The sequence below is a fragment of the Ochotona curzoniae genome, unplaced genomic scaffold (genome assembly GCF_017591425.1).
Source record: "Ochotona curzoniae isolate NIBS_2020 unplaced genomic scaffold, NIBS_Ocur_1.0 patch107, whole genome shotgun sequence".
NCBI classification, from domain to species: domain Eukaryota; kingdom Metazoa; phylum Chordata; class Mammalia; order Lagomorpha; family Ochotonidae; genus Ochotona; species Ochotona curzoniae.
Genome location: NW_024466648.1, coordinates 533,498 through 677,676, shown reverse-complemented (window position 1 = coordinate 677,676; position 144,179 = coordinate 533,498). Strand labels below are relative to the sequence as shown.

Here is a 144,179-nt window from a genome sequence, read left to right as displayed (position 1 = left end):
TATAAAGCCTAAGTGGGGGAAATTTCCATTATGAAGAAATTTAAGAGGAAAAAAAAATGCAAAGGCAAAACAGAGTTTCAGCTCAGAACCATTAAAGACAATTTGGTTTTGGCTCATTTTGATTTTAAAGTCCTGGTATCAATTATTAGCTAAATTGCCTTCTTGGTAATTTTATTTTATGCTGCTTTCCTATAAAGTTCTTCGGGTTCTTTCTATTAACAGTAAGAGTTCCACAATGATAACTGCTTCGTGCTTAATAGAAAACCCAGGGAAGATTTCAACACTCAGCTAACCACAGCGGTAGAAAGTTCTGTGAGAGTTCAGACAATGAATCACTGTATTTTGCAAAGAATAGGAAGTAATAGCTAAATTAGGAAATCTAGTAAGGATGTTCTGTTGGCAATTTTTATTCAGAGTGCCTGTCGATCAGAGCTAACGCTTGCGACTGACTGTACAGAAAGAAATTATTTAACCCAATGTTTGCACACTACTCAGGGTTCCCATAGGTTTGCCACACTGCAGCAAAATCAGTTCTTCCTAATCACTCCCTTTGAGTTAAGAAAATGGAGATTGATTTAAAAGGGAAAGTAAGTATTTCCAGATGGGAATCTTCCCCCCCACCCCCCTCAACACACATACATTTTCAAGGATTCAAGCATTCTCACCTCAATGATAACAGATTATCAGTTCCTTATCTTGGGATAGAGAGTAGTTGGCATACGGTAGCTTCAGGTCAGAGAAGGAAGAGCAGTGCATGGAAGGACTGGAAGCACAGTTACTAGGTGTGATGCTCAGAAGCGGGAGAGAGTAGTAAGTTGGGATGGTTTTGACTGGCTGTCATTTTACCTTTCTCTACACTCAGTATTGTTGTAGATAATGTAGATTCATTTCAGATCCAAGACTGCCCAGGCCATCATTCTTCAAGTGATTCTTACTAAAGGAAACCCATACTTACCGTGTATGAGTTGTTGAGTCTATCACCAAACACCTTGAAGCATGACAGATAATAAGAGAAGTCGCTGAGTTACCAAAGAAAAAGCAGGTCTCTCCTTCTGTTGCCTGCATCAATTTGGACATAATTGAAAAGACAGGAAGAAAAGAGAAGACAGGGAGAAAGGAAAACTTTGCTATAGACCAAATTGGATTTCAGTAGCACCAAAGAAAAACACTTAGGATACTGGCAAAGTCAACAAAAACCAGATGTGGATTTAGACTCTGGAGATGAATTTTAAAGCTGGTGGATAGCATCCAGCAGGTTTGAAGGTTTTGCTAATTTCATTGAATCTGCCTGTTCATCTGGTGAATTCTATGATCAAAGATTTGGATATCATACGTCTTGACTGAAATGTGGAATGTTTGCGATAAGTGCTGAAGGTGAGTAGAAACTGACTAGTGGATGGTATTTGGAAGGCAAACTTGAAACTGAGAGTCATTAGTGGAATAAGCATTGGTATTTGTACATGATCTAGCATGAGTAATTATTTGTTAGCAAACGAATGCGAAGCTTAGTGAGACAGCTTCGTGGGGAACAGCACTGGCTAGGAAAGGATGAAAACTTTTCCAACAAGACAAGGCAAAGATCAGTATGAGCGAAGGAGAGAGAATTTCTCCTTTTGTAAGATGGACATACAAATGCTCCATTTGGTAGAACCCAGCGGAGACTCCCAGGTAGGACCCAAGGGAAGAGAGAGCTGCACTGATCCTGCAAAGCAGGGTTCAGGCAGGTAAAGAGGATTCTAGGGAACCAAACAGTCACCACAAGAAGAGCTGTTCCCCCACAGGAAAACAGAGTTCAGAATATTTCTGGTAACTTAACTAAATGCAGAAAAATATTTATCCAAGGATGAAATGTAGTAATGCAATTACTGGCAGTTGTCTTCTTTATTTTTACATGTGTCAAATTCTCAACAAACAAACGTATTGACTTTAATAAGCCAGAAAATGTTTTCTGGAATAGCAGACGCATTATCCTAAAGCAAGCAATATTAGTTTAATTAGATTGAGTTGGAAAGCGCCCATTAAAGACAAACTTGCAAATGCAAACTATTGTTCATTCAACCTATGATGTTTCCAATAAACAAGAGTGGAAGCCCAAAAATGGAGCTTTTCTCAAATTTCAGAGGCTGGAGCTGAAGAGACAACTGAATATCTGGCTTTGTCATGGCTGTGTGCTCACCTGTGCTTTTTGTATCAGTAAATTAGCTTTACCTAAGTCATTAGATCTCATTCTTGTATATCTTTTGTCACTAATAATAACAGTTATGATCAGCATCACTGATTACTACATATCAAAAATGTTTTCCTGTTAATTTCCTCAGGATCTAAAAAACTTTACAATTTGTTTTCCATTTTTCAAGATGAGGTAAATAGGGTTTAAAATACCTGACTTTTATGGGAACATAAAATCCCATATTCTTAATATTAAGAATCCCAAGTTCTTAATATAATCCTGTTCATGGTTATAATAGAAGCATCAATATTCCTTTAGCACCTAAGATGCGCTGGCCTCATTACTAAGCATTCTGTATAGTTCTCTCACAGTTAACACTGGCAACAGTCAGATGAAATGAATGTGACTGACATAGCCATTTGACAGAGCAGGAATCTGAGCCGGAGAAGTCACCATCAACATGGTTGAAGGAAGTAAATGCTGAGCATTCTGCAACCGTGGTCTCTAAGAAAGTGCTTCAAGTCATTTTACCCTCTCAATACTATGGACCACCTGCTCTGAGCTATGGACCACCTGCTCGGAGCTATGGCTAGCCCAACATAATTGGGCTTAAATACACTATTCATAGAAATAAGTATTTTGATAGTTTTCTAGACTTTTCCAAGAGCTTTCACAGGACAGCCTCAGGACAAATAAAACTGAATCCAATGTGGCTATTCTACCCTATACCTCAATTCTTACTTATTCAGTAAATACATGTATTTGTTATTTAACTTTTTTGTAAATCATACCTATCCATTATAAAGCACAAAACAAAAATATAAATTTAATATATTGCTTAATCTGATAAAAAATGATAAAATATTAGCAATGGAATAGAAATGTGATATTTAAGAATACTGGAGGTCAGAAGACTCCTGGATCACCTGTATTCTTTGTGAGTGCCTGAGCTAAGTCCTAGCTCTAGTCTCACTTCCAGCTTCCAGCTAAAACGCATTCTAAGAGGCAGCCGTTGATGGCCCCTGTACTTTGTGTCACTGCTACCAACAAGGGAACCGGATTGAGCTCCTGGCTTGAGGCTGGCCCAGTCCTGGCTGTTGCAAGCATTTCAGGAACAAATCTGCAGTTGAGAGATCTCTCCACCACTCCTCCTTCTCAAATTATAAGAAGCAGTGGTGATTCAACGATCATTATTGTAGCTGTGTTCAAGAACATAATCTTGCATCCATTGTTAAGAATATTTTACATGAATGCAGACAGAGAGATGGATTTACAACTGCCATTCATGTATTGTATGCCCCTGGAACTAGGGAGAAGAGGAAAAAGAGAAAGAACATATGGGTTTAAAAAGGAAATAAAACGCTGTTTATTTCCTGGAGTTTTGTCTTGAAAGCTGATGGCTTTCTGCTGAAGGACACTCCAGCTGCTGGCCTGAAAGTCCCAGGAGTGGCATTTTTTCATTGTACTTTGAACCAGGAAACTTTACAAAGGAGAAAGGGACAAAGGCAGAAGTAGTCACTGGAAGAATTTAATGGCAACTGTGGAATGTCTAGAATGTTCAAGATTTCAAAAAAAAAGTTTTGGATAAAGCTAGAAACTAACAACAATCTCTGTTGAAATCCAGACTCACCAATTTTATTGTAATATTAAAACCTTATAAAAGGCAGTGATAAATTTGACTGGCAGCTCTTTTTTTTGAAACTGACCTAAAGATGTTTTTGTATTCACTGTGTAAAAAAGATAATGCACACAAAAATCTCTTGACATGTATATCAAACTTTGAGCATTTGCTTTAAAAATTACAGAATCTGTTGTGTAGGAATGAGGTTGTGAGGAATACATTTTATGTATTACAAAATTATGGTCCATTTTTTTATGTATACATGTCATTCTATCAGCAAACTTACACAATTTCCTTGGTAGCTTGACATCATGGTACAGAATCTGGGGCAGAGGGGTGCAATGCTAGAATCCCCAGCATATTATTTATTGAAAAAAATTACTAGGTTTCTGTGGCATTTGTTTCTAGTGGTCAAATATCTTTTAGAGTTTTTTCTTTTCAAACCAATGATGACAACTGCTTGCAGAAATGAGAAAGATCTTTTTAGTATCTGAAAGAATATATTGGGCACCATTTAGTTTCAAAAGTGAGCACAGGAAAAAGGATAGGGCAAGTTGATACTGTAAAATCCCCAATCAATTACTGATTAAAACTCCTCTTGGTTCCTTGAGAACAGCACGATTTTAGCTGTTTTTCCCCCTGGCTCCGCTTGAAGCAATGATTTCAATTACCAATTGACAATGCAAAGAGATCAGGGCTTGGATGACAAGCCCTGCTGGAGAATGACTGTAATTTAGCTACTTCAGCAGCTCTCATCTTTGAAATCTATTTAAACTGTAGAGCAACAGCATCACTGTTTGTCTGACTGCTTCATCGTAGGACTCCAGGAAACATGACCTCAGCCCCCTCTCCATATCCAGCTAGGGGTGAATGGGGACACCAGCTCTATTGCGTCTTGCTTCTTTCAGTCCAGGGTTGTGCATTTGAGGAGCTCACTATAAGTGATGCCACTCAAAGCTACGTATGAAGGTTAAAATTGCAGGCGGTGATCACTGAATTTTTCGCAGTCTCTCCCTTTGCCATGTGCCCATTTTGGTGACTGGTGAAGAAGCGCTGTGTGACTTTCTGTTTTCGACTATTGAGAACAATACCTAGCATTTTATAGCCCCTTACAAAATAGATTTTTTTTAGCATTACATTATCTGATTTTTGCAGCAACTTATGTAAAGTTTTATTGTCTGCATTGAACAAATAATGATATCCCTTGTTAACCCTCCAACACTGGGAACACCACAATCACTATGGAATGGGTGTTACTGCTCACACTTGATAGATAATGATAATGCTTTGAAAGATTCAAGAGTGGACCCAAATACCTCAGCTAGAAAGCAGCAGAGCCAAATTATGTGTCCAGATAACCTAAGTCCTAGTGTAATCCTGGCATCACAGTGAAGGAAAACTGTAGCTATAAGTCAGGCTCTAGTCCTGTGTGGTTGCCTTGCACAGGCTATGGAGCCCAAAGCATCTCACCAATAATCCAAAGATACTCTGAAAATACTAGTGGAAATAGTGAATGGAAGTCTAGCCTTACTCTGGAATGTCTACTGGATGGGAGAGTTGATTGATTTGGGTCACTTACAGGGTGTCTGCTTTGGGTCATGCTGGTTACCCTTCTTTCTCTAATCCCAAATCACTGAGCCACTCATCTAGTCAATTCTTGAAGGGAAAAAAAAAATCCTTAAATACACCAGGAGGCTAAGCCAAGTGATACCAAGGGAACCTAGAGCAAGGCAGAAGGAAACAAATGCCAGTAAGAGAGCTAAGAGAATGCCCTGACTCTGAGAGGGCAGAGGCAAAACCTCTGATTATCATCCTTTCCTTCTCTGTATAAATAACTGCCATGAAGGAGGTGCTGCTTCTGACATTTTCATAATGCTTTGGGGAAAAGAAGCAAGCCAAGGAAGCCAGGCCCGAGGTAACAGCCACCGGATATGCTTAGAATGGCAAAGTACAGCATCATTAGCCCTTGATCCCGGAGGAGGCAGCCAGCTTGTGTGAGAATCCCAAGGAAAGGGGCAAATTACGGGTTTGTGGTGCTGACAGGCAGAGCAAAAGCTGTCTCAGCTTTGATGTGAATAGCTTTTGCTGTTTCATGGCATACAGCACCCGAGTTTTCTGCTTGGCACTCAATATTAGCAGAATCCAAAAGTTTTTTTCCCACCCAAGGAAACATCTGTTTTCCCCCCTGAAAACCATGATTTATCTAAGGTTTTTGCTCAATAGTTTTATTGAGATATCATTTATATTCCAGTGGATTTTACTACTTAAAATTATTAAAACTCGGTGGTTTTGAGTACGATGTCAAAATTATGCTAGTATCATTGTGCTTAGTTTCCAAGTATTTCATCACTGCCCAATGAAAAATATGCACTGATAGGCCGTCACAACCCTGCCCTCATTTATCCCCAAATCCCCAGTTTTGGATAGCTACTAATCTACTTTCAGTCTCTGGGTTTGTCTATTTTTGTACTTTAATTAAAATGGAATGAGACAGTATATGACCTTTAGTATCTGGCTTCTTTCACATCCTATTTTCAGAGTTTTTCCTGTAGTGCTTCATTCCTTTTTATTGCTAAATAGTACTCCATTGTATTTATCCATTCATTAGCTGCTGAACATTTAAATTGTTTGCATTTCTGTCCATTATGACTAGCGCTGCTATGAAGGTTCAGATACAAGAGTCCATGCAGAGATGTTTGTAATTGCCTTTACCAAATATCTAAATGTGGATTAGCTGAGCTGCGCATTGTGGTAGCAATATTTAAACTTCAGACTTTCCGAAGTGACTGTATCATTTTCCATTCCTACCAGTACATAATGACAGTTCCAAGTTCTCTGCATTGTCATCAATACTTGTTATTATCTGGCCTTTTGATTATAGAGCCTATCGGGTGTGGCTTGGCATGTCATTCTAGCCTTGGTTTGCTTTTCCCTGATGGATAATGATATCTTGGCGTGTTTCAGTTATTTACTAGTGATTTGTTTCCCTTCTTTGGATAAGTGCCTATTCAGGACCTTTGCCTAGATTGGAGAGCTCATGTGTCCTTTTGAATTACAGGAGATTGGAAGCTTTTAATTTCAGGTGTATAATGGATGAATTGCAAACTCAACTCCGCATGATGATGTCACTCTGTGGTGAGAGAAGTTGCCAGTTTCTATGTGGTCAGTCCTGGCTGCCTCTCTCTGGAGTCTGGTGGCTTACATGTGGCCACGTTCCATGTCACTACTACGCCCTAGGTGTCGGGGCTCGGAGGCTGCGGAAGAGAGAAGGCCGGGGGTGGGGGACGGCATTCATATCTGCTGTGACAGCCCAAACTCCCACTCTGACTATTGGCCAAATGTAACTCCTATCAAAACATGCCATCCGGGTTCTTAGCGCTGTGCAGGGAAGGAAATTATTCAGCATGAATACCACTTGCTGCTTAAATGCTAAAGGTGTTTTCTCACCTGTGTTCTAAGACTGCCTGCCCGGACCAGCATTTCCTGAAAGCAGGAAATCATAATGTGGAGTAACGTGTCTCCCTTGGATCACCTAGAGGTCTAATTAGATCTAAAACCCAAAGTTTCTTACAAAGATTTTTAATTTTTTTTATTTTAATTAGTGTTAAATTCAATGATTTTACTAAGTGAACACAAAGATCCTACTTTAGTGGATATGACCAACAGTTATAAGCAATAGTTAAATTTTCAAAAGGATCATTTCACTCATACAGTGAGCTTTAAAGTAATCGCAAATCATTAAAATACAGTAGTACAGCATACTTAATTTTTAGTTGGACAAATGTAACTTGTAAAAGTTTTACATATTTGTATCAATGCTGAGATGCAAGTACATTTCTGTGTCCTTTTTAAAAAAATTTAACTCCCAAATATATGAGAGAGCACATCGGCATTTGTCATTCTTTGCCAGCTTTTTTCACTGAACTTAATGTTCTCCAGTTATCTCCATTTTTAATATTTTCTCACTTTGTATATACATATTTTCCTTATTTATCTAACAATGGTCATACTAGTTGATTTCAACCTTAGCTATCGTGAACAGTTCTATAAATATCTGGCGCAGGTATCTTATTGAAACAAGGTTTTCATGTCTATTGTGTATATATCCAGTGGTAGGGCTGTCAAATCATATAACAAGCCTGAATTTTAAATTTTTTTTTAAAGATTTTTTAAAGATTTATTTTTATTGCAAAGTCAGATATAGAGAGAGGAAGATCTTTCGTCTGTTGATTCACTCCCCTAGTGGCTGCATCAGTTGGAGCGGCACTGATCCAACGCCAGGAACTTTTTCGGGGTGTCCCATGTGGGTGCAGGGTCCCGAGGCTTTGGGCCATCCTGGACTGCTTTCCAGGCCATAACCAGGGAGCTGGATGGGAAGCAGAGCCCACATGGGCAAGGAATTTAGCCACTAGGCTTTGGCACTGGGCCTTGTTTTTTGTTTTGTTTAGGGTTTCTTTTTGTTGTTGTTGTGTCAAGAACTCACTGTTGTGCTACCAAAATGACAGCGTAATTTACATTCCCACCCATTGAGTATCAGAGTTCCCCATTCCTCAAATCCTCGCTGTGCTGACAGGGTTGAGATGATGTCTCATTGTAGTTTAGATTTGTGATTTCCCCAACAGCTATGAGTGATCAGTTCTCCATATATTTGTTGCTCATTTTCATATTTTGAGAAGTCTATCACTGTCCTTTGCCCAGTTCTTAACTGGATTGGATTTTTGTTGTTTGTGTAAGTTCCTAAAATATTTGGAGATATGAATCCTTGGTCAGGTAATTTACAAATATTTTCCTGTTCTGTCGAATCTCTTCCCTATATTATATCCTTTGCTGTGCAGAAGCGTCTGAGTATGATACAATCTCACGTGTTTAATTTTGCTTTTGTTGCCTGTGCTTTGTACATGAGTCTACTATGCCAATTTCTTGGAGTGCTTCTCATACCTTTTGTTCCAGAAACTTCACAGTCTAATGATAAATTTGGACCATTGACCCACCTGGAGTTGATTTTTGCATATGGTTAGAGTTAGGAGTATAATTTTCTTCTTTACCATACATTTTATCACTCCACTGTGTGGTATAAGCATTTTTGTCAAAAATCAATCTGCTGAATATAATGGATTGATTGATAGGCTCCTTAGGCTGTTCCATTGATCTGTGCAGAGGTTCTAATGCCAGCACCGTGCTGGCTTAACGACAGAAGTCAGATACTCTATTGGCTCCAGCTTGATTTTTCTTGCTTGCGATCACCTTCATTATTCTGAGTCTCATGGGATTCCCAAGGGATTTTTTCCCCCAGTCTGTAAAGATAGAGATTACATTGAATCTGTAGATTGCTTTAGTTAGTGCATACATTTCAACGATATTGGATCATCCAATCCATGAACGAAGAATATCTTTACATTTTGTGTGTGTGTCCTTGATGATTTATATCAGTGTTGGAGAATTTCCATTTTAGAAACCTTTCACTTCTTTGGTTAAATTTATTCCTAAATACTTGATGTTGGTGGCTATTGTGAATAGGACTTTCTTGATTTTTTTTCCTTAGATGAGTTCATCGCTAACATATAAAAACAAATTTTGTATGTTCCTATATGTTGATTTTGTAACTGTACTTCAGTTTATTGGTTTGCCAATAAGCAGCTTTCTGGCGGAATACTTTAGGTTTCCCATTCATAACACGTCCTCTGTAAACATGCATGTTCTTTCCATTTTGATGCTCGTTATTGCTCTCTCCTGCCCATTTGTCTTCATACAACATCTGATACTGTGTTGATAAAGAGCGGCAAAAGTAGATATCCTTGTCTTGTTCCAGATCTGAGAGAGAGTGATTTCAGCTTTTCCCCTTCCAGTATGATATTGGTTGCTGCTTGTGGTAATAGCCTTATGTTGAAATAACTTCCTTCTGTACCCTATTGGTTTGGAGCTATTTTGTCATAAATGGGTGTTGATTCTTATCAAATACTTTTCATGCTTCTATTGATATGATCTTATGATTTGTTTTTCATTCCATTGATGTGATTTATGATGTTTATTGGTTGTTAAATGTTCAATTTCTCTTACATTCCTGAGATAAATCTCATTTATTGTGATGTATAATTTCTTATGTATGATTTTAGATTTGGCTTGTTAGTTTTTGAGAATCTTCACTGCATGATCATTAGACATAGGTCTGCATTTTAATTTTTTGTTCAACACCTTTGTCATAAGAGTCTGTCATAAAAATCGTCTGGAAGAACTCCATCCATTTCAGTATTTTGGAATAGTCTGAGAAGTACTGGAGTTACATCCTGTTTGCATTGTCTGTAGAATTCAGTAGTAAACCCATCAGGACCTGGAGCTTTACTTGGTGGAAACTGGAATACTGCTGCAATCTCACTGCTTGTTACGAGTCTTGGTAATGTAAGTTTAATGTAACTTTAGCTTACATCTCTTGATTTAATCTTGATAGGTTATTTGCATTCAGGAACTAACCATTTCCTGGAGGTTTCCCTGTGTATGAACATACAGCTCTTTAAAGGAGTTCCTTACAATCCTTCGTATTTCTGTTGGCATTTGCCATAATCTTCTTTTCATCTCTATTTGAGGTTTTCTGCTGTCTCCTTTTTTTTTTTTTTAACTTTTTAGTCTATTGGTTTGCCTATTGTATTTACCAATGTCAAAATACCAACTTTCTCTTTTGTTGTTGTTATACTTCAGAACAGAAATAAATGGAAACTATAATATTTATTATTGTCTCTTGCTGATCTCAGATTTGATCTGTGGTTTTCCAAAGTCTTGGAGAGGTATCATTTGATTCATACTTGACATTTCTTTTTTAAAAAGGTAAGCACTTCATACTGTAAGCTTTTCTCTGAATATAGCTTCTGCTGTATGCTACAAGTTTTCCTTTTTTATTAGTCATTCAATATCATTTGATTTCCAAATAACTATTTTTAAATTTTCTTATTTTTTATTTCTGGTTCTATTCATTAATGACCTGAGAAGAAGCATGGTATGATTTAAATCTTCTTAAATTTGCTGATGAGTTAGCAGTATGCCCAAAGCACCTGGTACGCCATGTTGTCTCCCATCCAATTACTAAGTCTGATCCTACTCAGCTTCAGAGACCAGACTTGATTTGTGGAGTACAAACATGTGTGGGAAGACATCTTGAATCTCTTTCCAGTGTAGGGCCAGAGCTAGTTGAAATTCCTCCAGCAGGGCCCCAGGAGCAGTTAAAATGGAAATCCCTAATCTGTAGGTTAACAGATTCACGGAAGGAACCTGCTAGAGGAACAAATTGTGTATTAGGGGACTGTCTCTTGCTGTTGAAATGTAAATGGTTCACACACCCTTCTCCCCTGATTGATACCTACATAACAACCTCCTTGTAAAAGTCTGATGCTGGCAATAAACTTCGGCTATCTGACCGTCACAGTCATCAACGCATGTTGTTGTGGGCTCTGTGCACCAAGTCTATTGCTATAGGACAGCGAACACATTGCTAATAAGAATGTATGTACTGTAGCTATTGGGTGAAATGTCCTATCAATGCCAGCTCCACTTGCTGAACAGTATGGTTTATGATGTATCTGCATGTGATTTTGTGTGGAATGATCTGCCACTGAAGAGAGTGAAGTATTAATTCATTCATCATTTTAATTTCAGGGTTTATCTCATTTTCTGTGTATATCTGGATGGTCTTGTGTTGGGTGCAGATATATTTGATATGTCTTCTTGCTAAATATATATACATAATGCATCTATATATCTTTATTATTTTTATACTTTGATTGAAAGTATTTATTTTTGATTCCAGGATACCTATTTCTATTCATTTTTAGTTTCTATCTGCCTGGTATATCTTTCCCAGTCTTTCACCTTTAGCCACTATGTCTTTGTGAAGGAAGTTTCTTATTGGTAACATGTAATGGAATCTTAGGTTTGCTAAACTGATGAAAACCCGAGTCTTTGTGTGAAGAATTTAACCCGTTTATATTCAGGGTCAGCACTGATAGACTGGGTACTGATTCTTCCTATTCTGCTCATGAATTTGGTGGTGTTAGTTATGTGTTTTTAGGGTGTTTGCTTCTAATGCAGGACCCTCTTCAGAATTCCTGCTTTGGTGGCAGTAAATTATTTCAATGTTTGCTTACTTAGAAAATACCTCAATTCCCCTTCATTTTAAAAAATCACTTCACTGGATTTAGTCTTGTTAGGAAGTTTTCTTTCTGACACTTAATTCTTGCCTATAGGATTTCCATGAGATGCCCAAAATTAAGCTAATAGATTTTTCTTTTATGTCATGTTCTGCTTTAAAAAAGAAACTGTCTTTAGGATTCTCTCCTTGTCCTTTAATGTTAACAATTTAGCTACAATATACCTGACAGAATCTCTTTTGAGTTGGCTTCAGGGTCCTTTAAGTTTCTTTGTATCTTGAATGTTTATGTGTCTTTCAAAACTTGGGGAATTTTCAACTGTTACACATAAACTTTCTTCATTCCTTTTTCTTTGTCTGGGTTATTTCAAAATTCTCTCAAATTCTTTCCTCTTACTCTAGTTGGCTGTTAATGCTCTCAATCCTAATTTGATTTCACTGATCAAAACAGTTCTATTTGGTTCTTCTTAATGATTTTACTTTTTAGTAGTATTTTCAGCCACATCACTCGTAGATTCCCTCACATCTTTATCTGTATTCTTTTGCATCTCACGGAGTTTACTTAGCATCATTATTTTCAATCCTAAATGTCTGATAGGTTTCCTTCATGATCTAATTTTGGAAGATATATTCTTCGGAGATAACATGCAGCCTTTCTTCATCTCTGCTGTGTCCGTACATGGATGTCGGCAAATGTGGGCTAATTGTCTCTTCTGTGTGGAGTATGCTTTATTAGCCAACAATTTATGATGTAGCTTATTGCTTTGATTCTAGGTGAACTCAAGAGTGTAGTTTTTTTGTCCTAATGTCAGCTCTAAGAGTGACACTGTGTGTTATACTTTACTTTATTCATTTACTATTTTATGATAATTCCATAGGTTCTGGGATCTCCCTTACTCCCTGCCTCTCCCTTCCACTGATTTCCCCTATATTATTACATTACTATAGTCATTCACAAACAGTCATAAGTCAATCATTCTGCTATTTAAGTGTATCCGACATTTTAGCTATGGACAATGGCAGAGTCCAGCATCCTACTGTCAAGATATATAGAACAGTTTCATTGGGAGTCCATCTTTGCTTTGGAAGTAGAGATGCATACTATATTGTATCTTCACATTTACATATGATAGTCTCTATTCCGCAGTTACTATACACCCCCTTCAATGAAAATTAACAAAAACAGCAAGATATACCAACTTGAACAAAAACAATGCCACTGTATTTCCTATGAGTCACTGAAGAGATTAGTAAGAAAAAGAAACTTTTGATATTTTTGTTTTATTTCTTCAAAACCCATGAGATGTAGTAAAGCAGTATTTGAGAGGGACATTCATAACATCAGGTGCTTACACAAAAATCAGATCTCAAATAAATGATCTAATTATTCGTCTCAAGCACTTATAAGGAAAAATGAACAGGAAGCAAGAAATAATAACAAATAAATGGAATCGAAATTAAAAGCTACGAACTGCAACAAGAAATGACCATTTTCAAAATAAGCTAAACACATTCTAGCCAGACTAGCAAGAAAAAGTAAACACTGTAAGAAACTAGTAAGGTGATCTCTTCTTGAATTGATCCTTTGATCAATATATGGTGTCTTTCTTCATCTCTTTCAGTATTTTTCATGTAAAAGTCTATGCTATCTGAGATGGAATACCACATCAGCTTTTCTTTTCCATTATCCTGGCACATCTTTTTTCCATTCTTTCAGTTTCCACATATCTTTGTCCGTGAGATGTGTCTCCTGTAGGCAACAGATAGACATGTTGTTTTGTACTTTAGTCTATTAATCCATGCTGCTTGAGTTTGAGCCGTTTACATACAGGATTAATATCGATGGGTAGTAATTTGGTCCTGTCATTCTAGCAAAGGGTTTTTTCCTGTTTGATTCTGTTTGATATAGTCTTCTTTTCTTGGTTAATTGATGTTCCCCATGTTTGTCTTTGGTTTTGATGGGTGTTATTCCTTATCTCTATCAAGAGAACATCTGTATCAGTTTCAGCGCAGGTTTGGAAGTGGCAAATTCTTTGAAAATGCAGTAAAATTACTCCAAAGTAAGAAAAAAAAAAGACTCAAAGGCAATGGAAAGCTTTGCTGGGTGGGTGATTCTGGGCAGAAAAACATTTTTTTTTCCCTTTTACAGTGGAATGTCACTCCATTCTCTTCTGGCCTTTAGAGTTTCCTCTGAGAGGTCAGCAATGAGTTTGATTGGGGTTCCTCTATAAATTAGTTGATTTTTTCATGTGAATATTTAAGGATCTTTTCCCTGTATTCAGCTGAAGAGAGCTTGATTATCATGTGTCATTTTGAAGATAATTTTTAGTTAACCCTTTTGGCAGTTTGTGCTGTTTCCTAAATCTTTCTCCAAATTGAGGAAGTTTTCCTTCATTATTTCATTGACTATACTTATAAGCCCAACTTCTCTTCCTATGCCTTCTGGAATCTGCAGTTCTATATTTGTCCTTTTTATAGTGTCCTTTAATTATCACATACTTTTGTTAGCTTGGCTCAGTCCTCTGCAAGCTTTATTTCCCCCATTGTTAAAAATGTCTTTCAATTCTGAGATTCTATTATTGAGCCTTTCCACTGGATTTTTATTTGCTGTGGTGTGTCTTTAATTTGTAATAATTCAGCTTGGTTTTGTTTTAGTGTTATCATTTCCTGTGTGATGTATTTAATTTCCTTGAACTTTTGTATGCACTCCTCATTGTTGTTAAGAAGCTTTATAACAATTTTTTAAAATTCTTTATCCCCCATTTCCTCAAAGTCTTCCTCTGTTAACTCAGAGGTTAACAAAGGACTACTGCCCCTTTGCAGGTGAGGGGTCAGTAATACTTACTCACCTCTATCACTTAATTTGCTCTTGGTCATTATTATTCTAGTTAGCAGGTTCCTCTCCTTAGGACTAGTTTCCAAGCTGTGTTGCCTACTGGTCTCCAGGTCAATTTTACTGATTTTGTTCAGTACCAGGTTCTTCCTTTGCAGTTACTTGTGCCACTCCCTGCAACAATTTTCAGTCCCAGGCTTTTGTGCTAGGCTTCTACCATGGTCTGCATAGCCCAGCCCCTGGCTCACCACTTTCTAACCACCGTGATCCTGTGCTGTATCCTCACCATAGCCCTACACAGCCTTTCTCCCACTTCTGGTTCAAGCAGTACCAAAGATTAGGTAGACATCAGGTGTTCTAAGTCACTGGGTTGTCAGCAGTGCTGGTCTAGCTGGAAGCTGCAGGCCATTTGATCCAAAAGCCTGCTGGACCTATTTTGGGTGGAACCTGTAGGAGGCCCAGTCAGTACTATTTTCCCTTATCCTATTGTGCCATCCTGTTTCTCCCTGGTTTAGAGTCTATAGTTCTTAGTGTGGAAGTATGGCTTTGAGAGGGAAATAAATTGTTTAGGGCATGTGCCTTGGGTCCACAGAGAGTCACTATCAATCTCTCTGGGCATTGTGACAGTCAGGGCCCTGTGCTTAGTGCTGAGGCAGAAAAAAGTGGTTGTCCCCTTGTCCCCCCGGCCATGCTCAGTGATTCTGGAACATGTGGCACCAACTATTGTGGCCCCATGAATATGTGATATTAATGGGTCCTTCCCTAGGTCCTCTTAGGCGGATCCAGTGGGGCTGTGGCCTCTAACATCAACAGTCCTAGTTCTGGAGCTAAAGCATGTGAACTAAAACCTGCTAAAATCCTACAGCAGGTATGCTACAAGGTAAATGGGAGATTTTGTTCTAGAGGTTATGAATTTAGGTGAGTTCTTCCCCATGTCTACCAGCAAGATTCCTGTGGGACTGAGAAATTTGGGATGAATTATTACAATCCTTATGTTGCAGGATATACTAGCAGGGTCATTACCTAGATCTCCCAATGTGGGAGTGGATTTCTATGCAGCACTGTTTGTGAAGCCAACTCGTTCATGCACAGTGTGTAAGTGTTGCTCTGGGACCAGTACCTAAAAGTTCACATAGTTACAGAAGCAGAGGATCTCTGCTTTGTTACGCTGGTTAGCCCGACTCGGGATAATTTTTTTTCCCATTTCTTTATTATAGTTTTGATAATCGTTACATAGTTAAAAAGGTTCAAGGGCTACAGGAAAGTGGGTAAGACTATTATTTCTACATTGTTTCCTTCATGTATCTGGGGTAAAGGAGGATATTAAGGGAGAAGCCCCACCCAGTCTCCCACCCACCCCAGGTCCCTAATGTGGGGCATGCTCCAAGAGTCCTGCTCAAATGGTTTTGATAGGCAACAAGTCATGACTGTTGAACTATCTCGCCACTCCAAGCATGATGAGGTCCCTGAAGAATCCACTGATTGACGTAGTCCATCTCAGAGTCTCCGTTTGCCCAGTTTTTCACTGCCAACATATGGCTGAGGTGGTTGATTGACTTGTTCTGTCCGATGTCTTTTCTTGGTCGGAGTTCTAAGTCCAGCAGTTCAATTGGGGAGATCTGAAAAGAAACTTTGTCTGAAGTGTTCTCAGACCAGATTCTTGTACGTATGAGCAAGTACAGGGCCTGGCTCAGTCCATTGCCCAGATCAGCTGGTGGTTGCGATTGCTGGGTTGGTTCTTTTTCCAGCCCAATTCTGGTCAGCGCACACTTAGCCCTCACATAAACCAGTGGGAGCTGCAACCCAGTCAGAGCAACCCACAATAACCCCCACCAGGCCCGTCCCCTACCCTGGTTTGCCAGTATGTGCAGCAAACTAGTCCAGTCTGTCCCTTATCCCATTCAGCTCTCATACATGTCAATGGATATTAAAGCCTAGCTCCATCTAACCAGTTCCACTATCCAGCCCACATATATGCTGGTGAGTACCATTCTGTCCAGCCAGGTCTGCTCCTATCCTAGTTTTGTGCCCTCCAGTTGGAGTGGTAACCCAAGAGGGAGGAGTCCACTATTTTCCTTCTAGGCCACTCATACTCCCAGCTTGGCATTCCGTATTGTGCACCAGTCTTTGTCGTGACCGAACCTGGTTCGACCCACACTCTGTTCTGGTGCTCGGATTCACCAGTGGGTGATGTAAACTGATTCAGCCTGGTCTGCCCCCGACCCATGCCAAATATATACCAGTGGGAAACTTTCCATGGCCTGGTGTGGGTTGTTCCCTATCATGTTTCTTGCGCTTACCTGCCGGGTATGTGTCCTACCAGACGAGTTGCCCAGGTTCCTCCATCAGAACCTCTCCCAATGCCATATTTCACACATACCAGAGGGTCTATGAGCCAGCCCTACTCAGTTCACCTCCTGTCCTAGCAGGAACAGTGGCTTTTCCTGACTGGCCTTCAACCCTCTGGATGATTTCTAATAAGAGTGGAGCAAAGGTAGGCTCTGCAGGTGTGAGAGAGGGGAGGGAAGCAAGGCAGCTTCCTTTCTCCACATCCAATGATTCTTCAGACTTCAGTCAGCTCCCTGGCTGAAACAAAGTCAGTAGTTGACTATAGAATTCCTTCTCATGGGAGTATGTGTGGTGATTTCTTCTTACCTTGATAGGTTGGCAGCCCACAGCCAGCAGCTGGACACAGTAGTGTCTGCACATTTTCATCTTGTTCCACAGAGTCTATGGTGTTTTCTCTTTCCTGCCAAAAATTTGCATTAGTCAGACCCCTGAAAATATGGCCCTTGCTTTGTCTTGTTTTTCTACCTCCAATGCAGCTGAAGTTAGATTGGCCATACCCTACTCAGCTGCCTTGGATTGCCCCAACACAGACCTTATATTAAGCACCATGAGGAATCTTACCCTCTGAAACTTCCATTTCCAACATTGTACATAAAGAGGCTGTTTCTGGGCCCAGTAATGCTCCTTCCCCTGCATTTGAGAAGTATGAAAGAGATTTTCACAAGCCCACTGCAAACACTGTATCACAAGATACCTGCAGGAATATGAAACTAAGGCATACCCTGTCACCAGAAGTTGACTTAGAAAAAAATTCTAACACTTGATTTCTATCTTTTTGTAACTCTTTCTGCTTTTTCTATTTCTCCCTCAATGAAGGAAAGAGAAAGAGGAAATGGGAGGGAGATTAGAGATCAAGTAAATCACCGAAAAAGGGAGAGAAGGGAGAATAAAAGATGAAAAAGTCAGAAAAGAGAAAGATGATAGAAATAGCAGGCAGAGGGATGACAGAGGGAAAAGGAGAGTGAAGACAGTAAAGAAGCAACAAGGAGAAAAGAGAAAGATGAGAACGAATAAAGAGATGAGGAGAAGAGAGGAGAATTAGATGAAAGAGGAGTGAGAGGAATACCATTTACTTCTTTTCCAAAGGAAAAGAGCCAGGATCACAATCCAAGTCTTCTATGTAGGTGGCAGAAACCCACCTACTTGAGCCATCATCACTGTCTCCCATCCATGCTCTGTATTAGCAGGCAGCTGAAGCCAGGAATGAAACCCAGGAACCCAGGCACTCTAATATGGGATGTGAGTGCCTTAGATGTTAAGCTTAACTTTGGCTCCCTATTCATTCTTTAACATTTTAAATTATTTAGATATGTTGAGCAAACTTAATATATTTCACAATAAAGAGTTAGGACCATCGTGATACTCCCACACTATTGCTTAAGAGTATCAAACAAAGGCTGTGAGGAATTGTCAAATCTCAAAATGGCGGTTATGTACATCTAGATTATATAGAATGTTTTTCCTGATCTGAAGTATGTATGTAACGTGTGTGTATGTATGTAACATGTGTGTGTGTATGTGTCTGTGTGACTGGCTTATCTCACCAAGCACATCAGTTTCCAGTTGCATCCATTTTATTGCAAAAGCATTGTTTTTGTTGGTGAGTAATATTAGGTATGTGTATATGTGCCACATTTTCTTTATCCACTCATTGATTGATCACATCTAAGTTGTTTACATATGTTATTTTAGCTCAACTCACAATAACTAAGCAAAGGTGCACAAATGTCTCAATGATTTCATTTCATTTTTGAGTAAATTCTTTAAAAATTAGGCTGTACATTCTTACCTTTCATTAGCCAGTTTCCTACCCAGAGTGAAAGCTTTTGCAATTTATATCCACACTGTACCTGAGTTCCACAACCAGCAAGTTTATTCTGCAGTGGGCCCAGGCATTGGTAACTTTCAAATCCTCACAAGGTGATAACATACAGCCAGGTCTGAAGCACAAGCACATGACACTTAATATATTACACCCTCCCCCCCAGTGAAAGAACCCATGTTGCTCTTTATAACAATACCTTTCAGAGTTTAACCTGCAACAGAATCATCTGGGGGTTTTGTTAAAGTGCAGATCCGGATCTGTGTTTCTGGAACGTGGCCCAAGATTCCCTCATGCGGACAAATACCTGCCCCCCAGGTGACACAGTCTCTGTTGGCTGGTTACTCAGAGTTAAGCCCTTCCATCCTCAATGCACCTTTCCGTGACACCTGTATCACTTCCAAGATGGAACTTTTTAAGCTAGCTAGAGAATGTAATATATGCTACAGACCTTCTCAAAATAGAACTGAAATTCTATCATTGTTCATACAGACACAGTGGATGTAAATATAAACCAATAATTCTCTGGATCTGCTTAGAATAATGAGCCAGATTCTTTAATGTGGTCATAAAAATGCTGCAGAGTTGAATGAATAAGGGACTTGGTTGTTGGCTGTGGATCACATTATTGAGAGATACTGGCCTTGGAGCTGGTCGCAGGAGACTCACTTTGTAACTGGAAATGACTTCTCTGAAAGTCATTGTTTGCTCTGAGACTGTATTTGGTAGAAATGACTTCTAGGAAAGTTAGGAAAATCTGAGGATTAAGGGATGCAAAGTGACAATCTTTCTGTGGACTTCTGACTTTGCCTAAAGAGAGAGAAATGATTTATTCTTGGAAAGGAAAAATTATTGCAGCGTCTAACTGTGGAAAATCTTCACTGAAATCTTTTCTGTGACAACTTTCAAAAGCAAACTCTCACCCTCCAGCTCTTCGTCTTCCAAATCCAAGGGCCATCTTAGAGAAAAGGCGGCACAGGACCAACAGGCTTGTGATACCACTTGAGCTCAACAATGAAAAACTCAAATATATTTTGAAGAGGTTTTCTCTGTCAGCCCTCACTACCAAAGGCACTTATTTCTATCCTCTTCCTGAGCTACCTCCCAATGTGAGGGCTCCTTATGAGTCTCTTTGAAGGTTTGAGGTCCTTTAGGACTCCTCAGGGAAGACAGGAAGAGACTGGAAAGTACAGATGGGTATTGGTTTGGTTCCCATCACATAAAAGATACTACTCTAATCAAAAGGAATGATCTGTACTTTTCCAATAAACAAATTGATCTTTCTTAGCCATTTTTCTCCTTCTAGAAATGAAATGCACTTTCCTGAAGTTGCTAGTCATGCTGAGAAATATTTAATGTTCACGTAGATTTTTAACTGCTTTGTTACTTAGCAAACATTTTAAAGTACACAATTCAGTTTCAAACAGATTTTTTAAAAAATCTAGTCAGTTCACCTTTCTTTCTAATAATAAATGAAAGCCACATGATACAAGTTTTTTCTTTCTTATCCATGGAATAATTGGTTTTGATTTAAGGGTTACATCTAACCAATGATTCCTCCTTTGTTTTGTTAACCTTTTAAGTAAGAGCTAACCAGGTGCTTTCCACTCTGGACAGAGCAGCCAATGTTAATTTGTGTCCCCGGTTACTCGGCATCCTTGTGATGACGCCAAGGTCAAGGGTGTCCATTGGGGCACCCCGGGGGGGTGGCCTTCCCTCAGGTTCTTAGGATTGTATTTCTGCTACACTACTCAGTGTGGAACCAAGGGATGCTTCTACAGATAAATTAGATTTGTCACCAAGGTTGGCCATCTCATCTCCTATACTGTCCCCACAGTTTAGAGAGGAGGCAGTTCTTGCACATGTTAGGCTCTGAAGGGAGATGGGGGCATCCCAAGGATGTGTTCTTTTAAGGATTACTTTATCTAACCCCAATTTTGATAGGGCGAGTAGAGGAAAAATAGTTGTTTGAAGCAAACGGTGAGCAGTACAAAAGATTTCCGAATTTGCCTCTCTTGATATAAAGGGCTAATTAATCATGACTGACTTCATCCTGCCACTTTTGACTGACTAAAATTTCTTTAATAATCAAATTTTCTATTAATAGCTTAGTGTGGAAGATGAGCTAAAATCAATATATAATTTAATGACTCTGCTTGTCAGGGGCATTATTGATTCTCTCACTAATGAATCTAAAATGATATGCCATTATGCAAACTCTATCTACTTTAGATGTCTTTGCCAGGTACCTAATCTTTTTCTTCTTTTTTGATTCCCTAGCATCACAGTTATCAAATATTACAATATTTTCTAAGGGTTATGAGCCTAATGAATAGTGGTACCACAAATATATAAATATGTAGGACTACATAGACATTTACATTTTATAACAGCTAAATAGTTCACATTCATCTGCTCTCTGGAATATAAAAAAATAAAGCTGTTATAGCAATAGAGAATTATATTCTATGGTATTTATCAGGGATTCTGTTTTTGTGATTAAGATCTCATGTTGCCCTGTGGGAATGAAACTGGTCCCTTTCCTACACAATATGAGCTTCATTAGAAAGACTGCATCAAATCATACTCCATTGTCTGTCTATATTTCTACAATCTTAATTGTGTGATGCATGCTAAGCTGGGGAAACAAAGTCAGATGATCAAGATCATTACCTGAGTCGCCCAAGTAGGGGATGGCAGGTTTCATGTATTCTACCTTCAAACCAAGTGTGTTGGTCAAGAAGTTTACGGGATCATAATAAGGCACTTTCAATGTCCATCACATCTTTTCATTCTTGGTCTCCTGATGCTAATGTGTACAACTGCCATTTAAGGTTACAAACCTGTACAATATCAAAAAGCATGCCCTTTAGTATTTATAACAAAATGATTTTCCAGGTTTTTTTAGGGTAGGTTTCATCCAATTTAAACATCAAACTCAGTTCTATAGTAGAAAGTACACGTCATAATACCTTATCTCCTGTCGTGCTTTTTCTAATACTTTGGATATAAAGTAGTAACTAAACATCTGTGTTAATCAGGGCAGGTTGATACCTTTACAAATAGGTATGTAGGTGACATACAGAACATAGTTCTAGAAGTTACCTAGGGACTGATGACTATTACATGGAATTACAACGGTCATACTTTTTGTAGTTTCTTACTCGAGAAAAGTGATTGATGAAAGAACTCACTTGAAAGAGCACATTCATGGACTCCTACTCCGCAGGAGAAATTGTGATGCTGCATCATGCAGGAACGTTCTTTAACCGGGGAACAGAGGCTGTATCCTAGGCTTCAAAGGAACAGAATGGTTAATCTCATTTCTATAATGCTAGGCCAGGAAAACAAGACTTAGTTACATGACAAGAGAGGCTAGGAAATTTAGAGAATTAAAAAGCCACTTTCATGGATGTCATATTTGCATAAGAATGGAAGACTAATCCTCCTTGCCTAGTATCAGTCTAAGCAAAACTGGGTGACTTTGATCAATAAAAATTTATAAAACAATTTCTTTGCAGAAGAGCTAGAAAATCCTTTAAAAAAGCTAAAACATGGCATGTCCTCATAACTTTATAAAAAAACACTTTCAGGTACTTTAATTTAAAATGTCATTGGATAATGTTTGAAAATAGTTTCAAAGACAAATCATTATGTAGGTGGCTCTAAAGTAATACCCATACATGAGTTTCTTGAGTCCTTATTAACTAAAACTAGCCTTGATTTATTTTCAGAGTTACCTAGGCTACTTATGGGAAGTTGAGATTTGCATAATATTTGCATTTGCTGTATCAGTCATTCACAGCCCTATGACTGTAAGGCAAGCACTTGGATTATAGGAATGATTCTTGTTGAAATGTCTTTATCACTGAGGTTTAAAGTAGTATGACTGGCACACGCAGTGGAAGTTCAAACTCAACTTTAGGGAGAGAAGAAAAGAGCTGTAACAATGATTCTCTCCACTTGACACCCCACTCTGAGAATAGCTGCTTCGGGGCCAGCACTCCCATCTTGAGAGAAGTAAATAAATCATGAATAATTTGCTGTCTTGTCTAGGAGGAAAATCTGGCAAAATGCAATAAAAGCTTTGTTCTGGGGTAAGATAGGTTTAGATAGAGGCTTGTTGTTTCTTCTGAAATAGACACACTTATTATTTCAATAAAACTTAGCAGCAGAATCATGATGTTTGGAAAATACATAAAGCACCGGGAGGGGGAAAATGAGACATAAGTTTACCTTATCACTTAGGTAAACTCTGTTGATCCCTTCGTTCTACAAGAGCAAATTCTAGGGTACAGTTGAGACCAGCTGATTATTAAGTCTTTAACCAAGTAACATATCTTATTAATGTGTTTCTTTGCTTTTCCTTCTCCTAATGGTGATGAACCTGTGAGGATTACGTGCTGTACTTAGTCCACAGTAATTGCATAACTCTGAGCAGGAGAGCTATGTACTCTGTGACCTCTCCCATCTTTCAGACTTACTGTATTCCCATTCCTGAAGGAGAAACTCCCAGTACGTTGCAGGAAGTGCAATGCATTCATGTTGCTTTGCTCTATTCTACATCCCTCTCCTTCCTCTTCCTCCGGTTCGTCAATTTCTATTCTTCTCTGTTTCAGCAAAACAATATCAGTCAAGGTAATTGATGATGAGGAATATGAGAAAAACAAGACCTTCTTCCTTGAGATTGGAGAGCCCCGCCTGGTGGAGATGAGTGAGAAGAAAGGTGGGGGAGCTGCTCCAGGACTGACCTGGACAGTTTCTGCTGGCCTGTGCCACCCCTGGATGCCTGCACTCTTCAGAACATGACTTAACCATGCACACAGGCCTCCGTCTATGTAACAGGGCAGGGCTCTCCCCTGGGGCCACAGTAGGCCTGGCCTTCAGCCATAGCAGCCAGTTGTCATCACTCTAACTCTCAGACCTCTTGGGTGATTTTCAGCAAAGTCAGGTTTGTATGTCTGAGGACACTGGTGCAAATGCTATGCAATTTTAAAATGGAGCCAATGTTTTGATTGACCTTTACAATTCATGGTACCATCTGACTACTAAACAAGGGGAAAAAAAAAAACATTACAATGATCAGTTGGCAAGGCAAGCTTAAGGGAGACCAGCTAAAAGTCTCCCAGATGCCCTTTTACGTATTTGAGGTGGCCTGTGTGCTCTCCATTCTCCATAACATCACAGTAACATCTGGCTTGGTGAACACCTAGAGCATGAGTGTGCGACTCCAACCATTTGTTTTGCCTTTGTCTTGTGTTCCCACAGGAAGATCATTACCATTAGAATATTTGACCGTGAGGAATATGAGAAAGAGTGCAGTTTCTCCCTTGTGCTTGAGGAACCAAAATGGATAAGAAGAGGAATGAAAGGTGTGAGAGTATACAAAGACATACCAGCGAGAAATTGTACTCTTCTCTCTCCGTGTCTCCTTACTCTCACACTTAACTCTCTCTTCTTCCTTGGCTTCCAAATACTATACTTCATTGCCTTTGAAGCTTTGGCAGTTTCATTCCCCTTCCCAAATTCACAAATGCACCAAGTAATGTCCATTTTCTTTGGGACATGCCAACTAACCTTGATTGCAACCAGATTTAATCAACACTGGATATAATGTTTATAATTCTGAATGATCATAGTAAAAAACATTTAGTTTTCACTGCTCTGGTCCACTCCACACAGTGGCTAAAATTATTGTCTTCTCTAAAACGTGAGAATGACTACTCAATAGCATTTCAATCATATCTCAACATAAATTGGAAGAAAAAAAGGCTTAGTGCATGTATGTAGTATTGGATAGGTCCAAAGGCAATTAATGAAAAACATCAGAATTCAATAGTTACACTTCTTTAAAGAACCCAGGTTTATAAAATAACAACAGGTATATTTAAAGAATAGCATTATCAATATTCTCATGTTCACTTGACATGACAAATACAGCATTTAAAATGCACCACATTCGAGTATATGAGACCGTTGTCCTACCAGTTTTCTTTAGTCTGAAGGATATGGTCCTTTGGTAAGAACTTAAGAGTTGCTTACAGCATATCCAGCCTATTACTTACTTGTAAATGTGTTCCTAGAAAGCACTTTCATCTCAGGGAAATATGTCCTGGAGGCATATCTTTCAGTAGCATTTTAGTAAGATATGCTCTCATGTAAAACCAAATTAAAACTTCTTGAAAGCATTATCCAGTTTGTTCTCCTCACCAGGTGGATTCTTCTCACTATAAATAAAAGTACTGACTTGTATAAGAATGAATCCTCTAATGCTACCCTCAAAAGGGGGAAAACGGTGTCTAAACAGTAGTTTTAATATCCCCACCGGCACTGAACCTTGAAGTAATCTACTTGATGGAATTATCCAGGTAGCTTTTGCTGAAGTGAAGTGCTACAGGACCGTCTGGGTTGACAGCGCACACCCTGACTTACAGTATGCTCTCCACACTGTCCCTGCCTTGTCAACCTCCTATGAGTGTTACGTCCTCTAAAAGTGTTCACTGTCTGCTAATGTGCAGAAGTCACAGCAAAGGACACATCAATCAGCATTAATTACTGAGACTCTGACTTTAACAATCTTAAAACCATGAGCAACTCTTGGTGGGCAAAATATCATCCACTAAAATGTCCAGAGAGAGCTTTTTCCTGGTCCTATGTCCGTTTTTAAAAGTTATTAAATAGAAATGTCCCACTAGGCAAAATTGTTTCACCCCGTATGTTGTTTCTTTAATCACACCCGTGTGTAGACACTTCTTTGGGAATTGTTCATTTGTCAAATTATTTGGGGGTGCGCCAATTTGTAACAGTGGGTCCCCACCACTCTAGGTAGATCTGCCTGGACTTCTTTCTGCTGATATTCCTCTTTTCATTACTCATCTGGTCTCTTACTCTGTGTTTGTCTTTGTCTTTGTTTCTTCACAGCCCTGTTGTTGAATGAGCTTGGTAAGCATTTCATTTCTTGCATTTTCTTTCCATTTTTCTAGGTTATTTTCCACTTCTGTCAGGTGACACGGTATCTCTCTGTTGTTAATCTCTATCGATTTGCTAGAAATACTGTTATGGAGAGCCACTGACCTCTTTTATGAAGGTCAAATGGTTTATATTTTATAGGTTATAAACCTTTTAAAAATCATTGATTTCCTAGGTATGCACAAGAATTACGTTTGTGCACAAAATTTCAGAATGTAAAATAATTTGTGATTCAGTCATGACTAGATGGTCAACATCTTAAATTAAGAATGTTAAGATGCAATTCCACAAGGTCTTTTTATCCTGGGTGGGTTACCAGACAGTGGGATTTTAGTATTAGGTCATTTAGAGTGTTTCATTTTTAACATTCATTTCTTTTTCTTTTCCTTTTTAGGTGGCTTCACAATTACAGGTATGGATTTTGAAAGTCTAATACTATCTATTTTTATTTTATTGTCTTATTGTATATTGGTAAATTTAAAAAGAATCATTTCTCCTTTTTGTTTGTTTTTAATAAAGGAAAATACCTGTGTGGTAAGATAATCCAAAAAAATTATTTCCCGATGCTCTTAAAAAAACCAACTCACATTCCATGTAACCCACATTAACGTATCTGTGGCACAGGGTGTATTCTTGTTGGTGTTTACACACCTAACGTTTTATACAGTAACATGTGTGTTGTCTTTATTTGATGGAAAATTCCTACAGAGACTAATTGTTTACATTTTACATTCTCAAATATTCACGTAGCACCAATGATGTGCAGTGGATGCTGGTAGGTAACACAAAGAATAGCAGTAATAACATTGGCCTCGAATAAGCACAGGAATTGACATAGAAGACTGGTCTATAGCACAAGAACTGGTTCCTCATAATAGATAACATCAAGTATGGAGAGAGCAGAACAATCCCTACCTGATTCCATCACGCCCAGCAGAGCTGCACTTTGGGGCTTTATGTGTTCCTGTAAATATGGTCACGAGTCATACTGGAAACAACTTGTAGAATCTCAGGATGTCTTAAAGTCTTAAATCCAGATTAGCATCACCTTGTGTTGACAGCACTTTTCTTCACAATTTATTCATTTGAAATTGTTAGAGGAAGAAGTAGAGAGCTCTTCCAACTGCTAGTTAACTCCCTCACACGGCTGCGGTAACCAGACAGGACTGTGCCAGTGCAGAAGCCAAGAGTCAGGAAATCCGCCTGGGTTTTCCACATGGGTGCAGGAATGCAAGCACTGCTGTTCTCCCAGGCACGTTAGCAGGGAGCTGGATCAGAAATGGAGCAGCTTGGATTCAACCCGGCTCTAATGTGGAATACTACAGATGGTGGCTTAACTTGCTGAGCCGCAGCCCTGGCCCCATGTTGACCACATTACTTAACCTCCATTTGTATATAAGAAAACAGAAGTAGGGTTTTGCTAATTCCTTGCAGCGCCCCTTGTTGACCTTAACTCTCTTCTTACCCTTTCAGAATTATCTGTGTGGATTCAGGGACAAATATCATAAAGTAGCCCTAATTTGTAACTACAGGCTGAGGGTATTTCTACTGGCCTACATTTGTATCTTAAATATCACAGCCCAGTATCATGAGTAAATGTGAAAGAATTTTCTAATACATTGTACAGATATTAAAATTTTAAATTCAGAAAAAAAATATGAAAAAGGAAATCTTTCTAAAATTACTACTAATAAAAATACCACGGCAGGGAATAGGTTGTATTGTGGAAACTCAGTAGCAAGGAGTTCCAACATAATTCTGTCCAAAATGGAATATTTTAAATATGGGAGAAACTTCACATGAACTGTTGCTCTTCACTGTTGATATCTCCTGGACATAGTCTTTAACAGCAAAATGACTCAGACTGTAAGGTGTTGAAAAGGTTAGGGGTTGGCAGGGTGGTAAAGCAAGCTACTGGCGGTGCCAGCATCCTATCTGGGCAGCAATTTGTGTCCCAACTGCTCCACTTCTTTTTTTTTTAAGATTTATTTTTATTATTTTTTTTATTGGAAAGGTGGATATACAGAGAAGAGAGACAGAGAGGAAGATCTTCCATCTGATGATTCATTCTCTAAGTGAGCGCAACGGCCGGTGCCATGCCGGTCCGAAGCCAGGAGCCTCTTCGGGGTCTCCCACGCGGGTGCAGGGTCCCAAAGCTTTGGGCCGTCCTCCACTGCTTTCCCGGGCCATAAGCAGGGAGCTGGAAGGGAAGCGGGGCTTCCGGGATAGAACAGGCGCCCATATGGGATCCCAGGGCGTGCAAGGTGAGGACCTTAACCACTTGCGCCACCGCGCCAGGCCCTCCACTTCTGATCCATCTGTCTGTGACCTGGGAAAGCAGCAAAGGCTGGCCCAAGTCCTTAAGACCCTGCACCCATGTGGGAAGCGGCCAGAAGAAACTCCTGGCCCCTTGAACTTCATATTAGCTCACCTCTGTCCGTTGTGGCCATTTGGTGAGTGAAACAGTAGATTGAAGACCTCTCTCTCTCCTTTTCTGTCTGTAAAATGTGCTTTTCAAATAAAAATAAATCTTTCAAAAATAAAAAGGATAGCTGTTTGAAACAAAAGAAGCCGTCATACAGGATTTCTTAAACTTGATTTTTCTAAAGATCTCCCAGTAATATTTTCTGATATCTATACCACTGATGATTATTTTTTAATTCAATTGCAAGAATTTGCATTTTTAAACTTTTTCTCACCGTCACTTGAACACATTCAAGTCATCTCAGAAATATTTTGATTATGTCACCCCAAAATAAATTAGTTATCGTTCAAAGATTTGAAGAAGGTAGAGATTTGGCAAACCAGCCTTTATGACGTCATTGTGATATTTTTTAAGTCAGCCACCATAGAAATAGCATCCTATCCAGCAGTAACGTCACTTCTATGGTGTCTGGCAATGAGATCTCAACTGAAAATATCCCAGGCTCAAGAATATCCTGTTAAATGCACTGACGTATACAGATATTTTCTGATTTTCTTTACCAGTTATATTACGATTTTTTTAAGGCCTTCTTGCTATATCACTTGAATCACTTTCCCTTTCTATACCTCAGGTAATGGGATCCTAATTTTTTTCTTTCCTAAAATTTCATTCTGAGTTCTATAATTTCCATTCAATAATGTGTAGTATTTCCTACCTTGGCCACATATTACATTCAAAATGATAGAATCACTTCATCTGAAGGTTTCTATCATTTCTTCAATACATTATTCCTATTGGCTGAAATTTCAATCTAAAAAACAATTTTTCTTTTATGACCTTTTTCCAAAACTTGAAATGGATGCATAAAAACAAAAAGATGTTCCAGAATATTATGGCAATGTCTGCAGTGGCCTGGCCATTCTTGCTTTCCTAGAAAAGGGCCACCTTCCAGGACCCCTCTTTATTAACAGCTAATGTCCAGATCCATGTTGTTCTGACACTCCAGAATGAAGTTCTGACATGGAAGCCTACTAAGAGAAAAGCAGCTTGAAGCTCATTTAAGGCTTTGAAGTGAAGACTTCTGAGTGGTAGGGGCGATAGAGAAGAATTAATTCAACCCTTAGGTTTGCTTGCAGTTTTTTTTGTGGACTTATGCACAGTTACAAGTCTGCATCTAGATTTGAAGCAAAGTACATGAAAATTGAAAAGTCATTTGCCACCCAGCCTAATACCAGTATTTTGGAGATTTTAATTAGTAGTGGACATTCAAAGCTTGGAGGGGCTTTGGGAATTTACAAAACTTTGCTTCACTGAAAAAAAAAATCTTATTTGGAGTTATGATCGCTTCTCACTTTGAACTGCCTGCCATATGGTTAAATAAAGTCAGTGAAACACTTACTATTCATTGTAATAGTTGCTCACTAACATCATAGGATAGGATTTTGTTGTTTTCGCTGATAGAAGAGGGAACGAACATTTCAAGAACTTCACTGGTCTGTCCCAAATCAATTATTCAAGATGTGGAGCCAGATCGTCTGTCTTTGTTTCCAAGAGTGTACTGCCTATCCTAACCCCACTAATGAAATATTTCCCAGCCCCAGCTTTCCCTCATTCATCTTAAAATTTCAGAATGAACACCTTTTCAATCCAAAGTTGGCCTATATCTTCTAAATACCATTATACTTGAAACCTAAGAGGAATGGTATAAGCTAACATATATAAATACTTATACTGAACCAGAATTCTTAATTTTTAAAAATAAAGAAGAAAGGGTATATTTGATCCTCAAATATTCTAAGTTATATAGCTATAACCCTAGAGCAATCAATATTGTCCTTAATATTATTCTTCTAATTATTATACACATCATAAGTCATTTACATGCCTTTTTTAAGAAAACCCAACAGTGAAAATACTGACAGTTGAAAATTTATCACTCCAATCCCTGAGTTTGATGTACACAGCCCAATTCAACTATATTTCATTTTGCAACTGAGAAAAAAATGAGTCTGAGGAAAAAAAATGCTTTTCACATGTTTAGATGGCAAACAAGCAATGGAGTTGGCACTGAGTGCCAAGATTACCAGGACAGTTCTGATTCCCTCTTGATCAAAGCAAACAGCAGATGCATCTGGAAGGCCTCTGAACCAGTAATTCAATGAAAACCCTGTACCTTGTTAGTTCCAACAGTTATTGTCTATGCTGTGACTTATCCTTGCAAAATTTGCAAATGCATATAACATTCTCCTGTTCAGACTTCTCGGGAAATAGAATGAGTAAACATGGTCCCAAGTATTATGTTACTAGACTTTTAGACAAACATGACAGAGTGGGTAGTTATTCACATTTTACATGCAGAAAAACAGCCTACTCCAACTATACCACTAATATTAATATGCTTTAAAATCAGGACACTGACATTATGCTAAAATCTTTCTGTTTCATGATTCTTCTGGAAGCAGTAACTTTAGGGATCTGGGTACTCTAACTAAGGCACCTGCAGGAATATGGATGAGTCTCCATAATCTGACCCATGGATTATTGGACCAATCTGTGAGGAGCGATCTGTGTCAATTTCCTGCAGTAAAAACTATCTTTGACCCAAAGTGTGATTTGTGACCATTTAGTCTCCTACTAACATTGCTTGCAATGTGTGCATCTGGTGTGCTGTTTAGCTTACTAATTCCACAAAGATGTGACAGAAAATAGTGCAATCTACTCTGCTGATTTTCTACCTGTCCTTTTGCTAGGCCAACCTGTCTTCAGGAAAGTTCATGCTAGAGATCATCCTATTCCCTCTACTGTAATCACCATTGCAGGTACTCATTTTATCACAGTCCTTGGAAACTAGAGTCTTCAAGTGTTACGTCTTTTGACATTAAATTCATATGTTGGCCTTTGTCCTATTTAAAGTCTTATTATGGGATGCAGTGGCTTTTCTGGCATCTGAGAGTCCAAAGGATTAGTAACAAAATGCAACCACATCAAGGTGGAACAGGGGACCCTGGGGGTGGATGGGCAGGAGGGTGAGCAGCATAGACTTACAGGAACCACCGATCCAATAACTGCTCTCAAGTTTCAGTAGATTCCATATTTGTTGGTAATAACTCCTATTCATGAGTCTCTCGTCCCACATATCATCATAACAATCTTTAAAAGCTTAACTGTATTTTTTCCCAGGGGTTCCTATTCTTGCTTCCGGACGACATGATGTTAACCAAGTAGTGCACAGATGTTTTTACATCGGTAGGGTTTCTCCATAGGGGAAATACAAAAAATTGATGGTGTCAACAGAGGATTATACAAGTCTCTGAGATTTACTATGGATTCAGAGCCTGGATTATCATCTCCTTTCCCTAAGTCTTGCATGAGGACAGGAATATTTGCTCCTCAGTCACCACCCTTGTCTGGGCAATAGCAGTAGAAACACTACTCCCCAACTCAGGGGCACTTTCCTAATCCTCAATCCCATGCCTGCATCCATTAATCACAACGTCCAGCCCCCATTATGGACATGTTCTTTAATATTGTCATGGAAATAAAAGTACCAGACTTGGACCTGGCACAATGGCCTAGTGGCCAAATCCTCACCTTGCATCCCATGGGAGCACATATGGGCACCAATTTGTATCCCTGCTGATCCATTTCCCATCTGGCTCCCTGCTTATGGCCTACAAAAGCAACAGAGATTGGCCAAAAGCCTTGGGACATGTACCTATGTGGGAGATCCAGAACAGGCTCAAGGCTCCTGGCTTCAGATCAGCTTGGTTCTGGCCATTACAGCCACTTGAGGAGTGAACCAGCAAATGAAGATCTTTCTCTCTGTATATCCTCTTTTTAGATCTGCCTTTCCAATAATAAGATGGAATAAATATTAAAGAAGTACCAGACTCCTTAATCTCTTACCAGAACAGACAGAAAAGCACTAGAAACTTTCAAGAGATCTCTGCTTTGGGACTATCAGCATAGCTCTGAATAAAGTATCAAAATTATGCTAAGCAAATTCTTCTATCACTGGCCATTTTCCCTTTTCATTAGGATGAACATGTTTTATTTATATAATTGAGTACCCCCAGTAGCTGCCTGGGAACAATGTCTACATTGAGATAGACTGTATGAGTTTTGTGGGTTTCTCTAGTAGCAATCCCCACATTGCTTAAAATGCAATTGGAACCAGAAAGCATTAGAAATGAACAAGAACCACAATGCTTCTAAGCAGCTCCACATACTTCTGCTTTCCCCAAATCCCAGGTACCCACTGGTACTCTTCATTGGTAATTGCTTGCAAAACCCATTAGGAGAAAGAACCTCTACTGGTAATTTTATGCCAGCACTAAGTTGTGTCCAGTCAATGCTGACTTTTAACAGTGCTTATTAAATATTATGCATTTGGTTCTTAAATTGCTTTGCGTGGTTACAATTATGTAACATATTCCCAACTTCTCAATAAAATATGGTATTTTTTAAAGGAATATGTGTTAAAAGCACGTAGAATTAATTTTCTCTGCCTCAGAACCACAACCGAAACCACAGCCTATTACTCTGCATAACAAGGAAAATGAAAATGATTTGGACCATAATGCGATGATCTGCTTTTGATCAAGTGTTCAAAAGCAAAGGAAACAACACAACAAATGAGAGTGAACAAAAGTGATTAAACCATTTCCCTATTCAATAAATGTTTCTAACAGGAATACTTTTAAAAATAGAGATCATACCCCATTTTTGGCCAATGTAAACAATCTAGAACATACATACTAACTTACTAGTTAGCCAGCTCCCATGTCTCAATTGCCTGCAAATATAATTATCTCTTAAACATTCATTACAAATCTTAAGTGTAAATAACCTTGTCCCTCCCAAGTTGGCTGTGTCTGTAAGCTCTGACTTCTCTCTACTTACAACGCATTCCCTCACCTTACTAGTCATTTTTTGTTTTTGTTTATACATAGTGAACACATCCCTTGTATTACAGATATACAGATTTAAGAACAAAATGATTCCTCCCACACTATGCTCCTTCATGTCCATACTCCCACCCTTCTAGGTATTGCCATCACTCTCTCCTGCTCATGTCCCAAACCAATGTCCTAGTTTTCCCCCGATTCCCTGGGGCAGACCCAGTTACTCCTCCACTCTGGTGCCTCAACCCTCACCATGCTGCACTAAATGTTGTCCATCTGTATACCATCTTGCCATCATGTATATGAGCTATTGAGCTATTGAGAGTTGGAGGCTCAGGGCTAGAAGAGGCTGTAATGACATGTATCCAGTGACTAAGTAACCTTTAAATGGACAGTGCAATAAGGAGTCTTTACAAACCGGGAGCTACAAGGTCACACAGCAAATTCTCACTGATCACCTACTGCATTTTATATAATCTGATAGGTTCTGCTGGATGTGAGGACAATTCAAAGATGGTAACATTGTTCTATTCCAGCAAATTTCATTTTCTGTGTTTGTATATAAAAGTAACTTAGATTTTTAAAAAAGATTTATGAGAGTTCCTGCTCAGTATACATAAGGAATATTACGGAATCAATGTAAGGTTATAACATTAATTTTTCTACTTGTTTAATTGTTTTTTGAATATTTTTACATAGGTGATTAGGGTGATTAGGGTACATAGGATCAAGGACTACAGGAAGTGGGGTGAGATCACAATTTCCACATACTCCTTTTCTTCCTGTATCCAGAGTTTTAGGTGTTGAGTCTCTGATCTTCAACTAGGGAATAGTTCATGTAATAAAATGTGAGTCTTGAAAAATAACGAGGGTTTAATTTGATGGAAATAGCAAAGCTTTGACGAGCAGATAGGGAAAGAGTGTGGTTTGCAGCTAAGATGTTCTACATTCCTTTAGGTTAGTATGATATCTGATAAGACTCTTACATTTTTGTCATTTTCATATCTCTTTTTTGCAATTTTGCTTTGATTACCTGCCAACTATGTTATTGCTTCTTTACTATATTTTGACATTGCCTCACATTTTAATTTCACTTAGTTGGTTCTTAGGACACAACTTTAAGTCACTAACACATGAAAAACTATGATCGCTTGCCATAATTGGAAAATAAAACAAAAGTTGATCATGGAAACAAATGTTATTGGGTTCTAGCTAGATTCTGTCCATTATCTGCACCTGAGAACTGTTTTCTCTATCTTAAAAGGTAACAAGTAGTTGTAGATTAAATAGAATAATTTTTTTAAGATTTATTTATTTTATTGGAAAGGCAGATAAAGAGAGAAGAGGAGACACAGAGAGGAAGATCTTCCATCTGATGATTCACTCCCCAAGTGGCCACAATGGGGAAATCCAAAGCCAGGAGCCCACTTCTTTCCAGGTCTCCCATGCAGGTGCAGGGTCCCAAGGCTTTGGGCTGTCCTCGACTGCTTTCCCAGGCCACAAGCAGGGAGCTGGAAGGGAAGTGGAGCTGCCGGGATTAGAACTGGCAACCATATGGGATCCCAGTGTGTTCAAGGTGAGGATCTTAACCATTATGCTATCACACCGGGCCCAGAATAAAATTTTTAAATAAAAGATTGTAGGATTAAATAAAAAAGAATCTTTCACAGGCTGGCATGGTAATGTGGCTTTATGTGCCACATCACATATGGACACCAGATCAAATTCCATCCCAGCTCCCTCAATGGCCTGGGAGAGCAATCAGGGGAAGGCACTTTGCCTTCCTTGGACCTCTCCCATGCACAAGGAAGACCAGGCTAAAGCTCCCGACTCCTACCTTCAGGAGTGAAACCTGGCTGTTGCAGCCACTAGGGGAGACATCCAGCAGATGGAGCGAATTTCTGTCTTTTCCTCCTCTCTCTGTGTTAACTCTGCCTTTCAAATAAATAATCCTTTTAAAAATTAGCTTACCCTTATTTGATTTCATTTACCACACTATCCATATTTTAGTACCATGTTCCAATTCCTATTTTGTGAAGTGGAAAGCAAAGACCACACTTCCTTTGCGACACACTGTCTCCATTTTTTCCTACCTAAATTACATTGAGTCACATTCAATGCAGTGGCCAACTGTCTTAGGAATTATTTTCTGTGATCACTAGTACAGCAAACGAGGCCCCACTCAACAGGGACCCTAGCTAAGCAGAAGCCATGGCTCTCCAGGAATGGGAGGTGTGAAGCACTAATTCCTAAGTAAAGAAGGCAGGAAGCCTGGGTGAGAAGACCCTCTCATTTGGATGTCTTCTCAGCTAACAAACACCTGACCTGGGTGCTCTGCCCAGAGTCCCAGAGGTGAGGACATCACAGCCAAGCTGGGGCTGTATTTATTCTGCTTGACATGGACAGGAAGTTGTCTGTCTGGTACCAGCATCCTGGGCCTCAGGGGGGAAGCTAATTAAAAGACTAGTATGTGCCCCTCTCATGCGCCTGGCCTTCCCAGTCTGGAATTCATCCTAACAAACATGCAGAGACAGCCAACTGTGAGCTTCCCCCTCATTAGGGGATTCTTGAATCCATTAACATCTTAGCACTCTGCTGGCTTCTCCTGGTGTGTACACTATGCGGTGCTTCTGGAAATAATCATGCTCACATATGGAATGAATGGTAATACCCCTAAGGCTTCACCTTCACACTCCCTGTTTACTTGCAGCTCAGTAAGGTCAGGGTTTTCCTGACACAGTTTGATATTGTACCAGAGCAAGGAAACACTAAAACTGCCAGTGATGTTGTTGTTCTATGCTTAACTTACAACAGGGGCTCTTCCCAAGTGAAAGGCTAAGATCAGAATGTCCTTTTCACCACCTCTTTGTCCCTTGGGCATTTTCTGTTCCCTCTCGAAAATGGAGGAAGGAGAGACCACAATTCTTCATTCTGCAGGGTCACCCTAGCTACAGCTTCCCTCAAGCATACCCTTCAGCAACATGTACCAACAGTAAGCTGAGCCCTGAAAATGTGCAAACTCTTTCTCAGTGACTTGCCCCGCCCCCATGCATCACTTTCCTCATCTGCACTTTCACATGAGCTCACACTGAGACGTTACCATCAACGCTTACTGTGCTATACTGCTCAGTACAACAAGCCTCTGAACAATTCTTCCCTCACACTCATGACCTTCACTAAGGGCCGTTTTGTACAACCTTGGGTATGCCTCCCTGCTTTTGGTAGCAGGCTGTAGGAGGTTCTCAATACAAATGGACACATTACTCACTGTCTCACCTTTCTTTTCACAGATGAATATGATGACAGGCAGCCACTGACCAGCAAAGAGGAAGAGGAGAGGCGCATTGCAGAAATGGGGCGCCCTATCTTGGGAGAACACACCAAGTTAGAAGTGATCATTGAAGAATCCTATGAGTTCAAGGTATGCCCACCAATACTACCCAGCCAAGGTGCCAGGCATACCCTGGGTTGGGTTAGATGAGTGATCTGGAAAAAGATGTAGATTTGATTTTAGAGATTAACTCATGAATTGAGAGGTCTTCAGAGCCAGACTGATTTTGTAGATTTGGCAGAGAACAGAAAGATCCAGTAAACTAAATCACATCAGGGAAAGAACCGAAGAGGTGGCATCTGTCACTACACAGGGTTAGATGTGCCCCAGAGGAAAGGCTTTGTCTAAGGGGATAGTGAGGAAGACACAAAGGTGTTACATGTGAAAGAAACCAACTATTGGAAAGGTGAACATCATGAGAAAATTATTTGCAGTGCTGGGTTAGCAGGCTTTTGTTTTGGAGGGAGTACATACTTTGTGTTCCCTCGCCCAAGGAGACATACCTTTGACACACTCTCATTTATATGTATCTGTCTCTCTCTAGACCCATTTTAGTGCAGTTACATACTGACGGCTCATTGCTTACAACCAGAGTTTTTATTGGAGCTGACAAAAATTGCATTCCCAGTTCTCTAAGCAATGAAAGTCATTGCTTTTTAGAAGTTAAATATATGAACTTAAAACTTTGATGGAAAAATTCCTGTTGACTATTAGCTGCTCTGTCTGCACCCATCGCATTTCTCATCCCTTCCCACTCCTCCAGTCCTAACCTCTGTAAAAGCCTTAAAAGGAGCCATACCTCACTTTACTGTGAGACAAGAAAAAAATATGTCCCCTCTTATCCTTTCCAACATCACAAACCCAGAGCAGAGAAATATTTTCCTTACTTGTCTTTCAAAATCAAACTTTGCTCCTGCTTGAAAACCCACAATGCAGGTTCCAAAAGGGACAATCAGGCCCCAACTTTGAAACTTCACGATTTCATCTGGAGTGCTGGGTCCATTTGTTAATTTTTCTAAAAACTTTTTCTGACAGGAGATAAGTGAAAGTAAAATATCTTTGCGATGAAAACATTTTTAAAAAGCTAAGATGTAATTAAGCTCTCTCCTTCAGTCCACTGAGCATCTATGAATTCCTCCTTGTACTCATTCCTGTTAAAAGAGGGCAGAGAGTAAACAGTAACGAGGCATTACCAGAACAAGCTTGCCCCTCCCTGGGTTCTCCCAGGGAATGATGCGTTCTCTTATGAGATGACCCCAACCATTTCAATGAAAATATGCTTGTTCAGTGTACTGACCCTCCCAGACCAGCTTACAGAAGTCATTTCCCCTCATCTCTCCAAGTTCACCAATGCACTTACAGCATCTAAAGGATGCCTTAGGGACATATTTCTGAACTGCCCCCAATCATGGATTTTGAGATTTTTATCATTCATTTAGAAATTTTATTTTTCTAAGACATGGTTATTTTAAAAATCTTGTTCCTCTGGGGTGCTCAGATGTGGCATAACATGTTAAGTTGCCACCCATGTTGCTGACATTTCCATATGGACAAAAATTTAAATCTAACCTGCTAGACTGCTGATCTAGTAATGACCTAGAAAGCACAATACAATATAGCCCAAGTTTTTGAGCATGTGCCACCCATGGAAGAGACCCAGAAGTTTCTGGCTTCAGCCTGTTCAGCTGTGTTACAACCATTAGAGGAGTGAATTGACAGAAAAGATCTCCACTTGTTTGTCTCTATATCTCCCTCTGTAACACTAACATTCAAATGAAGTATCTTTAAAAAAAAATTGTTGTTCTCAGCTTGCAGACCTGATTAGGAAGCCAAGCATAGGTGACATCTCAGTTTCCCACTCTGCTTTTGCACTGAGTTGCTGCCTAATGTGATGAGACCAAAGGCTTGGCTTCACCAGCACTCCTCACTGATGGTGACGTTTAGACAAACTCTTGCAAAGTTAGTACAGTACAGGGTTTTTTTTTTTTTTGCTGGCATTTAGGATCCCTGGAATCCAGCTAAATGCAAAGAATAATGTCTGAGTTCAGGTTTCTAAACTTCAAATTCATCTTTATTAATTATCCTGTTCCCCATAGCTCAAAGAGTGACATGTATGCAAATTATGTCCTAAGAAAACCCTCTGTACCATAGTTCCACAGGACTAACATGAACTATTATTTAGACTATTGTGGATTTACATTCAGTGTATTTTTAAAATTGTTCTTAAACATATTTTTTTGCAGAAAAGCTTGTGTTATAACGTAGAGCAGCCTATCTGTTCAATTGTTTATCTCTCACATGGTGAGATGCTCTGTTTTAGCTTCTGCACAAATAATGTCCCTTTGGAGAGAGCTGCCCCAAATTTCCATTACGCATAGGAAAATCAAGGTCATTTCTTGTTAAATTCTGTGCAGCACTCTGAATTGGCCTCACCCTGATGCTCAGAGTGCTTGAAGAGATGTTGAGTAGGGGAGAAAAGGCAGATGCATGTCATGTGCTTCAAGTTATGATAGGCAACAGGCGTGCTGTTATGGCTTTTATCAGGGGCACCAGCAGTTCCAAACACAAGGCTAGGAGCTGAATGTCACCACCCTAAAGACATGCAATCCAGCCAGGAATAATGCTGCAAACACAACATGAGCCCGTTGGAGAAAGACAATGTTTCAAGTCAGTTCTAGTGCCTCTGTCTGGAACCAGCAGAGTTGTAAATATAACATGATTTTGACCTTTTCTATCCCCCCCCCGCCACTGCCTTTTCCTTACTCTATGTTGGCTGATAAAATGCTGCCTCTCAGACCATAGTCAATTCAGGTACACTGCATTAAACATGTAAAGATCAGACCTAAGAAAATTAATACATGTTTTTTTTTGCCTCTTTGCAATGAGTGGAAATTGGAGGATGCTCTGACAGTAAGTGTGGATGTTTGGTAGATTAGTCTGTCATTGCTTCTCTGGAGAAGCAGCCTTGATCGCCTGGAAGCGGCCCTTCTCCCTGTAGTTGCCATGATTTGTAGTAGTGCTTTGAGTGCATCTGCTGACTTAGTTTTCTTGCAAATGCTTGACTGCTCCTGTTGTTCTGGTAACTCGGTTTACAACAATAGAAAATGCTAATTCTACAAAACTAAGCACTTGACCAGTCTAATGAAAATCAAGGAGTCTTCAGTACAACCCCAGCCAGCAAAACAGGGTCAGAGTAACGTAGTGCAAGGTAAAGTGTAGTGTGCCCTAAACCAAAAGCATTTAACTAGTTTAGTTTTCTTCTACGCTTGTATTTTCTACTTTGCATCAGGAGTTGACTGAGAGTATAATTCTGTAAAAGCCATAAGGCTGACCAAATCGGTAGCCAAAGAAAAATTCTACCATGATCATGCAGCAAGCGACCTTGAAGTTTGCTGCCAGGTGGCATTTCATCAACTAACATAATAAATAAATAAATAAATAAAACAAGCCTGCCATTTCCCATCGTTCAGATATGTCATGGTAATCAATGTGTACATAAATTTAGTTGCACATAATGTGTTAAAAGGAGGGCAGTAGACAAACAGTCTCAAACATTCAAGGGAATGAATGAACTTTTGCAACACCTGTTATTCGAAACAATGAGTCTATTCTTAATTGGCTACTAATCAGTAAAGGAGGGTTGTATTTAGTACTGAGAAGTTTTCATTTCAGAGTCTCTCCAACTAATGACCATGCTTGTCTGCATAATCATAACACTGTTTGATGCCCATGCAATTGTTCTGAACCTAACATTTGTTACCCTTTATATGTAATTTAGGGGTTGGATCACAACAAGATCTTGGGGCTCCCTGGGCCTTAAGAAACTGAGCAGTTACTATCTGATTCTTTCTTACCTTTGCAGAGTACTGTGGATAAACTCATTAAGAAGACAAACCTGGCCCTTGTGGTCGGGACAAACAGCTGGAGGGAACAGTTCATTGAAGCCATCACGGTCAGTGCTGGTGAGTACCTGTCTTGCATGCTGTACATTAAAATGTCTCAACCAGAGCCGAATTTTCCCATCGTGATGACTTGGGATATGGCAAAGCATCAAAGGGCAACCATGGTACATTTCAAAAGGAAACAAATTTATTGCATGTATACATGCATGAGACTAAATTAGATCATCTCAATGCAGTACATCTCTTCATGGATCCTTTTCTATGTTACATCTGTCTCTCTCTGGAAATAGGGACACCAAAGCTTGAAACTGATCTAATTCACTAACGGTCAATCACAAGGCTTTGTTTGGAGAAGGCCCTGAATGAAGCAGAAGGGTCAAGTGCAGGTCAGAAAGAAGGAAGGAAAAGCCTTGGTGCAAAAGGAAGGCATTAAGATGATTTACCAGAGCCAGCTGCATCATTTTATACTTTCTCTAACAATATTTAATAACTGTTTGCACTGGCTCTAGATGTGGAAATAGAAGCATACTTTGTTTCCTCCTGGACACACCAAGTGCACAGTCTTATTTAGGAATATCCTACAAAATGAAGTGTTCTCCAAACTCAAGGAGACAGCAACCAGAGAAATTTAAACACCGAGAAAAGCATCCCCTTGCGGTCCTGTCAAAACCTTGTCCACTCTCTGTATGATTGTATAAAGACAGAGGAAATCCCTTCTTGAAGATTGATGAAGGCAAACGTATCCTGGGAGCTGTGTTGACCTTCTTGTCCATCTGCCCTGGATCCTTCTCTGTGAAGATCCCTACAGGCCCATCTTTTCATGTTGCAGCTGATAAACAAAGCTGGCATTTGCTCAGTGGTGATTCCCACATGGTACAATATGGAAACACATCACTGGCAGTTGGGTCATGACTTTGAACATAGCCCTTATTTTCCAATCTGCCATGGGATAATTTGACAGGTCCCTGAAGTACTGTAGAAGCAAGTGATTTTTTCAAATGTCCTTGCTTAATTATGGGCATTACTTATAATCATGCCTTTTGATTGCATGAAGTTGCGTAAGCGGTGGGCATTTATGAACATTCAATGGTGGGTAACTTCTTTAGAGAGTGGGCTTATGGCTAATGCTGTTCTTTCATTTAAAGTTTAGCATCTGAGGCATTGACTATTCATGCTTCATGGAGAGAAGAAAACAGACAAAACTATTGATGAGACTGATATAGAACATATTAAAATAATCAAATTGTCTTAGTCTTACATGGTAAGATTGAACAACAGAATTTAGTGAAGCACTCTTAATAGTTTCCAGGTTTTCCTTAGCTGCAAACAGATGAGCATTTTTATAGTCACCCTATACCGATCTCATTCATTCATTCATGTTTCTACACATCAGTTATTGTGCTTGGTGCCAGGTATATTATGGTGAATTAAACAAATACCCCTGCCCAAATAGAGCTTTTATATGCTAGTGGTGGAAACAGTAGCTAACATGAGTAAGTTCAAGTCTAAGTGTGATGGTGAGCTTGTTAGGGAGTTTAGTGAAATATACAGCCCTACACAAAGGGCTGTAGATTTAAACTAGATGATCAAGATAGCATCAGTTCATTTTCTAGCAATGGGGTAGATTTGTGTACATTCATTCACACACTTTCTTTTGAGTACAGGGACATTGAACATTCACCACCAGTCTGCGGCAGTGGTAAAGGTCAGCCATAACAGATTTGAGTAACAATTTACTATCACCAAAACCAAAGTCAAGTATTTGGTACTGGTTTTAAGAAGTAGCCAGGGCAACAACCGTTAAGATGGTTTTTGATTTCAAAGAAACAGATTTTGATTTCTAAACACTTCATCTTTTACATTGAATTGATTCCTCTCAAACCCCCAAGAAGTACATTCTGTATCTGAAGGAAAAGAAGCTATATCCCACAGAGGCAGCATGGGTGTAGAACGTAGCATAGAGCCAGGATTTCCCAAAACTGCTGACATATTCTGTCTGTTGCCGTTAAGGGAGAGAGCTATTCAAAAGGGGGAATAGCATTTTTCCATTCTGGCTCATGGATAGAGACTCCTTGTCCCCTCTCCAGGAGTGATGCTGCCATCATTTCATGACAGTCCTAAGTCCAGCCCACATTCTTTTTAACATTCTTAATGAATGAAATGCAAAGCCTCCCCAGAGTCCTTATTCATCACACCATATATTGAGTTTTAGGCTTTAAATGACTACTTGGCGGTAAGACACAATTGCTTAGAAATTTGCAGGCTTCTGAATAAATTAATTTTACAATTTTTAGAGAAAATATCAGGAAGCTGACTGACAGTTTAGAGGCACTAAATGACACTGAATTACCTAATGGCTGTTTAAAAAATTCAGTGTATGTCATAATGATTACAATTAAGTGTCCAAAGAATGTTAATATTCTTAGGTCATTAAGCAGACAATAAAATTTGTAAAGCAGCATTTAATGAACACTTGTGTTGGATTTTAAGAGTTTTTGGCTAAATGGAATCAAAAGATTTGCCTTATTAAAAATACTCAATTGCTTTTAAAGGGCTCCACTGAGATTTTTTCTTTCCTAAGCAATTTTCTGTGCAAAATTAAGTCTACATATCTTGCTAAACAAAAATGATAATTTTGTAAACAGGATTTTGCTTCTCTAATTTTCAAACCAGGTAACCCTATGTCAACCTTTTCATTTCCCTGCTTTTTCTTGAATTCCATAGCTTGGACCTCCTATAAACATAATGTTTCTGCAACCTTAGGTCTTAAAGATCTAAATTTGAAAAGTCAAAATGTTTGTAGGCCTCCAGAGATTAGGCAGGGATTAAATAGCCATGCCCCTGCAGTTCTTCAAAAATGCTTTCTTTATCCAGCACTGGTAGTAGGCAGCAAGTGAATGGCTGTCCAAAACTTGCAAGGCAAGGCCAGCTCCACCAGGTGCTTTCAAGATGGGTCAGCACATGCTCTTCTACATGAAGTAAGCAACCGCTGTTTGTCCACCTTGGATTTTCCCTAAGTCCCAATTCCTGCTTGCTTTTCCCCTGGGGCAGAGGGAGAATGGTGGGCTGACTTTAAGAAATCATCTGCTAGGAAGAAAAGCATTGCCTTATTACAGAAGAGGGAACGTTAGCTGCATGAAGAAAGCCAGGATGTCAGTGCCAATTCTACAAGCTCCATGGAGTGATTGTTGGGTTGGCGAAGGACCAAGTGACTGCAAGACTGCCTTTCATTCTGGGTGTCCCTGGACAGAACTTCAACCTGAGATCTCAGTTCCTTCTCATGGAAAGTGTAGATGACTCTTCTTCAGTAGCAGAATGACATTAGGATTATGACCATGTATGTTTCCATGAGGGCTGTCTGTACATGTGCCTACCAAAAGTGATTGTTGGGAGGCAGTGGAAGAGCCTATAATAAAATATAACTACATTTCATTTAAGTAGAGTTAATCCAATATAATTACTAAAATAACTAGGTGACCAAAAACACACTGACTTTTTTTTTTGTTTTGTGGTATAAACATCCCACTTCACACACTTCATAAAAAGGAACACCGAGATTCAGTTAAATAATGTACCTTGACCAAGAGTCAAAGCTGATAAGAGGAAGTGCCAGGTGTGGATCAGGCCAGGTTTCTTTCCAATATGAACTCATGATTCTGTCTCTTACCTTAAAATAATCTTCATATATTATTTGACCTTTCTGACTTTTAGTTTCCTCACTGGTGTGAAATAGTTGGACGCGGCTAGCTCTAGCATCCCATCTGCTCTTTGCATTTTGGAACTCCGGCAGTGACCTTGCGAGTTCTCTGGTCTCCCTGATCTTGTTTCAGGGCACACCTGTGCTGGCAATAGAAAAGCATACTCTGCCCGTCTACCTGCCTTGCCTTAAGTAAACATGCAGTACAATACAAGCATGCGCACGAGATCTGTTCTAGAATAAAAAGGAGAGGACACAATACAGCTCCAATGAAAACCAAGTGAGAGGATGATGATGCAGAGCTATCTGCTGCATTCAACAGGAGGCCAGGCTGGAGTCTGCAGCTGACCTACCCCTCCTCACTGTACTTCACAATAAGTCTGAATCTCAGGTAAACACGTGGAGGAAAGGTCTCCTAAGCCTACCAAAGCAGTGTGGGGAATACTTTAGTTTGGGGGAAGGCTCTGACATCAGTCCTTCATTCATGCATGCTCAATGGATTAAAAAGTGCTCTATTAAACTATTTAATGAAAATAACTGTCAACGGTATCTCTATATAAAAATTCACCTGGATAATCATCAACCTAATCCTTTCCCAAAGTCCTAATGAAAATAACACTCAACAACAGGTGGTATGACAATTCTTGCTAACAGGCATACGTCTAGATCGCCTGTGTTAACTGAACATCATTACTATAAGGAAATTCTTAATTCCTTTTTCTTAATGTATTGTTCTCAGGCCCTCTGAATAGACACTTTAAACAGTTAAAATCCTTCCAGGTCAAGTTTGACATAACATCAGTGTTATGATGGAAAATAATTGAGAGAGAGGGACTGTGTTACTAAGTAAAACTTTCAGTTTGTCCTGTTTCTCATATGACCATTAAGATTATTATCTTTGGTCTAAAATCAAATGCTAAACATGAAAAAGACTCCAGTTTCAACAGACAAAATTGTGCAACTCTTTTCAAGCAAATCTGTACAAGAAATATTTATTATTGGAGCCCATATTTTATTAAGTAATGTTAGTATTTATAGTAATCTACTACCTGGCCAGTGCCTTGTATACATAGTACATATTCTATGATTGGGTTAACCACTTTTTGACCTGAGTTTACAACTGAAGAGCTCAATGCTCAGGGTGATTACATAGCTTGTTGATGGCCACATAGTTAGCAAGTTCCCATCTATAAGAGGGATTTGTATCTTTGGAGTAAAAATCCAATACATTTTCAGCTTGGCCCTGGTTATCCTCCTCACAACATCAACTCAGGCCAAGAAGGAAATATTTTAGATGAGTTAGTGTGGAACAAAACAGGTGAAGGAATGATTCTGGTAGTTTCACTTGATAGAAATTTGTAAGCCTAGGTCAGAAAGAATATCCTGATTTCTGGAAAACAAGCAGGTTCAGACACTGAGTTTCCTAGCAAGTCTAGGTTTGATTCCATTAAGAGGAACTCCCAAATTGTTTGTTACCTTGAACCTGCACTTAGATCCATTCCTAGACATGATGTCAGTTCCTCTGAAACAAAGTAAAACCAATGTCCAAGCATTTTTTTAAGCTCCTAATCTTTGCCTGTGATAATATACATTATGAAGGTAGGTTTTGCCATAGTTGGAATCACTATCATGGCTGAAAACACAGAAATAAAGGCTGAATGGCAGTTGGAATTCTAACAGGAGATGTAACAATGCTGCTGCCATCCAACCTAGGGTGCTATTCATTACAAATATATCTTTGTGATAGAGTACATCTTACATCTAACATGGATGGCAAATAGATAACTTATTTCATAAGATGTATGTTTGAATATTTGACTCCTTTGAAAAGGAGTTCAAATATCAAAAGCCATCAACTATGGAGTGGGCATTTTGTAGTGTAGGTACATGCCGGTAAAGACACACATTTCATCTCAGAGTCTGAGTTTGATACCTGGCCTTGGCTCCTAGCAACAACTCCTTAATGACACAGACCCTAGGAGGCACTAGTGATGGTATATCTAACTCAGTCCCTGCCATCCCTATGGGACACCTGCACTGAAATCCCAGCTTCCATGAGGCACAGCTCCAGCTGCAAAGTGAAGCCACTCTCTCTCTTTGTTTCTCTTAAGAATATTTTTCGAAACAGAAAGCCAATTAGTTGTATGGCTTTAGATTAGTTCTGTAACCCCACATGTGAATTGGCAGGACTGGGAAAGACAACTCAGAGAACTATCTTTGGGACCCAGAAATACTGAAAACAGGACTTAAAGATAACCTGAGTCTCCCAAAGGGCCTTCCATTTTGAGCAATAAAATATCAACTTGTTTTCTATGATGTTGCTATTTTAAAGGTACTATTCTGGCTTTGTTGAAAATGGAATATGTGTCTTGAAATACATATTAGTTAAATTATATGGCTACCATGACTTGGCAAGTATTCATTTAAATGACAGCTGATGCTCAAGACGCACTGTTGAATGATCCTAGAGATAAACTCAGACTGTCCTGTGCTTTCAGGTAGATTGTCAAAATATGCATCTTCAACTTCTTCCCACACTGAAGCAAAATTTTGTTCTGATTGTCGTGTTTGCTTTTGAAATATAACATTGGAAGATATTATTTTATCACCTGATATGCCAGTTATTTATGTTGCTTGCTATCCAGAGAGTACACAAATTCCCACTTTATTTTACAGAAATAAAACTTTTCTCAGCAAATTTTTATCCTAAGATTATAAAATTATATATAATTCAGTGGTTCCTATTTTCTCTGGCTATCTGAAATCTTAACAAAAAATATGCCTAAGTGTTCAAAATTTACTTGGTTCAGGTGTTTAAAAGCATCCCTTATTTTTATTTTATTGGATATATTTTATTCTGTTCCATCTTAAAAAATCTTGTATTCTATTACTAAGTACAGATCTAGTCAAGTCCTCCTAGAAGTTCCAATATCCAAATTTTAATGAAAGTTCAACAGCAAATTGTCTTACTCATTATTTCTCTAATATGTAACACAGTGCTTGAAAATGATACATCTTTGTTGAAAAATTAGTGAATTTGTGTGTTGAAAAATTTCCCAATACACTTTGAGAAGGTCATCAAGAAGTTCATGGAACACGTGTATAAATGAGTATGTTCATAAATTTCAAGAGTTTTTTCATTCACCCTTTTAAACTTCTCTTTTAATTTCATTTATTCCATAAACTTTTTCAAATCCCTTCACATAACTGGCATCAAAATGCCTATTTTCACTACTTCCCACTGCTGTCTGATCTAGGGAATAAATACGTGTATATACGTAAGCATGCACTCTCACACATACACCTTGACCATGCATTGAAAAGTTTGTGCACAGGTCATTGCTCTACTAAAAATCTACATACATGACTTGCATGTGTGTATATGCATCTATTTGTATACAAAGTATTTGCAAAACTAATATGCAGAGTCATTTTATAGTGTTATTTTCTGTGGTCTTTGATTATTATTATGTAGCCCATAGTCATTATTCTAATTGAAAAACAGAACAAGTGTAAGCTCTTGAAAGAAAATTGTGAGATATGCTTTGGGGCCAGCCATATTCATTAGCAAGAAATACAACTCTGTTATATGTACCAGCATAAAAATGTCTGTGATGGCAAGATAAAATGTTCAATCAAGTAGCTTCAACTTCTCGTGTCAGAACCAGGCAAGCCACCTATGCAGGGGTGAGAGTATGAGGGATCTGAAGGAAAAGCAAGCATTTTCTGGCCCTCAGATATGCTATAGCTGGTATTTCTGAGAATATTGGCCTGTTGGGTTGTTTTTCTCTTCAACTGCTTACAACAAAATCTTGGGGAAAAGATTATACTGAAAGGCTGCAGACTGAATCAGCACTCTAATTTGTGAGCTTGAAGTCACGTCTCTAGTGCAGCTTTTGTCTGGAGAGGGAGCAGCTCAGTTCAGCAAACAATGTGCCATCACTGGATCCAGGAGCTCTTTTGTTGGCACTGGCTACGGCAATGAAAATACAGTTTCCGTTGTTATGTGCAAATCAATGCACAAGCTATGGGGGCATTTTCCATTCCAGGCAGAAGCCTTTCAGCATAATCCAAGGAAGTAGACACAGATGTAAACACGGCCATCCATCGCTCCCCCTTCGACACACACACACACACACACATACACCCCCCACAGGCAGAGAGGAGCTACATAAAAGTCACTTGCAGTATTAATTCTTTCTGTTCACAGCCTGTTCTCTAGATAAAAACCTTGTCCTTGCAGCTTCTGTGATGAAAAGCCACTTGCGGGAATCAGTTTCCAGACATACTCCACACCATGTGTCTCCCCTGCCTTGCCTTTGTCTGCTCTCAACAGGCAGGTGTGTTACATCCTGTGTGCTAATAGAGCATCTTAGATCAGAATTCTGCAGAATTCTGGCATAGAGATGGGAAGCACTTGGCTGGTCAGCTCTTCTTGCCTCCTCTTTTTTTGGCGATGAAGTCCAGAGAGAGAGAGAGAGAAAGAGAGAAAGAGAGATAGAGTATATCTTCCTGGGTCACACAGAGCTTATTTCACAACACTTAGCTCTTACAACACCATCCAGCATTGCACCCATTTTTTCTTTCCGAGTGGCAGAACAAGTGCTTTAGCTCTCAGATCTTCTGTGTCTGTCCCCTGGTGTTATCCAAAGATCAGTAAAGATTAAAATGTTCCTAACCCTACACCTGCAACATTGAGTGAATGGCCTTGCATTATTAGATGTTTCAAATTCACAGAAGCCCCCCAGCATCCTGCCTGGGATGCAGTCATGAACCCAAATATGAGATTGGACAAGAATTCTGATTCACACTAATCTAAGGACATCCTTCTTCCTTTCTCATACATGTATCTCTCAGAGACATAGTACCTTAGACCACAGGTTTATTTTTCTAGTCTTCTCGCTCTTGGACATAAGCTTGTTTCCCTGTGGCTTTTTCTGTTCTTAAGGCTTGACTCACAGGCCCTCTCAGAGAATTTTTTCAATCAGTGCTCTATTCATTGCAATATCACCTGATGTTGGCTTCATAGCCCATATCAGTACTAAAAAGTATCGTGTTTATCTATTTTACATCATTACTATCTCCCCTTGTCAGACAGGAAGTTCTATGACATAAGTGCTCTTATCTTTCTAAATGGTCAATGCTTAAAAATGTGTCAGGTACAAATTATTGGTTGCCAAAGATTGGATTGGTACTGACACAGATACTCTTTCAATCTCCATCCACTTTGAAAATTTACTGGAGAATCAGGTAAGCGTTTCATCCTGTGTGCATAGTCCAAAGATGTGGCCTGATATGCTTTTAGAGTTCAAACCTGTAAACCTAATAGCAAATAAGGAAGATGAGCTTCCTTGATGGTGGGAGAGAAAATGATTTTTCAGATGGTTTAAGGTTTTATTGCTTATTTGTTTTTTGCTTCCTCACATTTCTTTAGGCTCAGGGATGTTTTTTCTCCTCCCCTCCTCATTTCTTCTACATTATTACAATAGTATAGTCCTTCAAAATAACTCGTAAGTCCATCATTCGGACATTGTAGGCATAGGCAATGATAGAAAGTCCAGCATCCTATTGTCAAGATATGTTGAGGGTAGGCATCACAACAGCATGATGCTGGGCTATAATTTATGATATATAATTAAAAAGCTATGACAATCAGGACTGGCAACAGCCACCTGCGTCAACCCACCCTCTACAGGAAGTGTTCATGGGCAATGAGAGCAAGATGAGGCTCCATTTGAACCCCACTGATGAGATCATTCTCACTGACAGGTCCAGTGTGATGTTATAACAAGAGAAGCTGCCCATATGCATGCCTGTTCAAGCCCAGATATTCAACTTCCAATCCGCCTTCATGTTAAGGCTCCTGGGAACACAGCAGAAAGTGGTTCCAGTGCTTGAAAGAAACCTGGGTCTGACTGCTGGCTTCAGCCTAGCCCAGCTCCCACCACTGTGGTTCTATTTCCATCTGTCTCTCTCTCTCCTATACCTTTCAAATCAAAATAAAAAAAAATTATTGACCTTTCCAACAGCATAGAAAAGGAAGAAAGTTTGGGCTATGCCAGTTTCCTAAAAATTCGCAGGCATGCAGCAAATTTTTGAGAAGTCCAGAAAGTATTAAACAATCATGAAGGCATCATGTTGTCAGTAAAGGTTCCTTTATGAAGCGGTGAGTGATCTTATTGGAAATCACAATGAAGAGAAGGAGATAAAAAGAAATCAGAGGAGGGATACCATGGACAACTGTGATCACGATGCAGGCCAACACTAGCACTAGAGTCTTGGAAATCCCTATGAAACTGTATCATAAATAAATTAAGAAGAAAAAAAGGTTCTTAGATTCTCAACTAGCATCAACTACAGGCAAACTTACAAAACCTATAGTCTTCTCAAATGACACTGAGTTCAGGAAAACTTCCTAAAGCAAATGGTTTTATCACTACTAAAGAGTTAACACCGTTTTTTGTTGTTGTTTTTTTTTTTTTTTTTTTTGCTCCTGAGAGACAGATGTGTGCCGTTAAAAGGGAAGAATCCCACGTCCCAAAAGGATGAGTGGAAACCATTTACAGAGGATCAGCCTCAAAATCTAAGGAAAATCAGGCCCTTAAGAAAGAGTGAAATGGAGCCAGACGTTTAGAGTCTGGAAGACTCATCCAAAATTTCAATGAGAAACATCATATAAATAGGATAGCGATTTCTTAACTACATGTTTTTATAAAGCAAAACCAAATGGGTTTATCAGAAAATGAGGGGGTTTTTGGTACAAATCACAATCTTTCTGGTGGTATCAATGGGTCAAGAAATTGTGACTGATGGAAACGAGTTTTAGATGCCATGAGCTAGTCACTTAAGTTTTGTGATCTCCCGATTCCCAAAAAGATGAAAAGTAAAAGATGAAAGGTATTCATCCAAAGGCATGACCATCAATAGTGAACTGCATCCCCCATTTAGTCACAGCAGCATTTTATGGGAAGAATTCAGGTAACCTTTATGCTCCCCTGCATATAGAATGGCAGTCTTTTGGTATACATCTACTTCTTCTGTAAATTTCAACATTTTCCTAGGACATGTCACTGATACAATTTTGAAAATTTACAGGGTTATCACTGCCCAAAACTTTCCTCCAATACTTAACTTCCCACACTCCAGGAGGCTAATATAGACACAGCTGCTAATATTTACAAAGTATTACCAGAGCCCTCAGGCCAGTGTTAGAACCTGATGTGCCCACACTCAACCCAGTGAATCTGTACTAGCAAAAGCCCCTGCACTGCTGAGCATTGGACATACCTGTCCAACGTCTATTTCGTAATTGCTCAAATCTGCAGAAAATGCTTCTCTAGTAAGTAACCCAGATTCATGTCAATCCTATGATTAAGAAAGGATAAATACACTCGGAATTTCAATTTCAGTTATGGAGTTATTTTGAAAACAAAAAGCTTAGGGCAAAAATATGCATGACTAGTTATGTCAAACTGTAATCATTTAGGAATATTCATTTCTCACAGTGATTTTTCAGACAGGCTAACTCAGTCAACTTTTACCTTTCAATAGATTAATTTTGCTAATAATCAAACATGCATGGAGCTAGAACTCCTAGTGCATCCGTTTTTCCTGACAGTGGCTGTGTTTGCTGAGAACCATTTGTCACATTAAATGTTTTGAGTGTGTTTTGTGCTGCCTGTCCTAACAAGTACCACAGTGGCCTAATCTGCTTAGTTTTAAATCTTTATGGAAAATTGCACACAGGATTGAGAATTATTCAAAGAAGGATTTGCCTTCTTGGGTTCATTTCCAACTGTCACACATCCTCTAGCCTTACAACCGGAACAGCTTCTCCGGTCCATGGTACAGGATGGCCCTTAGCTGCCTGGAGTTTGGAAATAGGGGGAGAGACTTACAGAATCCATATGTCATCTTCTTTTCATTAACAAGCCAGTGGTTCAAATGCTAAATCTGTAGCAAGTCTGTACTCAAATTATAGACATAATAGCATTGATGTCAACTGCATCTATCTGGAGAAGTAGGATGGAAGCGAGAGACAATGGGTCTCTAGGAGTAAACTCACTGGTCTCTAGTGTGTGCATAAGCATAGTATGGTCTAGATGTGGAGTCTCCACGCTAATCAGTCTCCAGCTGGAGGGTGCAGACAGCCCAGGAAATGTAACACTAGGTTTTGTCAGCCCTTTGGTTACATGGGGCTAGACCAAGAAGACCAGAGGACCACAACAGCAGGGTCCACACCTTCCACAAGGACAACTGACCACATCAGAGGTGTTGTTAATGGCTCCAGCACACTGTGAAGAATATTGGAAGCAGGAAAGCTCTTTAAAATATAGTTATACAATTCATTGGTTTTTTTTTAATTTAAGAAAAATGTAGAAACAAAATACTGGAATTTATGTAAATATCTTTCAGCTAGGAAATGTTAATTCCTAAAATAAATCACTTTTGAAACTTATTTATATAAAGAGAACATATTTCATAGGTACAGTTCTAAGGAGATAACTAAACTTTGCTTCTCATTCCCCCTCCTTCCTTCATTTTTATACAATTTTTACAACATAATTTAAGTTTACTTTATAATTGCAGAATTATTGCACCACTAACTATAATGTTCAATAAAGAGTTGAAAGATCTGTTCCACAAACATGTAGACAGAGGCTTAAAAAAACAGTTTTCATATACATATCTATATATTAGTATTCTTTGCTAACTATCATATCAGAAAATGCATGTTTGTTCTTTTTCAAGACTAGCTTATTTCACTAAGCATAATGGGCTCCAGTTGATCTATTTTGTTGCAAAAGACAGGGAATCATTCTTTTTGACAGCTAAGTAGTGTTCCTTTTTGTATATATATCATTTTCTTTATCCTTTCATCTATTAAGTAAAATTCTTAGTTTTACTAGGAAATTTTGCTGACATGATATTAGGGCACAGGATTTTGTTATGACAAAATTCTACATTAAAAGACAGCAATCACTTCTCTTAACAGCCCAATATGATTAGATAAGAAAGATTGTATGTTGTTATCTCCAAAACTGTGAGAAATGGAAACCATGACTTTGAACTGGCCTTGAAACAATGAGTTGTTGTTACTGGTGGTGTATGTAAGCCCAATGTACCTGATGTACCTACCAGAAGCTCCATATGTTCAGTAGCAATAGGAAATGTGTGCAGAGTGAGAAGGGTGAAAGACATTCCCTACCGCACGTGACTCAGGTGCTTCCTGAAGCTTGTGCAGCTTGAAGCACTGTATGTTTTACAAAAAGTTGGTTAGCTTAGAGAATGCTCAAGGGCCATGGTGAACCAAAGGAACTTGGATCAAGGACTGAAGATTCTATAAAATCGGTCAGCTTAAATGTCCAAAGAAGTATCATGTGGCATAGAATTGGACTTGTTCCAGATGTCCAGATGGGTAGGATCTCTGCAAGCTGAGCAACAGCCAGAGTACTCCAAGCTGGCCTGTGAGAGATCAAGAGCTCCCTGGTAACCGAGCCTGGCAGCTGTGACAGAGATCTTAAACTTTCAGCAGGGCACCGAACTTGACAAGTTCAGAAACCCTGGTTTAAAAAAAAAAATCACTTGGACTGTTTTCAAATATTACACCTTTTGTTGATAAAAGCAAATACTTGCTTTATTTCTGTAATTTTGAAACTCATGGATCTAGACACCTTAGCAGAATTTTTTTTCTGAGATGAGGAAGTACATATCTAATATCTATATACATAGATGATGCATTGCTTAGAAGAAATTATCTTTCAGTACACAGCTAAAGATACTTACTGACATCTAATCTGATTCAGAGAAGATGTAAGTACTTCTCACAGACTCGGATCTATGGAAATATTTATTGGACTATTCCAAAATCATGAATATAAAGCAAATTCCTATTCAGAAATACATTTTGGAATTATTGAATTTCATGGCATAAAGAGGTGAATATGAGCTAGGAGAGCAAGGGTGACTGTTTTCTGACTAAAGGTAAGGTGCAACCACAAAAGGAAAAAGAGAAAAGACATTTTAGATCATCGTGTGATAAAAGCTGCTGGGTTTAACTAAAGTCTTATGTATTTAACCCACATGTGTCTACAGAGACACACATAGACACAACAAAGTATGAAACCACCTGGCATTAGAGTATAGTGAACTAAACTACCATTGATAATACTGACATCCCAATTCAGAGCAACAGTGTGAGCTCTGGCTACTTTGCCTGTGACTCAGCGCCCTACTGAGGCACCTGGGAAGGTAGCAGATTATGTCTCCAACGCTTAGGCCCCTATGGCCCATGTAGGAGACTAGGATGGAGTCCCTGGCTCCCAGCTTTGGCCTAGCTTAGCCCAGATTGTTACATTACTTTGGGAATTTAGGATGGAAGCAACTCCCGCCCTGTGTCACTCAACCCTTCAAATTAAAAAAAAAAAAAAATCACAGTTGAATCACAGTTTCAGTTAATATCTTAAAATGGTACGGGGTGAAATAGCTGATTTCTAAGTTTCGATATTTCTTGCAAATTGTGTAATTATCCCAGAACTTTTGAAAGCAAAAAGAAATAGGAGTAATAGGAGAATAGAACTTGAATCATAGCTGCCATATATTAACAAAAATAAATACGAGTTAAGGAAGAGAAAACCTAATGCACACGTAGGAAGAATTCAAAGTTGGCCACCTCCTCAAAATAGCAGATACACATTTCCCAAACTGCTTTCCATCTCAGATATGACATGAACCATTTCCCCAAATTCTGGAGTAGAGCTATATGCAAACCCCAGGATGTTAGATTCAGAACTGACTTTAGGAAGTAGGAATGGACTAAGAACCCATTTTACCCTAGAGATTCCAATATGGTCATGACCATGAGGCTCTTCTTGTACTTCACTGTTCTGTTTCACTGTTCACTCATCCCCCGAAGGGCTTGAGACAAAGCTTGTTACTAACTGCAAAAGAATCACATCTGAACAATGTTAGAAAGCAAATATTACTGATGATATATCAACAGTGTCACATTCCTAAAAGGTATAAGCACCAGGCATTTGAATTCTCACATTCAGACTTTGAATCAGTGTGATGGATGTTTCAACTCACTTCTATTAAGCCGTATGAATAGGAAGATATTCCCTGGGCTACTAGATCAAGTCACAACTCAGCTGCTCATGAACTGTGTGATTATTTTAGAAAATCACTCCAATTCTCTGAACTTCAAGTTCTTCATTTGTACAATTGGATTAATAATGCCTATCTTATAGGGTTTTTGTAAGGATGAAATAAGATAAAAAACATGAAAGCATTTGTCTCAGTGCTTGCACTTCGTGGAGTCCCTGTCATGTTCCCTGCCTCTTTTCTTAAAGTCAAGCAGCTCAAGGGAACTGCCATGATAATGGCTTATTCAAGCAGAATATAGATCCAGTGGAGTCAGGATTCCTCCGGTTATATTGATTTGCTGTTTTCTTCTGACAAGTACAATAATGGAATATGGCATATCTGTGGAGGGGGTTACAGTATTACAGAGGACTTGGACATTTCCTCTTCCGGTCCCCACAATAGCTCTGTGACAGCTCATTTAACAGAAAAGGAACTGAGGCTCAGAAAGTTCCTGATCCCCCCCAAAAGCTATCTGAGCTAAAAGTCAACTGTAGATTTCTGATACAAGTGTCCACTATACCCAGAAGCCTTGCCTTCAGGTTCTGGAGCTTGCCTTTAATCTAAACCATTGGGAAATGTGTGTCAACAAACACCTGTTTACTTTAAAAACCACATTATCTGCAAGTGTCAAACTGGGGGTTTCTGTTTATGGTCAATTGTGGTGATGATGCCTTTGTTTTCATCCCTTGCAGCAGGGAGCAGTTCAACTAGCATCGCGTTATAATAGCTGAAGTAATGGCTTCTCCATTCTTGGCACTTTTGATGATTTGCCTGTTTTCCTAGTTATATTTAGTAACTGCAACAAGGAAGTCATTTAAAAGACTATAGGTGGGATTAATCGAATACAGCTTGTTTATTTTTCCATGAGTGGAATCCATAAAGCTGAAAAGGAGGATCCTGAGATAAGGAGAGTTTACTTGGGAGTCTATAAAAGCAAACCCACCCACCTGTTGCTTTTGTTACCATAAAGGAGGGACCTAAAAGGCTAGTGTAGCCTCCAGGCTCCCTGAGCTGGCAGTCACACAGTACCAGCAAATTATCATCATTTCTGAGGTCACAAAAAGGACACTCACAGGATCTGGAAGGTAGGAAGTTATTTATTGTGATGTTTAATGCCTAGTGCTCTTAAAAAGAACAAGATGTAAACATCGTCCAGATGGTGATACATTAACCTATTTCTTGGTCCTTCCCCTAGATGGGATAATTGTGCACCAAGTATGACAGACTTCACTTTTAATATTGAAATGGCATCTCACCTAGAGATTAAGATGTAAAATCTGCAGTGAGACTTTTGAGAAAAGGACAAGAAGCAGTTTAGCCTCTGAAATGCTATCAAACACAGGGGCCTGTCATGCCAGGCTCACACATGAAAACATTTAAGCTTTCTGATAACGTCAGAAGCCTTCAGAAGTAAGTCCCACCCTCTACTCACTCTCTCATTTTCTCTTAAACACATACACATTTTATATGAGCAGATCATAATGTTAATTTTAGAGAGCAAGATTCAATTTTGTTATTACAAACCTACCACGTAACCTTTGGACCAGGCATGTTGACTAAGCCATTGAATAATGATAGCGAAACACTAACAATTCTAAGTGGCAGAAAATAATGATAGCTAGCATAATCATTACCTTCAAATATCCACACACACTTTGGAGAGATGATCTAAGTATTTCCCTGCACATCTCTGGTGGGAAAGGTGCTACTTCCTACTTGAAGACAAATAACTACTCTGGATTATAAGTGTCATTTCTCCTGAGAAGTTTTTCTTCATTACTTTCAAAATAGAAGGCTTAGACTCCCAAAATTAAGTAAATTCATAGAATCCAAAGCAATAGAGTCCACGTGTCTCACTCATTATAACTCAGTATTTTCCAAACATTTTAATCCTATGTCCTGAGAAATTACGGCATGTCCACAAATATAGACATTTAAAAGGATCAAATACAAAATAAATGTAAATAGATTAGTGCATTCCTTAGTACTGTTCCATTTGGAGTAAGGAGTGGAGAAGGAGAGAATAAGGGAGAAAATTGTGATAATTCTGTTCTTCTTCTCTCCTGCAAATTAGCTCTTCAGACTGCAGTTCTCACACCAAGTTTTCAGGGACCTTAGGTGTAGCAAATTAGAGAAGCAGGAAGAAAAGTAAAAAAGAAGAAATGTAATGAAACAAAAGTTAACACAAACACTGAGTGGCCCTACATTTTTAGTTGACACATAGGTTCGTGTATTTGTAACCCACAGTATCACGTTTCCATACAGGTACAGCAGGCTCAAATATCATGATGGAGTTTTCCTAAGGACTGCATTGTCAGCTTACCAGGGCTATTTCCAATAAAATGTAAAACAGTGGGAAGTTTCAACAGTACAGGTTTATTTTTTTTCACAGTTCTGGAGTCCAGAAGTCCAAGACTAAGGTGTCACTAAGTTTGATTCCCTGCTCCCTGCTAAGGTCTCATTCATTGGCCTTCAAATGCCTGTCTTTCTTGGTCCTTCCATCATCTTTCAGTTGTGTAAACACATCTCATGTTTCCCTGCTTGTCTTAAGCTCCTCTTTTCAAAGAACATCAGTCTGATTAAACTAGGCCCCACACTCAGGATTTCACTTTCTAGTTAGCACTTACATACCCTATCTCCAAACAAGGCCCCATTTGGAACTACTGAGGGTAGTGTTTCAACGTGTGAATTTACAGAAGACACACTAAAGCTATCAGTATTGATATGAAATAACACTTTCTCCATTTACACAATTGATCTTAAAAAGATGCAATACCTGTGCAATATGTACACTGGATGAGGCTGTCAACAATGCTTGCTCACTTACACATTTCAGCCAGCCAACCTGATTCAAGATCCCACCTCAGCCTCCTAAGATGAAGCATCTACTGGAGCTTTTATGGAGTGATTTACAGGAGGCTTTTCAAAGCCTCAGACAATGAGGCTGAGTACTACATAGAGTCCCAAGGCCCATTTATATGGTAACTGAGACCACATGATCAGGAGAGCAAGCCATGACCTCTTCTCTCTTCAAGACAGAGACAGGTGACAAAGGGACATGTCTCACATGTTTTGTGAAAAAGTAGTGTTCCCCCAAACCTCAAATATTTTCAAGGGCTTTTCTTGGACATGGTTGATAGCAGATGGCCTCACCATGGAGCACTTCAAGAAAAGCAAATATATGCAGTGCACATTAGCAAACGGAGATCACACAGTCAGCTAGAACATCACGAGCCCCACCTGCTGCCAGCTACACTGGCTGGAAAAGTAAAATAGATCCCTGATGACAAGGTCAAAGTGTGTGTCAACGAGTCTTTGAAGACTTCTTCATTCCAAAATGGCCACGGGATACATGATAGTTGCAATCATTTCAAGAGAAGTTGACAGTCAACACTCTCCTTTGACAGTATGTAAATTTGGATTATTCTCACATCACGGTGTAATCTGCATTTCAGATTAATATTATTTACCTCCTTGTTCCTGAAATAGCAAGGTTTGTGCCATTTGTGCATTGATACAGTGTGACAATATGTGGTGAAATTTGTGTACAAACAGCTGTGATGAAATTGTGACATAGATATGCAATACATGTATCCCTTTAACAGACACACCAGTGCCCTGGTTTAAATACGGCAGATGATACAAAACATTATAGACACAAAGATGAGTTCACAGTCAGCTAAGAAAGAAAGGAAAGGGAATTGGTGTCACGCAGAGCCATGGATCCCAACCATAAGCATGTATCATAATTCAGTAGAGGGTAAAAGGGATTGTTTTAGCCCAACTACTTGCCCTATGTTTTTGATCCAGTGGCATGAGAAGTTGTATTCCCAACACATTTTGGTACTCCTACCTCAGACAGCACACTTTGAGGACAAGTAGATGTAAAATTATGAGTTGGGGAGTTTTGAGATCTCTGGGGAAGGGATTGTTTGTGTGGGAAGGGGATCAGAGAAAGATTTATAGGAAAAATGAATTTTAAAGGATGAATGAGACAGGGTATGTATAGATTTAGGCATACTGAGAACACTGAGTTCTAAAGGAACAAAAGTAGAAGAAAGTACATATGGTTGGAGGAAAATGCAAGTCATGCCACTTGGCTAGTACAAAGTTTGAGTTTGAAATAGTTACGGGAGATGAAACTTGAAAAATAGGCAAAGCCCACAGCCATGATTAAGGGCCCTGTTTGAATATTGTCCTTTAGGTGATTGTATAACCATTTATTCCCAGAAATGGACTTCATCTTGGGAAGAAATAAATCCAGAAGAACTCCATCCACTGTCACCTCTCCTCAAAAACAAGGCTTCCTTCTTGGCTTTCCAGTCTTTTGGAAGAAAATGCTATCAAGTCTTGGAAGTGACAAATCTCAAAAGAGAAAGAGAGTATTAATTGCATGTGAGCAGAATTCAGTGACAAATAAGTTCTTGTGATTGACCAAGGAGCCACCTGGTTGTACCCTGACCATTAATTGGTTGACTGACTCTTAAATCTGAAACCCATCCACCTCTGATGGCCTCCTGTCACTGTGGAATGGTGCCATTGAGAAAGGGGAGATTGCAGCAATAGTCTCTGATAAAATCTTCTTTACTCCTTTCTAGGAGAAGATGACGACGATGACGAATGTGGGGAGGAGAAGCTGCCCTCCTGTTTCGATTACGTGATGCACTTTCTGACCGTGTTCTGGAAGGTCCTCTTTGCCTTCGTCCCCCCTACAGAATACTGGAATGGCTGGGCCTGTTTCATCGTCTCCATCCTCATGATTGGCCTGCTGACAGCTTTCATCGGAGACCTGGCTTCCCACTTTGGATGCACCATTGGCCTGAAAGATTCCGTGACTGCAGTGGTGTTTGTTGCACTTGGAACTTCGGTGCCAGGTAGGGACACATTCTTATATAATTCTCCCAGAAGCAGATGCTCACTTCCCTTCTTGTCCTTTTGTTTCCTACAGTTTCGAGAGCTTTTATAACGAACTAGAACTCTGAAGGGAAAGAGTCCATAAAAATAATGTCACTTGCAGAACATTGTCCTGGCACTTCTTGAGGTCAGAAAGCTGGTCAGCAGCATGATGTTGACAGGAAAACATTCCTGAGGGTATGCATGCAGAGGGCAGAAGGGTTCAATGGATAAACTTTCACATCAGCTATCTATTACAGTGAGCGCTTTCAAAACCATATCCATCTTGAAGAACACATTTCTGCCTTAAATACACTGGGCAAAGTCTGCAGGACTTCGTGAAACCTGTACTCATTTGTGTAACTGAAGTAAAGTGCTTCCTGGAGGTCTGACCCACAAATTAATACAAGTAAATAGAAGTAACCTTGATCAAGATTAGGAAAAAAGTAACCCTGGACAAGCATGAAGCAGGGTGAGGAGTCATTTTGTGGACATATCTTAAGGGATTCCTGCTATGCTGGCTCCTTTACAAGCTCTAACTATTGTATTCCCACCCACTCACCCACCACCCATCCCAGCCTAGTGGACATGTAGTGGTAATATAGTGGTAATGCCCAGAGTTGTATATTTTCAAGCTCACAGGTGACTCATACCTATCACAAGCTTTTGAGCTAACTCTGGACCTGAGTCTTAGCACTAGTTCCATCTACAAATATGCAGAGCCTAAACGCTGACCAACAAAACTCACACACTGTACCATAGCGCAGGCCAGGGAGCCTCAGAGTGGGCCTGAAGGAAATAGGGTTGAAACAGGTGTTAGCCTGCTGATGCAGCCCCCTTACTGCAACTTTAATATGAATGGTATTCTTTTTTCCTAAGACTTGCCAGAGTTGGCAACCTGGCTTTAGTTTCAGACAGAAAATAAGTAGATTTTATGTCATCGATAGTCATGTATCACTCAAAGCACAGGAATGTATTCTGAGAATTGTGTCATCAGGCCATTTCATCAGTGTATGGATACCATACTTTGTGTCCCTTCACAAAACCAGATGGCTTTGTTGTCAGTAGGCAATACAATTTGATGAGAACACCATTGTGTGTGTGCTAAATCATTAGCTGAGGTGTCACTAGGGCATAGGACAGCTTCTTTTCACTGGAAGTCACAAGGTCATCTCCATGCAGATACTTATTATCTCAGTGACTGTGGAAGTTACTTCACCTCTCTGGACCTCTTTCTTGTGTACTTAACATTCAAGATTGCGGTAAATATTGGAGAAAATGACTATGAAGTACACATGAGTTAAGCATCCAAGACAGAAGGAATTCAATAACTTAGTAATTCTTAATGCTGTCCTTTATGTTGAGGATCTGATAGGATCTGAGCAGTATAAATCTAGACACTTGAGTGACCACCAACAAAGTATTCACATGTATTCTGGTAAGCCGTACCACATGGTATTATCCAGCTGATTGGCTTTGGGGCATCCTGGGTAAGAGGTCCCATGTGGTTTTGGTACCCAGCTGAGTCCATGGATGAGCCAGGGATTTGGAGATTAACCTTGTTCTAAGGTGGGTGTCAGAGTAAAGTTTTCAAGGTTACTTTTGATCCTCTGAGGGGAGCAAGTCCTCTCAACCCAAAATTTGTACTAATAATTCTATCACTCTTGCTTAAAGAAACATGTAATTATACAGCATTCACACACACACACACACACCTCTAAAGGAATTACACATTATGGCTGTCCACTGCTTCTATCTGAGGTTGATGTGTTTTTGGATCCACTTACCCTAAGGTTTAAGCCAATACATCAAATGGTATCAAGTTAATACATACTGTTGGCAATGGATTTAACCCCGGAGGAAGATGTGCAAATTATAAGGCAAAATTAGGTCTAGTGTGACACTTGGCCAAAATTAGCCTGCATTCCTAAAAAGACAATAGTCTTTTCTATCAAATGCACTTCATTTTCAAAATAAAAAAATCTTCCTACTGAAGAAATCTTTGTTCCTGATTTTTTAAAATTCAAAATGCTTTGTCTAACACTGTTCTTTTTGCCAACCTTCCAAAATTCCTCAGTGTATCTCTTCCTTTAACAAATTCTTTTGAAAAGGGTAGCAGGCATATAATTGAAACTATCTTTCTGTAACAAGATATATGGGACTACAGAAAACCTTAATGTTTCCAAGAGCCACTTGTTCTACCACTTACAGTCTACCAAGAACCCAGATAGAGACATTAAGAGGTAAGAATTCGCGTTGGGAGAATGCAGCAGAGTCATTAGTTGATGAAATGGTTTCCATATTTTCAGTAAATGCTACCCATTGCAGCACAGATGACTTTGCTGTTATTGGGAGAATTCCTGTAATTTGCTACACTATTAACTTGCAGCATGCTCCCAGAGCAATATGTGTACAGGTAATCTCAGATAATTATATTCTTATAAACAGGCATTCCTCCCTCCCATACATCTGCTGTGCAAACAGAGCAAGATTGTAGATAAATGCAATGTTTCTGACTTTATTCTTCAACACTGCTAATTCGGGGCAGTGTTGTTGTTGTTGTTGTTGTTACATCCTGTGACAACTAAAAATACAACAAGTACTACAAAAATATTACAACCAAAAACAACAAAGACCAGTTGCTACAAGCAGAAGAAATTAGGAAAGCTAATCTTCTTTACTTATGGCCTATGAATAACTGGGATTGGTTCTGGAGCCATTGTTCCCTCAGCTGACATCCTGGTCCTTTTCCTTCTGCGTCGTGCCTGATGCCCTGCTTTCTCCTCCTGGGTGGCACAGAGCCTCTCTTTTGTGATACACAGTGTTCACTGCAACCTGGTAGAAAAGGACTCATAGCGGTCTTCACTGGCCTTCAACTTCTGTTGTGCCTACAAGAGCTTGAAGACTCCCCCACCATAGCCTTCCCTCACTGACACTTCAGTCCTAAGAACGGTTTAAAATTTAATAATCTAAGCTGATTCTTCAGCTTTGCCTTTGTAAGATTGTTTCCTTCTAAAGTTTAGAGTATGCTTTTGTCATTTGAAACCTATAGGAATTTTTTTCCTTCTAGAGAATTTAAGGCATGACAAGAAAGGAAAGAAAATTTTAGGGTTTTTTTTTAAGTCATTTTTGTCTTTTAAAAAGTATGCTTTAGAAATTTTATGAAAACTGGAATTAAGCCACATTAATTTTGGTGCAAAATATAAAACTCATGCATCAAAAGAATATTGTAAAACTTCAAGAGATTTCGTGTGATGAAAATATATGCATAAATTTCAAAAATTTTGAATTCATGAAAAATGAATTCATCTTTAATAGCATTAAAAAACGCAAACTGCTTTCATCGAGCCTTATCAAAAGCAACCAGATTATTTGAAGATAAATGTAAACTATTTTTGAGGCCTATTCCTTTCTGACTTCTGAACCCCAGTATGAGAATCTAATGGGAAAATAGTTACCCTAGCAATTTGCTGCGATCTCTTGGTGGATTTTTAATGAGTATGCGCCAAGCGGTGTGGTGGTAAGAACTTCAGAACGGAATTTGGGACTCTAGACATCTAAGCATTATACACCATAAAGCTTTGCTCACGCCTATAAGACAGGAATGGTACAACACAGTGATTCAGAGTTGATGGAGGATTATAGTATCATGAATCTCAAATCACTTTATTAGTCATCAGTAAATGAGATCAAATGGAACTTTATGAACAGGGAACACAATTTTTAAAAATTTTTACCACAATGTTCTGCTGTTTGCTAGCTATAAGCACTGCATCTACATCATCTATTATTTTAATTAACTTTATTAAGTGAGGTGAAGTGATTTTTTCCTTCACCCAACGTTCATTTTTTGTCCCTTATATCAGTCTCCTAAAAATGCTTATTTTCTGTTTGAATCATTCTAGAAAACAATTTCTCATACTGTACAAAAATGATTGGTTATTGATGGTTTATATTTTTATTTTCCATTTCATTCCAACACTGATCAAATTTAAGATATCAAATGGCATGCTTAAGTAATGAAGACTTTGCAGTTCATTGTGTCTTACTGCTTAATTTCTCACTGGACACTAAAATAGCTTGTATGGCTATGAAGGTTGTATTCTGTACCTACAGGAGGCACCCTAATTTGAATGACATTTTTATGGATGGATGAGGAGCCCCATGTAGAATGTATATAATAGTAGCCTTTTCTAAAGTCCATTCATTATTCATAGGCAAGGAAGCCCTAGACTCCTCATGATAGGGAATTTCAGACTCATTAGAAAAAAATTATTTGTACATATATAAGTTTGTATACATGGTAAGTTGTGGGATCCATATTACCTCTTGATATTTTAATTTAATACTTAGCCAATCTGTCATGCTACAATATATTTATATCTAAAATATTATGTGTTCTTCCCAATAAGTAATTTGTGATTTTTTTTTTGTATAGTACTATTTTCTTTTTTTTTTAAGTATTTTCCTCTTAAAATATACAACAGTAGGTTTATGTTGAAGTTCCTTAACTTCAGGCACTATTTTTCCAGTTGGCATCCAAAACACCAGATAGATCCTATGCTTTAAATTTTTTCAGAAATGAAGACACAATTGCAAACCCATAAACACTGAGCATTCTCTACATATAAAAGTTGAGCACTGAGACAACAGGACACTCTTTGAAACCTAGCTGACAAAGGATGCAATACCAAGGTAATCCTTTCCAGGCTCCCCAGGCACTGGGTCAGTAGGGCCCAGGAGCAGCATATTTGGAATATTCACAACAGTCATCGTCAGCAAAGGTTCCTGGAAGCTTGGAAATTAAGTTGCTGTGTTCTGGTCTCTGAGCAAAACAGGTTAGGAGGAAGAAGTTACCAAGATCTCATCAGCAATCATGTTCTTGCTTAACCAAAGAGATAATCAGGAGGAAATTTAATACCCCACACAAAGCAAACACACTTGGTAGTAGAGAATTATACCTGACAATTCTGAGTTTCCACACCCATCTGAGCCACATGGAGAAACAGGAGCGAACCAGACTGACTGTTCTTTTGTTTCATACTTTCCCATTGCAGACAGACAGGTATTCTCAGCACAGCATCCACAGACTGACAGCTGTCATGGGTCTCTACAAGTTTACAGATATTATCCTCGTGCAGTTTTCATGAATTGGCACTGAGGGGATAAAAGAATGTGTGCTTTGGAGTCAGACACACCTGAGTTCAAGCTAACCCCACCTCTTCCACTTAGCAGGAGCCATGTATGACACCTCCAGAGGCCAACTGCTTAATTCTACTAAGGTTTAGCTTGATCTCAATCATCTATAGCAAATACCTTTAGAACATATGCTCAAAAAAATTAAATCTCTCCTCATTCTATTTTAGTGTACTGGCAAATAGGCCTCCTGGGGTGTTTTTGACTCAGCTATATGGTAAAGAGCAGGTAAAACACAGAAAATAAATTTCCTATTTTCTGCTTCAATCATATCTCCACATTTGTTGGTTTCCCACAATTTCCCTTTCTGCAAGCTTTTCCCTTTGAACATTGGCATTTTCAAGTTAATAACCAGAATTTAAGTGTAATTGCTATGATGTATATACATACATATTTAATTGCATAATTAACACTTCCCATCAACTTAAATGGAAATAAAAAGTTACTTTGTCCTAAGCTAAGATTTCCCAAAGGCTATGTGTCCATTCCCCCAAGAGGATTCTGAGGGGCACTCATCTATATATATATATTTTTTTTCAGACACTCTAATAAGTGCCCAGTTTCTTTGCTACCAGGAAAGGTCAGGCCTGCCAAAAATGGACCTTCAGATCTGTAGTAAGGCCAAAAGGTCAGGCCACACAAGGACACTGCACAAGGAACAGCACTGGGCTGCCCGAGTCACTCCAGTGATTTCCCACAGGACCTTAACTTTATTATTACCCTGTCTGGAGGAAGTAAAATGCTCTGTGTGTACTTTCCAACACACTTTCCCATGAGTAGGTGATGCCATTTGAGTTGACGGAAGCCTACAGGAGCAAAACATTTTGAGGAGAGGATGCAGCAAAAGCAGACCTAACACCAGGTCCTACAAGACATGCTCTAGAAATGGCTCCCCAACAGTCCTTTACCCTGTGCTAAAAACACCAGGAAAGAGGCTGGTGCAATGAGACCATGACATTTGTAAGGACATAGAAAAGATCATTTCGAAATCATTTAGATCCTTTCTAGTTTCTGCTTGAAAGAAGAGTTAACATTAAATGTATTTAGGGTGGTTTTTTTTTTTTTTCCGGATAGTTAAACTACTTGATCTATTTTACTCAAAGGATAATGTGGCATGAATACTTGGCATTCAGTTTTGCCAAGATCACACTGGAATGTTTAAAAAAAATGATATCCTCTAGAAGCACAGGAATCAGGGATACTCAGCGTGTATCATGCTCAATCTGAAGGCCCACAGTCTTTCGGTGAGTGCCCCAACCCCACATCACTAATTTCACAAAGTCACAGGATAAGGGAAAAGAACTAACATATTTCATCATGTTCTGTCTGCGCTTCCTAGATTCTTGAGGCCAAAGATACAACACTTCACAGAGACATTCTGCCCGGTGTGAGACAATGTGGGTGTGTGCTGTGTGCAGGGTTGATGTTATCCATGTGTTCTGTAGATGTTGTTTTCAGTCTCAAGGCATATTCCATTGACACGGAGCATTCAGTATAACACAAGCATTAGGCCTTTTTGTTCCTTGGAGACAAGAGCATGGATCTCCCAGGAATGCCTCGTCAATAACACTGACTTGATGGTTTTCAGTTCTCCCTTCCCTCCTTTGAAAATAAGGTAATGAAAATGAAAAATTGCAAGAACCACTTCCTTCATTTCTCTTAAACACAGACTCAGCTTGCAATTTTTAGCAGCTTTATTGAAGCATAATTTACATTCCAAAAAAATCTACTTATTGGAAATATACCATTTGGCAATTTTTAGAAAATTCCCTGAGTCATTCTACCATTACTCTAATCCAGTTTTTAAATACATTTTTACCCTGTGGGTCCCTCATGGCCATTTACAGGTGATCCTTAGTTCCCACTTGTAGCCTGAAGCAATCACTAACGTACCTTCTGACTCTAGATTTATCATTTCCTCAGACTTTCCCAAGAAGTAATTTTAATATAAAAATGACAGATTTGTGTATGATGCTAGGAGTTAGCATGAGTATTGTAAAATATTTTTTCAATATCCATCATAAAATCTCTGTGGGCATTTATCTACAAACTGTAAGTATAAAATATTTTTGGTACTTATTATTTTGTGCATATATGGATCTATACCTAATTTAAAATAATCTCATTCCCATTCTCTCAATAGTGACCTTTGGTAGCATATTACAGAATGCCAAGGGGGAAAAATTACCCCCCAAAAAACTGGAATTATCCCTGCAGAACTTCAAAGTAACACACATATTTAATCATATATAAACTCTAAATGTTCTTGACCATTTGGGCAACTGATGACAACACGTGTAAATGCAGTTTCTTACTCTTACCCATGGCCACGGGTGTCACATAAAGAATGATATTGCTACTAGATTCCAGAGAAAACCTGAGCTGTGAGAATGCATAACGTAATTACCATATGTGCACGGCTTGAAAAGCAAAGTAAATTAAAGCCCACTGATATTTTTAGAAGAGAGGGCAAATAAAATGCTAACTCAATTTAAAAGGCAAATTTTACATGTGGCTATAAAAGAATCATAATGCGTGTTTAGGATGGTGCCTATTGTAGATATGAAATCATCGTGTTGGCATATGCGCACAATGCCAGCTGGAATGCCATCATCACTTCTCAGCACAGACCTCACAGCCTGCTTCTTCTCGGGAATGAACCATCAGCTATAGCTTACTTACTTGTACTCTGCTCCATTCCAAAAAAGGCCTGCAGTTCATAAAACACACTGCATTGTTCAGCCACCTTTTCCAGCACACGATCCAAGAGCACTAAATTCATCTGTGACCACTGTTGATAACCTTCATTGAGCTCAACACATATAAATCCTGCATTTTGTGCACAAGGAGAAAACAGCTTATTTTCGTTCTATTATTTACAAGCAGAAAATTCTGTGGTGTGCTGTTTCCTTTCTCTCCCCTTCTGAATCCCAGGGGACTTTCTGGCATGGACCTTCATAAATTACAAGCTATTAGGTTATCACCATAAAAAAAAAATCATGGGTCGGGTCGAGACAAAAAGCAAGACTTGCTATGGTTCCAAACTAAAATGATCCCTACTGGAGTCTGAAAATTAGCCCAGCAGAAGGCTAATTATAGCTTGTCCTTCCTGAGTTACAGCTGCGAGACAACAAACAACCAGAAATGGGCAAAGCGATCACGCATGCATCCTCCGAAGGATTCTGTGTATGATGAGGCTACAATTGGCTTAAGTATGTAAAACCAGAACCCCAAAACTAATGAGAGGACTTCAGCTCAGGTTGCTTGAGGGGAGTCAGCAACTGGTAGGAAACTTCACTGGAAGTGGTGAAGGTGGTGTCTGACCTGTAGCCTGGTCTGCTGGAGTTGGACACTGAGGGAAAGACACAAACCACCCAGAAGTACCTGGCATTAGTAACATCTTCCCTATTAAGTATTCTTATCCTGGCAGGATAGATTCTCAGCTTCTACACCAGAACTGAGTCTGCAGTGGAATTATGGTCAATAGAGTATGTCCTTACAGTGCCAAAAACTAACTCAGAAACCTGAACTGAAACAACATGGTTTTCTTGATCAGCAAATACTTGAGTAGCCTTCTTGCTCCACTTGTCCTAAAAGCATTTTTTTAAAAAAAGAAAGGAATACCACTGTTTTAAAGAATTGAATAAAGCAGTGTGATACAGTGGTAATGGATGGGCTGCAGTCATTCTGCACTCCTCACTAATTGTTAGTGAGCACCCACCCTGTATAGGCATTGTTCCCCAGGGTGAGGCTAGAGTGACAAACAAGACACATGGCCTAATTATATGGAGCTCAGACTCCAGTGGGACAAGACTGGCACTTAACAGAATGCAGTTAGGGGCAAACATTTGGCCAGCAAAACATTAGCAGGGATTCCCATGTGTGATATTGGAGGGCCTTGATTCAAGTTCCAGGGCTAATCCCCATTCCAGTTTTTGCTAATGTGCACCCTGGGAGACAATGAGTGACTGCTTATATGGGTCCTCTGTGGGAAACTGGATCTTAGCATCAGCCTGGCCTAACTACATGTGCCAGACATTAATGGAACAAAACCACAAATGGATGATATTCTCATTTTAATTTCTCCTCAAACACACACCTATCTGCCCACTCCCACTCTTTTCCCTCCTCCCTTCTCTGTTTCAGAAATAACTTTTTAAAGATTCTTAAAGTCAAGATAGGCTCTCAGATAACAATGAAGATGGACATCACTGAGGGAAAATGAAAACAGGTTACTTAAACTATGGAGTAGAGCAGGCTTATGTGTGGTGGGGGGCGGTGCATGTATTTTATATAGTGGTTAAACACTGGTGTTTGACATGTTAGCATAGTCATTCATTCGAAGCTCCACTTCTTCATTCCCTAGATTACCTGAGTGGTTCTAGACTTTGATGCTACAGAAATGTTGATTTTTCTTGGCTTCTTACCTCAAATGATGCCTTTCACTTGTCTGGTGCTTTCCTTCTGTGCCACCTGCTACTTTCATGTTACACCGTACTATGTCTGCTCTCAGTAGATAGTACCCCAGTCCTCGGAATTTTTCTCCACAACATCCTGAACCTCCCCACAATATCCCACAAATGAAAACTGTAAGGTATTGATATTGAGTTGTAGGAGAGCAGAACATTTGCATATACCACAAATGCTGGATCAACACTAGCTGTATCTATGTACCCTCATTGCTAAGAACATGTAGTTTTACAATTTATCTCTGATGGCCATAGCAGCCCTAACAGAGATGTAATACAGATGCGTGAACAGGTACAGAGCATGGCGTATTATCTGACATGATGATGAAGGATCCTACTGACAAAGTCCCCTCAAAGGCTCAGGATCTCTTGGTTTATAATAAGGCATTACAATAGGTGATTTGGATAGCATTAGGAAGGCCTATGAATCTGGAAATATCAACAAGGAAGAACCTTGGATCTTCTTAGGATATTCATGAACAGGGACATGAACAATAACTGTCTTTAGATTTGTTTCAGAGTGACATGTCTTCTTTGGAAAACATGTATCAAAGTACAGTTTGGAGAGCAGAGAACATAGCATTATTCATTTGTACTTACTCTGTGCTGCTAGGAGAAAAAAGGAAATTCCATTTTTTCTCTTTTAAAATCAATGTTTTTGAACTCAAAATAGGATTTCAGATAACTAATAGGAAAACTAAACTCAGTTACTGCAACAAAATACATTCAAATTAACATATAACTTATTAAATAACAAAAAGTATAGCCTTTATGCTGATCTACATGTGAGAACCTTTCCAAACATCCTTGCCTCAGTTGGTGGCAGAGAGGAATCATGGAGTGACAGCTCAATCTGTGATAGCTTTAATGACTACAATGTATGGCCACATTCCAAACCAGTTTATCAGAAACCCAGGCTAGAACTAGCAAGTTGGTATTTTCAAAGTTGGACTGCTGATTCTGATTAGTTGCTGAAGATAAAAAATGACTGGAAGTGGGATGGCCACTGGAGCACAACTGGTTAAATTACCATTTGGGACACCTACATCCCATTACCAGTGTGCCTGCAGTCGAGTGAATCCACTTCTGGTCCAGGTTCCTGCTGCTATGCATGATGAGAGGCAGCAGATGTGGCTCAATTGAGTCCCTGACACATGCACAGGAGATGGGATAGGGTTCTTGGCTTCTACTGAGGGCGCTGGGGAGTGATCAAACAGGTGGAAAATCATGTTGTAAAGGCCAGTGTTGTGATCCTGGTCACAGGGTCCTACTGAGCTTTTTACCTACCACTACTTCACCATTTTCTTCTCTTCCAAAACTTGGACAATGTCACATCTGTCCAAGTTTTTTCACTCTTTTTAGTGCAATTGGGGCAGAAGTTTTAAACATGTTTTCTTATTCAGTTTTTACTGTTTTCAGTTACCACTTTGAATGGATCATGGACTACTCAAACATCAGTAATTCCCTGGTCTCCCAAGCTTTACTTGGAAGCTAAATAAGGATTCTTTTCACGTGAAGCAGTAAAGCATATATGCACACAAGTGCAGTTTTCATATTTATGAGTCCATGAATGTCCTAACTCAAAAGTTGCTTTAGACTTTATGTGACAGCTGAATTACCGCTACATCAACAGGATTTCTGTTTGAATTCTAACACAGCAAGACAGCAAATATCAAAGAGTATATGAATTGTTTGAGCAAAGACATCATTTTCACAGCTATGAGTAAGATGTGAGTCTTAAAGCAGATCATTCCAAGTCTTTGAGATTAATATGAGATTTTCAAAATAAATTAAGCACAAATATGATTTTTAAATATTTCATGTTCAATCACATTATAAATGAATATAATTATAAAAATAACTAATCATTGCAGAGTGTTATAATTCCCCAAAAGTTCAGAACCCTTAATGTAAATCATAATTTCCTACTACTTCCTTGGATTGTATTTTAAAAAATGGTGCCTGCTATGTTCAACCAGAGGCAGGCTACAGGTTTTAGTCTGCAGCGTAGCTCCTGGCAGCACATAATATATAGTACTGGGATTGTGGCTCTGCGTACTAAACAGGAAAGCGAAAGATAATTTGGGGAGACTACTTCATTTCATTTGGAAAACTTGTTTCTTATGGGGCTATAGTTAATAGTTTGGAATTACATTTGTTCTGGTAATTTTTAAAATTGCTTTTAAATTAAAAAAAGAGGTATAATACACAAGCCAAGGCAAAATAAAATCTAAGAGAATGAGTTCTTCAAAAAGTTTGTTTGAATGGCAGTCTTATCACTTTAGTCACTATTTTTCAGGGAATTCAGAGACAGACATTTGATAATGGGAAATCATTATCAGTAAAAATTTTCAACCACTATTCACATTGATAAGCTATGAAAAAAATGAGAAGGAAATGTCTGAATGCCTTTTTATAACTTCCATTTCAGGGGGAGGAAAAAACCAATTGATTGGGTGCTCAGGATCCCCAGACCAGGAACTTTTTTATTTTAACTTCCTTCACTTCTGAAACAATAGCAGAAGCACTATTCAGAAATTCCAAAGACTGAGTGGAGATGGGGCGAAAGTCCAGTGTGCTATACACCACATGCCAGGGAAGACAAGCAAGCATGTATGCGCAACAATTCCAACTCACCAGTCCCTGCCTCGTAAGAGAACACCTTTGCTCTAACTTCGTCACCCAGTATGGCCTTCTGTTGGCCACCAGCTGCTGTCAGCAGCCATTTCAGCACAGAGTAACATGTCAGGTATCCCTCAGCCAGAGCTAAGTTCTGAGCCATTTTCTCCTGCTTGACTCTACTTAACTTCACTTGCTCTTTTGCCTGTCCTTGGGAAAACAACTTCGACTGTTATGTTAGCTGCAGCAGCTCTAATGCCTAATAATGAAATGCAAGAGGCCATTAAGATTTGTCATGCTTTGCTTTTCTGAAACTCAAGTTCCTGTGATAATCCCCATAGGGCTGCAGTGTGTGATCATGAATGCACGAAGCAGCACAAATCCAGAAGGATGGATTAGCAAACAGCCTGCACCATCTTGAGCCTTTGTTGTCCCCGTTAAAGGGGAGAGCATTCAATGAGAACCTGCTTCACAGTTTCTGAATACAAGACACAGTTCAACCTAAAACAGGCTAAGCAAAAGGGATCTCATAAGACTTCCTGCAATGGGTATTAGGATATGTCTGAGAAAAGGCTCTGAAATCAAACAGGTTTGCCTCCAAATTTCTCCCCCCTGACCAAGACACTGTCCAAGAGGCATAATGTCACAAATCAAATAACACCTAGTCCATAGGCTTGTGAGTGGTTTTCATGAGGATATACAGATAACTTGTGTAACAAGGTGCCTAGCATGAGAAGAAAAACAGTAAACAGTGGGAAAACTGGCTTTCTAGGTCTATGCAGCCTAAGCACTCCCATGTGCACAGCAGCACTTTTCACAACAGCCAAGAAAAGGAAGCAACTCTGATATCCATCAGCCAATGGATGGAGAAGGAAAATGAGGTACCTGCAAAGAGCAGAATACTATTCAGCCATTACAAGGGTGAAATTTTGTCAGAAGGAAAAGTGTGCATGGAACTTGAACTCACTGTGCTAAGTAAAATAATCCAGATATAAAAAGGCAAAGATCATATAGTCTTACTCACAATGTGAAATCGACAGAAGTTGCTCTGATAATCTAGCATAATAGTAGTTATTAGAGGCTAGGAAGAGTGACTGGGAGGGAAAGCTCATCAGTGAGTATTAAGTGGGATGCAGGAGAACTAAGTTTGGATGTTCTGATGCACAGTATGGTGACTACCTAGCAATAATGTATTGGATGTCATGCGAAGGCCCAGAAGGAAGGATTGGGGGTATCTTTTATTATCACAAATGATAAATATCTAGGGAGATAGGTAAGCTTACCCCATTTTGAACATTATGCAATGTATGCATGGATCCACCTAACAGGATACTGAAGAAATAGGTACAATTTTGTCAATATATAAAGTCACAAAATGTCAATACATAAAAGTATCTGCTTTTCATCACATATACCATATCAGTAACAGGATATTGGGGCTATAAAATCCCTTTTAAGCAGGGATGCCATAGCCTCTCAAGAGCTGAAATGACCTTCCGCTCATGATAAGCACTGTATTATACAGGCTGATAAATATTCACCTGCTTTATGTATCTTTCCCATTGGAAATTTACTGATGCGAACATGGTGGCAACAAAATACAATGCAGGGAAAAACTAATCCAGGTGTCACACAACCACATACATGCTGGGAGCACGCCAGGGACCTCAGAAGGACCAGCACAGATGCCTTGTAGTAAGCTAAAACTTGCCATTTTTGCCTTTGCAAAGTTGCATGCATTTTAGAAGTTATCAGTATCTACCACAAGCCTAATAATGCCATGTATTTTACAAAAGTAACAAATATATATATATATCAGTAACAAAGCATATATAGTCAAGAACTTTCACATTTGCAAGTTTTATTTACATGTTTACACCACATTTTGAAATTTTAAAAAATAATTTTCTGAAAGGCAGATAGGGAAACAGAAAAATCTTTCCTCCACTAGTCCACTCCTGAAATGCCTGCAGTAGCAAGGGCTGAGTCAGGCCGAAGCAAGGCATCCACACTCCATCTGGATGTGCTTTGAGTGTCAGGAACCCAAGCCTGTGAGTCAACCATGGCTCCCAGGGCTGATCAGCAAGAAGCTGGATTAGAAGCCGAGCACTAGGGCAGCACTGGAGTATGGGATACAGCTTTGGCCCAAAGAAGTGACTGAACCACTGAGCCAAATGCCTTCTGCTCTCTGCTGATCTTTTTCTAGGATGTGTTTTATTTTTTATTGGAAAGTCAGATATACAGAGAGGAGAGAGGGAGGAAGATCTTCCGTCCGTTGTCTCACTCCCCAGTGGCTGCAATGGCCAGAGCTGTGCCAATCCAAAGCTAGGAGCCAGAAGCCTCCTCTGGGTCTCCCACACGGGTGCAGGGTCTCAAGGCTTTAGGCCATCACTCAACTACTTTCCCATGCCACAAGCAGGAAGCTGGATGGGAAGTGGAGCTGCTAGATTTAGAACCGGTGCCCATATGGGATCCCGGCATATGCAAGGTGGGAACTTTAACCACTAGGCTATGACACCAGGCCCTCTGCTGACTTTTTAACCATTTTAGCCTGCTGTGTTCATATTTTCTTTCCAAAATGGAAGGGAAGAGCAGTTTAATGTAGTTGTCCAAGTTGCTAACAGCAACCTGAAGTGCATACCAGAAACACAATTTCATGGGTGGGGAATTGTACCACCAAAGTCACACACACAGTGGGGAAGGCAGAATTTGAAACCACCTGACTCAGACATATTCAGTTCATCAGGAATTATAATTTACTGTTGCCCTGCTTGCTCCCTGTAGTGGACCACAACTTTATCCCCTTCAGAAAAAAAGACACATGCAGGGTTACTGATGAACAATGCGGTGAGCACAGCCGTCAGCGCCCATGGTGCAGTGAGAGAGAAGAGAACATGATACATAAGCTTTAGTCTGGCAGACGGGTGCTGGGGCTGCAGCGCCAACCTGGCTCCTTCCCGGCTGCTAGGAAGCTTTGCCCGTTATTTATCATCTACGAGCTGGTGTTTCTTCACATATAAAATCTTTCCACCCCATAAAATTGTTATCAATTTCACGACTGGCATTATGGCGTAACAGATAAAAGTCATCACCTGTACCCCATCTGAGTGCTGGTTCATGTCCCAGCAGCTCCAATTCTGATACAACTCCAAGTGGCATGGGAAAAGCAGTGGACTATGACCCAAGCGTTCAGACCTAGGGAGTGAAACAAGAGGCAAAAGACCTCTCTGTCTCCCTTTAACTATTTCAAATATATATATTTTAAATTGCTATGCCTATTATTGCAGTAACAGGTCAATTTGCTTTCCTATTTATAAAGCTTCAGGCAAATTTCCACTATTATCAGAGTTCAGTTCTTGGCATTTCCACTATTGATTTGCTCTTGAATAGTTGGAAATCTCTCTTGACCTTTCTCACTGATAAGCTAAAATTGCTGATATAGCACTTGTTAATAATAACATCCAGCATCCATGCTCAACTTTTAGTGAGCTAGAAGCTTTCAGGGTATTATTAAAGTAGACTGCCAGGCCGGAATGACTGTGTCCCAGCATAACTGGACAGAACCTTGTGCTCATCGCCATTTAGAAAGATCCCCCTTGGATCTGATGTTGAAGGACTCGGATTACTCTCTGAAACACACTGCTCTCCAAGCTAGGTATCACAAAGAACTGCATTGTGAATAAAGAACTTGGCCAATAGAATGGTTATTGTGCTATACTGGATTAGGCTGCAACTTTATATTGCCAGATCCCATGTTGCAGTGACTGTGTCAAGTCCCAATTACTCCACATTCCAATCCAGCTTCCTGCTATTGTGTCTGGGAAAGAATGGATGATATCCCAGATACTTGGACTTTTACTGCCCACACATGAAGTTTCTGGCACCTAGGCTTGGTCTAGCCTAGTCCTGGATGTTTAAACTTTTTGCTGAGAGAACCATTAGATAAGACCTTCAGTCTTTATTTTTCACATACACAAAATCTATTTGAACAGCATAGTTACAGAAGAGGGAGGGAGAGGTGGAGAATGAGAACCTACTTTTATCTTGCTCGTTCCCTTCCAAATAACTACAACTCCTTGAGCTGAGCCAGGCTGAAGCTAGGATTCTGGAACTCCATCTGGGTCTTCCTTGGGATAGCAGGGATCCAAGTTTTTGCACCATCTTATGCTGGCTTCCCAAGGTACATTAGCAGGGAGCTTGTAAGAGAGAGCAGCTGGGACTCAAACTGGCACCCATTAGGAATTCCAGCATAAGAAGTGGTACATTCAACTCCTTTTTTCAAAAACAAACAGAAAAAATTGGCCATGGTCATGTCTCAGTAACATAACCAGCACCACACTCTCAACTCTCCCAATTTAGAAGCCATTCTTTTCAACATGAAACAACAAACTGTCTCAGCTCACTCTTGGTCAATGAGTTAACCCTTGGGATGTGATTCTAGCATCACAGATAAAGCATGCAATGCTCCAGACATATTCAATTGGTTGAACTTCATCCCTTTGTCTTCTTTTTCCGCAGACACCTTTGCCAGTAAAGTGGCAGCCACCCAGGACCAGTATGCTGATGCCTCCATAGGTAACGTCACTGGCAGCAATGCTGTGAATGTCTTCCTGGGAATCGGCGTGGCTTGGTCCATTGCCGCCATCTACCATGCAGCCAATGGGGAACAGTTCAAAGTGTCCCCTGGCACATTGGCTTTCTCTGTCACTCTCTTCACCATTTTTGCTTTCATCAATGTGGGAGTGCTGCTGTATCGGCGGAGGCCAGAAATTGGAGGTGAGCTAGGCGGGCCCCGGACTGCCAAGCTCTTGACATCCTGCCTCTTTGTGCTCCTGTGGCTCTTGTACATTTTCTTCTCTTCCCTGGAGGCCTACTGCCACATAAAAGGCTTCTAAAGGAACAACCAGATCTAGCAAATTTATATATATATATATACATATATATACATATATACATAAAAATTATGTATAATGAACAGAGGAAACTGACATTTGTCATGTTCACTTACCTGCTGATGGAATCCAGCTTCAAGAGCATACTCTGTACTAGGGCCGAAGTAAGAAACCATCACCTTCCATTCCTGGGGCATCATCATGTTGAACAAGGCAAGGCTCAATGACTGCAGCGCAGCCTACAAGGGCTGTACTCTCCAGGTTGATATATTGCTAAGGCTTTGATATGTTTTGTTGTTTTCTGATGTTGTTTTCAGTGCAGTTTGGGAGGTGGTTGATACTTGGCTTTTGTTTCTCATTCTATTTCATTTTGTTTTCTTGGGAGGCTCAGGATTTTGCTTCTCTTTTGGAAAGCGATGGCCCATCCAGATGCAAATGAATTTTTGATTTTTTTGAGAAAAATATAGTCATTAAGATCTCCCTCACCTCCCCCCAAATACTTAAAAAGTTATTTTGATTTAAGAAAGAATCTGAGCATGGAAGAAGAAAAGAAGCATGTGTTTGCTGTTTCCAAAGTCTATGCTTGTCTCCAGAAAGTAAGCCTAGGCTAGGCTGCCTCCAAGAAACATCATGGGAGCTAGAATGGAGCCAGGAATACTGATGCTTCTATAAGTAGCTTGGGATCTAAAGCTATTATGCCTGGCATTCTTGTTCAACAGGTACAGCGTGAATGTGCCTAGATTGCCAAGAACACACAAAATCATTTGTTTCTTCTTTCTCTAGGTCTAGATTATGATTATCAAGGCCCTTATGTTCCAGCCCAGCTAACCCTGCAGGTGTCCCATCCCTACCCTTCTCCTCCTCCTGTTCACCTGCCCCAACATGCAAACAGGAAGAATACTCTACTCAAAAAGCACATCTTCCTTTTCCATTTGCATCCATGTTTCCCAACCCCATGTTGCTCTTGCCTGGGCTTGTCTGTCAGTTTTATTTTCAAAGGCATCCATGGCTTGCACAATCCTGTTTCAGTCATGACTAAACATTCACTTTCTTTTTCATGTGCCTGTTTGGGAATGTTGTTGTGACCTGTTACACCGTGCATGGATGAAAAACAAAACAAAGCATATCTGTATATAATAGAGTATAGCATATACTGTCCTCCCATTCAGCAATGATGATTGGACATTGAAGAACTAAGTGAGTTTGCTTTTCACCTCAGTTGTTACTTTGATTGTTACTGAGTTTGATTATTATTTAGAGATATGAGGAGAAAATGGCTTATTTGTGAATCTGCACCTTCATTCCTAAGAAGCAATAACCATCACATGCGGAAGAAGTTAAAGTTATTAAGAGAGTGGCTGGAAAACTACAAGGATCTTCATAGAGAACCCGCTTTGTGGAACACATCTGGGGCATCTAAGAATCACTGGTTAGTTCCACCAGGCCAAAGAGAAAGGTAATGTAGAGAAGCAGATGCACCAGATGTGCCTGGGCTTCCAAAGCTGCGGTTTCCACAGGCCCCGCCTCGTCTCTCCCTTCCCCGACCCCTCGGCCCTCAATATTTATTGCCTATCTGCTCTGTCTGGCACAGATAGTAGATACTAAAAGTTTTTTCCATTTTTTTTATGTAAAAGGCTTTTTTTTTGAGCTTTTTTCCCCCTGGCCTTTCTCATCCAGACTCCTCTAGCCATAGCTCCTGCATCAGAAAGAAGTTAGCATTCCCAAGGGAGATTTCTCCTCTACACATGCCTGAAAAGGGGGCAATGAAAGAAGATCAGCACCTCCCGGGAGCATAGGAATGACTACCACAAAATACCAAAGAGTGTGGATAAACTCACATTTCAAAGTAGTAACTCCACTAGTAAAAGATGTCAGTCACCTCCATCAGATTCTGTCTCTAAGGAACGCCATGCTAGACCCAACCCTATCCTTCTGTTGATTCATACTTAGTAACTGTTCCTAAAATGAATTTCCTTTTTGTCCATTCAGCAATCCTGATCCTCCATCATGTAACAGACACCTAGTTAATGAATAATTAAATGGTTACTCATTCAATATGTCAGGTGGTATGCTGCCTCCTTGTAACTAACCCATAAACAAGATGGCCCAGATCCCTGCCCTCAGGAGAGTTACAATTTCAACGACTGCTATTTCCATTTGGAAAAGTTAACATAGCCATGTAGAGACAAACATGCCTTGCTAGGGAAAACACAATTAAACCCTTTTAGCAGAAAATACTCTTAAACCATACCATTGTCCAAATGTCCAAGATTTTCTTTAGCTAAGCACATGACCAAGTTACAGATATGTCCATGTCCCCCTTTTAAGCCCAGAAGAGCAGTCTTTCTAGTGATCCAAATTATGGGGAAGGTCAAGTCGGTTGCTAATCTGACAACGTGACTTCTCAACCCACAAATTCTCTCTTGGAGACCCAGGTCTACATCTGGAGTGGCCAGTGACCCAACAAACTGGTGACCTAACTCCTAACTCCTGTGAGGCACATTCTAATCCAACCTTTTTGATGCTTACTAAATGGAAAGCTAGCCTAGAAGTATCAAGTAAGTTGTTTAAACATTAGAGTCAGTGCTCACTTTTAGCCACATCTGGAATATCAACAATCCCATAGCAATTTACCATGGAGGACTCAAAAAAAAAATTTTCTCTTTTTTTGGTGTTGGTCAATTTTAACTTCAAAGTTTTTTGTTCTTTTGCTTTTTGAGTTTTTGTGCTATAGGAATAATATGATTGTGGTTATTCAGGGCTATTATTAATTATACTACTTGTGTATAATTATTTTGTGTGTGTTGTGCACAGTTTTAGGGGAGGGGGAAGTGCACTACTTGTGCTGTCCTTTACAAATGGAACACATTATTGACATAGACAAATAAAGTTTCTAATCATTTCTGATTTAATCATTAGTACTACAGCACATTGTGTATGGCATGTTTTCTCTCTTCTCATCGTCACCCACTTCATTTTTTGTTTTCATGTTTTGAAGAAATAAAGACCAAAAAGGTATTTATTGTACAATTGGTATCCTCATCAAAAAGAAAGTAAGAACCCCATAATTCAGACTTTTGAAAATGTAAAGCCTTTGGACCTAGAATGTTCTTGTTTTAATGTCCCAGGAGAGCATAGTACCAGAAGGTTTTCTATCCTAACATGCTGAAATAAATATAGGATGCCACTATATTCTGCTAATTTTTAACATTTTTTTTGTCCAAGTCTACCTATGTCCTTTTCACATCTAAGTACCATGAACCCATAAACAGTTAACTGTCAAGGAGCTTTTGGCATGCAGAGTATTATAACAAATAATTAAAACTTAATAAAAATGGTCATCAAGAGACTTGTTACTTCCTCAGAGGTATTAGGTAAGTTATTCCTTTGTATCAAACCCTGCATTCCTTTTGATTCCCAGAGCTGCTTTGTATCAGTAATTCCTGATTGTCAACGTATGTAAGTTGTAGCTCTCATACATAATATAATAAGAGCAGTATAGGAAGAAGTGATAATATTGGATTAAGTATTTATGTGAAAAATTAGCAGTCTCTAAAATCTGTTTATTTGAGAGTTTACAATAATTATCAGTGGGTATAGTTCTTACTGCAATAGATTGAAAAAATTTCTACTACACCCATGATATTTTTTATATCTGATTAACTTGAAATTTTTCATTTGGAAAAAATTTCATAAAAATTTCATTGCATCAATTGTGAGGAAAATAAGGTAAAATGTAAACATGTTCTTAGATTCAGCAATTGATATAGTCTCTTGGGATATGATTATTTGGTTTAAAATGAAATGAGAAGCCAATATTTACTTTATGAAACAAACAAAAAAAGAGTAATTCAGTGACCAGAGCCTCCCTGACCAGTTCAGGAGTTTTCAGCACATGCTGTAGCCCAGTGGTTATCAACGTCTAAGAAAATCTTAATTTGCTCACCAATTCTGATTCAGTCCTTCAATCAAGGAAAATTCCATAGAACTCTGCTTTCTGTGGCTCACAGCAAAAATGCACATTTTTCTTGTGATATGGTTTTTAGAATAAGTGGTCCATGCTGCAGTGAGGTTGTGATGCAGCACATTTTCCAAAGCACAAACTCATCGTCCACATTGCTGTTTCTACACAGGGCTACATTCATGTCGAAGAGCCCTGATCCCATACCATCGCAAGTAAAATGAGGATGACTGGTTATTGTGTACATTTGAGCACTCTGTAGACACGATGACAAGATATTCTCCTGTAGATGAGAAAGTCTTTCCCTTTCATGAATAGTAACAAAACTTTTTACCTTCATAAAAAACAGCAGGCAGCCTTGTTAAGGCTTCCTTGGGGATCCTGGATCTCCACATGTAAACTCTTTGTTTTCATTGTGGTTTTCATCCCTGTTCGTTCATGCGAATTACTAGATATAGTTTCATACCTTCAAGATTACTGACACTAAGCAAAGTTGTATTTCCCCGGCCTACAGCTAGCATTGAGCTATTGTAACAGTCACTTCACATGGCCCTGACATTCTAAGTTTTGGTATAACTCAGCAAAGAGAACATTTGAATTACAGTCAGTAAATAAGTGAATGTGTTACTCAAAAGACAAATAGAAAAGCTTATTTATCTTACAGGGAAAGAAAGGTGCTATTATGAGTGGATTCATGATCTTTTTGTTCAGGTTAACTTTTTGTTAAAGATTTATCTATTATTTTCTACCATATGTATTTATCAGTTCTTGTCATATTCACGGTCTTTACATCATCCAGCATATATTAACTGCTGGATGCTTTTCATGCTACTCCACCTACAAGTTATACATGGGAAGAGTAGATAATAAAGATACTCTATTTTTTTTTTGGAGTTTAATCAGTCAATTCATCATCTCCCAAAACAAAGGATGCCTTACCTATAAGGCCAGTGGGACCGCCACCTCCCTTTTTTTTTTTTTTCCTATTGCTCCTGCCAAGGGAGAAAGTGATTCAACTTCCCAGTCCACACAGAATAATTTTCCAACTTGCTGTGATTTTTCTTCTGCCTACCAAGATATTCCAAACACAAGGCTCTCCAAATGTTCAGCTTTTTTCCCCCAAGGTCTTATTTAATCTCCTACAAAATATTTAATGCAATGGAATATAAGTTCTTGTTGATTATTTTAGGAAATGTCATTGCTATATAAGTTCAAAAATCAATGTCAAATAGCAGTTATAACTGTGAGCCAATTCCTTTCAGTAACACTTTGTTGCCCTATGTTCTAAGTGCTTTTTTTTAGAATCATGCTGACTGAATCTTTTCAAAATACCACAGAGGATTAGGATATCCTAATATCCTAATATCCTAATATCCTAGGGGATAGTCAATCATTATCTTTCTTTTTGACTTTTGCATCTTTGCATCCAGCTACCCTTAGTGATGCTCTTGATTACATTTCAGCAATGGGAAACTACTCCTGCTAAAAGTGGTTTGCTTTTCTGGAAAGTCCTACATGATTACATTGCAGCTAGAAAACTGTCATTAGAATGCAATGCAGTTCCTCTATGAACACTTAGTGGTTTCTTCTACAGTTAGACACTGCAGCATTATTACTGATTATCTCTTTGAATCATAAGAATGCTTCTCTGTAGATATTACATTCCTGATACACAAGTAGTTGGGAAGCCAGCATTAATAAACAGACAAGGACAGAAAGTGTCTTTTCCTGCTCAATTTTGACAGTGCTGAAATAGCCTAGCCCTATTAATTAGTTCACTGCAAACACAGAAATATACATAACCAAACCTAAGAATATATTGTGGGTGATTAATTTACTAAGATGATTATTACAGCACTCAAGATGTTGAGTATCCACTTCAGATATTTTCAGAGAACCTCTCCTAGGTTCCAAAGCTGATGTTTAGTTAAAGCTTTACTAAACCCCCCGGAACCACATATTGGGACAGTGACAATTCACCAGTAAGGACAACTTCTTTAAAAATGTGACCCTAGGAATGTAATGACCTACTTTTAATGTGAAGATCAGATAGTTGAGTTTATAGCCCATTATTTGCAAAGGTAAAAAGCAATGTTGTTGATTACTTTTCCAAATACTTAAAAACAAAGAACAAACTATACTACATAAATATTGAAGAACAAGATGTGATCCAGATAGACAATTTGGGGAAAAGTATATTCTCTGTAAATATCTTTGAATATTCACATTAACATTAAACTTTGAAAAATACTCCAAAGAAGGAATCCTGAAAGATTTGATCTTCTAATAGCACCCATACACTTGTGTAACATGGATAAAATAATTACTGGGATGATGTTGAGAATATCTAAGTGGTCACAAAGGAATGTGCTAAGAGTATTTCATCACAGATTACTGTAGGTTATTTCTATCATTCTGTTTAAGTAAGATAGATTATGTTTTCAGAAGCAATGATATGATTTAAATCAATATTATTAGGTTTCATCCGAAAACCCAACCTGACATTTTTTGAATGTCTAGGATTACTCATGTCAGGTTACTATTTTTTTCCCTGATTTCCTTTATAACTGTAAAATATGAAGAAGCTTAGGAGGACGCACATTTTTTTTTCTTCCTATTTAGCTAAAGATAAAAATTCAAAGCTGCTTGAAAACTGCTTAATGGTCATTATTTGCATCCTCCTTAAAACAAAAGTAAATGTTTGAAAAGAAAATCATTTGTTTCCCCTAATTTCTTCTGGCAAGCATTTCTCATAGAAAATATTTGGGATCAATTAAGATTCCTCTCTGAATTTTTCAAATACCCTCTGCCTTTGCGAAGTCGTTACAAGCAGCTCTTGGGTGGAGAAAAAAAATGCTCCAGCTATAGTAAAAATCCAAGCAATTAAAAGGATGCAAATTTCTTTTTCTATCAACATACAGTGCTAACCAGCTGACTCTTAAGTGTCAGTCATCATTGTTTAAACATGAGTTACACAGAAACCTGCCCCTAAAAAGTAACCATTCATCACCATGTGAAATCTCCCATGGCTGCAGTTTAGATATTCTCAACTTTCATACTGATTCAGCCTCTTGCTCCTAATACTTTTCCCTTTAAGATCCTCACAGGCAACTTAACCCTTTAAACCTGTTGGCATATGAGATTTCTCCACGTCAGGTGAGGGTAAAGTGAGGATGGCAGAAAGAGCAGTCCTACTAATGCCTAGTCAGTGGTGCCTATTGAGTTCAATTTTGAATGATATAATAGACTCCATCTGAAATACAAGAGGGAACTTGTGCTATTGCTGTTTCACCAGTGGATGACACCATTGCTATAAAATAAATAAAGGACAGTAAACTTGAAAACAAAATGTACTTAATTTTTTTTTTTTTTTGGCTACAACTGTCTTTGTTAAATTTGAAAAGATAAAAAGGGGGGAGGGGAACTCAGAAATTTTAGTCCAGAACTTTAAAGAGAAAAAAATTCTACTGTCATCAGTAATCTCACAGGAAATTTGGAAACTTGGCACTCCAAACCTGCTATAGAACAGATGATTCCATAATACATGTCTTTATGAGGCTTAGAACATTCTTGATATATGCAGGTTTCTTTTAGCGATTCTGCATAGATTTGCTTGAAAAAAACAGGCACTTTCTGATTAAAACAGGTAGGTTTTTCCAGTAGTGGGTTATATTTTATTGAGAAATGACTGTAGGTCCCAGGGAGGCTGTGGTCAGTTTTGGCATCGTCGGCTCTTCCTTTCTGTGCCCTTTTCTGCTACTGACTCTTACTCCCTGGAAACATTCCTCAAAAAAAATTGTAAATCATGAAAGAGAAGCCCAAAGTGGCATAGTGGTCCTTCTTCAGAAGTAATGTTCATTTGTTCATCATTTTAAAAATTCCAATCTTTTACATGTTAAACACAAAATTGAAGCAAAGGTTAGATCTTTGTAAAACATCCGAAAGATGTTACTTATTTAGCCCTGGGATATGGTCATGTATCCGTACCCAAAGACCACACCTGTCCATTCACACATTACCTAGAGGCAAACCAGCATTTGGGCAGGGGAGACACATCACTAGTCATGTCCTAACCCCTAACCGCAGCACCTTTCAATTAGTAGATAAGATACAGAATTAAACGACATAGGGGAAGCCATTCCCAGTCTTCAAGCCACACCTCCACTGCAGCTCTTTTTCAGATACGGTCTAGCAACAGTTAAATAATAGCAGAATTATTTTCACCTATGGTACAGTGACTGCTTTCTCATTTGAATCACTCTAGGCTGTTTTCCATTTGTTTTTTGGTGTGGGGGTTTGGGGTTTTTTTTGTTGTTGTTTGGAACTCTAACCTTCCTTAAGTCAAGCAGTTTAGTCAGTCTTGTTGCCTACATGAAGAATGAACCTATCTTTTCAAAACTGTTGCCATGCAACCAATTTTAAAATACGGAGTACAGCCATGAAGCAAAGAGAGCTTGCATGTTTTCCTCCATGGTATTCTAATTAGCAGTCATGCTATAGGTAAAGTGGAAATAATGACCCAGGTATCACTGTTTAGGACAAATACTTTTACCAACCAATATCAGATCTATGGACAATTATATTTTTATTCCAAGAGTGAGTCTACTTTGCCAAGAAATCAGAATCAATTTGAGTCTCTCTAGGACAACTACAAAGATATTTTACAATGTTTGAGAACATGGAAGGAAAGAAGGTTCTGTCCAAGCTATAGTGTTAGAGTGGAAGGCAAGCCCATGTCAGACTCTCTTGAAGTTTTGCTGTCATAGTCCGCAGTGGAGTTCCTACACTTACTCCATGGAAGGTACTAATGTAGCTCCTTACTGTGTTTTATTTGATCTTCTCCTGGATTTAGAACAATTATTCAACAAATTCTAATATAGAAAAAACAGCAGGTACCTTAGTAACCCCAAATTTTTGTATGAAAGCAGTCATGTTGATCACATATAGGTTAAAAATGTACTCACTGAACAGCTTTCTGAAGATGACTGGAACTATGGTAAGCATCAGCTGGATAATTACCTGGGGAGAGAGGATCAGAAGGTTAAACCAAGAGGAGAGGAAATTAGTGAGCTTCATAAACCTGCCTGGTCGTTGACTCACATCATATTTAGTTACAACTCAAGCAACAGCAACAACAAACTATAGAGCAAAACCAGTGTGGCAATTTAAAATCAAATGCCACATCATATTGTGTCATTTCAGGCATACAATTGCATAAAACTCAAGAATTTTTTTTTTTTTTGCTCTAAGCATTTTGACACAAGACTATAGGAAAAATTCAGACTAAGGGACTTCAGAAAATTAACACTACCACAGAATAAGTCAGGAGAAATTCAATTATTGCATTCTAGCCAAATCAACCTTCATTGTGCTCTAGAGACATTTTATCAGCCTGATACCTATCAGGGAAATTGCTGCAATAGAAATAGTAATGCTAATTTTCTCAACTTTCACATCCAGTCTTTTGCCAATGGGATAGATTCAAACCCAACTATTATATCCTGAGCAAAACCCTGTATAAGGTCAACAATACAGTCTTTAATACTGCAGGTTGGCAAAGGCTGGTAAAAGATCATTTGCATTGCCATTGCTGATCTGTTTTCTATTGGGAGTTGATACTAATCCATCCGTGTATTTTCTAAACTCTGCCCATTGCTCTCGACTTTGAGGCATCTGGTTCTATAGCAGTGAATTCAGCTGCAGCTCTCATCTATGAGCAGCTAACTAGAGCAGTCTCGTTCATCATTTCTGAATACAGTGACCACTTTAACATCAAGCACAGAGAATCTGAAGCCATTTCTTTTTCTGAAAAGTGTTTAGTTGGAGGTTTATCAATTCCCAGATGTCTTGGGGGGTCTAATTTTATCACAAAGTAGAGGGACTTTGACTTGCTTGATTTTGCAGGAAAGATCAAGCCCTACATGGTCAATAGACCCTGTTATCATCCACTTGTGAGGCTTAAGTTGTGAACAAATTGTACCCTGTCATACTCGATTGCAGGTGCAGGTGTCAAGCCAAAGAAATCACATGCTATTTGGATTTCATTATTTAATGTTTTGAAATAATTATTTGTGCAGTGCTGGGGAAAAGTCTTCCTTCCCAGAAGGGAATAAAATTTTCTCCCTTTTGAAAGCCATAGAAATCGCAATGAAATTGAAACGGATCCTAAATCAGTAAAATTCTCATGGCTGAACTCACTGATCTCAATGTAAACTTGAAGTTCACATAGTTACCCATAAAAATTCCACATTCAAAAATTATTTGTGTTTAAAGACAGCCTATTAGGAGAACAAGACTAACAGGGAATTATTTTATACAACTATGTGAATTAGAAACAAGATGTGCAATGACCATGCAGAAAGATGTTTAAAAGTTACAAGTATTCTAAAAGCTCATGAAAAACAAATTATATTTGCTACACAGTCAACTGCCTAGCATGCCTCCCTTCTGATAGAGAAAATGACTGTTTAAAATTTCACCAAAAAATTTTTCTTACCAAAAGTGAAATCGCACTCAAGTCATCCTTTGGCCTGATACACCCCAAACCCTCATTAATACTATGCACACAGATAATATATAGCAAGAAAATGTAGACACTTCCATTGGAGACAAAGAAAAGCAACTACAGTGAATTCCATCTATGTAAACAAAGGCTATTCTAGTGAAATGAATGTAAACTTCCTCTCAAAAGATTACTGGTTAGAAAGTCATAAATGGGTAGCTATTTCAATATTTCAATATCATGGAGTGATTTACCGCAATTTCATTAGCCTTGAGGCATCGAGACAAATATGCCAAGAAGAGAGAGTAAACAAAAATTACTGACATTGCAATGATAAAGTTATCTTGCAAATCGCAATGTTGCGAGGGAAATGAAAAAGAAGTTATTTTAGCTAGAACTATAGTAATTTCTTTGACTTCTGCCCAGGGTTTAAATTGCTTTCTATTCTTTCATTATAGAGTTCTTTATAGACTTACTGTTATGTTGTAGTAGGCATCACATTTTATATTTCAGTAAGCCCCTCATGTTGAAATTGCCCTCCATTTCATATTTGATTAGGAAATACTAAACTGAAAAGGTGAATGTTTTCGTCTTTTTTAGAACAAATATGCACCCTAGCTTTCTCTGTTGAAGACTGCCTGAAGCAATCGTGGCAGTGCTGTCAATCAGCACAGGTGCTTTTTAAAGGAAGTGAACCCTGTGTAGAGATTCAGCTCTCCTCTGCACAGGCAATGGCTCCTTGACACAAACATCTTATTTTCATCCTTAATTCTGCGCCAAACCTGCTTCTTGAATTGAGCCAGGTCTACCTTCAGTCACACAACGTGCACCTTCTAATTACACCTATTGACAGCTTGCTTAACTCACCTCTTTATCGTGCACTTTCCCTTGATGTTCTCTTGCCTAATCTCTCATATAGGCTTTTCCATTTTATTAAATATCTGAAAGGAATAAAATCAAAGACTTTGAGATTCATAAAAAGTACGGACAAATTCATTTTTATGTCAGACTAGCTTTAACTTTTTAAAACAAAAATGACAAATACAAAGATTTCCCATATGCCCAACACCCAGATTTTCTATTATGAACATCATCTGAGAAATTTAGCTCTTATGTTAATCATCCTGGTTAACATAAGAGACAGGGAGAATACCATTTATATGCCAAGAAAACACTTTAATGCTCTTATAGTTTGAATCATATTTTATTTATAGGTTTGTTCTATATGTTGATATGACCAACTGCTGAACATGATTATCTATAATTGACATAACACCAATAAAACTCATTCATTACGTGCACTTGAAAAATGGGATAGATATGGTTGGGGAGATCCAGTATTAACTTTTGTGTTCCACATGGAAAAGCTGTATCCTGGTAAGAATTAGAGACTGAGAGGGAGACATCTTCCATCTATTGGTTCACTCCCTAATCAGCATCAACAGCCAGAGCTGGGTAGGTCTACAACCAGCAGCTTCTTCTGGGTCCCCCACATGGGCATAGGGGTGCAAGTCCTTGATCCAGGTTCTGCTGCTTTCACAAGCTGTTATCAGGGAGCTGGGTTGGAAGTAGATCAGCTGAGACACAAAGCAGTACCGATATGGATGCCGACACCCTAGGCTGTGGTTTTACACACAAAACCACAGCAAAAGCCTCCGTACACAATTCTTTGTTTGGTATTCAGAGAAGACCATCAGCACAACTTGGAAATTTGTTAAAGTATAGAACTTGTCCTGTCCCACTCAAGACTCCACCTGAAATCTATGAATCAAACTTCTAGAATAGGACCAGCAGTGAGTTTAAGCAAGGCCTTCTGGCGATTTGGCTGCAGGTCCAAGTTTGAAACCCACGGTGCTCTCTGAGAGCAGGGAAAGTCAATGTCACCCATCACTTAATGCTTCTCTCTGCCAAGGAGCAGCTCCAAAGCTTAAGTCATAGAATCTTGCCAGGCACATAGCATAGGTTGAGGATTGTGAGCAGGTTTGCCCACCAGTCAAATATTCAAGGTAAAGGAAAGTTAATCCATATAACTAATTTTTCTGGTATGACTGAGCAGGCTTTCCCATCAGAGTTTCTTATCAAACAACTATTTTGGTCCTTTTAAAGACCAATAGTTCATCTTCTTTACCTGCCTGCCTGCCCCAGACCAAGAAAATTTCCTTCTCTGGCATATTTGCCTTACTCATGGTGTCATAGTACTAAGACTCAGGCTATTGTCGAGAAGGGTGAGTATATACTAGTTGGACTGCAATGACTACAGACTGTGACAAAGTTTGATATTATATGTTTTTCAAAGTCTCATGTGATTCCTAAAGGTTGAAAAATCACAGAATATAGACATCACCCCCAGTTTCCTGGGAACTCCTTTCTAGGATTTCTCATTCGAGTTGTTGCAGAACTGAAGTGCAGGCAGCAAGTAACTTTGCCTATAGAAATGACTTTGAAAAGAGAAGTTCTGATTGTGAGTCATGCATGTTTGTGCATGTATGTTTCTTTTCATCTAACCTGAAAACGTCACATGGGTGGGCACTTGAAACACTCATGTGTATCTGACACTTCCTTTTAATCCATAAAATGCATTCCAAGTATGTAAAAAAGGCCTCAACTGTAAGGCCAACAATGACATTCTGGAGAAAAAAATGCCACCACCTCAACTTGAAGGCTCTCGGGAAAGCAGCCGGATGTGGCAGAGGAAACAGTGGCTACTCTTTCAGGAATGAGGAGAGCTGATATCTCATACTGTTACACCTGCTTCTGTAAAGTGTGCATTCTCCCATGACTGGTCAAAGCTTGAACAACTGCATCAGCGTCCTCTTTCTGTCACTGAGTGGGGCATTTTCTGTCTCTCTCCAAATCTCCCTACCATTCTTTCACACAGCCAGTCACCAAATGACTTTCACTGCTGCACAGTTCTTCCTTCTGTCTCCACCTTTGTGTACATCACCATTCACATGCCATGTCTTTCACTCAAAGTTTCATGATGAAGAAGCCACTTTGCTCGGGAGAAGCATCACAAGAAAGAGTCAGGGGGCTGGAACAGATTGAGTGGAATTCACTCCCATCACAATAAATCCAGAGCCTTGACTCCTTTCCTGTAGTCCATAGTGCTTTTTGATTGATTTTTAGAAATGGTCTTAAACCCAAGATGAAAGTTGCCCATGATGCAATTATTGGCTCAAGTTTTAGAATCCTAAATCAAGCTAGGATTTAAAATTTCTCCAGAATGTTTATGAGGGGGAAAATACATATTCTAAGAATGTGAGAGATAATTATTTCTAATTTCCCAATAGGCTTGCCTTTCACTGCCATTTATCATGACTTAAACAGTACTGTGGTGCAATTCAACACTATTCCAAAAGCCATAATAATCACTGTTGGCACAACTGTTACTCTGCGACAGGACTTCCCTGTGTCATACAGTAGGAAACTCCCACTGAGCAGACATTTCTATCTTCAGAGATACAAATAAGGGCAAGGCAAGGAACTCACACTATTAATACACCAACTATGGCTTTGTGACACTACGGGTAGTCATGGAGAGAGGGAATAGGTGAGAAAGAAGAGCCAAGTAGGCAACAAATCTAGAACTTATCTCACTTCTTGATGGTTAATGATGGCAATTCTTTCCAACTGAATAAAAATCCTGGAAGATTCTGATAGGAATCTGAACTCATCTTGAGACAGCACAATAGGCAATCCAAAAACAAAAACAAAAGGCAGGGATGGGGAGGAGAGTCAGAGCTAGGGAGTTGCATGTCATCCTTCCAGAACCTTCCCCAGGGAGGGTAAAATAGGAAAGAATAGCCTGTTCCTGTCCTGTATTCACAGTGTCAAAGACCCATCACAGACAACATCAAAGACAGAAAAACACAGTAAGAAATGCACACGTTCCTCTAGTTGAGCCTGAGGATTGTTCACATGTCTACAGCTGTTCTAAAATAACTTCGTTGCACTTGGTAATTCCTGAGTGGTGATACGTCAGTAATACCTTTGGAGACTTAACTGAATCCTTTCATTTGTAATCATTCATGCCAGTAAGTATAAATCTTTAAGACATGCCATTTTGAGTACATATACATGCATACAAATGCATAAAGATATATGTATCATATACTTTTCATTTTGTTGCAAACATGAATAATAGTCCCAAAGATTCCAAAAAATTTTTCATTGTGATAGAGTGATAAAATCCTGTGGGGAATAAAGGTATAAACATCCTCTTGCCAGGCCATGTGGTTGAATTTACCATACTAAATAAACAGAAATGTCTGTGTAAAATACCATCTCTAGTATTGGTGAGTCTTGCAATTTAACTTTCAGAAAGAATATGTGCTAATGCATATTTTTCTATATGTGATTTTTTTCTCCTATTAACTGAAAGTACTGAACAATTGACCGTATACACAGTATCACCAAAAGAAAAAAATGGCCTAACTGAAATGCTGTAAGAGTATCAAGTTGTTTCAAAAGACTTCCGCCAAAGAAAATTGTTTTATGATCTGTAAAATGTAGATTAACTTCTTTTATTATGAATGTGATTGTAAGAAATACCTACCCTATATTCCTCTACCTTTTCAGAATTAAGATTTTGTATTTCTAAAGAGCATGGGAATATTTTTAAGTCATTGTAATACACAGAAGCCTTGGAAATAAGAGGTACCACAATGTGGATCAACTGCATAATGCTAGAATAGAATTCCAACATTTGATGGTTAACTTATCAATATTTCCAACAACTCTTATACTGCTTTCAATTACATTTTGGGAATTCCAGCCCATCCTTTTAATGACACATCTTGTCAAACATGAAAGATAGTACATCTTCCATTTTAACCATGTAAAGTGGTTGGAAATTGCCATGCAATTTTCCTGCCTAAGATTCCATGCAACTCCAGTAACTCAGAGGTCTAAACATTGCACAGAAGGCTAACAGATGACGCTCACCAAGGATATCTAATCTGTGCAGTTAGCAAGAACTAGCCATTCAAAAATATATTCTAATGTTTTGTAAATAGAACTTTTGATTACTGTAGTTTTGTTCAAACTTCTATCTTTTGAAAGGATTACATTTTATTTAAATTTAAAATGATACGTTACAAATTAGATGTTGCTTTGTTGACTGTGATTCAATGTACACTCAGCCATATTCCTGTTGGGAAATACAATTTTATTGACTTTCTTGGCAAGAGCCACAGACTGGTAGTTTAAGGACTGTAAGTATGATGACAAAATTAAAAAAAAAAAAAAAAATGTTAGTGAAGGTATTAGAAGCCTACTGTATAAAATGTATTTTTAAAATCTTAAGATACATGTGACTTACACTGCCTGTTAATCTAGTCTCTTTGTGGAATAATCACAACATAATATTTGTTAAGACTCTGAGACACCAAATATTTGTGATGTTTGTATAGCACCGTTGTTACAATCTGTGATTTCAAATGGTAAACATCTTTGTTGTAATCATGTGAGCCCACCGAAGAATAAAATCCTGCTATTATGTAAAACCAGCTCTCAGAATTCAGCCTTCCTACCGCTGCTGTATCACCAATAAATGAGAATTGTGAAAAATGATTTTTAAATAATTGAGTTTATGATCACTGTGCATTTTGTTAATGAATTCAGAGTTTTTATTTTTACCACAAATGTTGTCAGTTAATTCAACTGCTGATATCGACTACAATATCATTTCAGTGGATTCTATATTCTTGACCTAATTACCAAAAAACTGGAAGTTTGGTGCAAGGTGTGTCCTAACAAATGTACAATAAATGACTTTTCCTGCATGCTGCCTGAGATATGTTATAATTTGAAATATCGTATCAAAAAATTATATATTTCATAACCCAAAATTGAACTGGCAATATTTCTCATGTGTATAGTTGGTCATATGTTAATATCAAAATCAGAAGCATTATGTGTCATATGTATGTTATGTGACATTTGATCTCGTTAAACTAATCTGTGAACTTTTTCATTGCCTGAACTAGTCAATTCTGTATGAGTCATTGTCCTGTTTCATTAATTTTTCCCATATTTCCTAATACTGAAATATAAATGTTTATAAATTACCAATTCATATTTTATCAACTTTTATGTATCTTAAGTGTGATTACATAAATTAATATAAACAAAGGAAAATCAAAACTTTCCCTGTCACATTTAATGACATTTTAGTTATAACCAAAATTCATTTCATTCAATAAGTATTTATTTACGCTTTGCTGAGAATCAAATATTGGAAAAATCCATAAGAATCAGAAAAGATAAATCTAATTTCCACAGAGAATTTTTTGAACTTTCCATAAATCATTATTCTGCGGTTTCCATGGATTTAGTAAATTGTTTTGTCCCTTCTATCTTATTATAAACAATTGAATTATCTGCAAAGGAGTCTTGAATTGAAGCAGTACATTTGTTCGGGGAGCAGAAGCTATCACAGATGTACTGATTCCTAAAGCCAAACAAAAGAATATGAAACAATTTAAGAGAGCTGAGGCTAAGTAATTAAGAAACGATGAAAAGTCTCTGTCTTTGAGTTGCATATCAATTAACTTTTTAGGCTGTACCTTAAGGTATCTGCCACACATAAGATACAGCATAAATTCACCATTTTCTCCCATGGTGTCTGTACAGAAGATGAAGAAAGTCTGCAGAAAAAAAAAAAAACAGGTGGTGAAACAACGAAATGTATCCAAAAACTACATGCAGAAAGGAGAGGTGCTCATTCAGAAGGTCTTCTGACAGATTTCCCTACATATACCATATCTGATTCTCTTTCAAAAGCACTTGTAGACCCGGCACCCAGCCTAATGGCTAAAGTCCTCGCCTTACACACACCGGGATCCCATATGATTCCATATGGGCGCCGGTTCTAATCCTGGCGGCCCCACTTCCCTTCCAGGTCCCTGTTTGTGGCCTGGGAAGGCAGTTAAGGACAGCCCCAAGCCTTGGGACCCTGAACCTGCGTGGGAGACCCGGAAGAGGCTCTAGGCTCCTGACTTTAGATTGGAGCAGCTCCAGCTATTGTGGCTGCTTGGGGAGTGAATCATCAGATGGAAGATCTTCTCTAAGTATCTGACTTTCCAATTAAAAAAAAAAGCACCTGCACAGCATGCATGCACACATAAAGCCCAGATTTTGAGCTCCCACTACATTCTCATTTTGTTGTTCAAGAAGATACTTCCACTAGCTTTCACAATAAATTTTGACTATAAGATAAGGAAGTCATAGATTCATCCAAGTCAGAAAGCAGGCGCAACACGCTGAAGTGTTGAAGTTTCAAGCTCAGAGAAAACCGATGGTCTGAAACTAGCACAAAAACTTGCATTCCAGGGTTTTTTTTTTTTTCAAGATTTTAATTATTTATTCTTATTGGAAAGTAAGATATACACAGAGGAAGAGAGAGAGGAAGATCCTCCATCTGCTGACTCACTCCCCAGGCAGCCACGATGGCTATAGCTGAGCCAATCCAAAGCCAGGAACCAGGAGCCTCCTCCGGGTCTCCCACATGGGTGCAGAGTCCCAAAGCTTTGGGCTGTCCTCCACTGCTTTCCCGGGCCACAAGCAGGGAGCTGGACAGGCAGTCTAGCTGCCAGTTAGAACCGGTGCCCATATGGGATCCCAGGGTGTGCAAGGTGAGGGCTTTAGCCGCCATGCTACCATGCCAGGTCCTGCATTCCAGCTTTGAGGGGATAGTGATCAACAAGCAGTCTATGCTTTGACTCAAATCATGAAGTTTCTGTTGCACCATTTGACATTTTGCTGAATCTGTTGAAAATAACTGTAACTTGCCACTCCCACAGAAAATGATGAATTCATCCACTGTGTTCACTAAGCAATGGAGGTGAGACTGCACAGATCCAGCCAGCCACACTAGGCAAAACAGAACAGTGCTTATCAAGGCTTGTTTTGGAGTCAGACACGTAGATTCAAACTCCAGTTGGTCGAATCAACTTCTCCAGTTTCTTCACCATTCTGAAACTTGGTTTCCTCATTTACAAAATGGACTCACAATATCTACTTTTCAGAGTTTAAGTTGTTAAAAATTTAAGAATGGCTACACATCCATTGCTTGTTTCTGCTTTATCCAAAATCAAACGCCATCTAGCTCCCCTACTGTGAAACTCCACAGCAGCCTTCTTTTCAAAGTCTTCTTTGCTGTCTGAATCAAATATCTGACCAAAGCTTTGTTTAACGCCAGCAGCATCTTCCATGCTAAATGATGCGTAGACCAAATGAGCTAAATTCTAATTCTCTCCATGTGGTAGCTTTAGCCAACAGTTATTGAGTGCTTGTTAACAAGCAGGCAGCATACTAAGCACTTTATTTGGATTATCTCTCTGATCCTCAGAAAAGAACATAATTTCTACTCCATTTTACGAATAAGAACATGAAGCTTAGATAAGCACTTGCCAAAAATCACTCAGCTACTGTGGTAGACTCAGAGTCTGATTTCAAGCCCGACTCCATAGTTCAAGCTTATACTTGCTTGCATTCATGTAATTCTTTCTCCAGGAAACATAAAAGAACACACTTGGTTTGAGCCAACTCCCAAGATGTCATACATAAAGTATCAGAAAATGACAAACAATAGGAAATGGCCTCTGATCTATACAACCTATGCAATCATCCTGGATCCCAGCTAAAATAATCCATCTCCAAAGCAACAATGATCCTACATCATCAGGAACCTACAGCTTAGCGTTTGTGTTAAAAATATAGAGAAAGTATCATATCAACAGGGAGACTAACATTCCCAAGATGCCAAGAAATACATCAAGCTTTTCATATCTCAAAGTCATCTCATCAGCTCATCTAATGCCACCTTCAATGTTTTCGGTTAACCATGGAGAACATATGTCTTTCCTTTTGGGCCTGGCTTATCCGTAGACATCTCCCTTGCAAACAAAAATCTGATTTCACTCACAAATTCACAATTTAATTCTCTTATTTTCAAAAAGCAAATCAATTATAAGATTATCCCAAACAACAACAGCAATAATAAAGATGACACAGACAGTTGGTGGATAACACATGAATGGGAACAATCACACATCCAAAAATAGGCTTCAGTTCACTGAGAATTGTCTGATTACAAATGATGACTTTTTTCCAGTATTTTCTGTAACTGTTAGAGCACTACGTTCATCATCAGTGAATAGCCAAGAAGCTCTAATTGTGCTAGTGCTTACCTGCCCATTGCAAATCAATTACACAATCCAGAAATTTTCCAGGATGCTGTTTCTCATCTGAACCCAAACATTTAAAAGTAAATGTGGGTTCCCACGATGCTATAACTATGCATGTTTGGACATGTGGAACTGTAAATAGCTCTTTGTAGAATCAGTCTAACTCACTTATTGGCAGATAAAATTTCACCCATTTCAAGGAATAATGATAGACACACTGCAAGTAAACAATTAGTGAAAGTTTGCATTCAGTTGTTGATTGGTATCTTGGCCCAATGGCTTTTAAGTGTTTCTTCCTCAATGTCTTAGCCATTGGCTGAAAATAGAATGTAAATAAATAGCTTTAGAAATTCCAAGATCCCAAATCTCTTCATGTCAAGGTAAGCTGTAATTCCCAGACACCTCCCATCTATCTGAACTACACCGTTTCTCTTCATTGCCATGCATCTATTAATACAGGCAAGCGCTTTTTTATTGCTATAAAATTCAATAGGACATATGACATAAAAAGTTCTTTTTGTTCCTATTTCTTACTGTAGCTATATCATTAGAAGCAAGGCACAATATAATAAGAGTACATCTACATAAACTAAAAAAAAAATACAGCAATAGGTCAAGCCTTTATCCAGCAGGTGCTACTGTCTGACAGTTCTGATGATAGTAGTCTGTGAGAGGAAAAAAAATTAATCTTTGGTTACGATGAGAACTAGATGAAAAATAACCAAGCAAGAGGAAAAAAAAAAAATAAAGCATGTAGCCATCTGTTTCAAAACTCTAGCCAACAAATTCCAAGAGTATGTAAGTCTCAGCCACAAAAAAAAAAAGCCAAAAAGTAAATACGCCAACAAGCGCACTCATGTTTAGAAAGTACAATAAGAAATGAAATCAGCATAATGGTTCTTGGAGTCATTGATTGATTACAGAAAAATCAGTGTTTACATGACTGATGTCAGCATCCCCCTTCAGCCCTCGTTAGTGAGGGTCCCTACTAAGCGGGGTTCCATCAATTCTGAAGCAAAGGTTAGCTCAACATCCTGACTAATCTTTTCTGCTAACAAACCAGAATAGAAACTTCACAACAACTTCTCCCACAGGCATTTCAATTCAACAGGAACACACTTCTGAAGATGACTTGTAGCAATCCCAGATGTTGTTCCATTTAAGAAATTCATCAGTCTTGAAAGTGGTTTGAAAAATATACAAAGTACCGGCTACAAAAGAACAAAGGCAATATCACAGCCTTGTAGATGTGATGAAAATGGAAAAATCCTAGAGGTAAAAGGTCACCTCCTATTTTTTATACGACCGTGACTTTCCATTTTTCCCCAAGACAGAGGAAGTGTCTGAGAAAGCAACAATTTCATAAACATAGGCTGCAGCAGTGATTAACCCGCTAGGTTGGAAATAAAAGAAAATCTTATGATAGAAATGATGACACCTGCTAAAATATAACCTCGACTTTATTACTGCATTAAAAATCAATGAGAATGGCATAGCTATCTTCCCAGGGTTCTCATCACTAGTAGGTTCTTCGCACATGTTATTTGATTCAACTCTCACTGCCACAAACCTGTGACTTAGCTATTTTCATGCTCTTATTTCCAATGTGAAAAGCCTTAAAAATGACACAGGTCCCTGTCATGTAGCTGGTCACCGCAACGGCACTATTGGCATACCCACTGAGCTCTTCCACTTCCACACAAATATCAGAATATGGGTTTCATTCTGGAAAAATCCAAGTGTTGAATTGGATGGAGAAACTAACCATATAAATTTTCTCTCTCCTCCTTGAAGATATTTTGCTTGTGCTCAGTGTCATATTATTATCTCCTTTCTAGAGTATAAAACAGTACACTGTATGTACAAAACAGTAGACTAGTCCATAAAGTTGTATAATTTCTGGTCCAGGCCCTTGTATGGGTACTTTAAAAATAATTCATATTTTATGGGTTTTTTTAATTGCCACATGTCAAATACTGTAAGTTAAGCACAATTTTTCACATCTGGGCGAAAACTGAAAACCAGAAACATCAGATTCACAATCAAAGATTTACGCTTGATAAAATATTGACCCCCCCCCCAAATAAGTGGCATATTAATCTTTTTAAGCTGAAATTCCTAGTCTCCAAAAATACATGTGAACTCTTGCACAGCAAAACTAACTACTGAATTTTATAAACTTAAGTTGAGGTCATTATTGCATCATAGCATAGTTGACAATGTTAAGTTATAAAATCTGTCATACTTTCTCTGACACTTTCAGTAAAACAAGTCAGATGGTGAACAACTATTTATTATGATCATAAAATTTAAAAAGTGTTGTTTGGAGGTAAGAAATTTTAGAGATATCTTGGAAGATATTCTGAGAAAGATACAGATCACTTCATCATTTCAGTAAAACTGTTATGGTGTCACAGTCACTCCATTTTTATGACATTGCACCACAATATCCACGGTATCCAGAGAAGGCAAAGATATAAGCTTAGATTAATTTCCTCCAAATGACAAGATGACAAATGATTACTTCTACAATTCATAAAAACATCTCTTAGGAGTAACATGTTTAATTGACAAACTGAATTATGGAATTGCTCTGCATCAAAAACTCCCTATAAGAATCTACAACTAAATCAACTATGACCAAGAAAGAGCATTTCCAACATACCTAATTATAATTGGAAACACATAATACACTCCTGTATTTATATAACCAGGAAAGGGATTAGATAGGAGTTGCAAGTCTTCAGAACACATAGAAGACACAGTCTCCTTCCACACACATGCATTTACTCCCTTGCCATCTACTATGGTATAGAAGACTGACATTTGTTGGAGGGCTTCAATTTTATTACATTTATGCAATTATTCATAAGGAGTAAATCTTGAACATTAATTTAAAACCTCAAAAACCATATACTTGCTTAGGGTTTCCACTATATAATATGGATATATGAATGATTGGATTAATAAGTGGTAAGTCCAGTGATACTCAGGAACTCTTGAATGAATGGGAGTAGAACAAGTAGACATTAATTTGAACAGCTATTCAGACGCCAAGTCACCTTCCCAGCGTAATCGAAGCCAGGAGAGAGACCACAGTATGTGTTTGCAGAGCAGTAAGTCAAATCACATTGAAGAAATCAGAAAGAGAAGAGTTGCCTGCATCAGCCTTCTACTAACTAAGTGATGTAACATAGAAGAGACAATCTCCAGCATAGGAAAATGAGAGAGAATCAAGTCCAGTGCTTAGACTTGAATCTCAGTTTCAATTCGACTGTGATAAGATTGAGGCCTGTGTCTAATGTTTGAGCATTTGATCCCTCATATCAGGGCAGTCCCAATTTTTCCTTCCCCAACTTCTCCAGCTTTGCAAAAAAAGGACATGGGTGGAAGGTTGTTAGAATCTTGCTTTGGAACTCAGTCAGGCCTACCTACATGAGGTCCTGCTCCTGATAAAGTTCCACAGACCAATGTTCACAGAAAAAAACTTCTAGATTTGCCCAGGAACCAGCAAACATCTGGGACCTAATGGGATGTACTTGTTTCCATGGTTTATTGTTGCCTCTCCTCAATGTTGCAGGTCTTGTGCCTGGGAGACCCAGTTGTAACTCACTGCATGTCAGACTGGGTAGCTGGGGAGTCACCTCTATCACTTCCTTCGATCTTGAGTAGACAGCAAAAACTGTGTACTAGGACTGAGCACCAGGCTGGTAAAACAATATCAAGCGAATTCCAAGATTCCTCTCCCCAGGCAAGCTCCTGAGGATGGAATATTTCACCCTACTGTTTTCAGATCAATTTTTATGACCCTAATTTGATCAGCAAAATTGACAACAGGTAGCATCATCGCTGGTTATGAAAAGCAGTCCTTTGATGTCAATCACAGAATCTACCCCTAAGTTGTGTTGGTTTGGTGGGATACAAGTTCTGGTGTGATATATTATTGTGGAAGCTGTGGCCATACGTCCTAGCATGTTTGTGTTAGCACCGGGTAGAGAGTTGTAGGAATGGACTTCTTTCCAACACCCCCCCCCCAGTTCATTCTGGACAACACATCAACGGACAATTTGGAATAAAAGTGAACCTGGGGAGTATTTGGGAACTATATGGCCTTGATAAGATCGGGGGGAGGAATGGCTACAGGAAAAATGGAGAGGGAACAAGGAAAGTGAAAAGGAAGGAGTCCCTATACCTACAACCCTATATCATGGAAAATAACAGTAATAAAAGAATTTCTGAACATATAGCAAGCCAAAATACTATCATGTGCAGGCAACATCCTATACCAATAAGCATAAAGCATTGGGGAACTGTGACCATACCTAAAGAACCAAAGAAGATAACCCAAACCAACCATCTAGGAATTGAAAAAAACCAAATGCTGGAATGAAGACCTCAAAATCATTTTTAAGCAAACCCAATAACTTCAAATATACTCAGAGAAACAACATACTACCAGAAAGATTTTAGATAGAATTTTTATATATGTAAAAGAGAAATCCTTCAGCCATGACTTCTAAGGGAATGTATACTGATGGTGTAGTAGAGACTATCATATTCAGATGTGAAAATACAATGCAGTGTGCATCTCTATGTCCAAATCAAAGACTCCCATTGAAACTGTTGGACATATCTAGACAATGGGATGCTGAACTGTCTGACATCGTCTGTACCAGCAATGCTGGGGCACACTAAAACAGAATGATAGAGTTATAATTTGTTATGAAAAACTATACTATTGTAACAACATGGGGAAAATCAGTTGGGGGTGGGAATTTGGGGGGATCCAAGACCTATATAATTGTACCATAAAATTCAAAAGAAAGAGGATACTGCATTAGATGAATTTTTCTATTAAATTTACCTAATATAGGGCCCAGCACAATAGCGAAATGGTTAAGGTCCTCGCCTTGCATGCACTGAGATCCCATATGGTGACTGGTTCTAACCCGGGCTGCCCTGCTTCCTATCCAGCTCCCTGCTTGTGGCCTGGGAAAAGCAATGAGGATGGCCCAAAGCCTTGGGACCCTGCACACTCGTGGGAGACCTGGAAGAGGATCTGGGCTCCTGGCTTCAGATTGGCTCAGCTCCACCCATTGTGGTCAGATCTTCCTGTCTCTCCTCCTCTCTGTATATCCACCTTTCCAACAAAAGTAAATAAATCTTTTTAAAAAAAATTTACCTAATATAGCCCAGAAATTTCACTTCTAAATATGTACCCAAAATGGGTACTATGCGCTCAAAAATTCACATCCATGTATGTTAATCCAATATATAAGAAACTCAGGACCATGTATGAAAACTCAGTTGATTAACCCTCCAGCACTCGGATCCCATATGAGTGCTGGCTTGTGCCCCACCCATGTGGGAGACCTGCAAGAAACTCCTGCATCCTGTCTTCAGATCAGCTCAACTCTGGTCATTGTGACCATTTGGGGAGTGAATCAGCAAATAGATCTGTCTCTCCTTTTACCCACAAATCTGCCTTTTCAATAGAAAAAAAAGAATCTTTAAAATAAAAACAAATGTGGAATACTAGAATGACTCAATTATTACATCATATTTACACAACAGATAGGAGATAGCAAAAGAACAAAGGAGTTATTGAAAAAATGTCAATTGATCAGAAATTTATCACAGAGTATCACCAATCAACTTAACAAGTACACACTATGGTCAGCATTCCTGGTAAGATGGCACCTGTACCCTATCTTGTCTAATCGGTGTTCATCACTTTCTTAAATTGAACCCGATGCATAAATTGTATATTAATTGATATACACATAAGGCAGAGAAAAATGTTAAATGAGACAAATTTTCAGCACATGGCAAAAATATTTAGTAGGAACAGAATTCCTCAAACCAAATAACAAAAAGATTATCAAGCCAAGAGAAAGCACAGACAAAGAACATAAGTAGGAATTGAAGGTATTAAAATATATAATTTTATACTAACTTTTTCAACTATGCTAATCAGTTTTAAATACACCATTTAGTAATTTTTAAAAACGTTTTGGAAATCCGATTTACAGATAAAGGGAGACACCAAGAGAGAATGAAAGGGAGTGTGTGTGTTTCCATAAGCAGGTTTATTCCCCAGATGGCCAAAATAGCCAACATTAAACCAAGCTAAATCCAGAAGCCAGGAAATTCAAATGGCCCACCCAAATGGTTGGCAGGGGCCCACACACCAGTCCATCCTCTGCTGGTCAGCACTCTTAAATAAAAGCAGTCTTAAACAAATGTTCTCTTGAAACATTTCCCAAAATACTGACTTTACTACATAAAATACACAGTAAAGCTATAACTTTAGTCAGTGAACTGGCCACAACCAAATTTGTTCCATACCACATTGATAAGGGAAACTGGTGTTGTTACTCATAGCTTGTAGGATTTATTCAGTTTACTAATTTTGATATATCTCCTAAATTGTAATGTATAGACTTTTGCAATATCTCCTAAATTGTAAATGTATAGACTTTTTGATACAGCATTTATACTGCTAGGTATTCTGTTTTCTGCAAGGACATGTTCAAATATGTCATAACTTACAAAATATATTTGACTAGGCTGTTTTGGAATGTAGACATCTGCAAATAAATTGTATCATATCTACTCATTAAAAAACTAGCAGTCCTTCAGAAGAGTAAGGTCAATTTCTATATAAAAACCTGGAGTGGATCCGGCACAGTAGCCCATTAGCTAAAGTCCTCACCTTGCACATGCTGGGATCCCATATGGATGCTGGTTTGTGTCCCAGCAGCCCAACTTCCCATCCAGCTCCCTGCTTGTGGCCTGGGAAAGTAGTCAAGGACAACCCAAAGCCTTGGGACCCTGCACCCATGTGGGAGACCGGGAAGAGCTCCTGGCTCCTGCCTTCGGATTGGCTCAGCTTTGGCCATTGTGGACATTTGGGGAGTGAACCAGTGGCTGGAAGATCTTCTGTATCTCCTCCTCTGTATATTTGACTTTCTAGCAAAAATAAATAAATCTTCAAAAAAGTGATCTGGAGTAACTTCCTCGATGCATTCGAAGATGCAGAATTCAATGAGTTACCAGTTGTGTTAAATAGATTTGTGTGTGCACACATTCGCACGTTTGTAATAGGGATAATCAATGATGTGCATGGAGACACAGGGAGCTTCCCAGGAAACAGCAACGAGGAAGTTTCTTAGAACTGAAACAAAATGACAACGGGTCAGGTACATATCAGAGGAAGATTTTTCACTTGAACCTTTTGCACTACGTGAAATTTGCTTCACTCCCATCTGATCAAACAGCCGCAACCACAAAGAAACACTGAATCAACTTAACTCTGTTACCTTCTAATTAGAGTGAGTGAGTGTTATCTCATAAGCACAGCAAAGACTCTTCCTAGCAACTGAGCAAAGGAAGTGAAGAAATGTTACTGCCCCTTTGTTTTGGACACTGTGCTACCTAATGGCTTTGGAGCTGTCAGTGAGAGAGGGAACTTCACCAGAAATTCCCAGTATACTTTGGGCTGCCCTCAAGCAGTCAGATTCAAGCTCTGAATCACTCCACACCCCTGCTTTGTGTTCATCCTAAAAACAGAAATTATGGTAATGCTTGCCTATGTCACCTCTTCTTGCAAATGACTCATCCACAAGTACTATCATTTATGTTATTCATTTAGCTCTCAGAAAAACACTTTTCAAAACCACAAGTTTGTGTTATGAATATTATCAACGTGTCAATAAAAGTATCCTGATTCTGTAAATAAACCAAGAGAAGCACACAGCTCTTCCTTCTGTCATTGTATGAAAATTTTCAGTTTCAACACTTTGTTTCCAGATATAACAGATGTTTTTAGGATGATCTTATCTCACCTCCACACCCAAGGAGCCATTTTATACAGCTTCTTGGAAAACAAGAACATACCTTGTCATATTTCTTATGTTCATAATTCACCTGTGTCTTTTCCCAGTGATTTTTATCAACAACTTTCAGACTGCTAAAGATTTGAAATGTAAAAATTGATGAATTTCAACGTGTCCTAGAGAAAAACCTGCAATGGGCAAATATTCTAATGAAATGAGTGATTCATGCTCTCATTGCACACAGTTCTGGAGCATACCCTTTCTTGAACATAAATGAAGAATAATCTTTCCAGATGATATTGGTATCTCCCAGGCTTCTTCTGGTTCAACAAAACATACATTTACCTTTAAATGAAAGCCCGGGCAAGTCACTCAATGTTCATTCCTATCATGGATTATATTTATCCATAATTTTACAACATCTCAAAATAGGAAGAAGAGGATACAACCTGTTTAAGACATGTTAGCCTGAGATGCTCAGCATCAATGTTAGTTGGGTGTTTACAGAAGTCACAGCATGGACATATTGTAGACAATGAGGACATAATACACCTAACAAAGATACAAAATTATTCCTGGGAATAATCTTCTGAGTATCAGACATTACAGTAAATCAAAGCAACATTGAGTCATAGTGCTCCTATCTCCATCCAAAAAAATAAAAAAAGAAAACGGAAATAAAGATCAAGAATGCCAATTATTTGGAGTGAGCATTCCTAACTAAGGTCACTAAGTGCATGTAAGCAGCATGACGTACAGATTCGAAAGGGATCATTTCAAAGAAGATCAAAGGTGATGACATACTCCAACTATGAGATGATTCAAAATCAGTTCTACTGGTGAAGATGCTGATGTTGACTATTTTATGTGCCTCAGTGAAATCATTTATAAAATACCAGAGTTGACAATATTATTTCTGAAATATACTATTTTATACATCTATAGAGATAAATTAAAAATACAATATTTGGTTGACAGCTGATGTATAACTGAACAAATCCACTTCTGTGCCTACAGTACTTTCCACTAGGACAATGGAAGACACATTATCTGGAATCCTCTTACATTTGTACTTACAGTTTAATCACTTGAGTTTATAGGAAAGACAGATAGATATAAAGAGAGAAGAGGAAATTTGTTAGGGTGTTTGACTCATCCATATATGGGGATGAGAAGTCCCACAACAATAAGTTGGCTACAGACTACAGACCCTGGGATGCTGGTAACATGGTTCAGTCTCCACCCAAAGGCCTCAGAATAAGGGAAGCCAATGAATATCTTGATTCACAAAGTGCTCAAATACCCGGGGAAGGGGTCCCTGGTGGAAGTACTATAGTCTTCTTGCAAGCCTGGAGATAAGCAGGTCTAAGTTCTCAGAAAGCCTTACTGATTTGCTGTCTGTATTCATGTTCTCCATGCCCTCAGCTAATTATATGGTATCCATTATCACCCTCTCACTACAACACACACACACACACACACACACACACACACACGGTGCATTTACCCTATTCAATCCTTCCCAGACTCACAACTAGACACTTTAGAAAGCACCTAATACAATGCTTTTTCCAGGTTTCTAGGATTTTCTTAATATGATCAACCCAGCACTTAAAATTTACCATAATACCACATATTCTCACAATTCAGAGAATGGAAACCAGAGACGACACAGTGAAAATGATGAAGCTGCAATGGCAAAGGTTGGGCAGGTCCAAGTGTACATTTAGCTTCTTAATTGAGAAAAATAAACCATTTCAATCAGAGACATGCCAGCAACACACAGAAACAAGAGTTTGGGTAGGGTGGAATAGTAAGTAGTGGGTGGTTAATGAGAGATTCTGTAGGATGGGAAGAGATGAGAAAAGTCTGAAGACTATGTTTTCCTAAAATGACTACATTCTATTTCCTACTATTAAAATAACACACATGATGGTAGAAATATGCTTTGATTTACTCATTTTCTGTTCCATAAAGTGCTGCCTGGGTTACCTACCATGAAGTCACAGCCTCAACAACAGGAACAGCAAATGCTTCAACTTGGTCTGAGACTGAGCCTCCTGTTGAACACAGGTATAGGTTTCTATGGGTCATATGGTCCAAGATGGGCTAATCAGAATCTTTCTGGAAAAACTCTATTCTTCTCACTCTTCAATCCCAGAATAAGGAATAGTGTCAACATGGGCCATACCTGTTTGGCATATGGAGATGTTTGTGCTCCGAGATTGAGATCAATGTTCAGACATAGGGTTAAGAACTCTAAGGAGAGCAACCTGCATTGAACCCCGTATTTCAGCTAAGCCAGAAACAAGGCATCTAGAGACTTTCTAGTCTCAAGATCCCAAGAATTCCTCATTACCTCTTCTTATTCAAAGTAAACATAGGTCTCACACTCTCTCACACACACACTGAAATTAAATGCCACTTAATAATTTTTGTACTTAAAATTACAAATATATTTTCCTAGATTTTAATTCTAATGTCAATTCTAATATTAACCTGCTGTGCAAGCATGATCTCTTAAAATCTCTGGTTATCTGTTTTTACACCCATCAACTTGAATTAGATCATTATAATCTGGCAGTTGTGCAAGTGAGACCACTAGATGAAAATATTCAAGGTCAAGTGGAGAAATCCAGCCATCAGCAAACTGCTGTACTTAAGCCAGGTGGCTTTCACAATCCCATTATTTTATGTTCTTCAATTTTTTTAACTTTATAACATCATTTGAAACTGCATGATAGCCCACCAAACACAATCAACTTCAGTTTCTTCCTGGCCTTTTTCTTAAAATAAGTTTTTACTTCTCTGATTACAAAAAAATAAACAAAAAAGCCTTGTTATATACAAACTATAGTTATAGCTTTGGCTTCTGAACGGTAAAAAGTTTGCAAAGCTCATTATTCCATCTGCTTCCATGGACTAGTTCCATGCTCTTACTGAAGACCATCTCTTTAATCCAAGTGTAATTGATAGCACCTCAAGAGCTAATACAACCTCCATTCACCTCTCATTTAATAATAGGCTGTATCTGGACTTCCTTTCAGATATTTCTAAATTTGATTAGCCTTCCTTTTAACCAGGGAGCAATCCCAGGGTGAGTATGCAGGTGAAAAAAATAGATCTTCACCACTTCTGGGAATTCTACACACCCGAAAAGATATTCACTCCGCAAGAGGCTCTTCAGTGTAATAGATCTCCCCATGGAGAGGTGAGTAAGACCATTTATCTGGCATGTGGCATTTGTTCCTTCTCACGGGAAACACTGTGCGGGACATGATTTCTAATAGCTCTTCCTGGAATTGGTAAGTACTGTAACGTCTAGTACTTGAGAAGAGCAAGTCAGGACACAGACCCATCTGCTGACAGTCAAGACCTCAGAGCCTGTGTCAGCGTCTGCCTCCTCCGTGTGGCCTGCTGTGACTTTCTCCAATGTCACAGTCTCCAACACGAATCTGAGTTAAGGTTTCAAGTTCCAACCTTTGAACTAGTTGTAGCTACTACCCTTAAACGAGTGGTTTTTAAACACTGCTTTGCACCATGTGGAATCACGTTTAAACATAAAATTTCCAGCAGTGGGAGATTGTGACAGCACATGGAGAAGCTGAGAGTTTCCTTTTAGTTTGCCTGGTCTTCAGGTCACCACCAGCCCCAAGAAGTGAGATATTCTTGAACACTAAGTGACTCCCTCTTAATGAAAATAAGAATTATTGTTTTGAATGACCTTCTAGTGCCCTAGCAATATGCTTGGCGTTTGTCTTTATTATCTTCTTTCCTCATTATTACTAATCTGTCCACAAACATTTTTCACCAACTTTCTCAGAGAGGTCACGCTCCTCCTGCATGTTACCAGGTAGCATGGCAAACAGAACTGCTAAAATTGAAGCATTTCCTAAATTAGCCAAGAAGAGATAGGAATTTTCAAAGTAGAGAGATTTCTTGAGGAGATGGCAATTGATTTGTTCTCCACTTTGAACAAGAGATCCATGCTGTGTTCTTGAGTAATTGTTCAGTCTTTTACAGGAGGCCTATTGCAATGAATAAGATGTATTCAGTTGGGGTGAATGCCTAGTGGGAGATTTGGGAGCCACATTAATTTATGCAGTTCTGGGCACTCCTACTCTGATCCCTTCTTAGTTTGTTCACTACTTAATGTTGAACTCATGGCAGCTGAACCAATCTTTCACAGAAAGGGAGCTGTGATTTCAACAGATCCCACGTGGATGAGAAAGAGTAAACAAGGAAAGCCACAGCAATGCATCCTTAAGTGATAGTGATCGCTGATTGTTCACCCTGTGCACCCAGGGTAACATGTTAAACCTGTAGCGTGGTTGGCCACACCAGGGTGTCAGGAACACATGCAGTGAGGCAGGAGTCATTCAGCATCAGGGAAGAAAATTAAAAGGTTGCTTGTGAATGCTTGCCATCATCACCCAGCCTCCTACCTTGCGCACACAGATGCACACAAACACATTGGTTTGATATTTTGCTTTTGGATGCACATCTACTGTACTCTGTGTGTGACTATAAGCCCCTACATAGGAAAGGGTCCTGGTTTTAAGAAATATTGGGGAAATTTTCTAGCACAAAATAATACAGTGTTCCCTGCCTTTCATTCCATGGATGAAATAAGAAACCTAAATTCATATCATTTCCCTATCTGTCCATAACATCTAACAACGAGACATCACCCAATTCTCTCAAGTGCTTGCTCCCTGAAATAAAAGGCATGCCTATCCCCACCCCCTTCCCTCTCCTCTGCATTACATCAGTGTAATGCAGTTCTGAGTTAAATAGTAATGATTGAGCTGAAGGGTAACCTGCAATACAGAACAGAAAAAGAGCAACAGAACTTAGTGAGTGGACAGTGATTTAATTAGTAAAGTCAGAAAAAAAAATCTTGAGAAGGGAAGAAAAAAAATGGAAAATTATAGAAGTCAAACCACTTTAACCACCATAAAGAGGGTCACAAAAAATGCTAAGTGAATCAGATCAGGATTAAGATCCAACAAAGTTGTATTATGTGAACAGACCTGTCAATCATACGTTCGTAGCATAGTAGTTGAATTTAAATGAGAAAACCTGCATTCAAAAGAAATAAGGCTAAAACAGCACATATTCTGGTTGGCTCATTCTTGGAAAGAGTTCTGAGGAAGTAATTCCTGGAGAAGTCGGCACGGAGGGCATGAGTTACATGAGGGGTTTAACTTACTTTCCGAAAAAAGATCCTCAGCGTTGGAGATCTGTTGCCTCTGATGAAAGCCATGACAGCATTTAAATCATGTTTCTATACAGTGTGTAGTTCAATACATCCAAATGTTCTGTCATGGTTAGAAATGAGCACATTGGACAGGAGGGAATATAGTGGAAGTGAAGTTGAAGTAGATTCCTAGGTACTAGGATTCCTTCTTGTCAGTCATATTCCTTTCTCTGACATGGCCTTTGCTTGGAATACCTGAGCCTGCCCAAAGACTGCAAATACAATCAACAACTACAAGAACCAATGATCCCTGGGCCAAATGCAGTTTCTGGAGATACAGGTATTTAGAAGATCATCTTCACAAAGAGACCAGTTGTGGTTCTGGGCATCAATCCCTCTCAAGCCAAGGAGCGTGCTTTTGTTCCAGCTGGTGTGAGGGTGAGCACCAGAGCCCTTGTAGCAACTATGGCCCTTGCTGTGGACTGATCATCATACTATATCCATAAAAGTCCTTTTGAGACATTAACAAGTGAAATAATTATTCCCCTGTGTCCAAGGTTAGCTTTGAATAGATTTCACCAAATTAGTGGATAATTCTGCATGCACGTTTCACATTATATAGTATTTTATAGTATCTCCACAAATCCTCACGATACTTACATGAAGTAGGCATCATTACAATTTTGAACATTAGGAATTTCAGATAACTTCCTCAGACTATTTAACTATTCACCATGTAGCAGAGTCAAGAGGGACTCAAGATTCCAAAATCAGATACTATGCTGTGACTTTCTTATCTATGAAAAAATCTAACCCATGCCTGCATGTCCCCAAATGTCAGTTGTAAGCTTTAGTTCCATATTGTAGATCAAAAACTGGCTGAGAACAAGATAAAATAGAAATTGTGTAGCGGGAGCAGAAGGAAAGGAATGAATGGGGAAAGGGGAGAAAAGGCAGATTTTTGGTTTGCCAGGCTTTGGTTGACAGCATGATGTTAGGCTAACTGACTGGTACTGAGAAAGTGACTGTGTTGTTCAACTGGCCTGGAATGTCAGAGGTGGAATAACCATACCACTTCCAAGTGGTAAAGTCATTTCATACCAGAAATTCACTGCAATAGACCCTACTATCCAAGGGGAAAATAGAAAACAGCTAATAGATAATACATTGAGGAGGTTTGGGCTGTAAAAGAAAGGAAAATCCATAATGACAGCTGTTTGCCCCATGAGAGAAAAAAAGAAGCAAAGGTCTAGAATCTAATCACCACAAAAAATGCCATCACATAGGACCTCTAACAGAAAAAGGAACATTGAAAATGTCACAAATTTCATTCCTTCAGCACAACTTTGTTAATCCCAAGGCTTCTCAAAAATTCTAGAAGCAGATGGAAAAACAGCCGTGTTCCATCAGCCCAAACCTGAAATAAACAGTATGGTTAGCGTATGATCAAAATCTCCATGTGGAGTTACAAGAGAGACCAAGGATGGGGGAAACGCACATTTAAGCATTACCAGTCTTTGATATTTTTACATAATTGAGTTCCTCAAAGGGCTTATCATGGCGGGGGAAAGGAAGTCACAATTCAAAACAGATTAATCCCCATAGTACTTCAGGAGGTAGAGGTGGTGTCTGGTTTTTTCCTGAGAAAAGTGTTACTCCAAGAGTAAAATATTACACTTCTCCTTAGAAAGATGTTCATTGTATTCCATGTGTTGTTAAATGTGGAGATGGGGAACCTGAAGGGTCTGAAGGGGTTTGATCCAGAATGTATAAGAACCAAGTGTGGTAGAAGCAATCACAAAAAAAGTCCCCCGACACTGCAAACGCTCACTTGTTTGGGAACTGTTCCACTATCATCCAGAAGAGGCCTGGCCTCATCCCAGAGCCATGAGAGGAACAGGAGGCATCCCACTGAAGTTCTCTTTGCTGCATCCACCAACTGACATAATTCTACTTCCTGCCTCCTGGATCTTCATTCCAGGCTCTTCCTGTTAGCAACTTTATGAACTAAGCTGTGCCCCCAAGAAAGGACCATTTACTTAATCTCCAGATGCTCACAATGTAACCTTTTTTCACAAATACAATCTTCACCAAGGTAGTCACATTTAGATGAGACCGTAGAGGGGGACATAAAACAACACGTATTTTGTAGAAACCACAAATTGCTCAAGTCCACCAGAGGCTTGGAGATGTATGCACAGTCCCCTCCCTGAGACTTCAGAGGGGCCAAGGCTCTGCTGTCCCCTGGTTCCAACAGTCAGCCTGTAGAATGCAGACTGGAAAACATTTATGCCATTCATGTGTAAGATATCATGATGGACTCTTGACAGACATTTATATCGGGCACTTTAAGACACAAAAGGAAACATTTTTCTTTCTAAGTCAAACTCTGATGGAAGTATGGTGATTCCCGCACCCTCTCCACCCAAACATCATGGTCCAAGAGTCCTGAAAGATTGTTCTGTGGCTTTCAATCTTCTGTAACCATTGAAAGGCCATCTTGAATGTTTCTTCTCTTCCCATCCATGTTTTTATTGAAGATAAAGAGACTTCAGCAAATACCGGTTAATAAAAATGTTTTGGGAAGAATGGTCAGTCCACAGGATGCAACAAATGAGAGTACTGTATGCGTTAGTACCACCTGCCTGTAGTTTCACTTTCTGCTCTGCAATGCACAAACAGTACAGCAACTCATTCAACTTGTGTGCCTAAGTTCAAGGTTTTTGCCTTTTTTTTTTTTAATCTGGACAGAAATGCCACTTCCTTCTGGGGTTGTTAAGAGAATATAACAAAGTAAAGCAACTGCTGGCTTGTGGTAAACACTCAATAAGTTCTTGTATTGCTCATTTATCCCAATCCTTCCCAGAACATCTTAGTATGCAATTGGATAAACAAGAAATAGCCCTGTGACCTGCCAATAAACAAGAGTTAGGACAATATGGCAAACTGTGCTTGGGTCCATAACACATTAGCACTACTTCAGGACAGCAGAGTACTTGAGGGGCACACAGAATGACAGTCCCCGGGAAGGTAAATATGGAAAAGCAGGAGTCACTGGAAGACTAAAGCCTTGGTGCTATGTCATAGCATTGCCTAAGGCCAAAGAGAGGGCTTCTGTAACAGGAATTAGACTAAACAACCCTGGTATTTATTTGTTTCTGTCTTTTTGGAATTGGAGGTCATCCTTTATCAACTGAATCCAAAGCAAAGATTCCTTAGATTACTTTCTTTCCAAATAACATGTAGGTGAGTTAAGTGTAAATGAATATGAAACAGATGTATTAAATTGCCTTTTAAGTACACAAGGGATTGAAGAATAAACAGCAAAGGGGATTAGCAAAATACAATCCGAATTCACTGAATCTCAAACTTTTGAGACTGAATCTCAAACACTTGGAAAATTTGAAGGTGGAATATACCCAAAATGCCACTGCAGTCCTCCAGATTTGAGCCGCTGACCTAATGGGAGATCCCTCCCTACCCACCAGAGTCCCCAAATTCTACCCATCTTCCTCTGCTTGCATGGAGTACCACAAAGGCAAGCAGGAAAGCTTTTTCACTATAAGAACATTTCCAGGGACTGGCACAATGGCTTGAATTTCTAATCCTCCCCCTCTAAGCACCGAGATCCCATGTAGATGCTGGTTCATGTCCCACCTGCTCCACTTCCCACCCAGGTCCCTGTTTGTGACCTGAGAAAGCAGAAGTTGGTCATCTAAAGCCTTGCAACCCTGCATCCGCAAGGGTGACCCGGAGAAGATTCCTGTTTACCACTCAAATTTCTTTGCTCTGGCAAGTCACTTTGAATATTAATTAAGCTACTTGTGGGTGGATAAACTTTTAAATATCTTCTTAGACATTTCTCTAGAGAAAACACACAAAAGCCAACAGGTACATGTAAAGGTGTTCAATGTTACTTATCCTGAGAAAATGGCAAACAAAGCTACAACGCAGCAATCAAGCAAACCTCCTGCCTCCAGCCCTCAACCCAGTCCCTAGTAACCAACACTCCAATTTTTGTTTGTGTTTTTTAAGAATGCCTATTCTATTGACATGAAAAAGTGGAGTCATTTAATATTATGTGATTGGTTAATTTAATTTAGCATAATGTGCATCAATACTACAGTATACAATAGAATGTCCTTATTTTATAATTCTACTTCATAGCTGTGAGTAACACTGCTGAGTAGATAAGCCATGTATTTTAACAGGCCAGGTCTCCTGATGCATTGGCCTTATATTTGCTTGTTTACAAAGATCACAGGCAATGACACCAATATTTAATTTACTTTTGTGCTCTATTTGCAGTAAATCACTGGTAACACATAGCACCCATTTATGACCCGTAGGCCAGAATAAAGATTTAATGAATTAGAGCATAATAAAAAAAACTTTGTACTAACTTGTCTGGTTGGAAAACATCTTAATCAGTTTTGTACTGCTAGAACAAAATATCAAAGACTGGGCAACTCACAAAAAGCAAACATTTTGTGACAGGTCTAGAGACTAAAAATCTGAGACAAATATTTTAGTGGTCACCTATGAGATTATCTACAGAACACTTTTTTAAAACTATTTTATATAACTTTCCCACCCACCTACAAGTAATCTTTATTGATATTTTTCATATCCAGCAGATTGTTGCTTCAATGATTAGAATTCAATGTTTAATCATTAGAGATTGGTCAGATCACTAAGACTTTAAATTTGCAATGATTTCTTACAAATATCTACATTCTATATTCATTACTACATGTCAAACAAAACATGTTATTTGTCTTTAAGGCTTTTTCACTAAGCATAGTACTTCCAGGTGATCCATTTGGTCACACAATTCAGGATTTCATTCTTTAGGGCTGAATAGTATTTCATAGTGCATGTATACACATTTTCTTCATCCAGTCATTAATTGTAAAATATTTTAAAATGTATAAGAATGAAAGTGGACCTCTTGAGATTTCATAGTTTTAACATTTCTTGCTTATTATATTCCTGACTTCCTTTACTAAAATTTTAACACTCCCTCCTGACTTCCTTTAATTTTTACAATGACATGATTTCAGATGGCTCCACAATCACAATCCTGATCACTCATTAGGTAAGCCATTTAGCAAATGTCAAACAACAACAACAACAAAAAAAAACAATCAAAGGCTATACACAATAATCGCATTTTAAAATGTCAGTTTTTGCTCATATTGATCGCAGGATTATCCATAATGTTTAGCCATCTCACTACTGGAAATTTATCCTGATGAAAGAAAATCAACATGTGAGAGTTATATGGACAGCTCAATTTACAATAGCTAAGATATGGAATTAACCCAGACATCCACTGAATAATGACTAGATAAGGAAAATGTGCAATGCTACTCAGCCATAAAGAGTGAAATCCTGTGTTTTGTGACAAAATGGATGCAACTGCAAATCATTATGCCAAGTGAAATGAGCCAGTTCCAAAAAGATAAACACAAATACCACAGGTTCCATCTGGTATGTGATATCATCAAAACTTCGAGGATACAAGACTTTGTCACAATAGATATATTGTAGACTTGTTATGTTGGAGATTTGCTGATGGTCTGTCTTTCCCCAGTAGTTCTCTTGCATGTTATAGTGGAGCTTCACTTTCACATTAAAAAAATGTATTTTTTTAAAAAATGTATTTCTATTGGAAAGTCAGGCATAAAGAGATGAGGAGATATAGAGAATGAAATCTTCCATCTGATGATTCACACCTCAAATGGCTGAAATGGCCAGAGCTGAGCCAATTCAAAGCCAGGAGTCTGGAGCCTCTTCTAGGTCTCCCATGAGGGTGCAGGGTTCCAAGGCTTGGGGCCGTCCTTGACTGCTTTCCCAGGCCACAAGCAGGATGGGAAGCAGGGCTGCTGGGATTAGAACCAGTGCCCATATGGGATCCTGGTGCATCCAAAGTGAGGAATTTAGCCGCTAGACTACCGTGCCTGGCCCAAAAGTTATCAAGGAGATGCTTATGCAACTAATCTTCTGGATATCATTAATATTCTTTACATACCAGATTCTCATCTGTATTTGCAGTTAAGCAGAGCCCCTTTCCACTCCTTGTGTTCTGTTTCTGTGCAGTTTCTAAACTGCCTCCAAAATGAAAATGAGGTTTGTCACATCCCTCAGTTTTCTTTAGACATGCAGTCCCATGTTGCCTAGTACCTAATATCTGAAAACAAGTTTCTGTGGGGGGGGGGGGGGGAGGGAGGCAATTGGGGGAGGTTGTTTTGCTTTGTTTTGTGTGTGTGTATTTTTTTGTGTTTATGACAGTTTTCAGATTTGTTATATTTGGAGAGCCAGTTAGTATCACCCGCTCTGTCATGGTCAGATGATTAAAAGTCAATGTTTTTGATATTTAGTTATAGACCAGTAGTTTTACATTCGTTTTTTCCGTTCCTTATATTCACTGCTCAGTAACTTTTATTTCATAGACATAATACTGAAAGTTCTAAAGTAATGTAATTTTCCCACTAAATTATGTGGATATGGCACGAAAGACAACCTGAGACCATCAGTAGTTATGCCTTTTTCATGCTTATTCTAGCTATTCCAGATTTTCAATACTATTTTTTCCCTCCTGCAAGCACACTTAGCCACTGATATTTGAAGATCATCTTTTCAAAAGGAAAAGAGGAGACTTGTAGCTATTATAAAGGAAAAACAAACACAACTTCCATCAGCTTAATGTCTGTTAAGCAAGTGCTTTAAGAGATTTTAATATGTGTATATTATACTATATTGTAGGATATACACACATTAAATAATAAGTGACAAGGACATCAAAGTTAAAATTGAATGTTTTACAGAAATACTATTTTGTCAAAAGACTACTCAGTCTATTATCCTGGAATCTCACAAGTAATTCCCCTTTCCCTTATTAAAGGCAACCATGAGCACTGGAGTAGGTACATAGACCCGCATTTTTGTGCAAAAATTATAGCTAAAGGGAGAAGAATGTAGGTGAGAAGATGGAACAGAATCATCTATCAGATGGTGGACTAAAATTTCACCAAGATTTACTCATTTCTAATAGTTTCATGTTCTCCCAAAAATATCATGGCTGCATTTATGAAGGAATAACTCCCTCTCTCTCTCCTATAGAAGATTCCAGGCTCATTCATGCCGATAAGGAAACTTCTTGAACTTCAAGACTCCTTGTCCTCCACGTTTACCGTTTTGAACTTGCTAGTCTTAAATCAGGCTAAGAAGTCTGCATTCCCATCAAGATATCACTTGATTGTGATGGTTTCCCAATTACACAGGGAAGCACACTGCAGGAGCTATCCAGGACTCGTCCCCTAAGCATAGGGAGAACACAAACCTACCAATATATCTCAGTAACAAAAGAGTACCTGCTGCAGGAATACAAACTTATTTTGGTTGTATTTTCTATCCTAATCATTTTAGTTGACAAGGCAAAAAAATCAATTTGCTAATGCTACAAACATTCCATGAGCAGTTCGTGAGCTGAGCAGGCTTAAAATTCTGAACCACAGAATCCTGAACCTCAAGAAGTTAACATGCTAATGGAAAAGACAGATGCATGAATAGTCACATTAGGTCATAAATCTGGTAAGCACTGTTCCAGAGATAGGAAACAAGAAAATGGCACAGAGCGGCTAATGGCTTGGATGCAGTCAGTAAAAGCTAAGTGGAATTAGACACATTCCAGGACCTGAAGAGAAGCACACAGTTTCTGTAACACAAAAGTCAAAGAGCATGTGCCAAGTGCCTCATCTGATCCTTCTTTTCTGGCTCAGACAGAAATCCAGGATTGCAAAAGAAATGGAGAGATTGGCAATAGAGAGGCTCATCACTTCAAACTATCAGCAGGTGAGTATGGTCCACAGCGAAAGGCAACATTATGGGCCAACCGGTAGAATAAAGAAAAGAGCATTGATTAACTCCAGAATGATACCCTGGACAAATTCCATGCCTCTGTAGAGCCAGTTGTTTAAATGCCCAGAAATTGTACCCAGATGTTTTGACATGTGGACCTTATTTCCTATGAAGTCAATTAGACACATTTGTTGCCTACACAGAGAGCTCTGCTCTCTGCCAAATTATTATGAACTCTAAGGGGACATGTGGTACAGCCCTGTTGTGCCCCCAGTAAATTGTCATGTATGTGTCTGCAGCTAATTGATGCTTGCTTGATTTTAATAATGTGTCAGGTGGTGGTAATAAACACTCAACAGAAAAAAAAAAACACTTTAAATTGACTTATTTAATGACTCTTTAGATGAAAATTCATAGCACAAGGGCCCAAGTGCAATGTGCTCTGACCATGTGTGCTAAGTAGTGGAGGACAAAGCAGATCTACCAACAATTCGCCTCAGTGGTGACTAAACACTGAGAATTATAGGTGGAGAGAAATGTGACAAAAGAGATGGCTTAGAATACTCTAATGGTCAGTGGGGCAGCTAAACCTTGTTTTCAGAATATTCCCTGTTTGTTGTCTTTACATTTTTCCATTCCTGGTACTATACCCTCCAAGCACATACATATGGCTGCATTTTACCAACGACCATGTTGGAGAATCACCCAAGGACTATTCAGCTGAAAAGGATCCTCTAGACAGCACCTTAGTTGATCATATCCACAATTCAGTGGGAACACCAGCAAAGGTGCTGCATACAGTTCTACCAAAAGCACAGAAACCCCAGCAATAAAAGGTTTAGATTATCCTTTTAGGCAAATAAATCAAATTACTTGAGGCTTTGGTTACAGACAGTTAATATGGAAATATCACAGGAACTTCATTAGTCTCAGTTATACCCTAACAAGCAGTTAGGAATTAGTCATTTTAGCTTCTACTGATATCCTTGTTTGCTGTTTTACATTTACCACAAATATTTGGACTTCTCTGCTGTACATCAACTTCCACATCCAGCTGATTAATTTTTCCCATGCTTATTATTTTATGATACAGTTCCAAAGGCTCTGAGATTTCCCTAACCTCTTCCCAAAATTCCCCCCACCCCTGTCACTGATTTCCCCTCTATTACAATAGTGTATTTCTTCATAAACAGTCATAAGTCCATCACTGCAGGCATGGAAAATGGCAGACAGTTCAGCATTCTATTGTTAAGATATATGCAACAGTTTCATTGGGAGCCCATCTTTGATCTGGAAGAAGAGATGCATACTGTATTATATCCTCACATCTGGACACGATGGTCTCCATCACAGTTACTATGCATCCCCTTAAATGAAAAGCCACAATACAAAATCAACAGGAAGAAAAATAGAAATTTACAATGCCATGAAGTTAAATAACATGCTACTGAATGACTAATGTGTTGCTAAAGAAATGAAAAAGGAAATCAAGAACCTTCTTGAAGAAAATGATGCTACTGTATGACCCATCAGTGGAAAATGTAATGAGAAAAAAAAACTTTTTATTTGTGTTTCTTAAACAAAAACATCAAAATCCATGAGGTATAATTTTGACTGATCTATGTTGGTGAGATATGCCTCCTGTAGGCAACAGATAGATAGGATTGTTTTATCCATTCCAGTAATCTATGACTGTTGATTGATGATTTTAAGCCATTTACATTCAGGGTTAATAAGAACAGGTGGTAATTTGGTGCTACCATTTTAACAATGGGTTGTTCATTGTTTGATTTACGCTTATGTTATAATTTTACTGGGATGTTCTCCATATTTGACTTTGGTTTTTGTGGGTGCTATTCCTTTTCTCTGTCAAGAGAACATCTTTAAATATCATTTATACAGAAGGTGTGGAAGAGAGATTCTTTGAGGTCTTTTTTTTTAATGTGGCAAAAAGAAAGGCAGAATTGGAACATATTTCTTGTCACAATAGGGAAACAACCACAAAGCTGGAAGCACAGTGGGTAAAGCTAAAAAAAAGTATTCAAAAATTAAGAGACACTATTAAAAAGCCAAATATAAGAGTTATGGGAATTCCAGAAGGCACAAAAAGAAAAGCTGGGTTTAAATATGTACTCAATGAAATAATGAGTGAAAGCTTCACTAAAATGGAGAAAGAATTGGGAAACAATATCCAGGAGAGGAACAGAACTCTCAACATGGTTGACCAAAAGCAATCCTTAGAACAACACATGATAATCAAGCTCTCTTCAATCGAACATAATCAAATAGATCCTTAAATATGCATGACAAAAAATCAATTGACACAGAGGAAAGGCAACCAGGCTCACAGCCGACCTCTCACAGGAAACTCTACAGGAAGAGAATAGAGCAACATATTCCAGATTCTAAAAGGAAAAAAAATGGTTGGCCCAGACAAATGTACCCATCAAAGCTCTTCTTTGCCTTTAAAAATGAAATAAAACTCTTCCATTTTATTTGTTGACATTTGCTCTTAGGAGTCTCATAGAAATCCTACACCTATCAGGTCCAAACAGAAATTTTCTGCCTACTTCTGGATTCTCCATATCAAATAAATTACAACTTTCATTATTTCCATATGCTCTGGACTGAAACTTTGATATCATTCTTATTTCTCTTTTCCTCACATTTCACATTGAACCCATCAGCAAATACAGTGGATATTCTACATTCTTTCTAAATCCAGGGTTGGTTGTTCTTCATCACCTCCATCACTTTGTAACTGGCTCATGCCCACATTCGGTCTCCACTCGCAGCTTCAGAGGGTTTTCTGCATTCAGGTTAATAGATGTTCCTTACAGAGTTATTAACAGGTCTTACTATGGAACAACCACTACACAAAGCTTTTTACAAATACTAACTTGCTTGATCCACTCAAGAACTTCATTAAAACAACAATGACTGGGCCTGGCATGGTGTCCTAATAGATAAAATCCTTGCCTTGCACATGCCAGGATCTCATACGGGCGCCAGTTCTAATCCTGGCAGACCTGCTTCCCATCCAGCTCCCTGCCTGTGGCCCAGGAAAGAGGTCAGGTATGACACAAATCCTTGGAAACCTGCACACATGTGGCAGACCCAAAAGAGGCTCCTGGCTTCAGTTGGGCTCAGCACTGGCCATTGTGGCCACTGGGGAAGTGAATCACTGGATGGAAGATCTTTTCTCTGTCTCAACTTCTCTCTGTATATCTGACTTTCCAATAAAAATAAATTTAAAAAACACATTAATCTCCAAGTCTCAAAATGAGGAATAACTGAGGTACAGGAAAAGTCTTCATCTTCCCAAAGTATCCCAACTCATCCTAGTTTGTGTCTTTAGAGCCTGATCGGTGACGTTTTTGGCATGGTGTCTCCCCACTGACTTTCCAATAATTTATTACTAGCAATACATCGAACATTATCTTGCAGTTGTCTAGAGGATCATTATAAGCAAATTTCTTTGATCAAAATGTCCCTCATTTTTTTTCTCCTTAGTGGAAGGCGTTAGTCTATTTAATAATTACCAAATTAGCCAATGTATAGGTGGGTGGGAGGGGGTTGAGATATCGTAAGATTTTTATTTTCAAAACTCCTACGTATGCAATTCCTTGGGCTTTAAGGAGTTAAGTAACTGCAAAATTCCTGCTAATATAACAGATTCATGATGGAGCTGCATTTGGGACCCATCTGATTATAGATTATTCCCCTAAATTCACACCTCATAATTGAACGCACTACCCGATAAACACCCGAAACTTCGCTAAATTTAGCCTGAAACCCCAAAACCTCAAGAGACATTCACTTTCCCCGAAATGTTTCTAAAAACTTGTCCGTTGAAAAGTTCAAAATATTTTTAAGACAGACCTAGAATATCAGGTAATGTATTTAGAAAATGAAAAAAATGTTATCCTTTTCCTTCCTACTTCTTTCCCCTCACCCTTCTTTTCACAATAGTGAAAAAAGAGCTCTAGATAATAATGCCAAAGACATATTTCCTTTTTGGTTTCTTTTTAAGTATTTCAAAGGTAACATTGGAGATGCAGATTATATAGAGATGTTGATTTGTTTGGCGTGTCCAGTAATTTCTTCTCATAAGAAAAATATTATAATGGACATGAGTCAATTCTTTCACAATTGCCTTGATTCCCTTTAGTAAAGCCAAATCGCCAAGTGCCAATCAAGAGAGCAGTGCCAATGAAGACAGCAGTAATCCTCAGACAATGATTTAACCTAAGTTAAACCTAAAATGTATGCATTTATCAAGGGCACATTTCAACACATTAACCTTTATTTTACCAATTCTATACAAAGGAGTAGAAGGAATCAATGAACAGACTAAAGTGTCTTCCACATTCAATTATATGCAAAGTGAGAAGAGTCAAGCAATGAACTTACAAGAAATCAAAAAGGATCTTTGTTATAATGGGAAAACAGATCTCATATCTCCAAACATTATACCCATTTCTCGCCTCATACTCTATAGCCTTAAAAACATGAATTCAGAAAATAAATGTAGAAATGAACAACAAAAACTGCATATAATCAACTGTGTTGAGTGAAAGAATGCAAACTATTCACAAATATTTGTTTATACAAATATTAATCTTTCATACATGGTGATAAATGCATGCTTAGGAACCTGTGAGGAACAAGAATCTAAGTTTCAATGCTAGAGTGCTTTACAAATATTGCACACATTTTAGAAAATGTATAAAAGTCATCTGAAATGCAAAACAGTAAAGATAAAAGAAGTAACGGATTCAAGTTATTCCTCATTAAAGGAAGGAAGCTAGTATAAGACATGCAAAATAAATGGAATTATCAAAGCAGAAAAATAAGGTAGAATACTGTGGGGGAAAATCATGTTTTTAGCCTGGAGTTGAAAGAAAGCAATGGCGAGACAGGGCTGAAGGAAGTATGGCCAAAAGGCTAAGGAAACAGGCAGTATTGAGATTAGAAATGCATGGGGAGGCCAAGAATTGCCCACTCAAGTTTCTAGGCTTAACATGGAGAACAAATATAACCACTGGAGGTAAGCTACTATAACAAGAGGAATACAACCATCAGATTTGCAGTTTTCAAAGACTGTTTTGGCTTTGGAATAGAGATTGGATTGGATAAAGAATAAATGACCTAATCCACTCTTTAAATATACATTGCATGTCTAGTGGTATCGTCAAATGAGATTAGCTCAAAGAAGCTTCTTTATTGCAAAGGAGATGGTCAACAAAATGAATAGGGAACCAATAGAATGAGAGAAAATATTTGTTAATTACGAAACTGATGAATGGTTAGTATCCAGGATAAGAGCTGAAATTCAGCAACAAAACAATCCATTTAAGAAAAAGGCAAAGAACATAAGTGATTTTTTTTTCTTTTGATTCATTTATTTCATTATTTTGTGATACAGTTCCTTAGGCTCTGGGATTTCCCTTCCCCCATCCCAAATCCCCACCCACTCCCAGTGATTTCCTCCATAGCTTGATAATATTATAGTCCTTAAATCAGTCATAAGTCCATCATTCTGCTACTTCATTGTATCCTGACATTGTAGGCATGAACAATGGTATAGAGTCCAGCATTCTATGGTCAAGATATGTTTCACATGTTCATTGGGAGTCTATTTTTTTTTTATTTTTAAGTAGAAATGCACACTGAATTGTATCTTCACATCTGTATGTGATAGTCTGTACTACACAGTTACTATATACCCTCTTAAATGAAAATCCAGAAGACAAAACCAAGGCCAAGAGGAAAAATAAAAAATTTACAACAACATAAAGTTACATTAACATGCTACAAAATAGCCCAGAGACATGAAAAAGGGCTCAGGATCACTAGCTATTAGAGAAATGAAAAAAAAAAAAAAAACCAGAATGACAAAACAAAGATGATACAAATGCTGGCAAGGATGTGAGGAAAAGACACCCCAATCCACTGTTGATGGGAATATAAACTAGTACAACCATTATGGAAGAGTATGGAGATGCTGCAGAAGCAGATCAAATGACCATTCCATTCTTGGGAATTTACCCAAATGAAATGAAATCAGCATATGAAGGAGTTATTTTTATACCCATTGCTTGTTGCAGTTTAACTGACAATAGCTAAGATATGGGATTAACCCAGGTATTCATCAATAGATCGCTGGATAAAGAAAGAATGAACATATACACTATGGAATACTACTGTGTCAAAGAAAAAAGAAATCCAGTGTATTGAAACAAAATGGGTTCAATTGGAAATTTACACTTAGCAAAATAAGCCATCTCAAAAAGATAAATGTCATGTTTTCTGATATGTTGACAGCTAACATAGAAAGCACAAAAAACATGAGAAAATGAAACGTTCACTTTAGGATAGGATTGTCATGTTCACCCCATGTTTATACTGGTCTTTTAATTGTTACTTGAATATTATGATTAGCGGCAAATTAAGTCTGTGGGTATAAAATTAAAATTATGACCCCACAAATGCTATTGAAGAGAGAGAAGGGAGGGGGAGAATGTTGGGTTGTGGGGAAATAGGGGAACTATCCTGGAACTACACCTATGGAATACAGAAAACCTGTTCTCTTTATAGTAATAAAAATTTTTTAAATAAGTTCTAGATAGAAATTTTTTAAAAATCTGAGAACAGAGAATCTGAAACGAGTTTTACAACAAGGAGTGTTCACTGCCAACAGCATTTCCATGACATCAAGTAAGGCAATAGCCAAAAAACATCTAATACATTCAACAGTATGAAGATCATTGACAATCTTAAAGCAATTCCAATGTTGTTGAGAGGGTGGAATCATATTATGATTGGTGGAGGAGTAAGTTGTTAAAAAGGGGGAGTTAGGATAATCCATTTATGAAATAGATGGAAGGGTGAACTAGTGTGAAAAAATAATTTGGTTCAAGTGAAAGAAATTGGGCTCATCGCTTAGCAAGAAAGGATTTCTGAAAACTAACATGAGGTTAGTGCCAAGCACCCTGTCCAAGTTTACCTCACACCATTAGTTTCATAAATTGTGTTAGATTATCAAGCATATCTCTATTTCATCTTGTTGCTTTTCATTGTTGTTTTAGATGGGTAAAACATTGGGGGATGTTTATAAACTCATTATAACAAGGCAGATTTGAGGAAATGATAGCCTGTGGAATTAAGGGAAACAAACACAGTCTTGGCGAAACTGTGGTGCTGAGAACAGTGTGAGAATTAGGCCATTATTAGAAAGATGCCTGCTTCACGGCAGCAGTGCAAGGAGATGATGTTAAAAGGCAGACCATTAAGCAGGCTCGCCTTGTACACACCAGGATCCTATAAGGGCGTGGTTCATGTCCTTGTAGCCCTGCTTCCCATCCAGCTCCTTGCTTGTGGCCTGGGAAAGCAAAGATGGCCTGAAACCTTGGGACACTGCACCTGCATGGGAGACCCAGGAAGAGGTTCCTGCCTCATGGCTTTGGATTGGTACAGCTCCAGCCTTTGCAGCCACTTGGGGAGTAAACCAGTGGACAGATGATCATCCTCTCTGTATGTGCTCTCTTGCCTGTATGTCTGACTTTCCAATAGAAATAAATAAATAAATCTAAAAAATAAAGGCGGCTCATCTTGGATGTGCTGGGATCCCATGTAGGCACCGGTTCACATCTTAGCTGCTCTACTTTCCTTCCAGTTCCCTGATAGTGGCTTGGGAAGACAGTAGAGGATGGCCCCAAGCCTTGGGACCTTGCATCTGCCTGGACAAAATGGAGGAAGCTCCTGGCTCCTGGCTCCTGGCTTTGGATCAGCTCAGCTCCAGCCATTGCAGCCACTTGGGGCATGAACCAGGAGATGAAGATCTCTTTGACTCTCTCCTCTCTGCAGATATGACTTTCCAGTAAAGAAAAAAGCTACTGTTAAATGGTTTCTCTAGTTTCTGTTGCAGATGATCCATGTCTAACTCTTTCATGGAAAGTGGAGATATTTGGTTTGGAAGCTTAAGGACAGTGGAATAATTTTAAAGTGGTATGAACTGAGTGACATTTCTAGGCTGTACTGTAACAGATGTCTCAATTTGCACAAGTGTTATTTCCTCAAGAAATACCCAATAGATTCTATAATAGAAATAAGAAATTGAGTGGTTGTATTAATCTAGATTTTGGAATGTCTTCAAGTTGATGTAAAGGAAAAAGGAGATTAGGCTATTAGAGAAAGGGTATTTTATCAACGGATACATGCAAATAAACCAGGTAAGAGGGAGACAACAGCAAAATGTATAAGTGTCAATGAATGAAGTTTTGATGTGATAGAATTGTCATGAGAACGGTTGAGCCATCAAGGTAAAACAGACAAGTGATGAGTCTTAATTATGGTTTTGGAACAGTTTCAACTCTAGAATGTACCTGTGCAAGGCTAAAACTGAGGGAAACCTTAGGAAATCAAGACACTGGGTCCAAGATAGGAGGAATTTACTGAGGCATGACTAGTCAGTCAGTAGATACAAACAGAAAGACAAGTCTAGAGGCTGACTTAGCGCAAACTCACAAGCCCCCAAAAAGCAACGCAGTTGTGTCATGAATTGCAAGTCTTGGTAATAAACATCATACAATATGGCCTCCAAGCCTCAAGTGAATGAGATTTTGTAACAGGAAAAAGCATATCCGCAGGAAGGACTCCAGTTTCTGTTTCACCTAGGAGGTGTACTGAATAGCTTTCATCTACAAGGGAGTTTGTTAACTACTGGACAGAAATTCTCAACTGCAAAGATAAGGAACAAGCAGAGAAAGTATTGCAAAAGGCTACATCAACGGAGAAGCAGCACATAGATTTACACAAAAGATATGAAACACTTATGCTAAGAGAAATGAACCAATCCCAAAAGGTTAAATACCACATGTTTGCCTTAATTTGAGATGAAAAGATGTCAATCTGGAAAATAGTACCTGTATATTGTAATATTATTGCAATCTCTGACAGCCTGTATCCAATGCAATAAGATATTGTAATCTATAAAACAATTAATGTGAGTCAGACTGCTTATGATCTACATCAAAGAACTGTAAAACCTAAAACACTCTTAATACCCTATGTTATTCTGTAATGGGGAGGGAATGCAGAGAAATCTTCCATCTCCCTAAAAAGTGTGAGGAAGACGTGAAATATAGCCTATCAGGATCAAATCTGGTAACTCATAGACAACAGACTCGAGTTGGCACTAGACAATAGTAAAGCTACACAGGCATAAGGGGGGAATCGGGAGCGATCCTGACAGCCTCTTAACAGGAGGCCATGTGTATGGAGCAGGGGGGAGACCCCAGAGTGGAGCGGGAAGTCAGAAGGAGGCTCATATCCCAACCCTGAAGACTCCCAGATCCTCACCAAGGACTATCAGTACAGACACCAAGGACTATATCCCAACTGCCAAGGAGACCACAGGGAATAGGAGTGCCTTCAGAGGCCAAGAACTCTGAGGTCACCCACCCCCATCTGGAGCTTCCACAGGGGATGGAAGAAGTCCAGGCACTGACATGCAGAAACCAGCTTCATCGGAACGACAACCAGGAGCCCAGAGCGGTGTGCAGAAACAGAATAATAATATTCCTTCGGGACTAGGGAGGCGAGCTTCCTCTGATCCTCGCATAGCTCCGGCTCTGGGTCCCCACCCTCTCTCGCGATGACCATTAGGATCACTCCAGAAACCCCTCAAAACAAACAAACAAACATACAAACAAAAAACCTAGAATGGACAGACAACAAGGAAAGCTTAGAATCAGACAGGAAATGGTCAGTGTGGATTCACTCATACCTCACTAGGTGGGACACAAAGATTAGTTACGCCTCACTGGGGTATTGGGGATTTCTCTGCACACCCCTCCTAAAAAAAAAAGTTCTGTACCTAAACTGATGACACATGTCTTGCTAGAGTTATAAGCCAGTTCAGACCATCCGAAAAACAACCAAGTTCAGCAAAATCATGCTTCAACACTATAAACAGCTAAATACTAAAATGAAAATAGACATGAGACAGCTGAATAGTAATCTATAGCCATTTTGAGGTGTATAGAACCCGGTTGAATATAAACCAAAATTGAAATGTCTATGAAGAAGTCACAGGATGTAGTTAAGAACCTGCATTTTCCTATTAACATATTGGTTAATCAATACCATGTCAATTAATGCCATAATGTTGTAAATTGTTGTTGATGTTATGTTGGGGCTTTTAATTGATTGGGATGATACTTTGCTGGCTTTACCTTCAGACCAGAGATGGTCTCACCAAGAAATCATTGAACTCACTAGGATAATAAGATGCTGGACTTTATGCTTGGTAAATACTTCCAATGAAAGAACCTCAACTGAATTTGAACTGTGGTAATGCAACAAGGTGGAGAAATCTACCATGGGGAGAGGGTTCGGGGAGTGGTGGGGGGAATCCCAGTGCCTATAACACTGTGTCACATAATGCAATGCAATTAATAAAAAGAAGATATGAAACCAAGGACAAATGAAGACAGAAAGTATAGGAAAAGATTAATGATCATATGATCTTCCAATCATACTAAATACTTTTGCAACATTAAGACATGAGAGAATTTCATTTTCTGTTGATGAGAAAGTTAATTTTGTGTTCAACATCTGGGAAGATGGTACCTGCACTAAGCACGTGGGAGGATGATTTCTGAGACAAAATGTTCCCCTGTTTTCTCCTCCTCACTAATTCAGGAAGATAACAGGTATCAGGGAAGACCCTTCACTTTCCAACTTGAGGTTCCTGAATGAGCTTCTGGAATAATACTTAGAACATTCCTGGCTCTGCCACTCTCATTCCTCAGAAACACAAGTCTACAGCTGAAGTCGGAAGCAGTCAGTCAGCATGAGGCTTCATGTCTTCCACGTCCCTCCTCCTTGGTTCTGCAGGCTCCCAGGATAGGCATGTTATATGCTCTCTGTCAAATGGAAAGTTCTCTAGGGTAGATTTGTAGAGTCAATTAGTAGAGCTTCACACTTGGCAAAGACATTCTTTATATTAGAAAGTCCACAGAGAACACAAATGAACCAGGTTTTATCTGATTTTTTCCCACCTGTGTCTCATTCTTCAGATGGTTTATGTATGATTTCCCCTATTGTTGCTCAAACAAACTTAGAGACTTAAAGCAATACCAATGTGACATCTTACAGTTTTGTGTGAGCCACAGGTTCTAGGAATTAGGGTGCCAACATCTTAAGGGGCTGATAATCATCTCACTATGGGTTATACATCATCCGACATCCCACCTGAAGATTCAGTACTATGACCTTGGGAGACATTTGAGCTAGGGTAGTAAGTCACTCCAGTCACACAATCTGATTCTCCCTAAACTTTGTTTCCAAAAGTCTAAAATCACTGTAGATATTTTAAGTATGTGATTTGAAAGACTTATAAGAAATTAATAGTTAAAGAAAGGTCAATAACAGAATTCTTTCAGATTAATGAGTTTTCACAGCTCAGGAGGTAGAGGAAAAGGTCTGAGTTCAGAAATTAAGAAATTTTCATACACCTCTGAATATTGACGTACCAGCTAGCTGTGCCCCAAGAAAGCAAGCATCTTGGACCTAGAAAAGAACTTTATTCCCACAGAAGTGGCATAGAGAGGGAGAACCACCGGACCTCATGAAAATTGTGTGGCTTGGACAATACCCAGTCTCCAGGGTAGAGTGGAGTTCAAAGGCTGTTTGTTGTCTGATTTCCTGAATCAGCAGTGACGAGGCCTACTCAACCTTTTTCCACCTTCCATTCATGTTGGGAAAGTTTCCAAGGCCCTGGCATTGTTGCAAAGTCAGACAAGCCTCCACCTATGATGCTAGTATCCCATGTGAGCTTTGTTCAATCCCCGGCCATTCCACTTCCCACCCAACTCCCTGATAGTATGCCTGGGAATGAAATGGAAGGTGGCCAAAGCATGAGTCCCTGCATCAACATGGAATACCAAAATAAAGCTCCTGGTTGTTGTTGTCATTTTTTCGGTGTATAACAAATGGATGGAAGTTTGTTTGTCTGAGATTCCCTTTCAAGAAAATAGACCTGAAAAAGCCAAAATAATCTCCCAGTTGATTACGGCAATCTTCCTGGTCTGTGTCTCCTTCTGCTTCAGTTTTTCTTCATGACTTTATAAACCGATTTCCTGAGGAGGTATATAAATGCTTGAATTTTAGTGTATCATTTTCAACACAAGCAACAAGGCCATGCATTGTTTTTTGAGCTGAGACAATGGTGCCAGCTGACTAATCTTAAGGCTGATGGATTCTGTGTAGAGGCACAGAAATAAGATTAGTAGAGATGAACACACACAGACGTAAAGTTCTGATCTAGAAATTTAAGTTTATTACATAGAGCTGTTAGCTGCAGCAGGGAAAATGTGCATTTCCTATAAGCAAGTCTGAGGTAACTACAGCTCCAAATTCCCCAAATTTCTAAGTTCTGTCATGACTTATAATCTGACTTTTTTGGAAAGCATAGAAGTCTCGGTGGCGCCATCTTCTGTGATTCCTGAGATAAACGATGATGTGAAGTAAGATGGCTGGGAAGGTGGAAAACAGACTCAAGAGTTCAGCTGTGACCGTGTGCAGAGTCTTGGAATTCCTGTGCCTCCTGTGCCAATGCAATGAGTAGAAGGAGCTGTAACACCCTGCACACACAGTGAACAAGGATCCTCTCCATTTTCCTGGATTGTAATCTGGGCTCGACCCAGCAGCATGAGTCAGGCTTACATGAAGCAATTGTGGGTTTCTTACTGTAAGACTTTCTGGGTGAGTAGTTTAGCTGTTTTCGTCAGGCACTAGGATAGATTTTAGGTCCTAATAAAAATCCTGTCTTTATTCCTAGTTGACAAAGCAGCTGTTAAATAGTCATTTACTTTCTAAGATGCTACCTGTTACTCTTCCAGTCAGCACCAGGTTCTAGGAAGAATAGGCTATTCAAGTGGGGACTGGTGAAGCCGTAAGTTCTCTACCCCCTCAAATACCCTGCATGTTTGCAATCTACACTCATCCAAATGCTTATTCCAACACATGAATTTACAAGCAACTACACAAAAGCAGAAAGAAATCTAGAGGTCAAGTAAATCAAAAGTGACAGAAGAGCAGCGTTTCTTGGACCCGGGTGCTTTTGCAGCAGGATCTGAGCTGGGGATCCAGCTACTCCACTTTTAGAACTCCTGCCTATGTGCCCAACTTGGATCTTGTACCTCCTATCAGTGCAGGGACTTCCTCCCAGCATCCTGATGTCACATGCTGTTTTGTTTTGTTTTGTTTTGTTTTGTTTTGTTTTGTTTTGTTTTGTTTTGTTTTCGGGGTAAAATGTGAGCAAACTCATCATTACAAAAATATAGTCCCCCAGTTGAAATCAGAACATTTAATATTCTACCTTCCCCCATAAAAGTTGATTTGGAATGAATATGGAGACAGAAGGAAAAGTACAGAACTTTGGTTGTACTTTGAGAACATTACAATCTGTTCCCAACATCATGGAGAGAATGGATGTACTGAAGCGAGATGGCGAGACAGGAGAACCAAGCTGTTTCCCTAGCGTTCTACAGGGTTGGTGACATTATTTGTAAAGAAACACTGAGCCTTTCCAGAGTCTCAAACATTTAAATGAAATCACAAAATTACATTCCAGTGCCAAAAAAGAATTCTTTCTATAACATTAACCCTCTTGGATTATCTCAGTTACTGAAAGACTTTCAATTCCTTGTTATTCAAATTCATAAAAGTTAATGTGGCACCAAAATAAATTATATGAAAATGTAAAAAGTTAACAGAAATGCTGGAATATAAAACCTTAAAAAAATGGCTTTTTAATTCAAAATCTTTCAGGCTCCAGATCATCTAAGAACCAAAGAAAGAACCCAGTCCAGGTCTCTCTTCTTTCACATTGATACAGATTAAACTTGTTCATGAAAACTCTAAATGTCCTTAATACATTTTGCTTAAAGAAAGGCAAGGTATCCTAGAAAGTTCAAACAACATAGATAAAACACAAAAGAAAATACCAGCCAGGAAAGATCAACCACAATGAAGAAATTAGATAAGATCAGTTGAAATACTTGGCAAGAAAGCTCTTTTCCTGGGAAAGTTATGAAGACAGCTATTTGCCCAATCGACTAGCCTGGCTGTTACAGGCTTCCAGTTAGGTTACTGCAACAGTGAAAGAATGAAATGAGACATCTAAAAAGATAATGCGTTGGCTTGTTAGTGGCAAAAGTACTCTGTGGAAGCTGAATAGCTCTTGACTGAGTACAGAAACACGGAATGAACACGTGGTAAATGCTAACATTAGGAACTTCAGTAAATGAAACATTCAGACGAGTTGCTCCGTTATCACCTTCAAAGCCCTGTTACAAAAGAACTCTGGGATTGCTAGCTTGGATAATTTACTATACAACAGGTTCTAGTTGAAGATTTATAAAAGCATATTAGATATGTATTTGTGTGTGTGTCCATGCTGTGCTAAATGTGACTGAAATAATAAAGGTGATACTGCAAATGCCTATGATAAATAAAATTTAAAACACAGGAACATCCTAAAACAAGGACAAGGGAAGCCAAGCCTATGAAATCTGAAAAATTGACACTGGCAATAATCGATGCAAATTGCTATCATGATGGGTGCTTTTCCTGCATGATGAAACTATAGAATGGGGAAAAATAAGATGTCAATATTCCTATCTTGAAGACTTGTATAGCATTTTTAATCTCACCCTACCTTCCGCATCAAGTTATCCCTGTTCGCATAAGCATGTGGTTGATACTTGGAGGTGCAAACAGTAATATATGTAAGCTGTTACCTGCAACCAGCACAAATATGCAATCCCTACAAGACATATTCCTGCTATTTTTGTCAGAGACAAGTGGGATACAGCCCTGCCATTTGAATAGCTTCATTCTTAAAGCTGCAGTGGGTACACCTGGGGCTGGCTCACCAACTAGACCCCATCTCTAGACCATCTCACCCTCTCCTCTTCTAGTCCCCACGCGTACCTCCAGTTCACTTCACCTCTGTTTCTGGCTGCCCAAGGTGCTGAAAGAGTTAGGTGAAATTGACTCTAGGTTGCAAAGACAGCACAGCACCACTAGCTGAGGATGGATAGAAAGGCTGGCAGCCTCCAGCTGTGAAGCTGCAAGTTTTGGAGCTTTCAGCTACTGCCCAGCTGGGAGCTGCCACCTGTGTGCAGCAAGGCATGTAAATGGCTCAGCCCACAGGCTTGACTGAAGGGAAGCCCTTGATTTACAGTCAAAGGAAAGGCAGCATGTATACTGGAGATTCTTAAGAGATTTGAGACCAGTGTAACAACCAAAACGAATTGATAACTTCTTCCAAATCTAAAAAGGCAAAATTGCCAAGGCTGTACAAACCACATCTTGGTTTCCTCAGAAAAAAAAATAAATAAAAAGCTTTATGAAGATTTAGAACTGTGAATATATGGGGTCAGCACTGTGGCACAGTGAGTAAAACCACTACCCATGATGCTAGCATCCCACATGGGTGCCACATTGAGCCCCGGATATTCCACCTCTATTCCAGCTTCCTGCTAATGTTCCTGGCAGAACAATGCAAAATGGCGCAAGTTCTCAGAACCCTGAAGCCAACAGAGGAGACTTGGAGAAAACTCTTGGCTTCACACAGACCTAACTCTGGCCACTGTGCCCATTTAGAAAGTAAATCACAGTTGGAAAATTCATTTGTCTCTCCATCACTCTAAATTCTGCCTTTCAAATAGATAAGTCTCTTTTTAAAAAGAAAGCTATATATATGCAGTGACTTCAAACACTGATGGAAAACTGATTTTTTATTTTATTTTTATGGCGTTTACATAATTGACTAGGGTGGGAAGGATCAAGGATTAGAGGAAAGTGGGTGAGATCACTGTTTCCACTTTTTTTTTTTGTCTTCCTGTATCTAGGGGAAAGGAGGAAATAAGAGAAACCACATCCAGCCTCCTAAGCGCCTCCATAACTTGAGATGGGAGACAGCCACACGAAGCCATCCCAGGGTCCCCAATATGGGGCATGCTCCGAGAGTCCTGCTCAAGTGGTTTTGATAGCTCAATAGTTCTGAAATGCTGCAAATCTCGCTACTCCAAGCACAATGAAATCCCTCCATGATCCACTGGCTGACATAGTCCACCTTAGAGTGTCTCTTTGCCCAACTTTTGGCTGGGGTAGTTGATCAATTTGTTCTGTCCTATGTACTCTGCAGGCTCAAATGGACTGCCATATTATCCATGTGCATCTGGATATGCTGCCCACTGCTCTGTCTAAGCCACTGAAGGGCCCAGCTCCCCTCAGTGAACATATACTCCATGTTCAGATCATGGAACCTACAATTCTCCCCATGGTTGGAGGTCTGAATCAAGCAGTTTAGTTGGGGGAATCCACAAAGAAAGCTCATCTGAAGTGATCCCAGACCTGCTTCTTAGGTGTACTTGCCAACACAGGGTCTGGTTCAGTCTGTCACCCACATTAGCCTAAATGCACACTGGTAGTTGCCATTGCTCGTTCAGTTCTGTCTCCAGCCCCATCTCCTATGCATACCAATGGGTATTGGAGCCCAGCCTGATCCTCCCCACCACACAGTCAGCCTACACACAAACCAGCAGGAGTTGCAGCCTGGGCACTGCAACCCATTCTGACATGGCCTGCCTCACCTTGGCATTTGCCAGTGGGTGGGTGCTATAGTGCGACCCATCCCAGTTCCAGCTTACACCGGTGGGGACTATAGCCTAATCTAACCCAGCCCGTCCCCAGTCTTAGCACTTAAATGAACTGACTAGTATTACAGTCCGACCTGGTTTGTTCTGCATCCAGTTCTAGTTATCGGATCTGCCATGGGTGATATGAACTGGCCCAACCTGGATTGCGCCCAGCCTGGACTGGGCTATTCCCAGCCCTGGTTCTTGGTGCTTACCTGAGGGACTGTGTCCTAACATAGGATTTCCCCAAGCTACTCCATCAGAACCTCTCCGAATGCCAGATCTCATGCATACCAGTGGGCTCATGACCCAGCCTGATTCAATCTACCCCTGTCCTAGCAGGAACAGTGGCACTTCCTGACTGGCCAGCACCCATTCTGGTTCTTATTGTTGGATACTACAGCCCAGCCAAGCCTGGTACACACCCAGACATAGCTCGTGCATGTTTCAAAAGGGGCACTGGCCTAGCCAAACCTATCTGCCACCCACCCTGGTTCTCATGAGCACCAGTGAGTGCTGCAATCTAGCCTAGACTGGCACATCCTAGAACTATTTCACACTTGTGCCAAAGGACACTGTAATCATGACCAGATCAGACTGCAGTCCCTACTCTGGCCCTCATGCTCACCAGTGGGAACCACCACCCAGCTGAGACCTCCCCTGAATTCCCCAACCAGGCCTGTTCCCAGTCACAGATTTTGCATACGCCAGTGGTTACTCTGATCCAGTTTGGCATAGCCCCTCATCTGTCCTAGCCTTTTCCTCTGGATTCTGTAGCCTGACCTGACTCAGTTAGCCCCCAGTTCCAACCCTCACTGGTGGATGCTGTAACCAGTCCTGCTCAGTCTGTTCCCATTGCTGATCCATGCAAACCAGTGGATGTGATAGCCTAGCTAGGCATCACCTGCACTCAGCCTGGCTCCTGCATTTGCCAATGGCTTAGTCTGCCTTGTTCCAAAACCAATCCACGTACTTGCCAATGGGTGAAGCTATCTTGCCCAGCCTGCCCAATGCCCAGGCTTGAACCACATGTACACCAGCAGGAGCTATGGCCCACCAAGGGAGTTTTGCAAGCTCCCCTAGCAGCCCTACTCCCAGACCCAGATTTCACTCTTGCCAGGAGATGCTAGGCCCTTGCCCAGCATAGCATGCCCCCTCCATCCTGGCCTTTGTTTGAGCTGGTGGATTTTGCAGCCTGGCCTGTTCCACACCAGGGTGTATATAAGGGCACTGCAGCCTGGACCTTCCCAGCCTGTTTCAAGCCTCCTGAGCATCAGTGGGCTCCATGATCATGTCTAGCTCAGCCCATCACTATCCCCAACTCTTGAGCTAACCAGCAGAATTTGCAATTCCACAGGGTTAGGCCCACATATCCCCCACAGAATCTATCCCTGGACCCAGTTCTTTTGTGTGCTGGTTAGTGTCATGGCCCAGCCTAACATTATCCATCCCCTATTCTGACACTCACTGTCAGGTACTACAGTCTATACCTGCCAGGTAAGCCCCCAGCCCTAGCGTTTGTATGGGCTGGTGTGTGGTAATCAGAAGTGTTCCATGGTAACGAGCGCAGCTCAGGTCTCCCATATGGGCTGGTGCATCTGTCTGACCCATAAGTGTTCTCCAGCCTCTCCACTTCAAGCCATCAGGAATATTTCCTCTTGCTTACCTGCAAGGACAGTGGCCTTTTCATTGGGAGTCACTCCTCACCTTCAACACACTCCCACAGCAAGTCTTCCCTCCGGCAGATCCTCTTGCCCATCTCCCTAATCAATCCAAAATCCATGTGCCCAATAGTACATGGGTCCTCCAGCCCAGCCTTTGGAAGCCCAACAGGTAGTATGCTGATCCAGAGCTCTGCCTGCCCACCAGAGTCCCAAGCTCCTCGTACATGTGCCAGCTTAGTGCCTTACCCCTCCCCACACCCAAGATCCAGGCCCATTGAAGTTCTCCAGGCCTGGTGCCCTAGCCTACAGGCCAGCATGCTGACCTGGGCCCTCCCCTCCTCTTACTTTGCCCAGGACCAAGCATATGGGGAAGTCCCCAGGTTCACTCTGCCTGCCTTAATGGGAGCTCCCAGGTCCCCACATACTCTGCTGGTGTTATGCCTCAGCCTCCTTCGATAAGCCCGCATCCTCAGGCCCCCACTAATTACCAGCCCTGCACACCATAGAAAATGGATTTAAAGATATTTTTTCTTTTAATGCAAAACAAGCCCACAAAGATGTTACTATACAAGTCAAGGAGAAAAATGTTCCATAAAGGATAGCTGACACATGCTAACACTGAATCATTACTAACTGAGTGGATGGGAGCACATTCAGCTGAGAACTTATTCACATTGAGGCACATGAAAAAAAGAACAACAGTAAATGTTAAGGAGTTGTAGAGTTGTAGCAACAGTAACAAAAATCAAAGTAATTGTAAAATGCTATTACTCTTAGTAAATATATGCTGACTCAAAAATAACTTTCTTTTTATTTTGCAGTTAGAAGTTTTATTTGTAAAGTGAACAAGTGAACATGAAAATAAGAAAAAAGGGAAATTCAACTATTGGAACGGCTCCAGAAGATGGGGTGTCTCCAGAAAGCAGAGTGATAGCCAATAATTAACATTCTTATACTATTTATTCAAATAAATGTTTGATCCTAAATACAAAAAATACAGGCAATGAAATTGCTTGGGAATACTTACATGTTTATATTAATACTTTTAGAAGTACTTGTATATTTCCTAATTGTCATAAAATATGCTTTTTCCTATATCTACAAACCGTATCATGGAAAATAATAAATAGTAGCATCAATAGGTGCAAACAATTCAATAAAAAATGAATTGCTAACTTCAAAAAAATATATACTTATTTCAGAAGCAGAGAAACAGAAATGCTTGCATACAAACAGGAAAACAGATGTTACTCCCATCTAGAACTGGGCAGGAGCCCAAGGCCAAATCCTGGAGCTAGGATTAAATATAGGTCTCCCCCGTGTGATGGAAACCCACTTACCTGATCATCACCTTTACCCCACTCAGTGCATGTTAGCAAGAAGCTAGAGTTCAGAACTGGAGTAGATGATCAAATACAAGTCCTCTAATCTGAAACAGGATTTCTAACCAGAGGTTCAGTTTTTGTTTGTGGGAAAGTTTGGTGTTTAACATTTATTTTTTAGGACACAATCCCATAGACTCTGGAATTTCCCCTTCATCCCTCCCTCCCCTGAGTTTCTCTAAGTGCAATATGCTGAGAGGACAGTTTTCATCTTTAAGGACTTGGATTACCCTTTCTTCATTTTAGCCAGTAAAGTATGTTTTGCTTTTTCTACTGCATGCATGCCTACTGGGCAGTCACAGGATTCTCACAGTCACAGGTCACAGTGTTCCTGCCATCACAGGCTACAGGGGCTCCACTGCCTGTGAGCCTTCTGATCCAACTAGAAGAAATACCCATTATCCATCCATGGTGCGAGCAGAGAAAGGAAGGAGGGATAGATTGTAAGTGGGAATCCTGTCCCCAACCAACTTTCTCAGGCCTTATTCTGGGAAGATGGAGCTTCCCCAGTGGTCACCAGGCACCTTGGTGTGGGAGAAAGGAGGACGCAACATGTGCTCCAGTCACTGAGTCAAGTTGGCACCTTGTCAGCTTACTGAGCCAGACTCAGTAGGGACAATAGATTTCTTCCTCTCTCTTCTTCTTCAACTCTTTATTCTGGGAAAATTGAGCTTCTCCCACTGTTTGCTGGGTGTCCTGGTGGGGGAGGAGGAAACAATGTGCCCTCCATTCAGAGTTAAGCAGATAACTGGCCCTCTGCTAACTCATTTGCCCACACTCATGTTAGAGGGTTCATGAGAAACACTAAGAGTTGGACTTTTTTCTTCCATGGAAAATGATCCAAGTGTTCCTTAACTAGATTGTCATGACCTTTATCAGGGGCTCTAAGTTGTCTTGGCAGCCAGAAGCCAAGCAAGCCATGAGAAATTAATCTTGCAAGAAAAAAACAGAAATCTAGACTTTAAATTCTCATGTCACTCTTTGTTGCTCATATTGAACACAATTATGGGACCAGATTCACAGGTTTGTGGGCTAGTTCCCACTTGCTGTTTCATTTCTGAGTCTCCCTCATTAAGTAAAGTCCTAGAATATTCTGCAGAACTAAGACCCACTGACAGTCTTAGGGTCAATCATCAGATCAGTCTTAGAGGTTCCAGGAAGCTGCAATTCTAAGATTTGTCCACCTCCCCATTGCACCATCACAAACTGGGAGGAGGCTTGGTGGACATGATCATCTTGTGCCTTAACTCCTACCTGAATATTACCAAGTGTGTGACTCTCTCCCTTGTCAGTTTTTATTTTCCTTCAACTACCTTTAAATAGATTTAAAAACAGGGCAAGTTCAGAAACCAAATAAACAAACAACTTTGTTAAGAAATGGGCAGGGTCTTGTTATAACCTAGCAGCTAAACCCTCACTTGCACATGTCAGGATCCCATTTGGATACTGGTTCATGCCCCAGCTGCTCCACTTCCCATCCAGCTCCCTGCTTGTGGCCTGGGAAATTTGTTGAGGACAGCCCAAAGCCTTGGGGCTCTGCACCCACGAGAGAGACCCAGAAAGAAGTTCCTGGCTCCTGGCTTCGGATTAGCTTAGCTCCAGCCATTGTGGCTACTTGGGGAGTGAACCAAAAGATGGAGGATCTTTCTCTTTGTATCTCCATATCTCTGTAAATTTGCCTTTCCAATAAAAATAAATAAATCTTAAGAAAAAATGGGCAAAACGCATGAACATTTTTGAAAAGATGAAATTCAAATGGCTAATAGACACATCAAAAATGGTAAAGTTCCCTAGCTATTAGTAAAATGCAAATTAAAAACACACTGAGGCTCCATCCAACTCCAGTGAGAATGGACTACATAAAGAAATCATCACCAACAACTGCCAGTGTGGATATAGGGAAAAGTTGCCCTATTTCACTGTTGGTGGTGGTATAAGCTAGTGCAGCCACTATGGAAGTTAGTATGAAGAGTGCTCAGGCAACTGAGAAGTGATCTACTACATGACTCAGTTATCCCACTCCTGGAAATATGTCTAGAAGAAATAAAATCTGCATTCTATAAAGTAACCTGCAACCCTACACTTACAGTAGCACAATTTGCAATAACAAAGACATGAAAACCACCCAGATACCCCATCAAAAGAGGAAAGGATAAAGAAATGTGGTACATCTACTTGACGGAATACTACACAGCCATAAAAATTAATGAAATTCTACTGTTTGCAACAAAATTGTCCCAAATGAAAATCATTCTTAATGAAACAAAGCAGTCCCAAAAGATCAAATATCATGATCTCTCTGATCTAGGCAACCTTTATGCAAAACACAAAATAAATATAAAAGCAAACAAATATTCACAAATATTCCCACATAGGAATTGTAAATTGGAGACTATCATGCCAGGAAGTAAAGAAGTTTTGCAGTGAATGTCTATTCCCAAATGAAAGTAGGACCTCCAATAAAACATTTAAATACACCTGTACAGTGTGACACTAAGTTTTATTGCCTTTGTCTATATTTACTATGTCATCATACATTTAAATAGCAGAAATTTAAACTTACAACTGATATTAACGGACTATACTATTATGATAATATGGAGGAAAATGATGGGACAGGAAAGTGGAAAGTGAATGAGGGGAAAAGGGAGGAATAATCGCTATACCTACAAATTTGTATAATGGAAAATAGTAACAAGGTATATAAAGCAATAGCAAGCTGGACAGCCACAAGGTTTTACAGATAGTGCTGTTTCTGTTTGGGCAGGCCCTCACAGAAATAAGTCCATTTCTTGGTGAGGACAAATGTAATACATTTTATAGATTTGCTTATCTGTTGCCTCACCTGAGACTTCAGTTTGAGTATTGGATTAACCCCCTTATGTTTCCAGCAGAATGAACCTACTGGAAAAAAAAAAAAATCACACCTGGTCAGGAAGTAAAGCGTTTAGTGTTTATCCTCATACTTAGGGAACTAGGTCTGGCTCTGGGAAGAATACTTGCATCCCTGAGCTGGGTCACTATATCCAGCTTTTCATAGCAGGCAAGTAGCTTCACAAGCTAACCAATGTCCAATGAGTTAGCCATGTAATGCAACAAAATGATTTTGAGTTGAACTAGATGGGTACCAAATCTTGCTCACTTTGCTGTATAGGGCCAGATCATTCCAGGACCAGACTGAATAAGGCTGAAATTTTTGGCCCAACATCTGATCATGGAAATAGTGGCTACTGCCACTCATTGATCCTATAGCTTCCATATTCATACTACTTGTCTTTATATTATATCTTTAATTTCCCTGTTTATTTTGTCTCTAGCAGAATAAAAGCTGCCTAATTGAAGGTGGCTATCAGGCAGGAATTCCAGCCTATCCTACTAGACAATGTGACTACTCGTCTGGACTATACAAGCAATATTTTTTGAGGCTACCCTCAAACACCATAGGGCAGACAGCTAGTGAGGAATATTCATAAAGTACCTCTCTACTCATATGTCACCTTGGAAAAGATACAGACGTATATCTTCATCCATGTACCCCCACACGATTTTTTAACCTTCGAGGGGGAATGTTAAGGTGCCTGGGTAGCTATTAGCTTATGTGTCTAAGAGTGGGGCTGAAGAAAATGAAAACCAACTAAGTGTACATGCAATGGAATGAGTAAACAAGTCCGAAAAATCAGATCCAGCCTCTTATCTGTCACCTCTAAGCCCAAGGTGTCCTTGGCTGTCTTTAATCAAGAAGAGTTGAATGAATTAAGATGACAATACAGTTGGTCCAATAAGATCATTATAGGAGGTTGAAGAAATCATTTGTTTCTCCAATACACAAGAATCCAGGTAGTCATGCTGCCTAAAAGTGATTTGTTTAGGGGAACTTCACATTTGAAAATTCCATACCCACATCTTACCAGAACATGGAGTAGTGAATTAAAAAAGGAGACCCAGCCTCCAGTCCAATCTGAAAGCAGACTGCGCTCTCTGTCCTTCACCAAGACACCTGCCTATCAGGTATAGGAATTTCCATCACTTCACTTTTTCACATCAACCATGAAAAATCACAGGGACAAAAGAAAAAAGTATTGATCTGTTAAGATGAGGGAATTGTGGAGTATTCTCTGTTCTCTGAACTTTCTGGGATTAACACATGTAACTGCTATAATAAATAATCAAGAATTCTCTAAGATGAGCTGCATTCACCAGCAATCAAGGTAGCTGCCTGCCTAATGACAACTTCCCATTGAAGGTTTGTGGTTCTCTTTGCCTTGCCAGAGGCTTTCTCAAGCACTTGAGAGCCTGTTTAGCTTGGGTGCTCCAGAAAATACTGTGGACTGGACAATCCCAAGGCCAAGCATCTGACAGAGGATGGGAGTCACTACCTGTCTTCCCATCATAGGGTAGGACATTTGTCATTTGCACACCACAGAGAACCTCAGCAAGTCCCAGGAAAACACCCCCAGTTACTCACAGTGGGACCTGCTCAACAGTATACTCTGGAGTAACTTGTCTCCATTTCCTGACTTACCTTTCATAATCCCCAGATTTAAGGAATCTTTATAACCAGTAATCCCTGGATTATTGGGCACCAACCATCCCCCTTCATTTCTCTTCCTTCATATCACTAAGTCTTAGTCCTTTCCCACACCAAACTATTAAACTCCCATGGAATTAAACATAAATCCATTACAGCTACCATGGAAATCTGAATGTTCCCTTAAATGAGCCAGCATCAGCTTAGCGTCAGATAGGCCATGAATCACAGGTGGCTACCAAAGTATGTACCTTAAAAGGGAAAATTCAATTCTAGTGGATCTTCTTGTATTGTACCTTGAGACCCAGATGCAGACAGCTGAATTCAGTGTTCTAAGCTTACAAGTTAGTTCAAGCAGGCATTTCAATGGTGCCTTATGAGAAATAGCTTCTAGTGCCCATCTCTTATAAATATGTAGTTTTTGCCACCAGCAGCATCTCCACCATGGCACATTACCCTCAGAGACCAACAATGTCTCACAGACTTTCTCAACATGAGCTCTCCATGAGCCATTACTTCCATAATTTGCAAGGATGACTGGAATTTATATTCATAATGATGAAACAGAAGCACTAATTTCATGATCCCTAAGTGCTTTCAAAGAAAAAATGAATGAGGTTTAATTGTAGTTTTATGCTTCAAATATTGGCTCACCATCTGGGAGCAGCGAGTGCTCCTCAGTTAACCAGAAAAGTTTGTTAATGGCAAGCCTCATACTTCTCAACCCATCTCTGATGGACATGGGACTTTACCCTCTACATTACTTAAAGCATTGGCTTGCATATCTGGCACTTGTAGTGACCCTGTGCAATGGCCTCATGATTAACATGCAGCTCTGGTCTTTCAGCTCCGGTCTTTCAGCTCCACACGCTAAACGCAGGTAAAGAGGCTGAATGGAGAATAGTGGACTCCATGGCAGATGTTAGAATCAGGTATAGGGTCTGAATGTTTGTTCTCATATTTAAATTAGCTCATTATGCACTAACATGAGTTGCTATCTCACCTAGAGTTTAAAATGATGGAACATTTATGTCCTGCCTCCCATTTTGCAGTATCCGAGTTCAATCCCCAGCTTTGGCTCTCAGTTCCCAGCTCCCTGCCGACGCAGACCCTGGCAGGCTGTGATGTTGGTTCGTGTTTGGATCTCTCCCACTATGAGAGATCTGTATGATTTTTACACTTGATCTTAGCCAAAAGTCCGAGAAACAATCTCAAATAGATTTTTAAGAAAATAAACTAACTCATTATGACCAAGCTCTTAGGCATTAGATAAATTAAGAGCATGCATTTTATGGTTTTTTTTTAAATACTAGGAAAAGTCTCCAGCCCTTGATGTCAGTTCAAACTCTAAGAAAACAAGTCTCACCCGTCATTGCATTTGCAGAATAAAATGAATGTGGACTGATATTAACAAAGATAAAAGTCACCAAAGCTCTCCTCTCCTCTGATGTTTCATTTTCATGCTGAGCTCTCTTTTCACTCTGACGTGTTCAAAGCAAACGCAAACCTGGATCTCTGTCCCATTGCCCCCTCCCTATCTCCTATCTGACGGAGTCATACATCTTCTGTAATATGCTCTCCGGCCGTCGCCCCCTTCTGTTATCACTACCTCCATCTTCTTGTCTTATTCTCCATCTCAACTCCTTCTAAGAGATAAATGAAGAAGTAAGACTTAAGGTGACTTCTGTTTTGTTTTCCATTTATACTTAAAGATGAAGCAATTTATTATGTGCTAGGTAGGCACCATTCAAGATAAGAAATCATATCTGATACCATAATGCCTCTTCTGGTTTTCAAACCCAGTTCTGCTTCATCTAAATTTTGAACTATCTTCTTTACACAAAATTATGAAAATTGATGGATTAGTAAAAATGCACCTGTACATAAAATGCGCCTGTACATATTTTACTCAAATACATGGCCAAGCACAAAAGCAGTTCTGAATGTAAAAGAATCAAAAACATACA

General features: G+C 39.2%; 1 protein-coding gene across 7 annotated transcripts; it reads left to right on the top strand.

Moving 5' to 3' along the window:
• Window positions 1–22,672: 22,672 nt before the first annotated feature.
• LOC121166291 (sodium/calcium exchanger 1-like) lies at window positions 22,673–78,114 on the top strand. 7 transcript variants are annotated; one of them, XM_040995422.1, is made up of 9 exons: window positions 22,673–23,655; window positions 25,851–25,871; window positions 26,293–26,310; window positions 26,418–26,432; window positions 31,074–31,142; window positions 36,518–36,648; window positions 40,421–40,520; window positions 59,901–60,176; window positions 76,998–78,114. In XM_040995422.1, the coding sequence occupies exons 1-9, from the start codon at window positions 23,472–23,474 to the stop codon at window positions 77,372–77,374; spliced, it is 1,191 nt and encodes a 396-aa protein (XP_040851356.1). In that variant the 5' UTR covers window positions 22,673–23,471; the 3' UTR covers window positions 77,375–78,114. The 7 variants fall into 7 exon arrangements, with proteins under 7 accessions (XP_040851356.1, XP_040851354.1, XP_040851353.1 ...); XM_040995420.1 differs by lacking the exon at window positions 26,418–26,432; XM_040995419.1 differs by lacking the exon at window positions 26,418–26,432 and having other exon boundaries at window positions 31,026–31,142.
• The last annotated feature ends 66,065 nt before the right edge of the window (window positions 78,115–144,179 follow it).

What these genes read in the sequence shown, in the direction of transcription:
- LOC121166291 (XM_040995419.1), top strand. Translation starts at nt 23,472, where the DNA reads ATGTTGCTTTGCTCTATTCTACATCCCTCTCCTTCCTCTTCCTCCGGT. An exon ending in GGAGATGAGTGAGAAGAAAG is followed by an intron (nt 23,656 to 25,850) that starts GTGGGGGAGCTG and finishes GTTTCTTCACAG; the next exon opens with CCCTGTTGTTGAATGAGCTT. An exon ending in AGCCATCACGGTCAGTGCTG is followed by an intron (nt 40,521 to 59,900) that starts GTGAGTACCTGT and finishes ACTCCTTTCTAG; the next exon opens with GAGAAGATGACGACGATGAC.